Raw genomic sequence first — 144,179 nt, 5'->3', positions numbered from 1 at the left:
TGTCTTTAGTAGACAGGCAGGCAGACATATAGGTGTGAATAAACCAGACACTGAGCTTTCTCTGTGACAGACACTGCTTACCACAATCAACAATTTTTTTTTATGTAACGAGTAGATCATTTACTTGTTTGTGTACACAACCAAGACTAGACTACTGCTCACGACTTCAGACGCTGGGCATGCATACTGTTTCAAGCTCCGCGAACCTATTCACTGCGCATGCGTTTTGGACGCAGCGCAGCACAGCTGTTGAAACCAGTTTTCCCCCCAGCGCTGGGGGGAATTTAGTGAAACGTTTGAACTCCGATTTCGCGGGCTTTTTTTTCATCGCATTTTTTTCAACTTTATAGGTTGAATTGGCATTTTTTATGATTTGTTTTGGTAAGTGCATACCGAAAGGTACCAGAATCTGCAAAGTTGTGTTTTACGTTGCATGTGACCTTTAACTTTGAATTCCAGTAGAATACTTGATGAGATTTTTCAAGAAACGTGAAGAAAAGGTTTCCTTCATTATGGAGCAGTCAATGAAGAGCATGTATTTTTGCTTCTGTTTTTATGCTTGGACAGTTATGAAGAGATTGTTCTGTGAAATAAGAAAACTATAAATTGAGTTTTAAGAATCTATTATTTATTTACAAATGATATTGCTGCCATCTTGAGATATGTGAATTTTAAGGGACACTTCAATACAACTGAAATTTGTTGTTCATGTGAGTATTTACAGTAGCTGTACTTGATAGGGATTTGATCTTATCTGAAACAGCTGGTGGGATGACTGTCATCTTATGTTGTCTGTTCTATTTGATCTCCACATTTAGACCATTATGGATTAGACTTATCAGATGGAATGAGGGATAGAACTGTCAGTAACAGGACATTTTTAATGTGACTAACAATAAATAAATAAAGAATGAATGAATGAATTAAAGAGTGAGTGAGTGTGTGAGTGAATGAGTGAATGAATGAATGAATACCATATTTCCTTCAATAATTGCTTGGGCACATATCCATTCAACAATCTCTCTAAAGAAATGGATATCATCAGACACTAAAGTAACACATATGCTCAGACACTAAATTAATGGATATCCTCATACACTAAATTAGTATATATGCTCAGACACTAAATTAATGGATATCATCAGACACTAAAGTAATGTATATCCTCAGACACTAAAGTAACACATATGCTCAGACACTAAATTAATGGATATCCTCATGCACTAAATTAATATATATGCTCAAACACTAAATTAATGGATATCATCAGACACTAAAGTAATGGATATCCTCAGACACTAAAGTTATGGATATCCTCATACACTAAAGTAATACATGTGCTCAGACACTAAAGTAATGGATATGTTCAGACACTAAAGTAATGGATATCCTCAGACACTGAAGTAATGGATATCCTCTGACACTAAAGTCATGTAGATAGATAATAACATGTTTTATGCAAAATATGTGGTTGATGGTAGGTCAGGCACATACCATTAACACCTGGTGTCATGACTGATTTTCAAAAGTCAATTCATATGATTTTAGAACCATTTTTCCCTTCACACTAAATATTATCTATTTCTGAGGACTGTCAAGAGTATTCTTTTGCATTGACATGAGCTTGAAATATACCCATCGAAAGTTTAGACAGAAAGACAGATTTTATTCCAGCAGAAATACATTCAAAATGAAATTCAGTTGTTATAGTCAGGGGCACAGCCATCATTCATGTTTAGTCTCACTAGCATAAATGCAGTCACTTAAACAGTTCTAAACAGTTTTGCGAAATATTCCATACTGTTTAAAGTTTACACCAAAACGCAGATCTTCACATGCAATATTTGCACATGCTTTTCACCAATGTGATGATGCATGATCCTCGTGGAGTTCATCTACAGAAGGCTTGCAGTTACTTCCCCCAAGTTTGTGGAGAAATTCATCTTCGATGTAACCAGATATATGGACATAGCATACAGTGAGTCTTGTCATTTGATGGGTAGTATACGTTCCATGTATAGGCAAGATTCTCGCTGCGAAGAGAATGGTCATTTTCCCTGAACAAAACCAACACACTTCTGCAAATTGAGAAGAAGGTTATTTCATCTCATCTGTCTTTTCAACCAGCTGTTCAAAATCCATTTACTATCACAGTAGTTCTGTGACAAAAATTCTCTCTAACGCAATTAAGACTTATGCTGCATGTGAAAAGAGATATATTACTTCAAATGGCTTTCTCAATTCAATTTTGAAAATACAATTGAAAAAAGCTCTTTTAATAAAACAATTTTGCGATGTTTTCAAGTATAAGTAATAGAATTAGGTGATGTACGTTAGTGTAAAATGAAATGAAGATTACTTTTTGGGTTTCAGCATCTGTTGCCATTGAATTTAGACAAAAAATCAATTTCATTTGGAGGGATAAAGAATTTGAATGTCTAAATATTACTGAAGAATAACCAGAAGCTTTTATACAAAAAGAGGAATCACTTTCAGTTTTGTTTACATTTACAAAAAGTGTACCTTTTGAAAATCTACTTTAAACACTAGGGTAGTTAGAATTAAACAGTTAGATAAAAATTGATGACATTATTGAAACATTATTTCTACATGTCTAATTTCTTCAGTTATTATGAACATGCTCCTAGTAAATGTGATAGTATAGTAGTAGGGAAAATGTCTATTTACGCAGCCATCAAAATACATGGAGAAGCCTATTTGGTAATGAGATTTTGAAAGGCATGTGCATAATATGTGAATGTAATTTTTTCACCTGTTGGGATATATGTTATATTTAACACATATGAAATAAGTGGTTATAACATACTTATTAACTAAATGCCATTTTATGTTTCCTGTTTCATTATTTACACATTCATGAACAGCATAAGAAATATAGCACTTTGTGAACATATATCTCTGACATAAATGCTTGACATCTAACGTACAAATCATCACGTGAGGTCCTTCATCATGCACACATGACGATGAGGCACCTCCATACATCACCCACATGACTTACGGGACTACATCTAACTCTAGGCTTTATGTAGTAGTCACTATACATCAATCACACCTCTGACATCACAGCCCAGGTCACCATCCAACTTTATCCACTTGAAGACATTGTGGACAACCTATCCTACCTTCTTCAGAGTTTAAAAGAAATTCAAATAAATATTCAATCCCAAAACATGTACCAGCACTTGATTTTTGGTTAATGGCATTACAAAAACTCCCAGCAAAGAAAAAATAAGCTTTACCTTGCATGCAGTAAGGAAGATTCATGAATAAAATCCTTTGATTTAGGCTGATGGTATTTCAAGAGGTTCTAGCATTACTTGAATACAACATAATAGTGGGATTAAAGTTTGTGTTATTTGATCTGGAAAATGATGTGAAAGAATAAGCCATCTTGTGTATTGACCCAGTGATATATCTGTGGTCGGAATTATCCTGGAAATGAGATGGAAGCAATGTTGTTTTAAGGCCTTCTTCCTCATGCCTCCGGATCAACAGCTGTGGCCACACATGAAAGTGTCAACATTTTCAGTGCAAAGAATCATGAACAAATAATTCATAGTCTGACATTTGCCATTCCGTAGATGTCAAACATGCTGTATGACAAGAGGCATCAAACAACAGATTAGATGAGGAAAGTGATCGTCCGTGTGATAGAGCAAGATGACTATTGTGGGCATTATGTTTAAATGAGTCGGGCAGGCTCTATTTTCAAACAGCTTCAGGTGATGTCGAGGTTTTGCGTTAATCCAAAAACTGTGTTTTGTGGAAACAAAAACGTGTCACATAAGAGCATGAAGTGACACTTTGCTCTGGTAACTCGGTACATGTGTAAATTTGAAATTTTGCCTGGAAACCCGCTGGAATTATTTTGTGTCTGGTTTGCGTGTTACGCTCCCAAGGAGATGGGGAGGCGTTATTCCACGCAAGCATTGAGATGTGCTAGTTACACAATGCACTCAGACACACAGAAACGTGATCCTTCGTTTGACAAGGGTTTAGCTTCAGTCAAGGAATAAAACATGGAAACAGTGCTGATTATTTCTGCGTGAGATGGGCCCAGCATGTGAGAAACTGTCTCAGCTCAGCATCATTTTAGAAATAAGAATGAAATGCTGACTGTTAAGAGTGAGGCGGACTTTGTTCCTATACTGTACTCACCACTAAAGGACATGCAGACGTAAACAGATAAATGGAGAGATGGAAATGGATTAACATAAGATGGTAGAAATATATAACGATGGATTGGTAGTCACTGATAGATAGGTAAATAGCATTAGAAAGGGTGAGGTTATAATTAATTGAAAACAGTTGATAGGAATAGCTAAAGAATAAAAGCAAATGCCTTATAGAATTGAAAATGGCTGAAAATAACAGGAAGCAGTTAGCAGTAGATTTAGTCTGAAATGGACAGACACGACTGGATAGATAGAAATGGACACATAGCAATGGACAGACAGAAATGGACACACAAGAATAGACCACTTAGAATTGGTACATAGTAATGGAGAAATAAGAATGGACAGACAAGAATAGACAACTAAGACTTGTGCAAAAATCTTTATGAGCTTCGGTTCAGATCTCTGATTTCACCAAAACTAGTAACGTCTAAGACCTGTGTTTCCATGGGCTTTTCTTAAAAATAGACCCAGACACAAATTTTAAATGTGTAACTCTAAGAGAAAACTGAGAAAAAATTGCTAAGCTCATAGCTATCCCTAGTGGTATGCCTGCCAGACTATCAAGTTATCTCCCCTGTCTGTGTTGTTACATCATTGTTGTTGAAACCCTTTACAATTTGTCTCTATGGTCCACATGCAATACGTGGATAGATAGATAATTAAAGTTATATGTGTGGCCATGATGATAGGGTGCTATTCCAAAGTGTCCTTACCTAAAAACATCATCAAGGTGAGCAGGATTCAAACCCATTATCAGAGGCAGTGGGGAAGCCCATTATTTGAAACATTTGTTCGTAATGCCAAAAAGACAAGTTCAATTCTTTCTCCATCCAAGCTCAACATGTGTAGACTATTTCTGGTGTCTTGTGCCATCATATTGCTGGAATGTTGATAAAAACAGAATAAAAGTGCACTCACTCACTCACTCACTTCTATGTATGGTTACTCTTCTATAGCTTTCATGGCCATTTTCATGAAAATTCTCCACATTTCTGTACAAATGTGTGCCCCTAAAGCTCATTGTAAGGGTGTTTCCGCTCAGTTGATCCCATGTGTACTGTCCTCTTGTATAACACAAACATTCTTGCCTAATTTCACTCTCAGATAAAATCCCCTAACATTATTTTCTACGCGAGTAACTTATCAACACAAAGACAAAATAAAAATTTAACCAAAACCCATTTCTCACTAGTCAGCAAAGCGTAAAGCCCCAAGTATATTTCCCATTGCTTACAAGTAACCGCAACTTACTTTCACAAGCCATTTCATACCCAGTTTTCAATAAAATTGTTATGTACCTTTGTGATAGGGCAAACACATAACACAATGAGTGCATACAGGATAAAACAGGGAATATTGTGGAGGAATCTCAACATTCATCTTCCTTAATAGGTTAATAACTCCCCGTAAAGCCCAGTCTGCATCCTTTATATGCTGGCTACTGCTGGAAATAATTGTAGTCTCACATTGAGGCTCCCATAAACATGGTCAGTCAAGATGATCATGTCAGCTTTATCACCAGATCATGCAATCTTTATGTAGGCTGTTTACAGTAAACAGAATCTAGTTCAAGTGATTGTGCTGCTATAGTTTGTTATGGTATTTGAGCAATTGAGGCTCTTAACTGTTGTCAGCAGTACTACACCTTTATCTCACAGCTGTGCAGGTGTGTGGATTCAGTACTCTTCCGTTTAGTTCTGATATGTGTGTGCTTAGGTCCATCAAACAGGTGTTTAGGTCCATCATACAGGTGTTTAGGTCCATCATGCAGGTGTTTAGGTCCAGCATACAGGTGTGTAGGTCCAGCATACAGATGTTTATGTCCATCATGCAGGTGTTTAGGTCCAGCATGCAGGTGTTTAGGTCCAGCTTACAGGTGTTTTGGTCCAATTTTAATGTGTGTGGGTCTGGTTTGACTTTGTTTGGGTGCAGCCTGCATGTGTTTGGGTCCAAACACATGCAGGTGTTTGGGTCCAGCATACAGATGTTTGGGTCCAGCATGCAGATGTTTGGGTCCAGCATGCAAATGTTCAATGTTGCATGCAGGTGTTTGGGTCCTGCATGCAAGTGTTTGGGTCCAGCATGCAAGTGTTTGGGTCCAACATGCAGGTATTTGGGTCCAGCATGCAAGTGTTTGGGTCCAACATGCAGGTGTTTGGGTTTTTGTCTTGTCCCGTTAGTCCAGTCATTTATGGAAACCTCACTGTCTGGACAGTAACTGCTCCTATGATTCATAGCAGAGACCATATATGGTATGGTGTCTGTTCATAGTAAATGGTACTGTTTGGATTAGTTTGGTTCAATATCTGGTCAGAGTCACACATGAGGTATCACTTTACCAAAGCCTCCTCCTTGTCCACAGACTAGACGCTTGTGGTTATTGTTCTATTTTGGCAAGGCTGTAGAATCTGCTTTGCCGAGTCATGTCCCACATTATCTTAGATCACTAAAGTGACGTAAACACAGTGTGGAATGGGCCATTGAAGACTTCACTCATATATATAAAAGCATAGCTAGAACTCCCCACTTAGATCAGCATTAATGTGATATTTAGGAATATCAAAATGATTTGGCTTCACAAGTCATCCTGTCTTTACCATTGCACAGTGTTTATGTGACCTTCAACACAAAACATTGAAATTGACGTTTGCCTAATCTGTGACTAATTCTGGAAACAAAACTTTAGTATTTTGCAGGTATGTTTCCTTGTTGAGATTCCCATTGTCAGTCCACCGTTGATTGGGTTGCTGGATTAAACAGGGATAGTCCTGTTTGTCTTGTTACCTGCTACAGTGACGAAATATGCACAGCTTGGTGAATTCTTTGCATGTGAGATATTTCCTATGTGCATGTTCACAAATGGATGATTCATTTTTTGTGAGTCAAGTCTGTATTTAACATGTGAACCCTACCTGAGTCATAGACCTATAATTGAATACTGCACCAGCATCTGTCTCCCATGTTCATTAGAAACAATTAAACTCTCTCCTGATGTCTGCATGTGTGAAAACAAAAGGTCTTGCTTGCTGTCACACACCAAATAGCTGATCTCCACCACCATATAGCTGGAATATTGGTGAGTGCAGCCTTAAACAACATTAAACAACAAACCTACCAGCCTTCATCTGTTCAGAATTTTTATGTTTCCTTTCTGCTGTAGTGTCAGTAGGGTGGCCCTGTGGTTAAAGTGTTAGCTTGCCACTCTTAATATAAGTTTGATTCTCCATTATTGGTTATTTGTTGCAAAGTGTATATTTGGACTCATTCATCGAGAAGATTGTTGGAACATTTTTAAAACTAAATTCACTCACTCACTCACTCAAACGAAGAATTTGTTCAAGTAGTTGTTTTTGAGTTTCTGTTGTTTTGTTTTATTCCTGTAGTGCTTGTATTTTGGTTCAATAGTTTCCCTTCTACACCATCTGTAACTCATTATGACCCTTGACTCAGCTCCTTAGTTGTGGAGGAGGTAAGCTAGTGGTCAGTGGTATGAGCATTAGCTCAGGTTGGAACATGATCCATGCATACAGTTAAACCCTGTTAGACTGGTCTCTGATTCTGCCACAATGGTAAACATTTATGAGTGACATTAATTGTCCTTTGCTTCCTCACTAGATATATATTGGCATCACTCTCTCAATATTGCAAAGTGAACAGTAGTGTATAGTTTAATGCCACCTTAAGTAATATTCCAGCATTATCACAGTGGCAGACATCAGAAATGGGATTCACACATTGTACCATGTGGGGATTCGAACTCGGGTCTTAGGTGTGACAAGCAAATGCTTTGACAACTAGGCTACCCAATGCCGCACTCATGCAAAGTATGTAAGAGTGTTATGAAGCTCTTCTTGTCTCAGTGTCCAGCAATTTGTGCTGTAGGTGTACTGCTGTTAGTGTTATCCATGGGTGAGTAAGTGAGTGAGTTATTTCTCACTTTCATAGCTGTGTTTATTCATGTTGTTACTGGATAAATTTTCTTGTACATTGTTAGAAATAATTTGTTAGATTGAAATCAAATACACTACTTACCTGAAGATTAACAGAAGATTCTGCATGAGGCTGAATACAACTATCAGCTGTTCCCAACTTGTTGCTGGCCGTTCAGTGAGTAGCTGTGTTAATCGTTACTGAATCATACCAACGATACTGGATTACACAATGCCATTTAGAAAGTGGTCAAATGCAACATATGTCATATTTGAGATTTCGCTTTCTTTCGATTAGGTGCCTGACTCTGAGGGTGCGGGTTCGAATCCCAGATGGGGCTCAACCAAAAAAGTACTAGAATTTGTACTTAACAAGAAAGTGAAATCCCAAATATGGCATATGTTGAATGATACTGGATTCAGAATTCGTTGCTCAAATTCACATCCTTTCTGCATCCTTTCACGTTTTTTTTTTCAGCTGGAACCTGTAAGCAAATAAACCATTAAAACAGCATGGAAAGACATCCTCAAATTCCCAATCTTGTCAACATAAAAAAATCAAAATATTAAAACCAATTTGAATGTTTTGACAAGTCATCAAAAAACAAGGGATATCAAATTATTAGTTGTAGTCACGAATGTCAGTTTCTGTATTGAAATCAATGGCATTAATTCTCACAACAAGTTATATATGTCAATCCCGGATGTAATCCTAGAATTGCTGGCGGATCTTGTCTCTTCTCCATTCAGACACACACAGCTATCATGAGGAGGCCGAAAAAATGGCTTCCCAGCCATTACCAAACACATTAATGTATGGAGGATTTTGTCTGTAAACCATTTATAGGTAGGCGTCTCTGTTATGAATACAGAATGATAACGAAGGTGTGCAAACTGTGTTGAAAAGGAATTCAACAGGTGTGGCTTCATTCTTTTTTGATGTGCAGCAGCTAAATGTAAGGTTTCTATACATGAATGACCTTCGCATTTGTTTTGATGCAGGTCTCTTGGCTCCGAGGAATGTGTTTATGGAGTAATGAAAGCAGGGACATGTATGTGTGTCCCCATAATATCTACAGTTACACTGAAAGAGGAGGCAACATTAACTCCTGGATTTGACCTCATCATTCTTCCTATACCAGGCCACACAAATGAAACAACTTACTGTACAGATATCTTTTACCCATTTCCACAGCAATCAAAACAACTGTAACATAATTACATGATCCTATATCAAAGAGACTGAGTGAGTTTTACATAGCTTTATTCCAGCAATATCATGGTTGGTACACTAGAAATGGGTGCCAGACATTGTCGCCATGTGGGGAATCAAACTCGGGCCTTCAGCATGTCAAGCAAATGCTTTAACCACTAGACTACCCCACTGCCCTCAAACAGTATCTTGAAAATAATAATTTGTTAAAAAGTACCGTAAAGTCACAATTATGATCACTGACATTTATTTCTTTTAAAAGTGATTTTTATTTCTAAACTTGTTCAGGTATTTTATGATTGAACATGATGAAACATGTAATGAAATATGTCTTGCTTTGAGCACTAGTGTGAATTATGCATGAAGAAGCCTGCTGGCAGGGTTTGAAAACATTCTTGATGCCACCAGTGTAAATGACAAAAACATTATCTTTCTCCTGTTTGTTCATAAAAATCACCCATTCTGTTTTCCAAAGTCCTCCCCCTGGGTCATATTGGGTGTATCAATAGCCTCACCAAAAAATCTTACAAGAAGATCATTTTTCATTCCAAAACTTCCTGCAAAATCACCACTGTTGCAAATATCTACTTAAGACAACCCACCTGATGAGTGCATTTGTCTGGCTGTATACTCCCCAGGGTGTTGAGAGTTATTGGAACTGACAGAACATTAAGCCGGAATCATCTTTCATGCCATCACTACTTCTACATCACAGCAAAGTCCTACTTAAGTGCAGATTTTCTTAATTCATGTATTCAACAGTGTTCTCCCCAAAGATTTCATGGTGCGAGAAAATTGGTGATAGTATATCCAGACAGTCCTGTCATTTTTTTCTTGTGCAGTAGACAGAAACAAATATTCATCCAGTGAAAGAGCCAAGAAATATATACTTCCTCAGTGGGTTGTCCTAGAAGTAGATGGTAATATCCGACCCATAGGAACACTTCTCACCGTGTGCACAGCTGAGACTTACTTTGTATTGTTCTGTAGTAAGGGATAGTGTCATGATGGCAGTGATTCAGAATCTTCACAAGTAAAAAAAATAAATAATTGAACAGCATATTTATGAATGCTTAACATCTGTATAAAAAGTTTCTCAGTAAATATTTGGTGTAAATAGCTTTTGTCTAATGAGCAGATGGGTTTAGCAAACATCTTGAAAATTTGATGAAATGAGATGGTTCCCATGGGCCTGAATATCAGCTGTTCTAGCTCTATGATAAAACATGTTAGTTTGTGATTGTTTACATCTGATTCTCGGTTTAACGCCTTAATTTATTACAAATTTTCTTTTTTTTTTTAAATACAACTGTGGTCTTGATCAAAATGCATATTAAGTTGCAAAAAATTGTTTTCCATAAAATGATATTGTATGTACCAAAACTGTAGTGCATGTATGTCCACATTTTCATCTTGTGCACCAGGATGAAAGGTTGCTTGTCTGCCGCACAGTCTCTGAACTTTCATACTTTTCCCTCATCTGACTCTTCACGGTCAGGCTATTGCTCAAATTGAATTAAAAAAAATTTAAGTTTGTTTTCAATGTCATGTTTCTGGTTAGGAACATTAGGTCTGTAATTCAAGAATTATTCACTTGCAGTGGGCAAGACAACAATATGAAGCATATTCCTGATCATGATTTCGTCTAGAATGGTTTTCAATTATAGTGTGAACGTGAGTGATATCAGGTATCTCAGGGCAATGTTTCTCTTAACCATCATTGAAACAAGACACTAAATAGTCCAATCTAATCATCTTATGTTTCCAGTGAAGTGCAGATGATACTTCTCTGATAAATGCAAGCTGTTCAAGGCATTTTTGTTTTTGGAAATGTCAAGCTGGGTCTAAACGTTCCAGACACAACATGGTCAGGTCTAAATATTGAGGGAACTTGCCAATCTTGTATGGAAAACATCAAACACTAAGTGATAATCTTAGAACACATGAATCCTGAAAAGATATCTTATGGGGTCAGAGTTTATCAACATATCCAACAGTGAAATTTGTTGGTGGTAATGGTATCTTTGATTAGCTGTGTCTGGGAGATATGGAGGTAAAGTGTGTTTGATTATGCGTCTTCTCCATCAGTTTACTGGGGATGTAGACCCCTCTTGTCTGTGTAAACACTGTCTTGCAACTACTGCAACATCTGCAATGGAATGAAGTAACACTTAGGTATCAGCAGGAAAACAGATTGCATTTAATCAAATTAGCATGCCTTATCATGGGGAATGGAATTAGTTTTCAGTTCCAATTAGGAATTGGTTACTGCCAAATTTGAGGTATCTGAAATATTTCAGAGTCATTTCTAACACAATTTGATGTGGAAGTTCAGTCATGGCACTCTCCCATCATGTTTCCTTGCTCAGATTGCCTGCAATTTGCTGCCATCATTGCTTCACTTCCAAGCCATGTTTACTCACTTCCTCTCCTTTCTGACCAACTTCAACATTATCTGCCATATTTCCACATGCAAAATATCAACTTCTCCACTTCCACCCCACCCTGCTCCAGTTCCACATCACCACTCCCACATCATGACTTCCACCACGGCATAGTGTAAAGTATGGAATGGATTTTGGAATGGAATTTGGATTGGAATGATGGAATGAAATTTGGAATGGAGTTTGGAGTGACACAAATTTGCTCTTTGTAAACAAGTCTTCATTCAAATATGCTGCGACAGTTTATTAACAGTTGGTCACTGATAGGAGCGAGAAGACATGAGTGTCAGCTTCTCTCTTCAGCCATGGCCCATCCACCACATGCTCCAAGGCACATGACAAGTTTAAATAATACTTTCCAGGTTATGTGGATAATAAGAACAAGATGTCCAAAATTAAAATGGTTTACATATAGTGTATGTGATTCCTATGTTAGGCTTTTAAGTGGACACAGCGGGAAAATAAAACAGTTGAGGGACTGTGAGACAGGCTGTTGCCACAACTCTGTTTGGCACTAGCCTTATCCTCCATCTGGAGGGGTGTAAGCGGGAGGGAAAGTGTCTCCAGAGCTGTTTACTGTCAGTTTAGTTTTGGTTTGGAGGCCGTCACAACTCTGGTTTGTTTAGTGTAAGATGAGTATATTCCATTTATTTCCATTCCAAATTCCATTCCATCATTCCAATCCAAACTCCATTCCAAAATCCATTCCATACTTTACACTGTGCCCTTCCACCACCCCCCTTGCTTCCCTTCTTCTCCACCCTGCATCTCTTCTACACCACCCTGCACCACTTCCAACCAACCCTGCTCTACTTTCACACCACCCTACACCACCCTACACCACTTCCACCTCACCCTGCTCTGCTTCCACCTCACATGGCACTACTTCCATCTCACCCTGTTCCACTTCCACACCACTCTGCTCCACTTTAATCCCACCCTGCTCCACTTCTTCAACACCCTGCTCCACTTTTACACCACCTTTCCCCAGTTCTCCACCAACCTTCTCCACTTATCCACCACCCTGCTCCACTTTTACCCCACACTGCTCCACAGCCACACCAATCACTTCTTCTCAAACACCTCTCTGCTCCACTTGTACCCCATTCTGCACCACTTCCACAACATCTGCACCACTTCTACACCACACTGCTCCATAACCACAGCACCCTGCACAACTTCCACAACACCCTACACCACTTTCACACGAGCCACCTCCACTTCTACACCCCCCTGCACCACTTCCACCCCACCCTGCACCACTTCCACCCCACCCTGCATCACTTCCCCCCACCCTGTACCACTTCCACACTGCCCACACCACTCCCACACTACCCTGCTCCACTTCTACACAACCCAGCTCTAGTCCCACACCATCCTATCAAATTCCACTCCACCCTGCTCCACTTCTACACAACCCAGCTCTAGTCTAACAACATCCTATCAAATTCCACTCCACCTTGCTCCACTTCTACACCATCAAACTCAACACTATTGTCAATGCTCAACCAATAACCTTGATATGGGTGTTTGTGAACATTTTGTCTTGAAGATTAACCACAAAATCACAATACAAAATGCTGTAAAAAATAATCTGGTATCCACTTCATTCTCCCACTTCATGAGATGATGAGCAACATGGCCTCTTGTCTGTGGGGAAAGAAACAAAGAGAAATATTTCCCCACTTTGTGCCAACTGATAAATACATATACTCTGCTGTAGTGGGGCTTCCGTGTGGGTGAGGCAGCCCATTCATCAACTGCTCTGTACAATGGAACATGGGTGCTTGTCAAGGAAGGCATAAGCACTTCTCCTTGTCACACAAAACACAGATGGTGATACTGTCAAGTAGGTCATCCTTACACGTAATACAAACCGATACATGTACTTCTTGAGACAGCTTTAAAAAAGGAATTTTTAGTTAGAACCAGAATTTTGAGCATTCGTTTTTTCTTCAGCCGATATAGTATTTCCAGAATTCTGGCATCTCTCCTTTCACTGGCACAAAATCTGGAATGAAGACTGTTCAAGAAGCAACTGACACTTTTGTCTGGTTATACTGAAAAACGTGAAGACCTCAGGAATAGTCAGACAAAAATGTTAAAAGTGAATTTGTTGAAAGTAAACTATAAATTGTTGTATGACAATGAAGATGTGGAAAATTTGTGCCAAGAAAGTTAAAAATATGTATAACGTGGTTCATGCCACTAGGATAATGCTACTGTATTATGTAGAAATGTAGTCTTGCTTCAAATCTTGACTGTGTAAGTCCACTTAGCTGTTGTACAGGTACTTCTGTCCATGAAGATGCAAGCATGGACACCCAGTGGGTGTTTGTCTATTAAGAAAACCATATGCTTAGAAAATCTAATAATTTCAACTAATGATTTCATTAGAAACATGCAAGGCTATTACATTCACCATCCAATGTATCTCATACACTTTTTGTTAAAAAACCTTGGACCCTTCATTATCAATACCTCTCACTCTTAAGCTCTAATGTAATCAAACTGACCTCACATAGCATCAATATCTACCATTGAAGTAGGGGATATTCCATTTTGCAAGCATGCCACTAGCCAATACCAATGCATATGAGAAAAGGTAAAGTCATTTCCCAAGGAATGGAATATATTGTCACAATTTCCCCTAATTTCTCTTTATCATCTGTTTCCTCCTTGGTTTTATCTATGTTGTATCTACAATATCCCTTACATTTTTAATGGTATATGTACATATCAGCACCATGAGCATGCAGACGTTGCATGGATAAGTGCACTATGTAAATATCCAATAATAATAATAATAATAATAATAGTATGTACCTACAGTTATGGTGATTCCAGGTCAGAATTGAACTGTGCTGATTATAAAAGGCAACATAATAAAATACTACATGTATTTACTTACGCATTTCTTGTTAAACACAGGCCTTTTGTCTTGATGAGCACAATTTCATCTCTTAGCATTGCGTCTTTGGCCTTCTGAATATTTACATGCTGTTACTCCTGTCGGCCGTTGAGTGAAGGCGCTGTGTACAGCAGATATCAGGAATTACTTACACGCTATCAGCTATAATGTGTAGTGATTCTGTCACTGTGTTTCTTTATGATTGTTTTATGAGGTGATAAGTGCCAGGTTTCAAACTGAGATAGCAGAAACTGTGTTTTGTGAAACTGCTGGTTTCTAATACACTTGTCATCATGTTAAACTGGTCATGACAGTCTGCATGTTTGTTCGAGGGAGGTGGGTGGGGGGCTGGCAATGGGAATTGTGCAGGATTGAATCTGTGAGGTTGTGAGTGGATTACTGACTGAGTATGGTTTTACGACACTTTTAACAATATTCCAGCAACATTATGGCATGGAACACACATTGTACCCATGTGGGGATTTGAACCTGGGTCTTCACCATGATGAGACAACACATTAACCACTAGCCCATCCCAGCCCCCTTTCAGTGGATGGAAAAAGGTATTGTTGTGGCATAAACTGATGAAGTTTTTTGTCACAGGGTCATTCTGTCAAAGAGGTCCACTCACTCACTCACTCAATAATCCATGCACTCACTCATTCACTCACTCATGCAGTCACCTTGCCACCCACTCACTCATGCACTCACTAATCCATGCACTCACTTGCTCAGTCACTCACTCACTCACTCACTCACTCACTCACTCACTCACTCACTCACTTACTCAATGTCATGCTAAACTATTGTGCCAATGCTAGGCAGGATGATCCTATGTGTTTGTGTAATTTGTTGAACATGAACATCCTTGTTGAAACTATGACACTGGTCCCTTGTTGATAGGTAGAACTACCAGCTACCCATTTTTTTACAAAGAAAGGAGTTGCTTTTATTCAAAAAACAAACTGTTTGCAGCCTTAAGACATACTGGAACAGTCTATACTAGAAATGAGTCTATCAAACATTAGCTAGTCAACACAAGAAATCCCACTGACGATGTATGTGTTATACGTGTACATATAAAAATTACATTATCATAGATGGAGCATGTCAATGAATGAGGGTGGCTGTGAGCAGTCTTTGAAAAATGTCAAACAAATTGTGTATGTAACGTAATAGATGATTTATCAGAAACTGCAAGAAAACATAAAAAAGGCCTCCTCAGAGAGACTCAGATCTTGCACTTAAGCCACCCTCTGATTTCCTCCAGCAAATCTCAATATACATACAGGATACTTGTGTGGGAGTTCTATGTTTGGTACACGATAATTTTTTCTAGATTATATGAAAAACACTGTCTGAAATGTTGTTTTGACATGTGTGAATTTGTATGGCCCTTTGCATCCCAATGATAGGTCATGACGACTTGTTCTAATGCAAAAACTTGAACACTCATAAACTACCTGGTTATCAACGTGCTGAATTTTACAGTTCTCTGTCACTGGCAGGAGGTGCCATTCACACGTACTGAGTTAGAAACAGTAAACGGTTTTCAAAGACATGATGTCTGTATAACATGCTGTCAGCAGTTTAGGTTCACATCGTTATCCACATGAATAAAAAGAGTTGCAGTGAAAGCATGATGAACCAGTGACGTAAGGCACTATTTGTTAATCAGACCAATTTCTGCTGCAATTTCCTACAAATTTGATTTTTTTAACCATTCATCCTTGAGCCCAGGTGGTAGAGAGCGAGCTGCTGTCCGTTTGCAGAGAGATGTAATTAGGGCAAAATGAGGCCATGGACATGGTGCTAGGCACTGGAGGAGATGTAGAGAGTTCTGTGCTAAAAACAATTAATTTTAGATGAGTTGAATGTCAGGATGGGACATATGAATCTTGACCTTTACCTTAGGGACATAGCAGCATGGACAATGGAGGGAGGTCAGTAGAGTAACAGTACACAGCCAGCTCCTCTGTGGAGGGAATTAATTCGATTTTATCATCTTTTTGAAGAAGAAATAGAACAGAAAAATACCAAAATTAAAAAAATTGTTTATAAGAAAAATAAAGGGGAAAAAATACATAGAAATCTAATTGATTGTCTTTGTTGCTTTTCACAAATATTTTAAGATGAAACAGTATGGAAAAGTAAAGTCATGAATGAAAAAATGGATTCTAGATTAAAATTTGTTTCAATATTTGTCTACATTTGTAGAAGTAATACATTCTTAGAGAAGATATGAATCTGTACATTATAATTCGACATCATATCTAATTATTGCTGCACTAAAATCTGTAGACAACAAAACAATGACACCATTCAAGGTCAAGGTAAAAAGAGTTTATTATGTTTATGGCCTCCACAATAATACACAAGACTTAGATAATATAAAATGCACATAATTTAGAGAACAAAATGACAGGCAATTGTAAAGTGTTGTTTAAGCGTTTAAATTGTTTAACAGCTCATCTCTTAGTCTCATACTGTGTTTGATAAATAGCGACAGATAAAGAATGTATCATTATAATTTTGAGATGACATTAAGAAATGTAGAAACTAGAGCGGGTGGTTTTGACAAAAATGAATGAGGAATGTATTTGCTTCTGAGAATGGTATGAAATGGACTCATTGCACTAAAACAGCACAAGCCACCCTTTCAAGTACATGAACAATGTTCAAGACATAGTAATCCTTCAGTAGACATAGACTTTATTTGTGTTTTAGTTAATGAAAACAAATTACTTGCATTGCTTGTTAGCTAAGCACTGCCATGGTATAAATTGCGATCTATTTATTCATAAACAAATTAAATAGAATGGAACAAATGAAAGAAGGAAGGAAGGAAGATCAGCAAAAAAAATGAAGAAATGTTACGTAACCACCATAACAAATGGTATATCAGTCATCAAGATTCTGTTTGTCTGTAAATGGTAAATCCTTTCTCACTAATCCTCTTATGGAAATAAATTCAGTACCATTGTGATCACAAGTACTTCTGTTACATTTATGTTAACCTTGCTCCAGTGCTGTAATTCTATCATTGAAAGAGACAAGTCTTTCACCAGTCTGTTAGACAAAACTTTATATTTTGTACACATTATAATTTAAGCTATTAATTATTACCTTAGAAACATATGCAAGTCTAAATTAAACATACATAGGTAGTAATCAGTTACACGTGAACAAGATGTGATCCCAACTTATTGGTGATACTCTAATGCATTCCTAGTATGTAAATCCACAGCAAGATCCCATCATTATTCATTAAGCAGTCCTGCTAGACTGCTGGTATTTCTTGTGCCAAACATCACAATGTCAGGCTACACTGACCTCCTCTAAATTCAAACAGCCAAGTTCTTCAAATACATTCTTCAGTTAAAGGTGTATATAACAAATTTAGGAAATACAATTTAACTTTCAAGGAAACCAGGTTCTGGAAAAGCCCTCAAGTTACATGTTGTTAGATTATTTAGTGTATTATATCACCATGTAATATGATTTTACACCCTTAACCTATTAAAGCAGGCTCAGTCATTGGTTTCTCATAAAACGCACTTAGGACAAATGTCACAAACATCATCCCTAATATACCTCTGCTGGAGCCTTGGGGAATATTCATGACATGTGATTGAATGTTGGTGAAGGTCAAGGTCACTTAGTATGAATTAGGTTTCCAAAATGACTGAGTAATTTGGAATTTGATGAAATTTAGTGCGTATGATCAAGGGTCTCAATCACACTGGATGACCTCGACAGAAGGTAGAGATCACTGTAACACAAATTATATTTTTGTCCTCATCTGATAACAGACTAAAGGTAACTGTATCAATATATCTGGTTCATATCAAAGTTGAGTCAAATGTCAAGGTCACTTTGAAAAAATCATTCACTCATGAACTGACTAGAAAATAGTGTTTTTTTCATATTTGTTGGTCACATAATATATTTGGGGATATTCATATTAGATCACTTGAGTTCACATCTTGAAAAAAGGACTCAAATGTCAGGAAATCTAAGTTGATATAAATTAAAGTGTCTTTCTGAAACTGGTGTTACGAGAGGATGCTAAAGGTCAGAGTTACTTGAAAACGTCAAAACTTTATGTAAATGAACTCCTTGGTGGTATCTAATTGGGAGAAGATTCAGGATAACCTCCAAAAGTTCATGTTACATGTTTCTGGTAGATACTTTGGAGCATTTGGCAAAACATGAGGACTGGCTACTTCTGTGTTTGTGGGCCAGTGGGGTAGCCTCATGGTTAAAGCATTCACTTTTTATGCTGAAGGTCTGGGTTCAATTGTGTACATGGTTACAAAGTTTCTGGTGTCCTCTGCTGTGATATTGCTGGAACGTTGTGAAGGTCAAAACAAACATACTAACACACTCACAATTCTGTATTTGCCTAGATTGTAAAAAGCTTTCCAGCTTCTGCCTCAACTTTTGGATATGGCACTTCCCCATCTCTTTCTCTTATTGGTAAAACAACACAAGGCTTGTCTTGCAACTGTTGGGCCCTGTGTCTTCATTATGCAGAATAAAATTGATAAAATACAGCATTGTTTTGTTTTTAAATGAAACACACTATTTAACACATATTTAAAAAGAAGCTGGGATCACATGACTTAAGATTATTTCATATGTCCAAAAAGAAGCTGGGAGCACATAACACAAGACTGTTTCACATGTACACAAAGAAGCTGGGATCATGAAAACATAAGACTGTTTTACATGTTCTCAAAGAACCTGGGATCACACGACACAAGACTGTTTCACATATTCTCAAAGAAGCTAGGATCACGATGACATATGCCTGTAGAAAACCTAGATCAAGGTGTATTGTTCACAAAACAAAATTCAACCTGTGAAGATTTGGAGTAGAATAGGCAACCCATGCTTGGCATAAAATGCATAAGAGGTGACTTACGGGATCAGGTGTTCAGACTTGCTGGCTCGATAGACTCATGTCATTGGTTCTCAACTGTGCAGATTGATGCTCATGCTGTTGATCACTGGATTGTCTGGCCCAGACTCAATTATTTACAGACTGCCACCATATATCTGGAATATTGCTGAGTGCGGCATAAAACTAAACTCACTCACTCACAACATACATGTATACTGAACTGCAAAAGAAACACAACTCTGGGAGTTTTTTTGTCAAGTTTTTAAATGCAAGACAAAAACATGAATGCTTACTTTTATGAAATTTAATTATTTTGAAACTTGCGTTTGATTTGAGTTTGTACTTGACTAATTAATTATAATCCCAAAAATCTCCAATAAAAAGATTCAAACCAGGTCTTACAGGAGATCTAATGTATAATTTTTCCATATAGATTAGAAACCAAATCATTATAAAATGTTCACTGTGGGTCAGCAAGTAGACTAAGGTAGTTAATTGTCTTTACAATAAGTTGTCTGGCAACGGCTATTATGCTACATTACTGAAGATAAAAGTACCATCATGAAACTGTGCTGCTTGATGACAGTTTCAAATTTCATTCTTTGTGTCCAAATAAGATAACTATCATATATCCTTTACTAAATGTTTGACTTAAAATATACACTGGTTGTCTTGATTTACTCCAGTAAATGTCAGATAGTTTAATCCATGTATGGTATGTGTTAAACATTACAGTAAAGACACTCTGAAATAAATATATACAGAGTACATATGGGCATTTATTTGAGGAAACACAGTAGTCGGACAATGTAAAGAACTGCATCTCATGATCTGAACATTTGACATTTAAATCCTGAAGAATATGTAAAGCAGAAAGAAGAATTGGGAAGAAATTTCAAAGACAAATATTTCAAATAAATGTCATAGTGCTTTGACAGACTTATTCTGTTAGTGAAAGCAATAAATGTGTGATGTTACCACAGATAAAGCTACAAAACAGTCTGATAAGCAAGTGAGTGAATGTGGTTTTATGCCACTTTTAGCGATATTCCATCAATACCAAGGAGAGGAAGTGGGCTTCACTCATTGCACTCTTGTTGGGAATCAAACCTGGGTCTTCGGTGTGACAAGCAAATGCTTTAACCACTAGGCTCACTCATCGCCCCACTTTACCAAGGCCTTGTACTTTGTTTTGTTCTTTGTTAAATGTTGCAGTCTGTAATTAAAGTTCTGATAAGATGACTCTTGGAGCAATCTATCCAGCGTTAGAGTTTATCAGCTGTGTTCTACTTGATGGTGGTTTGATGACAAACAATCTGCAAGTCTCACCAATTAATCAGTTTAGCCACCTCTTCTGTCAATGACTGGTTAACACAGAAGCCCCACGAGGTGTATGATTTTAAATGAGGGGAAGGGTTTGGGAATTAAATATTTGTTTTTGGGTGGGTGTGGTAAATCTGATAGAGGTGGTTGTTTGGGGATAGGACAGATTTGAGTTGTATGAAGAGATTAATTTAGATGTGTTTATTCAGATTTGCTTACCATTAAAAAATAATGTAGGTTTATTTGTTAAAAATAAGAAGATAAAATTTGTTACTTGGCAACCTTCAGACATAAGGAAATGATGTGAATGGCACAAACATCCTGAGAGAAATGTTTTAATTGATGTAAGAAGGGAATAGCTGGGAAGTTGAATCATCACATGAAGCAATATTAGGCCTATAATGTCAGCCAGCGTTATTACTTCAGGTCTGTGTTTGCAGACACTGGTGGTACAACAATGGTTTCACCAAGAGCAGATCTCTTGGGGAAGGCTCCAGGATATTAAACAACTATGAAGTTGTGAAAATAGGGATCCATGTCTGTATTTACAACTCCCATGTGACCCAAACATGACCAGTGTCTATTCAACCAGTTGTGTATGTGCCACCTCCATTTTCTTGAAAATGAGTCGTCATCTGTCAATGACAGCTGAGCAAGGCCTTCTGGGTATTGGTCAGCAACCTTGACCTTACTGAGAACTCAGGACCAGTCTACATTTCTAGCTTAATGAGTGGTTGATGAATAGATTTCAATGTAAGTCTTTATTTATAAATCACCTTTGTAGAATTTGATTAGTTTTTGAATAGTCAGAGTTTAAATCTAAATAGATATGTGACATATATATTGACTTACTAATATCTAGTCTCTCAAATGAAGTTTGAAACATGATTAATGAATTCTGAAATACAGTTTGATAAAAAGAAACCCAGAGACATTTTTCTAGACTTACCACATGTTCCAGACTTGCATGTGATTTCTGGGATATGTATATTTCAGGGTCTGTATAACAGATCTTACAGCTATATTAGCTGGGACAAATGAGTCAGACTATATTAGCCAGGACAACTGATCCAGTCTATGTATTCCAGTTATCCTCTTCTGACCAATGACTGATCTGTTTACAAAATCAAGACAGTTCTCCCTTGACCACCATCTGACCAATTAGATCAACTCTTAATAAATTAAATACAGCAGCCCACTGACCACCATCTGACGAGTCACCTAATCTCTTTAGAAGTCCCTGACAGTTAGCAACTGCTATTACTCCCCTCCCCCTATAGTTCACCAATTTAACATTAAACAGCACTAATAAAATTGTTGTGCATAATAGAAAGAAGCGTAATTTCATTGTTTAAATTTTCTCAAATAAATCCTTCACTGATTTATGTAAATGAAATCACTACTAATGTTTCAACCACACTTTGGAAGCGGAAGCACAAAATGAGCCTGCACTTGGATGTGATATTGGAAGTACTTAATCGTGTTAGACGCAATGTTTTGACCAGTGGTAGGCTATTTGGTGACCACTGCACGTGGTTGTGGCTGTTTCTGGGTAATTTCCATGGAAATGTAGACACCACCTTCATCCTTCTCTCGTCTCATCATTGTCTTGCTGAAACACCACATAATCATAGTGCAAAGATGTAGCATACAGGATTACAGTGTGTAGTCAACTGATTAATGTCTAAACCTTTCATGTGGAGGTCACATTAAATTCCTCCATGGTAGGCTGACATTGAGTAAAAAAGTCCAGTTATTTTATTAAAAAATATCTAAGACTTTTAATTGCAAAAGCCGTGAACAATTCTTAATTTCAGTCAATAAATTCGAGCCCAATTATTCAAAATTTGAACTGGATTCCTTATCCATTTGATCTGGGAGGCAATGATATGTACAACATGTAAACAACATTGTTGGTGTCCCTTGTGAACACCATTATTGGTGTCCATGTGAACATCACTGTTGCTGTCTCATGTGACCACACTGTTGGTATCCCTTGACTGGATGGATATTGATGGAATATTATAAGAACTGTCTGAGAGCCTAACTATGAGAATGAAGAACACAGATGATAGCCATTAAACCTTACAACTTATATATTTAAATTATGTCCAAGGTTAAATAATGTAGATTCAGTTGTCAAGTCAGTCTTGTTTAAGCAAGTCATCTTGAATTTGCAACTGCAATGTATTTACAGAATTATGGAGTAATAATTTATGCAATAAGTAACCATTAATTATATTCAATTACTTGTTGTAGTAATAAAACTAATGGATTCTTTTTATAAATTATTGCTCTGTAAATGGGTTTCAGTTACACTGACTCCCTCTGTACAAATTCATGGTTCCTCACACCAGAACCACAGAGAGTCCATGAAGCAGAATATCACCATCAACAGGCATAGAAAGAAGATGAGAATCATATATTCATATGATGAGTCTGTCCTGGTGCTCCAAGAGTGCATGTTTTGCATTTGAGAAGGTTTGTGCAGCTTCAAGTGTGCATGTTTTGCATGTGATGAGGTTTGTGTAGCTTCTAGGGTGATTCTGTTTTGTCAGCATGACTCACTTCTTCAAGAGATGTGACCTTTCTGTGAATCAGTTGCTTTCAGCTGTCTAACTCCTGTCATTTGTAAATCACAGATAGCATGTGCTTCATAATTCTCAGGGGGAAAAGTGATGATTCGGAGGCAGAGTAAGGTATCTTGTAGTGTTTGCATCATGCTTGCTTATATCATGTTACTGAAATGATGATTTGTAAGACAATATGGCTGCCAAATGAAGTTGGAACTTTGAATTGTCCCTTTGGTAACTCTGATCCAGAACTAGTGCCCAGTGACCTATGCTAGTCCTACTCAATAATGGATTGGGTGGTCAGGCTCTCTGACTTGGTTCCTTGTAATGGCAGTGACTGGTGTGTCATGTTCAAACTTCACAGGCTGCCATCTTGTAGCTGGGACATGGTAGAGTGTCATCTGACAGACACAGACAGTGATACAGATACAGATACAGTCATATACACAGACACATACACTGATACAGACATAGACACGTACACAGATACAGGCACTGACATACACAGATACATGCACAGACACATACAGACGGTCACAGATGCATATGTAGATACAGATACAGGCACAGATACAGACATAGACACGTAAAGAGGCACAGACAGACACAGATACAGGCACAGACAGAGACAGAAACATGTAGATACAGATACAGGCACAGACAGACACAGATACAGACACAGGCACAGTCACAGATATAGACACAGGCAGAATCATAGACACAGGCACAACCACAAACACAAGTTGACCTGGTCAGGCCTTCTGACTTGATTGCCTCATGTCATCGTCTCCCAACTGTGCGGATTGATGCTCATGATGTCAATCACTGAACTGTCTGGCCCAGACTTGATTAAGTACAAATCATGGCCATATAGCTAGAATATTGCTGAGCATTGTGTTAAGCAACAAACAAAACAAGATCACACAGACAGAGAACTAATTGGGCTGACTGATTAAGGATGTCTGTACATGTGTGATGGCTTTTACTACAACCACAGCCTTGTCACACATGATAACTCTACAATCACAGGATGATAGAACCACTGTTCACGTCAGTCACTGACATCAAACCACTGATTCTCCCAAAACACTAGATGTTTTGATGATGATTAATGTGTAGACTGAATCTTTTGATAAATCTGAAGGTAATGCATGCTGTGGCTTGCTTGGTGAGTTTGCAGCCACTTTAGTTCAAACTTCAATCATAAATTGTTGTTGTACTTAGAAACTTTAAGTTTTTTAATTTACAAAACATGTATAATTATTCTTATTTAAAAATCTCTATTCAAAAGAAAGAATATTTCAAATGTTCTGACTATTTATTTAATGCCATAACTTTGAAACATGACATAATTCTTCCTGAATAAATTCCATACCTTTTAAAAAGTATCTTTTTAATGGCTAGAAGATCTTTACATACAGGATGTACATTTGTATTTAAAGCATTGACTTTACATATAAAAATGATATTTACCTAATGACCAAACAAATAATTCCATATTCTAAAAACACATACCATTATAAATAAGTGATGGAGCAATGAGATGAGGTGTTGGTAATACCCAGTCTTGTCCGTGGAAGCTGGATGAGCGCTTAGCCGGGAATAACCAGATGATGGTGTTACCATGGTAAGGCAAACAGTGTGACTGGCACGTTAAGAGGCAAGGCACACAACGACAGCGGCCTGTCTCTTACAGATGAAGGGATGACTCCACACCAGCTACCCCTTGATTGACCAGAGTGTTGACCAGACTGCCCAGTCATCATGATGGTTGTATCCTGTCTGTCCTCCCTAATGTGTTCTGCTGTAACACTGATAGCCCATCAGAAGATCTTAGTACTACAGGATAACGTGAGGTGCTTTACAAGATTGCCTTATATTAGGTTTTACATTGGTTGCAACGACATGGTCTTATTTCCCCTTTTGTAAAGGAAGTTAATCAGCATTTACAGTGTCACCAGACCAGTTTGTATCCAGACATATGTATTTACATGGTGATTTTCAAACTATATAAAGCTCTAAATTGACAAACATACCATACTACCTTCAGTGATAACATTTAATAACTGACGGATGTGTTATTTTTTCCACTTAGGACTAGACATATTTTATTACTAATTTTTTTTATATTCATACATATAAATATGGCTGAATGGAATAGAAAAACATCAATAATACATTTGACCAAGAAGGCATGTTCTCTGTTTATTAGTTCATTGTTTAAAATACATGTGCCATATATTCTTGTGTTACCATATTCCAAATAGCACCAACACAATGGGCTAATTTGGATTAACTTTTTTGAAATCTCTGTTTTGTAGATGCTCTGTTTTTTTTAAATTGTTACATCCCAACATGTTTATTACATCTTTGACCCTGGACAGACTTATGTCCTACTGATGTTACCTTTTAAATTTAACATTAGATTTTTCAATGTAAACTGATATTTGTGAAATCAGTGCAAGACACAAACTTAAATTATTATCACACTCTGTGTTCTGTTTCCTGTAACTGCAACTATAATCAGTATAATCTGCTTGAAACACTGATTATCTGTCCTCCTTGATCATCAGTAACAGAGTCGGTAATACAGCATATGAGTTTGTAAATAACAACTTCTTCTCTAGAGTGTAGAAAGACATTTTGAGCTGAAAGTCCTTTAAAACAGTGTAAGAATCTACACCAAAACATCACTCTATTCAGTAAACAAGAGGTTGCCATTCAAAACGTTGTATGCTTTATTATTTGTGCACATTAAAGTCTATGAAGGTTGACCACATAATCCACAAGCTGCATTATCACCAAGGATAGTGATGTGTCTATTAAGACTTACTGGCTATCAAGACATCTACAAACAGTTTCCCTGCTGCCAGACACTAGACTGTGTCCAGAAGGACAGTGACCAAATGCTTTACAGTGGGAGGTTGTATTGTGTCCACTCATTTAATACCCACTAATACCCTCCAGAGTAACTAGAGGAGATGTGTAGCCATGTAATGGCCACTAGACTTGATGGCCGTACATCTTGTGGTCACTGGCAGCTTGAAGCATGGCTCTGAATCCAGGATTCTATTACAAGGTAATGCATTGAATGTCTGCAGGGAAATCACAGTTGACCAGCTCTTGTCTCAGAAATAACCTGGCTCCTGTAGTTGATGGGAAGCTGGTGATCCGTGTCATCAAATTATCACAGTGCTGTTCTTGGGGAAATAAATGAGGGCTGGACATAGATTTCTCAACTGAAATGTGGTTATCTGTGGAACAACAGGGCAGCAGGAATGTCGTGAATCTTGTGAGAGTGGAAAAGAGACATTACAGCTGCTCACAAGGATTATTTAATGTATATGTGTACCCTTTGTTAGTTTTTGAGGAGTAAATCCATCTTATGTTTTGGGGAGTTTTTCATCCTCAGATCTTAAGGTAGACTAACGCCTAGTCCCTTAAATAAACATATTTTGCAGAAAATGTAAGCTTTAAATCAAAATAATAAATACAGTAAAAAGGAGCCCAGAGACTTGCCACATTTTCTAGACTTGTGTGGACTTTCTTGGATATAATATTATTTGCTTCAGGGTCTGTATGAGATACAAATCATAAGACATCACAGAGGGAGACTCATATACTTGCACAAGTCTCTAAGGTAAAAATGAATAGTTAATGATAATTTCTGAAAAAGATAATACAACAAACTGGTGTCCTTAGACTGTCTGTTTATCTTTACTTGCCCCTTCAAAAGATAGAATTACAGAATTACTATACATCCATGGGCTCATCATTTATTACAGCCTTAGAACAAGCCTTAGACACTCTGAATGAAGGAGTGAACCTCATGTTTGACAAACGTTTATTTTCTCTGAATAGATATAATTTTGATAAAAACAAAAATTGCTTTTAATATCAACAAGATACCCAGTTGATAGGGTGATTCAGAACTTGAACCTGAGGACATCCAGACTTGCTTCACTCACAGGGAGTCCTAGGCAGGAGTGAAAATGTTGGTGTTCAAGGACTGACTCACTCATGTTATGTGGAGTCTTGTACAGAATTGCTATGCCTCAGATCACTCCTATTGCAATTACAGAATGCATATAGCAGTCAGTCTAGTAGGATAGATTTAGCACAATAATATAATAATGTACAAATATTTTAGCATCTTTTAGCAGAATCATATTTGAAAATCCTGTGAATATCTCACTTGCTTTTGGCCCATGCACTCATTCCTCATTAGAGTCTTCAGCTATGGGCATGCATTTCAATGACAGCCAATTAGACTGAGCGTTCAATTTTTTTTTTTTTTGTTAAAAAATATTTTCATTTTTGTACTCATGAGAATTTGTGAAAAATAATATGCTTGAAGCAGTGTCTGATCAAATTAGCCTGATTCTGGACTTGACAAGGGGGACCGCATCTTTTCAAGTAAATCTCAGGAGTAATAACCTGTTTGAAGAAAAAAACCAGAAAGATGAAAGATACTTGATCACAATCACATCGCTTTCAATCCTGCCGATGGCCAGCTCATCATATTAAAGGAATTGATCTGTGTCTTGTCCAGGGATATTTGGACTGCAATGACCCTTTGCTTGTCAGCAGACCTCATTTCATTAGAACCACCCAGTCCTTGTACGTTCCTACTGCAAAAGTGTGCTGGGGGGTGCTAGCCTGGCATCAATAGCATATTATGGGCAGATTGCTCCAGGGATATCACTTTGTGAGAAGCTAATATACTGCAATGACCACTGATCCCTTGAGCAATGATTTTTTCGACTGGGTCATTTTCTACAAATACTTGTTTGATGGAGTGCGTGCTTACTTGGTCTGACTGTTGACTTGGCAAATCTGGTGATGGGTGTTGGTGTTTGGGAAACTAGCATGGCAATTAGTCTGTGTGTCCTACCAGTTGGTCATCAGCCTGTGACACAGCAGGCAAGTTATTTACCAGTTTAGTTGCAGATTATTCAGTTTGTCAGTGTCTGTACATATAGACAGTCTGTCTGCTCAAACTAAGGGGAGATCACTCCGAGGGCATGTGTTTAATTTCTCACGCCAGGGTGTATATTTACTGTATCACTAGTGTAATGGGAGATGAATAACAATGAGATTTGCCTGGGAAACTTTGAAGGTGGCTTCCTGGTCTCCAGATCCTTGTGTTTTTACTTGGAATGATGACTACTGAAAGCCCAGCCATGAACTGCCAGCCAGAAGCAGAGATCATATTCTGATATCCTACCTCTGGTGGAAATGAACAAAACTGGAGGGTAGCTTAAATGTTTCTGCACTATAGCATGCTGAGGACAGGTCTGAAGAGTACACGGTGAACTATACTGCCTTACCTGTTTCTGTTACAAGTAAGGGAGTGTGTTTAATGTTCTGTCTTACAGTGTTTAGTCATATCTGCCAGTGAACCTATGCCTTCAGGTCTTTTTAGTTCATCAGTTTATTTTCATGAGACCATTGACCCTAGCCCGTTACTTTGTTCACTTTGGCCATTGATCACTTGTTCCAATCTTTACTTAAACACAATATTGATAGTTGTACGAATGGCATCATGTCATTGTCCTTTAGGTACACAAAAGAAAGTTTCAAAAACAAGCAGACAAACAGAAAAATATGATGTGTTTTATCAAACAAAGATGCAGGTATAGGGACCTCATCTTGTAATCATCACTCAAACCACCGCACAGGGTTCAGGTGTTTCATACTGATACCTAGCATATACTAATGGTGTACTCTAGCTTGTATTTCTTTGAGAGACTATAATCCTCAGCCTTTATGTGGAGAATTGTATTTATAAAAAACTTCTTGAAGGTGAATTCATGCAGGGATTGAGTCCAGGGTATATGTTATAAAACAGATGTTATGGGCTAAATGCCTTTGTAATAGGTTGTATACCACACTCTATTTACCACTGAAATCATCACTTGCAATCCATCCATCCGTAATCCATCCATACATAATCCATCCATCCATAATCCATCCATCCCATACCTAAAATCGACCCCACAACTGTACAATCAACACATCTATCTGCCCATCCATCCACCTAATGACACGCCAACACACATCAACGACCAACCCATCCATCTATCAATCCAGCCACACCCAAAACCAACCCATTAACCCACCCACTATCCACACATCCATCCATCCACACCCAAAAACAACCCACCCATCATTCCATTTATCAATCCAGCCACACCTAAATCAATCCATCAACCCACCCATCCATCCATCCACACCCACACCATCCCATCAACCCATGTAACTATCCAAACATCTATCCATCCACATTCAAAACCAGCTAGCCATCCTTCCATCCATCATTTAATCTAATCACACATAAAACAACCTACCCAACCATCCACACATTCATCCATCCACACATTCATACGTCAATCCATTCACACCCAAGCCCAACCCATGAACCCACCCAACTATCCAACCATCCATCCATCCACACCCAAACCAAACCCATCGACCCACCCAACTATCCATCCATCAATTCACCCAAAACCAACCCACCAACTTCAACTTTACACAGTCCTATATACCGTTGGCATCCCATTTTTTTTAACCCAAACCTACCCACAGTTTACACTGAAGGTTCTTCCTCTGGTTCACAGCCTGTCCTCTGGTCTGTATTGAAGCCTCACGTTACCTCCAGCCAGGACAGTTCCAACAACATCTCCACCCTCTGTTGACACTGCCTGAACATAACCTCTCCACACAGGTTCAAATCCTATACGTGCAGAATACAAACTACAATTTTAAAGTCAAATTTCTGATGTAATCTCACCAATGCAAGCCGTGTTAATCCCTGTGCTAACATGCCCCAGGGATCCAGGAGCCACGCTCATTCTGAATTCCCCCCATGGCTACATGTATGGTCCTGTTGGCCTTTTTGTTGCTCACAACTCATATCTAGTTTTCTAAAGTAAACTGAATCAACTGAAGCAATTGGAAACACTTTTTGTGGTAATTGAATTTGCACCCCATGTCTTTTCCCTGGCCTCTGACCTGTCAAGGTCATGCTAGTTAAAGCGCTTGGTGTAGGTAATTGATTGTGCCTGAGCTTTCGTGTCCCCGAGTTGAGTGTATCGTGGGTATTATTGTACACTACGAATCGCATGTTACGTAACTGATTGTTGAAAGGACAAGTCAATTGAAATTGTGACAAAACTGTCTACTCTATAATGAACATTTTATTAATTCATATAAGATAATTTAGCTGATCTCCCTGAAAGTCAGGTGCTCTTATTCAGTGGCATGTTGTCCATCGTTGATGTGTCTGTTCCTAATGGCCATGTCCTCTAAAACAACATGGCTGGTGAAGATGGAAATGTGTTTCCATGGTTCCCACTATTATGACCAGTGGTAGCTCACATGCAATCCAGTTTTATTCATGGAGTCCATCTAAGCCATCTAATGTTTTCACAGTAAATTGTTTGTGATGTGTTCTGTGGCAGATTTTCATCTTGTATCTGTCTACTACCCTGTCAAGAGCATGTTTCTTTCTATATTGCAAGTATAGAAATATTGCATCGTGCAAATCAACAAGTTGAAAAAGACATAAAAGGTCCAGTCTATTTGTGGACTTTCCTTGCAGTCTCCCTCTGTTTCATACATCACTGACTGGATGTCCTCAATTTGATGTATACCACGTGTTTCTTAGGGTGTACTATTGACTAGTCTTTGCTAGTGTTTGTGATGGTGCCATCCCTGGGGCAGGATAATCTCATCTTTTCATCTGTTTATGATGGTGTCAACCCTGGGGCAGGATAATCTCATCTTTGCATGTGTTTGTGTTGGTGCCACCCCTGGGGCAGTATAATCTCATCTTTGCAAGTGTATGTGATGGTGCCACCCCTGGGGCAGTATAATCTCATCTTTGCAAGTGTATGTGATGGTGCCACCCCTGGGGCAGGATAATCTCATCTTTGCATGTGTTTGTGTTGGTGCCACCCCTGGGGCAGTATAATCTCATCTTTGCAAGTGTATGTGATGGTGCCACCCCTGGGGCAGTATAATCTCATCTTTGCAAGTGTATGTGATGGTGCCACCCCTGGGGCAGGATAATCTCATCTTTGCATGTGTTTGTGTTGGTGCCACCCCTGGGGCAGTAAAATCTCATCTTTGCAAGTGTATGTGATGGTGCCACCCCTGGGGCAGTATAATCTCATCTTTGCAAGTGTATGTGATGGTGCCACCCCTGGGGCAGGATAATCTCATCTTTGCATGTGTTTGTGTTGGTGCCACCCCTGGGGCAGGATAATCTCATCTTTGCAAGTGTATGTGTTGGTGCCACCCCTGGGGCAGTATAATCTCATCTTTGCAAGTGTATGTGTTGGTGCCACCCCTGGGGCAGGATAATTTCATCTTTTCATGAAGAACATATATCATTACTAGTTCAGATGATACCTAAACATCTGATACCCTTCACTCGAAAGGGTCATCTTATAGACATGCCTTGGTTACTGGAAAGGTGGAGGTTGCTGACAGATTGCTAAATTGGTGGAGTTTGCAGAGAGATTGCTGTGATATTGCTGTACCATGAATGTAATATCACAGCAATATTGCTGGGTGATTTCTGTGATGTTGCTGGTAGATTGAAGTTGCATGGTGGTCTAAAGTCTGCTGCAATGTGTCTGAGTAATTGCTGTGACATGGCTGAGTAAGTGACCGAGAGACTGATGTGACATAATTGAGTGAGTGCTGTGATATGATTGAGTGATTGCTGTGATGTGACTTAGTGATTGCTGTGACATGACTTAGTGATTACTGTGACATGACTTAGTGATTGATGTGACATGACTGAGTGATTGATGTGACATGACCGTGTGAGTGATGTGACATGATTGAGTGATTGCTGTGACATGACCAAGTGAGTGCTGTGATATGGCTGAGTGATTGATGTGACATGACCAAGTGAGTGCTGTGACATGACCAAGTGAATGTTGTGACATGACCAAGTGATTGCTGTGACATCTTTTCATCTGTTTATGATGGTGTCAACCCTGGGGCAGGATAATCTCATCTTTGCATGTGTTTGTGTTGGTGCCACCCCTGGGGCAGTATAATCTCATCTTTGCAAGTGTATGTGATGGTGCCACCCCTGGGGCAGTATAATCTCATCTTTGCAAGTGTATGTGTTGGTGCCACCCCTGGGGCAGTATAATCTCATCTTTTCATGAAGAACATATATCATTACTAGTTCAGATGATACCTAAACATCTGATGATGCAGTTCGAACTCTATGTTTACCCATTTCAGCAGAGCTTTGTGATTTCAATACAATTAGAACAGTTATGTATGCATGACAACCTTTTTAATTCTAGAGCATGACGTTTTGATACAGGTTGTATCATATTAAAGTATGAAGCATTGTGCACTAGAAACAAAGAAGTTGTCATCCATATATACTTGTTCTATGTACTTGCAACTTCTTCAATGCCACTCACAGAAGTAATTGTATTTAATTGTATTTGAGGAGGACCTTACTTCATTATCTGCATTGTACATGCAGGTTTTACAGTGTAAGACTTGTATCGATAAATCCAGCAGTACGATTTCAAAGATGTATGTTCTCTGGATCTTCCATATTGCTTCTTTCATTGGTTGGAAATCTGTTTCTGCAAGATTGACATTTTGCTAACAAGGTGAACAGCATACATGTAGAAAACCAATTACCTTGACATTCTAAAACCAGGGTCATTGATTTAATTTTTTTACCTGAAAACCCTATTGATAATTCAAAGTTTAATTTAAATTATTTCACTTGCTCTTTTGGTTCAATACTTTAATTTCCAAATGTTCCGCAGTAACAAATTACGTCAACCCTGTTGCATTAATATACAGGAAATGGTGTGTTAAAAATAAATAGCGGAATTGCACTTCCAGCAGCTATGAAATGAATTGCTTGCTGGGAGATTACAAAGACAGGAAAGTGCCACCAGGGGAAGAATTTCACTGACAATTACCCATAATACATTTATAGGCATTGAAGAAATGACCAGTTGACACTATGTTTCAGAAATAATCTATTGATGGCTGCCTTGGGAGATATTTTCACCATCACTGATTATGGACGACAGTAATATTAGGTTATGGTTTCTGCTGGAGGGATCTACAGCAAACTCTCAGCTGTGCATGTGATATGAAATCTTAACCACTAAAGTGCTGAAAAGTGCTGAAGCTCCTATTTCCAATCATGTTTGGAATGTTTGAGCTGGGGTAATTCGTGCAATGATCATGTCCATTTGTGTTAAAAATAACCTATCGAAAAGCCTTCCACGAAATTAACCAATTTGCTGAGTTTGGTTCATTAGGTTAAATTGTTGTTTTTATGTTGGGTTACTGGTTCTTTTTCATGCATAAATGAGTAATTGTTGTAGGAAGAGAAACGTTATTTGTTTTTAGAAGCCTTTCACTCGAAAGGGTCATCTTATAGACATGCCTTGGTTACTGGAAAGGTGGAGGTTGCTGACAGATTGCTAAATTGGTGGAGTTTGCAGAGAGATTGCTGTGATATTGCTGTACCATGAATGTAATATCACAGCAATATTGCTGGGTGATTTCTGTGATGTTGCTGGTAGATTGAAGTTGCATGGTGGTCTAAAGTCTGCTGCAATGTGTCTGAGTAATTGCTGTGACATGGCTGAGTAAGTGACCGAGAGACTGATGTGACATAATTGAGTGAGTGCTGTGATATGATTGAGTGATTGCTGTGATGTGACTTAGTGATTGCTGTGACATGACTTAGTGATTACTGTGACATGACTTAGTGATTGATGTGACATGACTGAGTGATTGATGTGACATGACCGTGTGAGTGATGTGACATGATTGAGTGATTGCTGTGACATGACCAAGTGAGTGCTGTGATATGGCTGAGTGATTGATGTGACATGACCAAGTGAGTGCTGTGACATGACCAAGTGAATGTTGTGACATGACCAAGTGATTGCTGTGACTTGATTGAGTGATTGCTGTGACATGACCAAGTGAGTGCTGTGACGCAACTGAGTGATTGCTGTGATGTGACTGAGTGATTGCTGTGACATGACCAAGTGAGTGCTGTGACGCAACTCAGTGATTGCTGTGGTATGACTGAGAGACTGACATGTTTGAGTGATTGCTGTGACATGACCAAGTGAGTGTGGTGACATGACTGAGTGCTGTGACGTGACTGAGTGATTGCTGTGACATGACCAAGTGAGTGCTGTGACATGACCAAGTGATTGTTGTGACGTGACTGAGTGATTGCTGTGGTATGACTGAGAGACTGATGTGACATGGTTGAGTGATTGCTGTGAGATGACTGAGAAATAGCCATGACAAGATAGAGAGATTGTTGTGACATGGCTGCGAGATTGCTGTGATATGTCTAGAAGATACAGGTTTGGCTTGCTGTCTGACACATGTTTACCAGACCCTGATGTCAGTCAGTCACTAGAGGTTACTGGGCTCACATATGCACTCATTAATGCTAGGTATTTGTAAACAAGCCATGCTTGCAATTTCACACTAAGTCACCATATTGGTCAATTTACATGAAAAGTACAGAAAGGTGTCAGGATAACCTCAGTTTGACAAGTCTGACATGGAATGAAACACTGACCAGTCAGAAATCATATAACAATCATACCTAATCATGGAAACAGAGAAGTCCTAGGAAGGTTGTTCTATATTTGTGGCACAGGGAACCAGAATGGGAAGTCCCCATCAGAAGCTATTAGTTATCTCAGTCAGTATGTCTTACACAGTCATTTCTACTAAATGGATGTCAAATCTACCCCTAGTGACTCATATATGGCAAATGAGGACGTGTGACCTTGGCATTGTAACAACTTAAATGACCTGTCAGCCTTCCAAGTTGTGAAATGATGCACTAATGAATGTTGTATGGAAACAGGGTGAACTTTGTAGGGAGTGATAAGCCCATGAATATCATTTGTAGCTGAGTCATCCATTTATGGCTGCTTCAATTTCATCGATGCAAGGATATGTTTTCTACCAATTTTGTACATTATAGTCTGTTCTTTGGACCATATCAGGATGTTTAACAACATGCACACTATGAAACATATATCAGTTTGAAAATGTTCTTCACCTATTACCTGAAACAGGTATGCCTGCCCACTGACATGTTACACAGGCTTGTCATGCATTGGGTTGTCCTGCTGAAAAACATGGGCGAATCTAAATATTTACATCTATGTGAAGTTATTAAAAGTTAAGTCATAAGAGGTTGATAAGCGTGTTATTATACAAAGTTAATACAACGATGCTACTTTATAAGGCATATATAATACAACAGTGCTACCTTATGAGGTTTGTAGAATACAACAGTAAACCTTATAAAGTTAGTAAATACAATAGTACTATCTTATAAGGTTTGTACAATACAACAGTACTATTTTATAAGGCATATATAATACAACAGTACTACCTTATAAGGTTTGTATAATACAAAAGTAAACCTTATAAAGTTTGTAAATACAATAGTATACATTATAAGGTTTATATGATATAACAATGCAAGGTGTATATGGTTCACAGTCAATATATCCACCTGTAGACTTTCTATGACAGGTGACAAAATGGCTGTGTGTAATCATACTCAAAAAAATTGGACCAACAGATGCTCATAATATCGATCACTCCAATCAATGGACCAGACTAAGGCATTCACTTCTAATATACTGCATCCAAACGACAATTAGGCCCTTCATATGTAACCTACAACAAGCCCTGATCACGAGGCAAGCATACATATAATTACAGTATTACAGGACATTTGAGACAAGTTACATGTATTTGCCAGTGGCATACATAAGGTTAACGCATCCTAATTAGCTTACTCCTCAGTGTTCAGAGGTATGCCTGCCCATTTGGTAGTGCCATGGCTAGGGGCTGGAAGAAATGAAGCAAACATGATTCTATCTGCCGATTCTGCACATGAATAATTCATCTGTCCATCCCGCTGGCATCCTAACTCACGTTCGATTCAGAAAATGTCGCTTTGATCGTTCTCAATACTCCAGATTCACCAAGATTTCGGATGTAATTTTTCAGTGTTTTTTTGAAGTTGATGTTTTGGGTGTATGAGAGTGTTTGATCCTGGATTCTGTCCTACAGTCAGCCGCTGGGGATAAGGTCATTGATGTCCACCATGTAAACAGAAAATGGAGAATCTGAAGACGGAAACAGGATTTCTGAACTTGAGGGAGGAAATGACCAAAAGACGAATTTACTTAGTTTTTACGTGGAAGTCAGGCTGGAGACGGAAATCTCTGTGTTATCACTTTAAAGCAACGTCCTGCCTTTAGCCATTGAGCGAAGCAAGTGTGTGAATCTGGCTATAACAGAATAATGCATTTGAGATGTAAAAGTACTTGAGTTTGGTGAACATGATATTTATTAATGTGTTCATGAGCATTTTTCTACTTTTCTAAAGTGCCATAGTTCACTGTACTTGTACAGATCTTGTGAGCGAGTGAGTGAGAACATTTTTTTTCTGATGTTATCAATATTCCAATGTTACTAAGAAAGTGAATCCCAAATATGACATATGTTGCATCAATATTCCAGCAGGGCAGAAGACCCCAGGGCTCACTTGCACAAAGTGATCTTAGTGCTACAATGACTGTACCTCTCATTCTGCAACATATGCTAACAATAGTCATAATGCTAAGATCACTTTGTGCAAGTGGACCCAGAAATGTGCTACCCACATTGTACCCATGTGGAGTATTAAACCTGTGAATTCTGTTCCTTTCTCCAGGTTCATTGTGTTCAAAGCTGGCGGTAAACAAATCTATCTCACTCACTCACTCACTCACTCACTGTAAACCAGTCTCACTCACTCACAATCTCTTCCTTTCTCCAGGTTCAATGTGTCCAGAGCTGGCTGTAAACCTATCTCACTCACTCCTAAACTGTTCCCTTCTGCAAAGGTTCAATGTGTCCAAACTGGCAGTAAACCAATCTCACTCACTCATTATCTGGTCCTTTCCCAAAGTTGAATGTGTTGAAGCTGGTATTACATGCAACTCACTCTTAACCTGTTCCTATCTCCAGTTTCAACGAATTGTAGGAGCTGGAAACTTGAATCTCAGCTCTTTCTATATGAAGATATAAACTATAAATCCAAGTGGCATCGTACTTGATAAAGACACTACAGAGTGTCCTGAAACGTGACTTTGAAAGATATGGAAGCTGAAATCCATAAATGAACCCTGTCTTCACCCCATACACTGTACATGCTGCTTGAACACAAGGTGTTTTATCAAAATCGACAGCCTTTTGCATCATCCATTCCTGGGAGAATATTCTGTTTAGACCAATAATTTCTCACTCATTTTCAAAACAACTACAACTGACAACCTTATCTCTGACTAGGTACAGCCCACATAGATTAATTATTGAGCACGGGAGCTGTGTTAATCCCTATTGTCACACTATCAGGATTGGCTCTTCGGATGTAACCAACAGTGGCAACTCACAAGAGAACGCTGAAACACTACTACACTTATGTTTATATGGTATGATGTTATTTCTAGTAAAGCCAAATTTATTACCTGCCCTCACTCTTATGAGGTCCCAGATTAAAGTGATGACAACAGATAGCTCTGCAGGGCCCTACCTGATGTAGAGATGTTTAATTCCAGCCTGAGCCAGCGTGTCAGAGTGTCTGTCTGTACAGAGGAACCATAAGGGAACCTGCCAATGAAGGTACAGATCCAGCCTACCAAATCTCTCAACCGATACTCAGCTCCAGAGATTGCTGTGGAGTACTCCACGCCACAAGATTAATTATTGCGTCAGTTGAGCGGCAATAGCGTGAAGATACCCTAATCATGGGATCTGAGTGAGCGGATGCCATGAGCCAGGGAGGCTAGGTGAGCATGGAAGTGTCATTGACAGACAGCCCTGGATCAAAGTGGCTGTTACAGACTGGATGTGCTGGAGGCCCTGGACATACTCTGGTACAACAGGGCCTCAACAGGGCAGCCTTCTGCAACACTGGTCAGACTCAAGGGCCACAGCAATTGCTCTGCTTTGCCTGCGGGGTCTTGGCCTTTTCTGTTATGATCTAAGTGAAACTGCCTTGCCTGCAGTGTGAGTTTTTCAGTAGCTTGTCCCTTGCTTGAGGACCTGTGTTGTTTTACTTGGTTATAACTCAGACTGGTGTCCCTTCCAACTGGGACCAACGAAGCCACTGTTTTCCTGTTTCAGTATGTCTAAATCATATTGAGTTGGACTCACAGCATATTTGGCAACCCCTGCTTATAGGATGTTAATTGTTTTAAAATGAGATCTGACCAATGAAGGTCTAGGTTAGAATAGGCCTTCAGCAACCCATGCTTGCCATAAAAGGTGATTATGCCTGTTGTGAGAGGCGACTAATGGGATCGGGTGGTCAGACTTGCTGACTTTGTTGACAAGTCATTAGTTCCCAATCGTGCTCATGATGTTGATCACTGGATTATCTGGTCTAGACTATCGTCATGTAGCTGGAATGTTGGCGAGTGGGGTGCAAACTCAACTAACTCACTCACTTAAACTAAGATCTGAACAAAATTGGTTTCATTTGCCAAAGAGAAATTTAAGGTTTAAGCAGGTCTCCTTTATAATTTTAATAAGATCAGGTAGAGACTCTTGACTATAGGGTCTTTGGTATTATTTGTTAAGATCTAAATAACAATAGTGTCCTTGGCTATGTGACCTGTGAAGATCCATGTCAAATTGGTCTTCAGTGACCAATTCTTGTCGTAAGAGGCAACTGATGGGATCAGGTGGTCAGTTTCACACACTTGGGAGATATGTCATCCCAGTTGTGTAGATTGGTACTCATGTTGTTGATCACTATATTGTCTGGTTGAGATTTGATTATTTATATATGCTGCCATATAGTTGGAATATTGTTGAGGAAGGCTTTTAACATCAAATCAACCAACATCTGACTTGGTGATCTTTGTATTTTATAATAGGAAATAAACCAGATTTGTGACATTTGATCTAAGGCAGTTTGTGTCCCTTGTCACCAGAATCTTTATGATTTAAATTAAGATCTATTATTTGTAAGCCTAAGTAAGGGTTAGGGTTACAATTTGCACTTACTCAATTTTGTTAATTTTGTGGTGTCCCTATTTATGGCTTTTGGTTACGGTACTTGAACCATCTTAAACTTGTCATAATAGTCAACAAAATATGTGGTGTGGACAGTTGTGTGGATCTTGCTGGCTGAGTGAGGTTAGACTGTGGAGTCTGGGTGCATCACTCTGACAGTGAGAGTTTGATTTCTGGTTGAGACTCAACTCCTAAAATAATGAAATTATTACATCACCAAACAAGTGTTATCCCAAGTAAAGCATATGTTACATACCAGCTTTCTTTGACCTAGGCTGCATGATGTATTGGCATTCTTTGTCATGAATTGCTTGATATATCAGCATTCTTTGTCATGAATTGCTTGATATATCAGCATTCTTTGTCATGAATTACTTGATATATCAGCATTCTTTGTCATGAATTACTTGATATATCAGCATTCTTTGTCGTGAATTGCTTGATATATCAGCATTTTTAGTCACGAATTGCTTGATATATCAGCATTCTTTGTCGTGAATTGCTTGATATATTAGCATTCTTTGTCATGAATTGCTTGATATATCAGCATTCTTTGTCATGAATTGCTTGATATATCAGCATTCTTTGTCATGAATTGCTTGATATATCAGCATTCTTTGTCGTGAATTGCTTGATATATTAGCATTCTTTGTCATGAATTGCTTGATATATCAGCATTCTTTGTCATGAATTGCTTGATATATCAGCATTCTTTGTCATGAATTGCTTGATATATCAGCATTCTTTGTCATGAATTACTTGATATATCAGCATTCTTTGTCATGAATTGCTTGATATATCAGCATTTTTAGTCACGAATTGCTTGATATATCAGCATTCTTTGTCGTGAATTGCTTGATATATTAGCATTCTTTGTCATGAATTGCTTGATATATCAGCATTCTTTGTCATGAATTGCTTGATATATCAGCATTCTTTGTCATGAATTGCTTGATATATCAGCATTCTTTGTCATGAATTACTTGATATATCAGCATTCTTTGTCGTGAATTGCTTGATATATCAGCATTTTTAGTCACGAATTGCTTGATATATCAGCATTCTTTGTCGTGAATTGCTTGATATATTAGCATTCTTTGTCATGAATTGCTTGATATATCAGCATTCTTTGTCATGAATTGCTTGATATATTAGCATTCTTTGTCATGAATTGCTTGATATATCAGCATTCTTTGTCATGAATTGCTTGATATATCAGCATTCTTTGTCATGAATTGCTTGATATATCATCATTCTTTGTCATGAATTGCTTGATATATCATCATTCTTTGTCATGAATTGCTTGATATATCAGCATTCTTTGTCATGAATTACTTGATATATCAGCATTCTTTGTCGTGAATTGCTTGATATATCAGCATTTTTAGTCACGAATTGCTTGATATATCAGCATTCTTTGTCATGAATTGCTTGACATATCAGCATTCTTTGTCATGAATTGCTTGATATATAAGCATTCTTTGTAATGAATTACTTGATATATCAGCATTCTTTGTCATGAATTGCTTGATATATCAGCATTTTTAGTCACGAATTGCTTGATATATCAGCATTTTTAGTCACGAATTGCTTGATATATCATCATTCTTTGTCATGAATTGCTTGATATATCATCATTCTTTGTCATGAATTGCTTGATATATCATCATTCTTTGTCATGAATTACTTGATATATCATCATTCTTTGTCATGAATTGCTTGATATATCATCATTCTTTGTCATGAATTGCTTGATATATCATCATTCTTTGTCATGAATTACTTGATATATCATCATTCTTTGTCATGAATTGCTTGATATATCATCATTCTTTGTCATGAATTGCTTGATATATGAGCATTTTTAGTCACGAATTGCTTGATATATCATCATTCTTTGTCATGAATTGCTTGATATATCATCATTTTTAGTCACGAATTGCTTGATATATCAGCATTCTTTGTCATGAATTGCTTGATATATCAGCATTCTTTGTCATGAATTGCTTGATATATCAGCATTCTTTGTCATGAATTGCTTGATATATCAGCATTCTTTGTCATGAATTACTTGATATATCATCATTCTTTGTCATGAATTGCTTGATATATCAGCATTCTTTGTCATGAATTGCTTGATATATCAGCATTTTTAGTCACAAATTGCTTGATCTATCAGCATTTTTAGTCACGAATTGCTTGATATATCAGCATTCTTTGCAATGTGCTGTATGACATATTGGCACTGTTTGTCATGAGATCCATGACATATCAGCATTGTTTGTCATGTATGACTTGTCAGCGTTGTCATTAGCTGCATGACACAACAGCATTTTTTTGTCAGAAGCTGAATGATACATCAGCAGTGTCATGAGCTGAAGGATATATCAGCATTGTTTGTCGTGAGCTGCATGACTTATCAGCAGTGTCATGAGCTGAAGGATATATCAGCATTGTTTGCCGTGAGCATTGTTTGTCATGAGCTGCATGACTTATCATCAGTGTCATGAGCTGTATATCAGTATTGTTGGTCATGAGCTGCAGGATATATCACAATTGTTTGTCATAAGCTGCATGACTCATCATCAGTGTCGTGAGCTGCAGGATATATCACTATTGTTTGTTATGAGTTGCATGACACATCATCAATATTTGTCATGGGATTTAACTGCCACTGATTTGGTAAGTGTAAGGCTTTCTGAGCAAATATGTTGCAGCTTCTATATCCTTGTTTTTGTATGCAATTATAGTAGCAATAGTAGTTTTCAAGAATACACAACTAACCTCAACCAACCAAGATGAGGGTTTTACATATTTCATACATTCAAGCAAACATCCAAGACTCAGCTTCACCCATCACACTATGGTACAGAATCAGGCCACGAAAGCATTAACCTAGACTAACATCTAGTCTCTGAAATGAACATATTTTACATAACAAAAATTAATAGCAAAAAAACAAAACAAAAAAAACCCCCAAAAAACAAACAAAAGACATATACAGTCGAACTCTGCTTACTCGAACCCCACATATCAGGAAACCCCGCCTTCCGGATGATTTTTATGTGAAACGAAATGTATGTTCATTAATTGTGAATTTTTAAACTCTTCACATAGATTTTCATTGAAAAAATGATCCATTTATCCAGGCAGAGAGATCTGTGCAACATGCATGTTGGGGTTCAACTGTATAATGTAAAGGAGCCCTGATAAGCTGTGTAAATCTAGACTTGCCACATTTTCTAGATTGCATAGGCTTTCTTAGATAAATTTGCTTCAGGGTCTGTTTGACAGACTAGCATGTCTTCACCACACATACACTTTCCTCCTTGCACAAGGTTCATTTGTAAACACAGATAACAGAAAGAATATTGTATTAATCATATTTTGTTTTATTTAGTTTGTTAGTGTCATTCCATTGCATTTGCCTATGCACATGACACTGGACAAATATACATATATACACACACTGGCAGTGCAGCTATATCACATTACAGAATACACTTTATACATCAACGCCAAGCTCAAGTACAAGTACAACCTCATTCACTGTTAAAGCTTCTTTAAAACTAAAAAACACGAACACTAGTCTCCTTATGGTCTATTCCTGTAAAATGTTACAGTTTCTCTCAAAAAAGCTGAATAAAGTCTAAATCAAGTTAAAAGCGTCTTGAAAATTAGAATTTTCTGTGTCTCTTTTTCTATCTATTCGTTTTTCTCTTTAGTCGTCTTTCATCATGATGTTATGGAATGGTTTGTCATAAATCCTGTTGAGCACCTTCTATGCTAGTGCAGCTCATGTCAGCCTCTTTCTTCAACACTCACAATCATACTACTTAAAAATGATTTTTTTGTCAACTTTATTCCACACAAATTGCATTTTGAATTCAATAATACTCTCAATCTTCAGTAACACAATAACTGAAATGATAAATTTACCAACCTAAGTCTCCCTCCCAATGACATACCTGAATTCTCCCAACATGCATCCATTTTCTAATTAAGTACATGACCCTCCCCACCCCCCATCTCCCGAATTCTGAGACACGTTGAGCTGCCCCAGCTGCTCTAACCTCACTGTCAACACTGCAATCTGCATTCAATACCATTATTAACAGACATGAAGCGGTAAAAAAATAATATTTGTTAGCATTTATACATGACAACATGGCATAATGACGTTCTGTACACTATTTACAATGAAATAAAATGACACAATATTTCTTGGAAGAAATGATGGAAGATTAAGTGTGACATCTATACAACTGATTTTTAAAATCTTTGGCAATCCATCACAGTTGTTGTAATATCATACAGAAGCATAAGCTCCCTTTAACTTAGCCCATAACAGCAGGCCTCAATCCTTGTATGTTTGCAAGGATGAGGTATGATGTTTCGGGTTATACATACATTTGTACACAACACAACCACAGCATTGCCCTATAAATATTCCGATTAAAAACATGAAAATGGCGCCAACCTATTATGTAATTTTGATTATTCAACCAAACTTCTGAGCTCATCTCTTTTATTATGTCCTGTCAAGCATGTTTTTCATGGCTGAGAGATCTTGTATTAAACACACTTTGGTGTTTCTCAAAAATTTTGAAGGAAATACATTAGTCTTCAACATTTTAGATAAAATTTTATAACACCTCTTTTTCAATAAACATATGAATATTCACTGAGGCCAAATGAATAAAATAAATTAAAAACCCCATTCTAATCCAGATCACAAGAAAGGATATCAGTATGGCTCGTTGTATAAAATGTGTATAATGCATTGACCCAGATATGAATATAACAGTATAATGGTTCCATTCTTTCTCTCACACTGGCGTCACTTGGGACTGACTACAATTTGCATTTGGAAAAAGAGGCAATCCTCTTTGAAAGCGTGAGTGTAAGTGCTCAGAGGCCTGTTTGGTAAACTGTGACTTGCTCTGGGAGCTACCCAAAGAGTCAATATGGCCGTCAATATGGGAGCGTTGCTACAGTGACGCAATGTTTACCAGTCATACATTCCAAGACCATGTGAGAAAATGAATGAAGTAGATACCTATACCTTGTGACCAAAATATTTGTTTATTTTTAAAGATATTATCTAAAATAAATAAAACATATTTTTTTAAATAACATTTCCCTACTAAAAAAAATGTTTTATATTAAAATTTGGCAAATGGTCCCAAGGGTTGTAAGAAAATATAACTTACTAGAATATTACAAGCCCAAAAAGATGACATCTGCGGCAGAATACTGCCTCCAATGCAAACAACTATCACTGGCCTTGCTACACTCATGGTGTATTCCTTTAATGTACAGTCAATACTTGTAGGTTGTAGAAACACTTACACTGAATATATAAACACTGGTCTCATCAACAGGATTCAAACAGTCTTTACCAATCAACAATGCAAAAACTTTATTCATAAACAGTTGGAACAAATGATTTTTGTGATTAAATGTCCTTTTGAAAAATGTGAATGAAAACATATTTGAAGCTTGTTGTTGAACCAGCTGTCATTATCATGTGATTGTATATTTTTATATATACATAGATAATTTGAGTACTGTACAGAACATGTGACAGAGATTAAAGTGATATGCTCCAAGTGTTTTGATGTCATATGATTATTCAAGATGGATAACTGCTAAATGCACCTCAGTTTTGAAGAGTTCACTTTGAAATGGTACAAGGAACGTGCTGGAATCAGGGTTTAAGTTAATGCCATGATACCAATAGATGCAGGGACCACTATGAACTACAAGCACTGTAATAATCAAACTTGACTTATCATTTCACGGACAAACAATTCAGCTCTGTATTATTTAAGTTAACAACTAAATCTATATCCCTGCCTCTAGATGAAAATTTGGTAAATTGTGACCTTTCTTGCCGTGGTAACCACAAGTTACCTTGATGACATCAGCACCGTATGACAATTTTGAGCACATAATTGAGTATCGTCCACAAATACTTTCGCTTTGTATCAATTTAGATGCTTAAATTTGAATGTTTTTGAGATCACTATCTCCCTCCATGCAGGCCGGCATCTCACTGGACATTCGATGTTTGGCGCACACAGAGCAGTTCTGTTTGTGATATACAGCGAAGCACAGGTCCGACAACACAGTTTCTACATAGCATGTTGGCCGTGACTTCTTTCTGATATACATGTATATTTCAGAATATTGGTCCATTTTCCCATTATGTATTGCACAGTGCTTGGAATGTATGCAAACAGTTTGACTGCAGACACAAGTCGCCATCTTGTCTCTTGATTTCACCAGACACTAGTCACAACTTTAGCACAACAGGTGTTCCTGGAAGATAGCATGATTGCATAGCCAAAATACAAAGTTACTAGACCAGCAATGAACTAAGCATAATGTTGGCTATTAGGAATACACCTGAAGGAAAATAAAAGTTTGTCACATGACACAGGACCTGCCCATGAGGTTGCCATGGGGCTGTTAGCACTATTTCCTGATGGCATGTAGCCCTGCTACGGCATCAGTCGAGGTCGCCACCGTGCCTCATCAGCGGGCGCCTCAATCCTGCTGGTTGGTCAAAGTTTTCACTCAGAACCATGTGCTTTTCTAACTGACCAAGGTCAGCCCAAGCCCAGCACCACAGAAAACATTAGTCTATGTTGTTTCCCGCTTGCTATAAGTAGACCTTGTTTGATTTAGTCACTGGTTTCGTTTCCACACTTGTATTTAATTTCCCGGGTGTTTTAACGTTCACAACGTAACTAAAACTTTTGTTGTATGGATTTTCTGGAGTGAAATACGTATGGTCCCCTGAAGACAGTCTGTTGGACCTCTTGCTCAGAGAGATGTTGCGCTCGTGATATGGTGTGTCTATGTCACGTGATGCTCTGCAAGAACTGACTTTATAACCGATGAGGAATCCAACGAGCATCGAAAGGACGATGGAGACGACGATTGCAATAGCAAGGGTTTCAGCTGTATTTACACCAGAAGGATCCTGGTGAGTTGCATCAATATGACCTTCTGGAAAAAGAAGAGAAGAAACTTGTCATGTGGTACAGGTTTGAGCTGATAAAGAGTAGCCAACTGCAGAAAGAAAACAGTTAGTGAAGTCCATATCCAAGGCATCAGACAACCATGTACAATACTGCTCAAAACAAACTTCCCTCTGATCTTGTTCATAACTGTAACTGCTACTGTCCTGGGGCTCCTTTCATGAAGCAACCTTTACTATGGTTAACCTTAACTCCCATTCTATGGTTAACCTTAACTCCCATTTATGGCTAACCTTAACTCCCATTTATGGTTAACCTTAACTCCCATTCTATGGTTATCCTTAACTCCCATTCTATGGTTAACCTTAACTCCCATTCTATGGTTAACCTTAACTCCCATTCTATGGTTATCCTTAACTCCCATTCTATGGTTAACCTTAACTCCCATTCTATGGTTAACCTTAACTCCCATTCTATGGTTATCCTTAACTCCCATTCTATGGTTAACCTTAACTCCCATTCTATGGTTAACCTTAACTCCCATTCTATGGTTATCCTTAACTCCCATTTATGGTTAACCTTAACTCCCATTCTATGGTTAACCTTAACTCCCATTCTATGGTTAACCTGAACATTGCACTAAGGTTATTTAGCGACTTATGATAAAACTAGAGCTTTGGGAAAGGAGGCCCAGATGACTAGGACAATTACCTGTAAAGTACTAACCAAATTGTTCTTGATATTGAACACCAAGTTCTACTAATATGATCAATGGATTGTTAGTACACTATTTGCCAAAACAAAGTTCCAGTTGAATGCACTTACTTCAATTGTATTAAAGGTTAGTTGCAATAAGAATGTATTTTTAAAATGTGGTAGTTGACTGATTCTGTCAGTATAACACATACAGTTGACAGGCACAGAGACAAATCTTAGTTATGTGTGATGGAACAACGATTCCCCACTTGTTATGACGTGTGTTGTATGACAAATCATCTGCTACACAAACATGGAGGTCTGTAACTAAAAGGGATGCAAGTATCACATGCAATGACTATCCACCATTCACTACAGACTAATCCTATCCTAGAACATTCAAGTTAGTTGTACATGGCATGGTTAAGACAGACTGCATTGTCAGGTAGTCTTTTCACAATGGCACAAGTTAGTCAGCTATCAAATTAAAAACTGAAGATCAAACTAACAAAAAACCCAAAACAAATATAATGTTATTAGCAGAATTATTGAGACAGCCATGAAGAAAGACGTAGAGATAGATAGACACTGTTTCCTGTCTTGTATTCTGGGACGGAGAGAGCAGAGTTAAAAGCAAGGAGAATAGAACTCATATTGTATGTGAGATGAGAGATCACACAAACTACTGAGCTACAATATAGATGCTACAGAAGACTGAACCTGTGTTGACTTGAGATGCAGCAGACCTTTTAGCATTGACAAACCTTAAATCATTATCAAAACAGATCTGGACTTGGAACCAGGATTCCAGCATACCAAGGAGCCACAGTTGTGGCGACCATGGCAACAGCAAAATCCATGCCCCCATGAGAAAGAACTTACAACATTCAACTGAAGACAAACATGTATACATGACACTTTGTATGGATAATGGTTTCAACATCTAAAATTTCTTGCCCTTCTGGTGAAAGGACAGTATCAACTTGGGTACAAGGTTAACACGATGTAAGAAACTGTTATCAAGTGTCACATATACATGTTCTTCCAACTTCTTAATGTTTTTCAGAGACTATAAAGACAGACATGTAGGACATGAAGAGTTTCACGACAATCTCCACAGCAACACTGATAAATATGGACACACAAACATTTACAAGCACAGTGAAGGAAGCAGCTATTAAAGGTTGACTAGCTACTCTGAGGAAATACCTTGAGCCAAGCAATGAGAGACTAGGGTAAGCACGCAGTAAGAGACTAGGGTAAGCAAGCAGTTAGAAGCACAGTAAGCAAGCAGAACTACATGAGGGTTGCCTCGCCATCGTGAAGAGCTATCAGACTGATGCAGTGTGCCTTACCGTCATATTTATCTTCAGGGTGGGTTGTCTTGGGAGCAGGTTGTTTTGTGGAAGCCATATTGGGTCCTGATGAGACAAACACAGGGTGTATGAGATGACATGTTATCCTGTGATAGTTCTCCCGTGTTGTTATCATGATATTTAGGATGAAATGTCACATGACAATTAACAGAACACAAGCAACAGTAAATAAAATTTAAAGCAACTGAGGCATGAAAATAGCAAACATGAACAGAGAGTTGTCATCTTACACAAGTGGTTTTGCTGGAGTGTTACAGTGGTGGACTTTAAAGGGAAGGCATGCGTGTGTTAGTTAATAGGTTGCAGCACACTTCAGTCTGATAATTAAATTACATTCCATTAAAATTACGCTTTCTAAATTTCTATTTCAACACATGCTTTTACGTTCTATAATATGGATAAATTTCAAATCACTTGATTACACTGTATGTTCATGCCACATTTCTTTGCAACTTGTGATATTTATTTCTTGTTTTGATGTTTATAAGCAAATGTAGACATGTTGTTGGTGCCTTGGACATAAACTGACCAATATTAGTGACGTCTGTTTCTCCACTATGTTTATTGGGGTCCGTGATCTGGGGACATATACACTTTTGTGGCTCTGTGGCCGCTGCTGGTGTTGTCGTAGTGCTGGTGGTTTCTTATAAAATAAGACAAATGAAAAACGTAAAGCAAAGCAGAAAAAGACATAGGTAAAGAAATACCTAAAAATATTCATAAATACTTCTTACCGACTGAACTCAATAAAATCATAATACATCACACTGAACTATAACTCACATCAAACCAAATGCTTTGTAATATTTACAACACCACATCAATATATATGGCAGACTATACGATAGAGAACACAACTTACCATCAAGGATCTCAACTCCACAGCCTGAGGACTTGCCAGTTGTGACACTCTGAAGTCTGAAAGAAACAAATTTTGTCATTAACAGCAATCATACAAAACAACAGAAGGCAAAACAAAACATTATATCCAAAACACATCAAATCTGGTTCAAATGGACAGGCCAAAACATGGCTGGCACAAACATGAGAGATTGTCACATAAATATGTAACATGAAACCTTGAAGGGGATTACCCCCAAGTAAATATTTCCATTTAATTACTATTAGTGAATGAGTAATTATTTCCATCATATTCCAGCAATATCACAGAGGAGGACACCCGAAATGGCTTCACAATTAATACTAAGACAAGAATTTTAAATATATCTTCTTACAACATATAGCCCAATAAACATCCGAGCTATTACTTTTAAACTTCAACAATCACCTCCCACTTAAGATTGTGGGTCCTAGGACCCAATCCACAAAATGTTCATAGTCCTACACCATTTGTATGCCTGTGATACGCTAAAGAGTGACCATAGGACCTAATGATATAAACGCTTTGTGCATCGAGACCTTGACAGTTGTTATGAGCAAATACTGGTGTTTATTTCTCACCCTCTATTGGTGTTGGAGCATCTGCCGTCAACCCAAGAACAGTAGGGGTCCTGCAGGCCGACACACGCATGACACGTGTTTTTGTGATTACAACGATGGAGAGGGATGCTCACAACATTTTCCTTGGAGACAACCACCAACTTCTCAGTACCATCTCGGCGGTATACTTTCAGGTTGACAATCGATTCATTCTTTTTAAAGACCTGGATCTCCTCGATAACAACTGTACGGATCTTGTCTTTCGGACCCTTTTGGGTATTCACAGCCTTAATGACCCTTCCATCGTCTGCAATGTCAAAATCAAATAAACTTTCAAAACCATTTTAAAAAAAAAAAATCAGTAAAAACCATTAAGTTTATCATCAGTGATAAATTACTTATAAACAAATGTTGATATGAATATTTTAAGGAGAAACCAATGTTGTGTTTACCTGTTCCGATAAACATAATATCGTGGTATTTATCGACTCCACGGATTTGCCAGTCAATTGCAATCTGAGTGAAACGGGATCTGAAAGTAAACAAAAAGATAAGTAACATGCCGTAGCAAAAAAAGATTATTTCTTCTTACCAATCTTAAACATATGGATGAACGTAAAGAATAAAGGTTATGTCTAATTTTGTCTCCATTCACACATTATTTCCCCCGACCACCCACTCTTTAACCCACCATCTCCAAGAAACCACCAAAATGTTGCATCCCATAAACAAAGATGGCTGCCTCAAGGGACATGTCAGTCTGAAATTCATCCCAAGATTCACGGATAAGTAAAGAAAACTGGGAGCTACTGGGCGCCATGCACAGCCAGTCATTGTTTTCAAACAAAATACTCATGGTCTATTGGTAATCGTTGAAGCAGGAGGGGCCGACACAAACAGGGACGACACAACTAGGGGCTGTTTAGCCGCAACCTACTAAAGGCAGGGACGATCATGTTGTGACAGTGCTAGATTTCAAACTGTAACAAACTGCTCTGTATCAAAGAACTGGTTGGAAAGATGATCCACTGATAACTAGCTGGATTTTCAACTAACACTGCAGGACAAAACGACTGGAATTGTGTCCATGCCTTTCTTGTCTGCTTCAAAGACGGATGTGGTGAAAATAAACAGTGGAAAAGGGGACTTACGTGAAACTTGTCTGTATGAAGAGTGGGGCGCCACCTAAGGCAGGAACCGAACTGTCCATCAATGGGTGGGTCTTGATGAAGTTAAGGGTGGTATCCTCAAGCCTCTGACTACTGTTGGTGCACTGGAAAAATAGATTTGAGGTAAAGCACTTACTAAGAAAAAATATGTTGACAAAATAATTATGGTGTCAGTTTGAGATAGATGTACTTTACAACCAGTTACCCCCAAAATCAGTATCCTAAGTAAGTTCACAGGTTTTCATGTTACAAGAAACACTGCATTTGAATGTATTGAACTGAAGTTATTTGAAATAATTCAGGACTGACAGTTGATATAACAAGGCTAAGGATCTCACCTTCTGAGGATGAGGAGCAGGCGTCTTTTCTCTAGGCACTGCCAGCCAGTTGTGCCAGGCAGACTCCTGACCTTTGAACCGACCTTCAAATGTCTTGACAATGTCAGAGTATCTAAATGCACAGATGGCAGATCCACGCAGAGAGTTGCTGAAAGATGGAAGGGAATAATTATTGTATGGTCTCACTTGAATACTTGAATTGTTACACATAATAAAAATAGCAGCTTTTAGAAGTTGTAGATGACAAAGGTATTTTATGGTTTAAGCTTCTTTAGTCTTTCCACACGTTTTCTGATGAAGAGATCTCTAATGATGCCTAAACATTGTGTGGAAAAACTTAAAGAATAAACCATAAAATATCTTGGTAAAAATAATAGTGTTGATGAATGCGATAATATGTATGATGGATCATTTGAATTACTATTTTTGTTCTCTTTATCTCATCAGAAAGAACTGATAACGATGATGATGATGATGATGATGATGATAACGATGATGATGATGATCCAGATAAGGGACTTACTGTGGTGTGTTGAAAACTGCATAAACCATGTCAAATCTGCTCCCTGAAGAAATCACTGGTCTAAAGTTACCCTCACCAAAGTCTGATGTTGATTCTGAAAGAGGGATTAGTCATCATTACAGTCTATTCAAATATACATTGTATCATATGTTAAAGAAATCACAGTTTGAGCATTAAAAAGACCCAAAAGCATTAATTAGAAACTTACGTATTTCATCAAAATAGAAAGGAAAATCCCCTGGGATGGAACAGTTGAGTCGAGCCTTGAAGAACGATGTCCAAGTATTGTCCAGCAACATGTGGCCTCCTTCATCACTCTTACAGATTCGAGCAACTCGAGAAAACACAGCCTGAAGCAAACAATAGACCTCAGTCATAACACTGAAACATCCTTTATTATGTTAAATACAAATCAATTATGTGTAAAACTGTTGTAATAAGGAATAAGTTCACACACAGACCTCATTATGTCTCAAATCAATATATTCTGTTTCAATTGAATTTGTGTCTAATCTGCTGATCCTAAATTAAATATCTTAAATCAATAATCAATATTTCTTCCATCCTTTTTCCTCACCTTGCCACAGTTGATATGTTCCACAGCCGTCTCACGGAAGAAGAAATAAATCTTGTCTTGTTTCTCAAAAGAACTCACAAAATTGGGTTCTGGAAACAGAGATTATGCTTATCATGTTTTAGCTGATCTTTAACAACATTCACTGTCAATGTCACACCAGAATATACCTGTACTGACACTATCTTATCCATTCATATATGATACTTTCACTCCTTGTACGATAAAACCGCAATAAAATGATATGGAATATTCTCAACACCTTTTTGCTGTTATGATAAGTAAATCAACTGAATAGATTTGATAATTAAATCATTTATTTTTATCTGATGTACAGATGTGATAATGGTGATGGTTAACTGCCCACAACCTACCATTTAGCCACTTGGAGTCATACTGCTCTGTTCGGATCATCTTGTTGGTCTCTAAGATCAGGGGATCACGTGATGAAAAGTCTGATACTGTCGCAGAGTACAGCTTCCCACCTGGAATAAAAATGGAAGACTGACTATTTCATGTTATAGTCCTTTCAACTGCATTTTCATGAATAAAATGATAACATCAATATTTTTTAAACTGCCAAATGACATGATAAACATTACAAGAAGCAGCTTTATCCATAATTAGCATCTGTTTACGGACCAACAGTTTCAGATGGAAATGTTACTGTCAGCTGCAAATTGTCAACATATATATTTGGTGGCTTTATTGATTGAAATTGTTTTTTGCTGAAGTTGCATTTCTTTTGAAATTATCCCAAACTGCAATAGCAGCGAGCAGACATCCAAATCTCTACTGGCACTGGCCCATTTTCTCCAAGTATGACCCCTGGGAAAGAGTGCAGCGACAGGACAGAGTTAAATGCTTCCTCACAAAGACTTTATCACTGGCATTTAATTATTTTCTCTGTCTCGGGAGACACAAGCTAGTTAAGTTCAGGAAGTCACCAAACCTGAATTGTCATAAACTCCCACTTCGACACCAATGTGAAGCAGAGTAGAAATACATTTAACAAGGGGACAAGAAAGTAGTTCCTCGCTCGGCCACCTTTTGGCAGCACCACTGACATCTTAATAGCTGCCATATTGAGAAGCATGTTTTTTTTTCTGTCAGTTCTAAATATTGTCTGGAAGAACATAGATGTGATTTATGATTTATTTGTAGTGAATATTGATAGCTGTAGTTGATAGTGACATGGGTGTTGGCAGTCTGTGGTTTCTGAACCCTTATTCTGGCGTTTTATCTCTTTACCATGTTTATCTTATCCTCTTTGACACCACTGAAAGTATCCTTGAGCATTTATAGATGCAATGTTATCCCATGCTTTGTTATAAATCACATCTAGAACCTTTCCTGACTGACTTCAAATCCTCACTCAAATCTCTATAAAACTAACATATATATTCAGCTGGCCTCTGCAGTCTGAACTATTCACAAATTGTACCCCTTGTGTACATGATAAATCTAACTTGTAATCTTCATGGGGAGATAAACTACTTTTCTGCAACCTGTCAGAACATAATCAAGATTTCTGTTGACAGGCACATAATTCATATCTGGCTCCAATCACCAGTTCCCCTTACTTCCCCCACGAAAAGGTACGGAAGGGGCAAGATGCTCTCCCCCATTCCATGGCCCCTCACTGATAGGTCACATGCCTGGCCAGTGCGGACAGAAGCTATTATTTAAACTATCCACACAGCAGTTCCCTCCAATCTCCGTACACTGTACCAGAGGGAATCAGATGTATGCAATTCCTGACACATCATTAGCAGGATCCCTGGAACTCTGCTGCTGTGCCTTTGTGTGAAAGCAGTTTGTTATTTCTGAGTGTCGCCAATGGCAAGGCAAATTGATCACTATCACTGTCATCGCATCTTAGCATTCAAGCTGAGGGTTTTCGAATTTCCATCTTACAAAGATTTTCTTGAAATAATTATGGACTAAATTAGAATTGTGTAAAGACACTCAATATTAAATTTCAACTACCTCCAAATGTTGGTGATTTAGTGGACCAAAATTTCTTCACACTGATAAGGGTCACTTCAAGTATGTCCGATTAATAATGACGCTCTACAGGCTGACCCTGTTGTGTTTAATGAGCGGTCAGTTGCCCTCAAAGGTAATCTCCTGGCCAAACTGGTCTGACCACACCAGGAAATTATCAACCACAGGCATGGCCATCAGTCATGGAGAACTGATTTACGTGGACCAACTTGTCAAAAGACTGAATAATCACAAATTGAATAATCAATCAAAATATGCATCATAAATATTCCTCAGGTTTTAGAGACATATTTCACTAATGTAAAATGTAAAATCTATGCTATGTTAAATCTACTTGCCTGCATAAATGGCTGTGCTGTTTTGTTCAGGATCATACGGGCACTGTGCTTTACCATCACGCTCCTCAATCCTTTCATATCCACTGAGCTGTATGCCAATAAGAAGCGCATGTTAGATATATGGTGCAAAAAAAAAAATGACTATTTTCATTCTGTGATTATGATTGAATAATCTCAATATATTTCTCTGGGTACTCATTTAAAAGATAATTATAAACCCATAATGTAGGTCAACTGAGTATCTTGAAAATGTTAAAAAAAAATAAAAACTTTACGAAGACACTTACCCCACTCTGCTTGTATGTTCGACATTTGGGACGGAAAGCATTTGTTCCACAGGTGTATAACCTGTCATTATCTTTCTTCACAATGACTCTTATGTAATTTTGACATTGTTCCTGAAAAATAAAGATTTTATTGCAAATATATTCAGCGATGTTCGACATGTAAAATTCCCCCAAATATCAGAAAACTTCATTTTGTATTTTAAGTGAGTTAGGATATCAAAATTGACATGAATTAAATGTGTGAGAGTTCAACACAAGCCACTGCTGCTGATGAAACACCCCACCTGAAATCATCTACCAATGCCATCTCCATATGGACCTCTCGTTCTGGACTTAGTAAACAAGAACCTTCCATGTGCTCTGTGTTTTTGTCTATGTACAGCCCATGTTTGTTTTTGTCTAGATGTGTGAAAAACAAACAAACCGAGCTGCGAATTGACAAGCCTGTATTTGAACTTTTCCACTACGTGTTTGACACAACTCTAATTTGATGCAACGTAAATATCGCGTGACCTCATTAATACTACCATATATCCCACATATTGACAAGTTTTATGCTTAATCTCAAGACTCCCTTTAAGTAAATTCTTAATTCGAGCAAATCAGCTACACTGTGATTACATTTTATGACATCAAACTAAACTCTGTGTTTATCTTGATACCGGTATAATCTCTTTCATGGCAAGAAACCTTGAACAAGATAAAAACACTTGAAACATCTTTTTGATGGGGAAAAGAGGTAAAAAGTTTCTATCATGGTTAATATTTCAGCATGATGTGTTTGTAGTAGGCAATGATGTTACAGATTGAAAGGTCACAGCGCCTGTCCTGGGCTAAGAAGGACAAGGGCCGCTCTCTATTTTCAAAGGCGAAAACGTGCTGGAAACCACGCGGCCCCAGTACATGGAGGACGTACACAACAGGTAGCTGTGAATTGTGGCATAGATTGTGTCAACAGTCGATAGAGGGAGAACCGTGTACAGGTGTGGCGACCAGGTAGATACCTCGTTATCTCACCTGGTTTCTGTGTCAACACTGACGTGACTTAACTCATCAACAAGCAACATGGCAAATCTACTGCCAATGAAATCATCTAATTCTTTCACAATATGTACTCTTGCCAGCGATGCCTAAGTGTTGCCAACACCAGATAATATATTTCCAAAACTGTCCACTGATAATTGCCAAATAAACAACACATCACTCAAGTTTGGGGTGATTTCACATTTCAATCTTTAGACTTATCTAGGATGTTGTTCCATAATTTCTAAAACCATTTTATTTATTCTGCATGATGAAATTCAAGAAAAGGTAAGGATTGACAAATCTTTTCCCTGCAACAACAGGGATAATAGAGTTTCTTCTGCCTGAGTTGCTTGTTTATCAATACACAGGATACCAACTTAGATACTGTCTGTTTGACAACTAGTTTATGAGTAACACATAGAGCTTTAGCAATCTTTTCATTGTGACCTAAATTACTCTACACATCAACAACCCTAAAGAATACTGTACTCCTTTCACTATCCTTGCTTTCAAGAGAAATTTCATCAAGCTTTTCTACATCAAAATTCAACTATCCTTGCTTTCAAGAGAAATTTCATCAAGCTTTTCTACATCAAAATTCATAGTCCTTGTTAGAATTTAAAAGTAATAAACAAGCATCTAAAATATTGTGAAAATACTTTTGCTTATCTCATTCATGGAACATTATAACCCACAGTGAGTTTCTGTGGGATATGTGCTTTAGTGTGCAACACAGAAGACACCACGACCCATGGAGGCAATCATTTACCTTCGACCTGTGACCTTGACCCCAGTACTGTGTGGCTAATAATTCTTAATGCACAATAATAAGTATTTGCTCATAAAGATCGCATCCACTCATAAAAGCATGCACAGCTCAGTCTCATTTCCGTATATCTAATTGAATTGTTTACTTTATCAATTGCAGTTCCCCAAGTCTTCCTGTCTAACCAACTGTCTTTATTATCACCAATTGGAGACAACTGAAGCAAATTTAGTTTTGTCAGCTTCTGTATTCAGAGACATCCCATACATCGATCCCATACACAAGGCCAGTGTCACATAGATTTCCTTGCTGATCAGAATTTTGTATCATGGAGCGGGAACAAGTCAAACACTGGTTCAACTTGAAACAGATCTAGCTTCCAGCTAATTCAGACTGCATCATTTGTGAGTCTTCATCGAGAGTGTGAAGGGTTTGGAAATTGATTTACCACCCAGTCAGGTTAGGTCTGTTTCATCGTCAGGTATCTTGATGACTTGGCCAAATACAGAACCGAGGATTACTTTTTTATATTTTCCATAGTCCTTTCGTTAGAAAACCAGGCTAATCAACATCCTGACTGACTTGAGTTGCGTTGCATGTGTTACTCTGCCAACTGTAGTTGAGTGAAAGAATGAGTGAGTGAGAACAAGGTTTAAACCAAGACCAAAACAAACTTATTAACTACTGGGCCAAACACAAGGCTCACCCACCCAATCTTAGTACCTATGAACCAAGGAAACTAAATGATTGAAATAAACGATGAATCTTCACTGTACTTTCTCTAAATGCCAGCCATGTCGGTGATCGAGTGCATTTTCTTTTCCTACATAATGGATCTATCAAAGAGGGCAGTTAAGGTCTTCTGTTACAATGTCTCAAAAACAGTATTGATGGTACTTACTGGAGTCTTGTGTTTCTTGGAACATAATTCAATGTCCGATGCCTGAGGTTCCCAATCTATTCTCTGAAGTCAATGAAACAAATATTTAAGAACAGAGATACATGTCTTTCAAGTGTGGAAAAACACGTACAGCATCATGAGTGTAGAAATATAATTACATAAGAAGACTCATCATCATGCTGTTTGCTCATGGTTATAATTAAAAAAAGGTTTCAAGAAGAAATATTTACATCACTTAGGGCGTAGAGAAATATGCACAAAAACCTTACCGAGAATTCCTTTAGGTCAGCTAGACTGACATTATGTATGGCGTTTCTGAAACACAAAAGGTCATCATTTACGCTGGGTCAGCCTGATCTTGCAAAACAAATACAGAGACGTGAAAACACTTTACTGTATCTGCGATGCAGCATTCAATTATATGTCACAGTGCAAAACACCAAATCTCAGAGATCTTACAATATCATGTGACAATATTCAGAAGTAAGTTATTTCTGCACCTCATCTTATGAACATGATGAGAGTAAAGTTAATTAAATTTTAAAATTATTTAATAGATGAGCTGATAAACTTACAAATACCTCTTAATAAAATCTGAAACACATTCCTTACTTTTGTACCTCATCTTATCATCATGAAGAAAGTAAAACTAACAACTGATGTTAAAATTAATTTCAAATCACTTGTGTTACATACTCCAATATTTCACACATATACTTACTTTGCTCCTAACAACATTGAAGAAGCATCGGCCATTAGGAGCCTAAAGTGGTCAATTTCATCAACTCGTCCAGCAAATTTCTCCAGGCTTGCATCATTTTCTACAAATAATAAAAAAAATAATGTAAACAAATGAGTCCTTAAATATAAAACAAAACCATCAATTCATCTTTACATAGGTTTCAAAGCCTGTCCAGACAACTAGACATCTAAGTGTTTTGCTAATACATTCACTAGCATGTAATTGAAAGTAAACATAAGTTATGTTTTCATCTCGTACCATATTTTCCCCATTGTGTACTACATGTCATAAGACTAGTTAGATGTTACTATGTGAATCTCTGCATACATTCTCTACATAGATGAAGTGGGTTTTTTTAAGTGTTTTTTTATCCTGATATAAAGATAAAAGGGAAATTTGTGTCTCTCTCAGAAGCTGATTTGAAACTGGTTTGGTTTTGTTTGTTTGCAAGATGTCCTTGTTGATGTAACATGATCAAAGTAGGGCACAACCTTTGGGAAAAACATCACACATTTAAAGACTGAATATTCATGATAAGCATAGTTTTATAACCTTTGAAACATAAACCCAGTACGGTGCAAAAGATAATGTCTTAACTCTGACATACTTTTTTAAAATAAAAAATAATACATTCTAGTTAATCACATGTGGGTATTTGTTTAAAAGAACAAACAGTCGTGATGAATTTAAATTACCATATAACGAGTGAAATTTACAAAATTTAGTTGTGAGACAGAGATATGTGTGAATTATCAGCCTAAAGGTTAATGGTAGACCCCCTGGGCAGAGAACAGTATATCAGAGACCAGTGTTGTCTGTTCACTGCTTCCATCGGAACATCACTCTCTCACATGACTGAGCTTTTGTACAGGACATCAACCCACAGTTAAACATTCCTCAACTGTTCTTCTGATAAAAACTAAACATGATTTTATACATTATGAATAAATGTACCCGACTACAACACAAAGCACCGTGGAACACAAACATATGTCTCAATACACATTTTCGGCATTATCAGTGTGCAGGTTAAGACCGGGACACTTCTTAGATGTGTAATTACAGAAATAAAGATAGCAATCTGGGCTGAAGAATAGACCATTGTTGGGCAAGCAGACGCGACAATGCCTGAAGATGGTCCTCATGGCAGACAGAGATGGCTATTGTCAAAACAAGTTCCTTGCTAGCCCACCGCAAGTTTATGCACTTGAAGTTTAGTTAATGATAGTTGTGTTTATACGTCATCTGAAGCATAACAGTGAACCATGATCAAGATACTGCACACTAAATGTTCAGGAAGTTTCAACATGCAGATGTCTAATTAAGAGCAGAGTATGAAGTCATTTTCAGTTTGTCCATATAATAAGGTTAACAAAGATAAATTCATATTGTCAAAATTTTATCAACTGATCAGAGAAAAATGGTTCATGGGGAGCTGCTGGCTTGAGATCATGGGATCAGAAATCAATGACCATGGCCGGCTTATCTTTGTGTTGACAGGGACAATGGGGGACCTGATCACCTAGAGTGACCCTCCAGCCAATGAAGGACCATGGAGGACGTGACTGCCCTGCTGGTGGGGCAGACAGGAGACCAGGCAAGGGAGTGGGGCTATCACAGCCTCCTTGATCTTCGTCCCCTGGTATCCCTTGACAACCTGTCCTTGTTAGTTGTCATCCATGTAATCCAGTCATTGCTCAAGTCAAGTCTGGATATTGCTTCAGATAGGCAAAGGATCAACATCAAATCAAATCTGACCACTTCTTACTCGGGGTTGGACTTTTGAGACTTACAGCTTAGAAACAAAATTAGCCTGTTCTTTCAAAATGGATCAGCGCCAATACTTTGATTTATTCCTTTATTAGCCACACTATAGTCTGCGCTGGTTAGTCTCAATTTCAGACTTCTCAAATGTCACTTTCAAGTGAAAGTGTACCTCATTTAATCTCATTTTCTCCTTGTTCCATGTTTTTACCTAATCCCCAATCGTTCTGCTTTAAGGAAGATAAATCTGTTGTTTTGCTGCCTCTGGTTTAGTTTGAGCATGCTGAAGGTTCATTGCTGAATTACCTGATGGCAACTGAATTCTGACTACCATTTCAAACTGCATAATCTGAGGAAAACATGTGAGCAGGTACAAGCCTTAAATGCCATGATGCACTAACGCGAGAATATTGTCTCGTTTATTTGACATTATTTAAGCATTGCAACTACCACAACAAAAGATTCTGTGCTGCCTGATTGGTCTAATGAGCGCCTATAAATACTCAGACACGCTAATGTATGTTGGTCATGCTACCCAAACGTCTCTGAACACGTGATACTGATGGCGTGTCATAGTGTTATACCATGTTAAAACCACAGCGCCATCTACTGAGGTTTACACCACCTGGCAGGAAGTGGCGGAGATGGCACACTCCACAAATATGTCTCAGAAACACTTGAGCCCCTGAATACATTGCTTTCAACTTCACCAATATTGATATGCACATAGTGCAAACAAACCTCGCTTCATTAGCTGGCAAGTAAGAACACAATATGGCTTTAAGTGCTGGCAAAACAAATCTTTAGCCAAACACATCATATCTTCAAAGGTTTTTGTCTTTAATGTTTTTTTCATCCATCACTTAAAACACGTGAGTTCATATGCAATAACCAATTGATGTATGATATACAATATGATAATAAAAAATTCTCTTTCTGATAACATCAATGATAAGCCTTCTTTAAACGTATCACAGAACCCATTTCAAAGATTTCAAATGCAACCTACTAAAATGGCTGACTTCTGGTAGACCTATTTAAGATAGCTCTATCTGCATGTTGCATGTTTGTGGAGCAGCATCAAGTGAATCTGTCTCCACTACGCCCAGGGCTGACATCTGCCTGTTCCAGGCTTTCCAAGGCCGAGGCGTACCCTACCTATCTGTTCATGTTTCATCATTGTGTAACAGAGACAACAGCTTGGACAATAGTATAGCTGAAAATAGCAGCATTTTCTTAGAAGGGAAGCCAGCTGTTGTGATGACTCTTCTTTGTTAGGGTGCGAGTATCTAGTGAGTGGAGCAAACACCAGACCTGTTTTGAGGATCTTTATAGTATAATCAATGTTGAAAGTCTCCCTCAATAATATTGAGCTACTTTTGTTTATTAAGATTCAGGATCATATGATGTGGAATGAACAATGCTGTAAATAATAAATTACCACTCATCTCTTAATACAAAGACAGTAAAGTTACAGATATTGATCTTATATACAATAAAATGAAGACCTATTTAAATAAATATGAATATATTAATTAGTTACATCATTGTTAGATATGTAGCTATTTTTTGCTTGACTGTGAATATTTTTGCTTCATTGGGCACCATCTTCTTTCCCACTTCCCCCCCCATCCCATACCCGCTTATCTATCCATGCTGTCCAGCACGTGCATGGATGAGATACATGGCAACACGCAGTTTATAAACAAGCTCCACCTCCATGGCTCTAACACACTGAACTAACTGACAGCATACTCTCAACATCACACACCACATGGTCTTCAAGATCCCATTCCTACCAAGAATATGATACCCGACCTGGGAAGGCAAGATTAGTGCTGTTGCACGTTTAACAATGTAACACTGTCTCTCACTCTGTAAAATGTTAAAATGCCTAAAAGATAAAACTGTAAGTGGGTTTGGAAGCCATTAAAGCAATAGGCAAGTTTCCTAACTGATAACCTCTCAGGAAAATGTGCGTAAGCTGAAGCACACGACTGCACGTGTGCCAGATTTTGGTACCCTTGGGAGGCTTCATATAGTGACGGAGATAAGAATTACACTATAGGCTCCACTTCAGCTGGCCCTGACCAGCTCATGTTAAATGTTACACTTACTGAATTACTGTGTTTATATTACGGAGGAGAATCATGAGTACAACTCGTAGCACTTGAGACTCTGCCAGAATGACTCCAAATGCTAACACGTGCTCACCATACCCTATGGCCTACAAATCTTTATTGTCTTTGGATCAAATATACCCAATAGTAATTTTTTCCCAGCAAGTGCTTGCAAGATCTATTATATATCAATTTGGCTGCTTATTAAGTTTCTAACAATCTTGTGCAACATTATCCCGACTCACATGATACCAGACAATTGCTGGACTAATATCCATTGTCATTAAATTCTCAACAAGCTCATGAATACCAGTTCCTGTGTCTACTTGATGGTCCATCTTGAGACTCCCATGACTGCATTTGTTAATATTGCGCGCTATCAAGTATCTGGCCTATGTTTTCTGGAAATTATCTAGGAGTTGGTGGATTCTGTGAAGCAGGACCATCTTCGTCCACACTTGATGAGCAAATACAGTAGTGTCACACATGTCAACTATCTCCTCCGTGGCATCCTCTCATAGGAAAACCTCCAACTTCAGCTCACTACATAATAAGCACTTAGTTCCTTTTGAAATTTGTTTATCTGTCAACATGTTCATGAATATAATTGATGGCAATAGTTCTTTACAGATTACTGTAGCTTGTCTATCCAAGCAATGACAACAAAACGATAAACATACATATCTTATAAGTTGTGTTAGTTTTCTGCCTTCACTGTAAACTACATCTTAATATTGTTATGATTTTGGATGCAAGCATTAATGTGACCACAAATTCACATCTTTTGCTGAAGTTTGGAAGACAAGAGTACAATCATCAGATGTGAATTCATAATCCAATTTTAACATTATTGTTATAATAACAGTGACATTAATTATAGTAACATATAATTAGTTTAGGGAATATTGTCACTGTTTCTGCATGGAATGGTATAGACTTTGATATATCTATCTCTCTATCAAATTCAAAACAATTCTCTGATTTGAAATACCAGTATCCCAGTAGTAACACTGTTGCTACAGATATCATGGAGAACGAGATGTGACGTGAAATTGACAATTTGTCATAATCATTGCCTCGGGTGATCCGGGTAGCAAGTGACTCACCTGCATGACTCATGCCACTAACAATCACTCAGTTTATCAAACTTGCCTCAAGTAGAACAACTAGCAAAACACATGCCTGATTTGTTGTCATTAATGTTCAACTCCTTCTGTCTTGTTGACTCTGTTATTTTCTATGGCTATACATAGATTCATATCCAAAATATGATATTAGGTAAAGATTCCCGGTGTAATGTGATTTATATATATGCAAATATATGTTGTACAAAGCATTACAGAGGAATACACATTAAGGTTGATAGTAAAGTCTCTCTTAATATCAGATGTAAATGTCTCGAAAGTCTAAACCTGAGTAAATATTAACTACTTTTGTTCCTTAAAAAGGAAAATCTATGTATAGATTTCAAAGCTACTGCATTAATCTGTGGCTATTTACAGATTGCACGCTGACACTAGTGACAGAGTTAAATGCTACTTACATGTGACATGCACAACTAATTACACTGATTATTTTTATCATTGCAAAAGATGAACATATAAACAACAGAAAATGGATTTTCTGAACAGTTCTGTACTCCTTGTAATGTGTTTCCAGCACATGTTTTATTTCACAAATTATACTTTTGGATCATCTGGTTTGTTCAATGTTTAGAGTATTGAAAGTCAAAAACCTTTTCAGTGTTCACAGTCAGCCATCTTGACTTTAGAAGCAAAGATGGCCCCTGTGACACCAAGAAAAACCAACAGCTCCGGGAGATCCATGTTTAATTTGTGCACGTCATGTTTAAACGTCTCGTATCACGTCCTACGGCTGTGGAGTCGTCTAGGTGCCGAAACCCACAGTGTGCATGTGAAGGGAAGTAAAGGTGGTAGGAGAGTTGGTGGCGGGAAGTGAGGGACGGAACAACCACTACACTTGATTGCCGGGAACAGGAAGAACCAGCTCAAAAATTGATCAACCTCACCGCGGGCATATTAACATGCCAATGAATCCTGTTATCCCCATTTTTTTTACCTGTGATCTCCCCATTTTTTTTTCCATTCCTAAAAACCGATATGTAAAGGGTATGATAAATCAGGGAATGGTATTTCGGGATCTAGATCTGTAGCCAGAAAAATTATTTAATCTTCTAAATGAATTGGTGAAAGAGATTATTCATTTCTTCATATATAGTGACTGACCATTCTGGACAACCGTGACAACATAAGTCTCAAGAAGCCATGCCAGGGGGATTTCAGTGAATTGACAAATTCATCCCCTGTCTCAACACCTCACTTTCCTAGAAGAAACTATTCAGCATATACAAAGGTGTTTTCATGAGTTCAGAAATCACCTTTGTTAACCTTTCAACCTCGAAATGATATTCTGAATTCTTGGGTGGATGAATCGGCAGTTTCTTACAGTGTTCCTTCAAGCGTAGGAACATTGTATTGAGTTTGTGTTGACGACTTACAGGGTCTTGGGATCTCATTCGCTGAAACAGCATGCAGCAAGCCGCCAGAGACATGGACAGCGCCATATATTCAAGCTGACAAGTCCTATTAGGTTGCCAATAACACAGAATACTATAGCCCCTCAACAGCCCATAGAGGCCTCCACCAAGTGGGTCCTGTTCCGCTCCAGCTGTGCTCAACAGGGTAGTTGGACACAGGGACATAAGCACTACAAGGATAGACTTTGCTGTCTGCTTTGTTACCTAGAACCCTCAAGGTTAAGAACACACAGCAACAGTACTGGGCCCAACAGGATGTGATCTAATTCTGTTATACAACTGCCATTCTGTGACAATGCTTTTACAGAAGCTGTTAAAAGAAAATCAGTTGAACCATTTCCATAATAAATCACTGTAAAAATCTGATTTTGGCATGATTCAGATTATACTGTAAGCATGGGTTTGTGAATTTCTTTTGAAAATTTTCAAATGAATGCTAAAATATTTGGACACTGAGCCAATGAAATACAAATAATTATTTGTTTCATGTTTTAAATCTACAGAAAGGAGCCTTAAAATCTTTTCCAAAGGAAGAAATTTAGACAAAAATAGAGAGTAAGTTTCAGATATGTTTCTTTCAAGGTCTGTGAGAGACTACATTCAACCTATAAAGACCCTATAACATGTATCCTTGCAACTCCTAAGCAGTTTGCTATGGCTGTAATCCCACATCTGCTGGCCTGTTTTGAAGAAAGGATCCATGAAGCATGGAGCATCAGCTCAAGCTGCATCCTAATCTACAGGTAGCTGCTGTTCTCATGCTGTTGGCCTGTGGACATGTTTTCTCCGAAATCAGACTAATTGCATCCCAAGGCCTGAGGCTATGGCGTAGGTTGCGGCTTTGTAAATTGTGAATCAGCAGTTTCATCCTTCAGGTGCATGGGGGATGCCTTACAACAAAGGCTCTTCAATACCACTGACCCATTTCGGCAATTCAGATACTGCGCTGGGACTTTCAAGAGAGTGGGACTCCATCTTGAATAGCCATACATAAAACCCACCTCTCCATACAAAAGCTAGATCGAGTTTCGGCCCAACCCTATTTCAAGCAGGATCATCTTATAGGTAGAAAACCCCTTGGAAAATAAACATGATCATTTGTAAGCACGACTTGGTATTGGGACAGGATTTCTTTACCTTTCGCAACACATACCTATATAGTAAACACTGATGTTTACTCTAACATCTAGGAAAAGACTGGCCAATAGCTCTTGTAATTCTCTGGGTTTGACACTAGAATGAAGAACCAGTACAATAATCGCCTAAATAATGATCCAGATTTGGTGACAAAGCTGACAGCTACACAATCCATCAATTAACACAATGACTGATTTTATTTCACTTAAGTATTTATTTTGAAGACTGACCTTTCTTTGACCTTTGTCCTAAATGTCATGAATATGTGACACTGGGCAACTCCATTGGGCCAAAAATTAATTCAAAGTCTGAGGAAAAAACATGGACACATACACTGGGAAGAATGTTTTCACTGTCTTTTTTCACTAGAATTACAGAACAGAGAGTTGGGAGAACTGAAGATCAGAGTAACTGTTACTGATTAATGTTCAGTTTCATTTTTGTAACTTTCCACTAATGAGCAATTCTTAACATGATCAATGGTAACATTGATCTACAATGCTCCACATCGACAATGGTTACCCTAATTGGTCCTTTCTTTTCAATTTCAGGCATCAAATCTTTGTCTACCAGCAAGTTTATATTGGATGTAGTTTTCACGTTGTCACTCCCAGCTTTCTGTTCCTAAAGTGTAATGCAAGAATACACCTTCCATTCTCATCTATTCTAGTGCTCATTTGGGACCTGCAAAAACTACCCCAAGGGGCCCTATCGCCAACATCAAAAGACTAGTGTGTCTACCACAGTATAACGCTTTTGTTTTGGAGTCATAAAAAGTGGTTGTCGTGGTGAGTTGATTGTATAAGGTTTAATGCACTCTCACGCTCAGAGTAACACAAAGAAGGCTTCCAAAGTGAAGACCTTATTGCAAGGGTAACCCAATGTATCAATTAATTAGAATCAAATGAAATCGCAATTCATTACAAATTTATGACAATGGTAACCTTTGATCTTTAGAAGTACTGTGTGACTATCAATTACAGCAGGAAGCTTTTCATATCTGTCAGTCAAGAATGGTGTGTCTTTCACAACAAGTGTCAAAATTGTATGTAATTTTCAACTGTGACCAATGCACTATCTGACATGATTACATACCTAATGTTTCAAGTAATTTGTACTTAATGACCATCAGCTGTCCATGCCGATGGTACCACTGTTCCTAAATTTTCAACGCGTACTGAGCCACAGGATCCCACTATTTAGCAGTGGTAGTTCTTGACAGTACAGAACAATGACATCATCATCAACAGCTGGGAAATAGGTGTCACGCAGAGCATGAGATGAATGAAAATCAACGGTCTGGATCAACTCTCATCGTCACTATTTTCAAATATAATTATTTAACAAGAGCAATTGATACTCGGCTGTTTCAACACATGGCAGATTGCTAGTTTTTCCCATGCTCTTCGAGAACCTCACACCATTAATTGCCTCTTGTGCTGATCGTCATATATGCTTTTGATTGTCATACGTGTCTTTATCTCGTTAAAAGTTGTCCCACAATCATGAATACTAACATCAGACTTTGATTAAATATGAAAAATACAATTTCATTGTTCATGTAAAAATATAGTTGTAGGGCCATGTTTTATTCCATATTATTTCACTAGCCTGCACATGTCAGGATTCCCCTGCCACCAAACTTGTTGAATTGCTATAGGTTACTGGCCAGCATCCAAAACTACTGTCTGCATCTTCTGAGTCTTTACTAACAAATGCTGATACACCTCTATCATGACACATTAACACGCATCAACACATAAGTATTTTGAGTCATAAAATGACCAGTATTTGGTATGAATGTGTAGCAAGTCACACCAGGATTTATTTTGCTGAAAGCCTAACCCTTTGGCAGACATCCATGTGACTACATCCCACACATAACAAGCTTCATCAGTCTCAGACGGGCTCGGCAAATTACCACATCCCCTACCCATCACCACAGGAAGTAGTCAGCTTTAACAGTGGATTTAATTAATACCTCAGTGTGCTAAGCCTTGGGTACTCAAACCCCCATCATTCCTCGATTCAGGAAATAAGATTGAACAGAAGACTGCACATGATTCCCACTCAACAATTTTTTTTTTCAAAGTTACTTTTCCCTATTTGTACAATTTATAATTTTACACATGGCAACTGTGAAAAAAAAAATAACCTCAGCATTTAATGTATGTTTCAAGCAATACATTCTTTACCCATTGATGTTCAACATACCCAGCTTCAGAAGTGAAACATACAGCTTCATGGAATACAACTTCTTGTTTACGTTGAACAACGGTTTGATACAACTTCTTGTTTACGTTGAACAACGGTTTGATACAACTTCTTGTTTATGGTGAACAACAGTTTGATACAACTTCTTGTTTACGGTGAACAACGGTTTGATACAACTTCTTGTTTACGGTGAACAACGGTTTGATACAACTTCTTGTTTACGGTGAACAACGGTTTGATACAACTTCTTGTTTACGTTGAACAACGGTTTGATACAACTTCTTGTTTACGTTGAACAACGGTTTGATACAACTTCTTGTTTATGGTGAACAACAGTTTGATACAACTTCTTGTTTACGGTGAACAACGGTTTGATACAACTTCTTGTTTACGTTGAACAACGGTTTGATATATATTCTTACATCATTATCAAGCTAAATGTGAACGCAACCAAATAGTTAGAACAACTTGTCCATAACTGGTGTTACATGAAGGTTTTTCAAACAATCCACTGACAGATATGCAAAACTATCTTAAATATTCATCATTTCAAGAGTAATATACAACAAGGCAAACCTTCATCTCAGACTTTTGCCACTCCAGTTATGATTTACTACAATATCTGGGCTTGGTCTGGGACAGGTCTCAGTGTCTTGTGTTCAGCCGTTTTTCTATCTATCCATCTCTCTCACTCCAGTTTTGATTTACTACAATATCTGGGCCATCTCATCGTGTTCATCCATCTTTCAGTCCACCCATCCAGGTCTCTACATTCACAAGTCCACAGTCAATACCACTTGGTAGACGTATCGTGATTTCAGATAGCCATTTCTGACCCATGGCCTCTGGCAGATCAATTAGACAATCAGATTGTCTCTGGTCAGTAAATGGTCAATATATCCTCCAGCTATTTTCCTGACCATTGATCTCCCTGCATGCATCCAAATGTCCACAGTTTGAGGTGTAATTGTGACAGGAAAAGGGGTTCATGTTACAATTGTCTCCTCATAATGATGTAAATGGGGCTTCAGGTTATCAACACATCCTTTCAAATGCCATCTTGAAATGTTCTTGATCATGAATGCCTTCAACCAATCTTCCACCAAATGCCTATAGAAATTCATGCTGATCAATAGTCAACACTTGTGAAGAAATGATGCTAAGTATGGATATCCCAATTATTCACTGTGTTAATGAAGAAATAAATATACTACTCAAAAGGAGCTGAAAATGACTTCATTCTTTCACACTTACATAGTTAATGACCATGCTATTCTTGAAAGTAGCATATGTCTTTTAAGTAGACATGGTAGAACTATGTGACCAAACTTATTCACACAAACTCTCTATAGACAGTGATACAAAATACACTTCATCAGCAAAACAAGACAATGGCAGTTGTAGATTTCTAGTGCTTTTGCTTGCCTTGGACTATGGAGAATGATATATTTTTTATGGTCCCAAGATCTTCGCGCTAATGAGGTTTTGCTGAAGTTCACATGGATGCGAGCCTGATTCCCCTCAATCAGAGGACAATTATTGTGTAAGTGGGTCTTGGGGATATTGATACTGGGACTAATTATCTCAGCACAGCTGAGTTGCTCAACACCCGCCACAAACACTGATGCATCATGTAGAGTCTGCAGATGTTCCAAGCAGAAATAGATTCCAGCCAGTATTTGCGACCCCAGCTGTCTGCACATCTTCCGTCAATTTTCATCCAGACCCATACACAAGACAATCTCACACGCGAAACAAGAAGACATACCCTCTGTATGATGGTGAAAGTCACACTATGGGATGCACTGATACTAGCATCTCACTTCTGCTCAAACCATGAGACTAGGAAAATCCATGATCAGGGCAGGAAATAATCTGATTACAACCCTAACCATGCATACTGATGACCATATTACAATGTGGGTGCATCATTTTTGAATATCAAAGTCAAACACTCCAGGCATATTTATCCCAATTAGACTTGATCTGAATGTATTGTCAGTCCATCCCAGGAAAGCATATTCTGGTCTTGTCCCTTGTCTGTGTTTAGAACTAATGTCCACGAACTAACCTTCTCTATTCTAGTGGTATCTATTTTTAATACTGCCAGGTCTTCAGAGACTAAATGGATTTTTCTGCTTGTGATCAGAGACTGATCTGTCTTTCATGCATAACTGACGACATAGCTAGGTGTGATAGAATTGATTTATGACTTTAACATATGAGTGAGTTTAAATAGGAAAGGCCATATCACACTCAGTCTTCTCAAAGAAATGCAGCATGGAGATGAATAAGTGTTCTGATTATATAAATATTGACCTGTGAATGTTGTGATTTTTGAGTGGTATATTATTTAGCACCAAGATCTAAATGGGGACTTAAATGAGAGACCTGTGTAAGAAGGGAAACGTACATTTCCTTAAAGGAAATTCACAAATGATTTTCCTGAAGTGTGACTGGCAGAGTACTGCTTCATCACTGCAGACATCTCTTGAGATCAGATCTTTCCGTATTAAAAGGAACTGAGGCCTTCTTAAGATGTATGGTCACTTTTTTATCAGAGATCGTTATGGTAGGGCTTAAACCCCCATAGTAAGAACTGAAACCTACAATCATTTGGAAGTTTGCAATTAATCAATTTCTATGGGAAAATGTCTGAACTGTTAAAGCGGTAGTTCTTCAAGGCGTAATATTTCCTGGCTCAACTTCTGAATCAATGACCATTAGAGTGTGAGAATCTTTCATTGAGGAGCTGCAGGAACAGTTTCTGTAGCTTGGCACCAATTCTGAGGTCCTTCCCTTCCCCGCCTAGTTGTGTAAATCAATACACAGATGCCATAAAAACTCCATATGGGATGGAAGGTTGGGGTCATTTTATCACAATAACAAATACAGAGGGTAAATCTTGGTGAGTCATCTTGGAGTGAATATTGTACGCTCGTTTTAACCAGAGTAACAACCTATGCTTCTAATGCTGCTGATTGTTAAATATATATGTTCATTTAGTAATTACACTGCTAAATCCTATCACAATAGGCACATAGTAACACACTTTAACTGTACAAATATATTCTTTACATTTGCTATGTAAACTTGATACTTTATTTCAGGTCTATATTTTTTTCTCAGCCAATTAACCTCCTTATTGCTACAAGGAGTTAGTTTCAAATGTCCAGTAGGGGTAAAGGTCAGTTAGTGACCTTTGGCCTTGCAGAGTGACAGGGGGTAGGGACGTGACAGCATGGTGTTTCTCAGAGGCCATGTTTACCTAACCCTCTAGCCAACCTGGGCTCTCTCTACCTCACACACAAACAATACTTTCTTAGCCATCCCTGGACTAAGAGACAAACTCCTCTTAGTCTAAAACTTCTTCCTCATAATTTCTAAATTCTGTGACAAAACACAACATTCCTGTAAACATAATGCTGTTTGAAGACAATGAAATGTGACAATTGTCATAATTCCAAACTTCTGAAATAGTCCTAGGCCAAATGCTAGAAAAGTCCCTATCTTTTAGGATCTCTCAGCAGCAGTAAACGTGTTATTCAGTAATTGGTATGACACCTCCCACCCGCCAAAAATTCTTGTTGATGTGGAACTAGCTACAGGAGGTATCAGGTTACTAAAAACTAACTGGGTTCAGTCCACTGTTGAAACAGTGTCCACATGTTCATAAACAAACTGCTTGGGAATTGATCACATTGTCTAATGTGTGGTGACAAGCACTGGTGTTCAACATGGTCAAGATATGCAGTATGGGTGAAAAGGCTGGGTGTATCATATTACCTGATTTTCATGATATCTCTACATTTGGCCTAGGAGTAGAAAGATGCAAAGCTGTCAGTAAGCGAGAAGAATTTGTATAGTTTTAAATTCTCAACACCCAATGCAGTTCTAGCTTTCTAGAGGAATAGACTTCCTGCCACACCAATGTGGATACTTTTCTTAAGCCCCATAAGCACATAATTTGTTTATGAAATGAACCATGCCTCCTTTCGTGATGAAAAAAACCCCATCTTTTCTTTAATTACTACCACAGCACTGAGCCTCATGCCTTTCCACATGCTGCAGATAAACTGGTTTTGATTTACTTCAGACACAGTTAAACTTGTTTTGATTGACTTCAGACACAGTTAAACTGAAACAATTAGCAGAAGATGAAGAAGCAGAAGACCGACACATGATTACACGTGTTTAGATCAAAGCTGTTTATCTTCTGAAGTTTGAGATGGGCAGTCGACCTTTCAACACTGGACTCAAGTGAACTCTCACCCTAAATGGGGCAGTGAATGTGAAACAAACGTGCATGTCTGTAAATCAGTTAAGCTTTTCAACTAACTTTATAGGCTACAGCACTCCTGCAGGTACAGCATGTAACAAACATGTCATTATTTACAAACTGCACATTGCTTTGTAGATGTAGTTGTGACTTATTCTCAAAATTGAGATGCATTTTATTTTAAACACTTCATTGTCATTTGACGATAATGCTCATGACAACTAACATGTTAAAAACTATAGACTGAATTTGGCACTATTTCAACTAATGCTATAACTTGCAGCGTCAACATTATAAAGACATGATTTGCAAGGACTTAACGTCACAAAAGAGACAAATCAATGAAGAATGGGCAACTTTTTCTGTGCCTGTCATCCATAAGCAAATATTCAAGTTGACAAACTGACAAGACCAACATGCAAGCTCAGAAGGCAGTGTGAGTCCACACAGCCTCAGTGCACAGATATTTATACGACATTTAGTGACCAGATCAAGGACTGGACATCCTCAAACTCCCGCCAAATCTATTGTCCCCACACTGGCCACTGGGGCAAGTATTTGTGAAGCTGGTTGAAACTTTATTGACCTTTTCATAGACCATGTGACTGCCCGTCTGCTCTGTGTTGATATTCAGTGAGTCATCAGAATCTGATAGCCATACACACTTGTTGAAAATCTTAATGAGACAATTGTGAAAGTATATTGTGGTGTAGATTTCCCTGATCTAGTTTGTGAGCAATAACAAGTAGTATCACCTGTCATGACAAGTTGGCACAACCAGGATACATAGAAGGATGTAACCTATCCTAAAGGGTGTCAGGTTGATGTAATATCTGCTGTTAGTCAAACAACACTGGCAATAATTCAGCCAAGTAGTGACAATCATACAAAAGAAAAATACTCTACTCTCCAATAATTTGGGACTAGGAACTCAATCATAAAATGCATTATTGACAGCAGGGCTGTTATTTTTTCACAAATGCTTAATTTGGGATCAAAGTATGAAAAAAATGAAGAACCCTATATTCATTATTTCGCCCTTGGGACTGTGACTAAATTGATAGGTGGTGATTTTCAATCTATGCATTACAATTACTGCACATTGTAGGCATGTGTTGTGAGAGCTATAAGGGTTATCATTACACTACAGTGTTCTCCACTGAGGTTGTGCCTTATCTTGACTGGACACTAACTGTTTGGCTTGAGTGACCCAAGTTATGTAATAATCTATTGAAGGCCTGTCTCTGACACTGAGGTGTGAAATAACAGCTTGGGGTGACTCTGGCTAAGCTGACACTCTTGCCTTCAGCCAGCAAGGCCCTCAGCTTGGGAGATTAATTCAGTAGATGCTAAAATATCTCTAACTTGCTGATGTTTCAAATCAATCTCTGTGTTCAAGTGCTTTACCGTAGCTCTTTCACCTTAAAGGAATGGTTGAAGTTCTATTACCCAATTCAGTTATTTTATCAATGAATTCTGGGGCTATCATACAAAAATATCATCTTTCTGTTTGTATCGGGAAGCCTTCAAACAGAACTGGGATGCCAGCTTGATTCAGACAATTTAGAATGTCCTTGAGCTAAAATGAAAACACTGCACGTGTCTCAGGAGGGCACATGTGTGATGGGAAATAGTATTAATTCCGCTTGGGAGAGGTATTGAAAGTAGATATTTGTGACAGACAAGAGTCTACACAATGTGTGGCCTATATTGTTGCTGCAATCAACAGGGCCTTCCGTCAGAAAACACTCCACAAGAGAGAATGATGCAGACAGAGACGCAAGGTTTATAGGTTATACACTTATACCTGTGTCTATGATTGGAGTTTAATATACATTTTACATCTTCGTAACAATGTTATTTTGTAATTAGGCTGTGTACTGGATAGAAATTGGGTAATCAAGAACACAGCGTGGCACAAGCAGATAGCTGCAATATGATCTTCATCCATCTTTGTGTATCATAAATGATTCTAATTACCACACCTGCATAGACAGGTGTTATAAGTGACACTAACAAAAAAATAAATAAATTACTTCAAATTGATGTCCAGTGGTTATTACACATAATTTTCTGTCTATTATTCACAATCATCATGAAGAAATTGACAAAATAGGCCCTAAACTAGGTGTCACATTCGCAAACAATACCATGTGGCACGCTGTGTTCAGAGAATCGTGTCACATTCTTACCTCCGATCTTCACAACTGAGTTGGCTTGCCAATCTTGCCAACTGGCCACGAGGGTCAGCTCTGCTGATATCACCAGAAGAACACATAATAACTCCATAGTGCAGGCAGGTCCGTCAGCTAGTCCTAGGGTAAGACAGAGGCAATCAGTGAGCTAGGTTACCACTACAATAGAGACTGTTATGGTAGTTCATGCATTGCTACATCATAAACCCAGCTGTCACGCAGTCAAACACTCTCCTCTTCATGCGCTGTATTAAGTTCTGATAGTATATCCAATCACAAATGCTTCACTTTGTGCAGTTATATTCAGGAGTTTACTACGTGAGTGTAATCTTGAGAAATCCACACATGCTCTCACAACAACTCCAGTTACAAGCTCTGCTTAGAGTCATCTGAGGCCTTTACACTACAGCTTCCCCACTGGATAACACTACTTAGCTCTGATTGGCTGTCTGGCTTCATGAATATGCATTGTTATTCAGGAGCAACCAGGCATGAATAAACAGGCAGGTAAGGCAAGCGATTAAGACCAGTGGCTGGGGGTTGAATAAACAAAGCTCACAAACTGACCAGTCAGCACTCAGGGGAGTCCAGTGGTCACTGCATAGCTGACAAGCTGCTCACTCAAGCAGAAGTCAATTTACAACCAGGCTTGCTGCCTTAGTTTCAGTAAGAATGCCTCGGTTGATAGCCATCTTGAACAACCAGAGTCTATGTAGAAATTTCTCTACCACACTGAACGAAGATTATCATCCCAGCCAACTTCATTTATGCAGATAATAACCTGAATTTACTTAATTCAATAAATTTAGAGCCCCTATACTCCTATTTTCATGATAAACAAGTACAAATATGTTATCCCCCCGCTTAATCTATCCTGATGATAACCTGAATTAATTCAATTCAACAAATTTATGTACCCTGTATCATAATTATTATATATCTTTTCATGATTAACAAACAAATATGTTATCCTCCAGCTTACTTCATCCAAATGATAACTCAATTTAACGTAATTTAACAAAATTAAACACTCTGTACCATAATACAGTTTCATGATACTAGTAAACAAATATGTTTTCCTCCATTACATCACGTAATAGTACGTCATATAGTATACAATTTTGTCAACAGAGCCCAGCTTGTTTTTACACACCTGTAGAAACCCCCTGGGTAGTATGTATGTTTATAGACCCCTGGGGTCAATCACTTGTTGAGGAAGCAAAGCTATGACTCAGACATTTATTGGCTGTTTTTCATAACAACATTACAATATTGTATCCTCACTGAACTGTGATAAAGCTAAAAGTCGTTAATGTAACTACTGACTTTCCAGGTGTTAAATCTGCCATTTCTCCCAAATCAAATGATTTATGTGTTTTCCCCTGTGTCATAACAGGAAAAAAATCTATCAACGTCAAAAATCTTTATGGGGAATTTACAATGATTTTCACCATTAATTCTACATTTAGATTCATTCCTTTGTTAAAACACAGACACGTTACAGTTTTATGCTCTTAATAATTCAACATTTTACTTCTTTCTTTAAATGTGTTTGTTGTATGGTGTATTATGCTCTTATTGATGTAAATAATATTCAGTGTATGCATGTTCCATACCAGCCAGACATTCAAATAACGAAACCTATTATTACTGGATCAGACAATCAAGGAAATTAAATTATAAAATCAATTTTTACTTGCAAACAGACCCATGTGATCTGATGATGCAAGTCTGGACCAATTATGCGCTAGGCGATTGTATAGTGAGGTCATGAATGATTGAAGCGAGCCTAGTCAGTTGTGTAACTGTGTGTGTGCCTCTGTGGCTGGCTGTTATATAATCGGCATATGCGGCTGCTATAGCCAGGCAGCTCAGATCCCCTGTACACTGAAAACACACCAGTAGTAAGGAGTTGTACTTGTTGAGATAGCTGTTGACTGGATGGAAACTTCTTCTTTTTCAATGACAAACACCACCACCACCGCCACTACAACTTACTGACTGACTGAGTGACTGAGTGACTGACTATGGTTTTACACTGTTTTTACCAACATTCCAGCAGGGACACCAGGAATACAAACCAGGGTATTCGGTGTAATCAGCAAACACTTTAACCACTAGGCTACCCCACCGCCAATGCTACTGCCATTATTTTTGTTTCTTTTGCTACTGCTATCCTGATAACTGAACGCTACTACTACAACTGCTATTACTGCATTTTTGTTTCTATAGTATTACTATCCTTACAACTCACCTTTATTACTGTTACAATGCCTTCAATAATCACTACACCTACATCTGCAGTATCGCTTCATGAGGACAACTACTACTGACACTACTGGTATAACAACTACTCCTGCTTCACTTCTTGCTTGTCGTGCGCTATTCAGATCAAATGCCACACAATGTTTAGGATGCTGTTTCTACTGCAACAGCAGTGCAATACATCTCACTGACAACAGCATGCAAAGCCAATGAAAGGCTTGCGTCACTCTCCCTCGCTCTGTGAAACATGAATGTGTATGGTGCAGTCTTAAAGCTGTAGCTGTTGTTTATGCAAAGAGTCAAAGAAGGATTTAAAAGATCATTACAATTTTCCATCTTAACAGCCCAAACAGTTTGATTAATTTTGACAAAGTTTACACTTCCATAATCAAGTAAAACCATTTATTTACTTATTTATTGATTAAATCTTTCAGTATGAAACCACTCATTACATGGCCTATTTGTCTTCTAACATCATGATGTTTATGTACTAACAACACCTAATAGGTGTCAGCAATTCCATTTTGGTTAGTAATTAAATCTTTTTCAGTTTGTAAAGGAATGGCCCCAGCCATGAGGTCACTTTCTTGTGTGCATTCATATTTCCAACATAAATCTTTCAAGTTTGACACCTACATGGCCAATGTCTATTGGCTATTGTTGATAGTATTGTTGATTGTATTATGAACCTGTTAAGCAAGCAATAATATCCATGTATTGTTCCGCTCTCTAGGGGGTGCCTACCTGTGAGCCACTAACGAGCACAGCTCAGGTGAGAAGCGAGTCAAAAGTGACACTAAAATGATAGAAAAGTTAGCAGGCATGAAAAATGGCTAGACTTATGGAGCCAAGATAAAGTTGACATTTAATTCAATTAAAATTCACTTAATACTTCTTTTAAATAAAAAAATCCCACACCCTTCTAACACCTTTTTGTAAACTCTGCAAATCGTACTAATCCATTTGTCTTGGTGTCACCTGTGAAGGAGGTCATTCTCTTTTTTTGTTATCTCTGTAAAGGTTAACTTTGAAAAAAACACCTATCCTATGCAAGCAGGCTTGACATTTAAAGAAAAGTCATTTTTTCTCCCATATTGCAGCTTTTTTTACTGATTATACAGGCGCCTAAGCTGGAGCATTTCTGAAAGCAACGCAGATGTTTACCAGTATCATGGTGTTTTAGGTGTCTGTTTGACGTCTGTAACTCATGATATGACAAATTAAACGTGTACAGATAAATCTTTTTAACATTTGTGAATCCAACTGAATTAATAAACTGAATTATTTATTTTTTTACCATTAACTGCTCAATAAAAGATCCATCAAAATTTCTACTAACTTTTAATTTATAATTATTCTGAATTATTAACACAGGATTAATATGCACAGAAATCCCTTTTGTTACAAATTACATAACCCCTGATGAGCCAGCAGGCAAATTTGATCTGAAGTATTAGGGTCAATAGAGATGATCCCACAGAAAACACAAAAAGTAAGGTGCAATGTTGAAATGAACCCCGATTAGTCTTTGGTATTTACATATAGAGATTGATTGTAATGGAATTAAACTTAGAGGTATTCTGAGGCTTCACCTGCATTGGATAAAAAATACTCACTTTATACCTGTTGATTGCAACACCTGTGTGTGATGTAATGAAGGGAGGGAGAATGTTCACACCGATTCAGTAGCCTCTGGACAAATTTAACAGGAATAAAGCATACTGGTCATCCAAAAGTAGACAGAAGTCGCAACACAGGAATGTATTGAAGCATGTAAATATGCTCAACTGGCACTGCTTGATCAGCAGTACTTTAACATAATGTAATTGTGGAGTCAAACTTATGTTCATTGCTATGTGTACATCAAAGGAAGTCGCTGATGCATGCAGGTAAATTGCTACGTTTAGTTAAGGTCTGTACATTTACAATGTTTTGACAACACTGGACAAATACAGATCTCTATTGTATGATATTGTTTTCAGAGGATCAAAGATGAGTACCAGTCCAGTGTTACATAAAGGACACATGCACCCCTAAAAAAAATTGAACTAATGAGAATGAAATCGTCTGGATTGACAAGTGTCCAGATAAGAGAATGGGAATGTTCTCGTAACACAAAGACATCACGAATGGAATCTAGACTAACAACCAGTCTCTGAAATAAATATATTTTACAGAAGAAACAGTTCATAATAAAAAAAAAAAGAGACTTTTTTTTATTTTCAGAAGCTGTTGAAATCTAGACTTGCCACATATTTTAGACTTGCACAGGCTTTCTTGGAGATAATTGTTTTAGGGTCTGTATGACAGACTTAAGCTGTCACTGTACATAAAGTAATTTCTGGAAGTCTTTTCATGTAACTTTCACAGCTTAAAACTTTACCCTCTACACCAACTGTCATCTCTTTCTGACAAGAGTGAAGCTTGGGTTTTCTTTGGCCTTTTATATTTGTATGTCTACTGCCCATTTTGCTAAATAATTTGAACAAGAACTCACATGTGCAGTCACATCTGTTTTTCTATTTGCATCCTTTAAAATGTAATTTGAGTTCATTTGAGTCTCAATTAAAACAATGGCATCTAATATTCATGGTGATGTTGTACCACCTCTGGGTGCTGATGAGTGACTACACTACAACAAACACGTTCCTCTAACAGTATTTCCTGGAATTATATCCTGATAAATGAACTCTGATATATCTACACTGCGTACCTACAAATCCTCACGTACATATTAATACCACTTACAGTGAATGAAAGATTATTGTTGATAAGTTCATCAGTATGACAATTGTTTATCAGTGTCTGCCAACAGTGATACAGTCGTCAACTTGTGACAGTCGGCAAGTTCAAGGATGACACGGGTACGGTAGGACCCTCATGAGCACTCCACTGGTATGGTATACGTGCAATATACAACATGACATAAACATGTAGTGACGTCAATTGCAGTACCTATCAGTAACTCTGGATTAGCGCACATGGCATGCCCTCATTTCAACTCAAAGTACGCATATTACACATACCACTGCACTCACAGCCTGTACCTGTGCACAGGCATATTACAAAAAATCTTATTTTAAGACTTTCCATTTTAATAATCACCATGCATTTCTGGTTGACTGAAACCAATTTCACTCAATTTCACAACAAGTAGGAAGTATAGCTGGCCCTGTCATATATCATAAATCAGTGCAAATACATAATGCAACAGTGTTGGTGGTTATACAGTACACAACCCCCAATTATATTGTTTCCCTTGAAGCCCAATCCCTCTATCCTTAATGTGGTATAATTGGTACATAGTTATATGCACCTGTGCTATGGAGAGATGAAGTAGTCGGGAACATCACTCAGTTCATATGCTGACATCATGTATAGGTAATAGGCACGCTTAGTATGGTAAATTCATTTGTATAACATTGTATGTTTGTGTATGTGGTATATACACTGGTACATGGCTGCAATGTCAGTGTTGTGGGTTAGAAATACAGGCAAATATCAACATGTTGGGTTATGTCTGTCGTATGCACTGGATGGCATGTTCTTTTGTATGCTTATCAGGTCTATAGCTATTGATACTTCATTGATACTGATATTGATTTTGTATTATTGACATTGTGACCTGAATACTTGTATATAGGCTGACAATGTCATTGTGATGAAACCTGTTTCAATACTTCATCAAATCAATCGACATGTCTAACATCATAAGTTTAACTGTATTCCAGACAAGTTAATTCACATATATCTGGTTTTGTTTTATTAAGCATCTTAATTCTTCTTAACAGTTTTTTACATATGCAAGATGTCTCAGCCATATAAGGTATACAAGCTCCCAATACTCCTTGCTAATTCACAATGAATCAAGACCCTGCATAAGCCCATCAGTGTTCCAACATGTGTATCAATTTCCAGACAGTTCAGTTTATGTGTTTTACACAATGATAGACATATGGATGATAACAATAGCACAGACGTGACAAATGACATGCTAACAAAGGTAAGGTGAGATAAGGTGATTTTTTAACCACCATAGCTATTTATACATACAACTTTAGATACATCATGACAAATATTCAAAACATATTGTTTATTTAAAATTCTAACAAATCTTTAAAAAAGATACAAGATTCACGCCATAGAAATTTTTAGATGACAGATTGCAAGATCACATGACTAATGATCCAGATTAATGTGTGTTTAATCTAGTCAATGAATTTCGACCAAAGGTTACAAACTGTTACCATAGATGCTGTTATCAGTGACTACATCTTCCAGCCTCCATCCCAGTCAATCTTTAATGCTTTTCCGCAGGTATGCATTTAGCACCTGAGTGGTATATATAACCTATATATCTTTATCTAGAGTTTTACCAATCACCTCCACAAAGCTACATTCCCCCGATGGTCGTATCAGTTGATGTATCAATGCAATGGCCTTTCTAATACTGAAGATAACAACGGAACCTGCCCTGAAGCAGGTACCCCACCTCCAGGGGCTGCGTCACATCTATTATTCACTGTTAATTCTATCAATGCTTTATCTATATCCATCTGACTGACTGAGAGACTGCTTCGACACATGTTGGTGTCTGTTACAGGTGCAGAAAGGAAGATTAGGGATCTATCAGGTGCTTGAAAGGGGATAGGGATCTAAGGAAATCCTTAAAAGGGGTACTGCTCCTTCGGGAGCTTCATCTGGCTACTTCAGACAGTGGTGGTAGATAACTAGTTGTGTTGGTTGGATGGTCTCTCGAGTCCATCACATAAGGTTACATCATGGAGAGACCCATGATGAGTGATACCGTATGTAAAACATTTCTGTTCATCCACAACAATGACTGAAGAGGTCCATCTCATGAGATCATTTTATCATTCAATCACAGGCTCTTGACCGGAGAGACTGACAATTGTTTGGATGAGTACCAAAATACCCAATACATTTCACAGGAGTATGTCAAGTGAAATCTTTCCAAGTCTTAATATACTACTCAGAAGAACACATGATTTTTATATATTACTACAGGAAGCCAGTGATAGCTATTGTAATATTAAGAATCAGGTTTTTAAAACTTCTTTTTGTAGTATATATGGCAGTGTTTTTTGTATATTATTTTTGCATACCAACAGCAATGATCTTAGAGTACAAGATGTCTTTCTGCTTACTGACAGATAGCATGTGAAGTACATTATTGGGATATCTGTATGTCTGATTGACAGCTTTGACTCTAAGTGTATTGGGAAACAGTTCTTTAAAGTCCCAGCAATGTTTGTCATAATCTGACACCCTTTTCACAAAAAGTATAAAAAACATTTTCCGACGAACAATTATACTCTGAGTTATTATTATCAATATCAGCAGAAATGTACTTAACACATTGTACCTATGTGGGGAATCAAACCTGGGTCTTCAGCGTGATGAACAAACACTTAACCGCCAAGCTACCCCCACCGCCCCCTGTGAAAAGATGTTAGGAACATTTTTAATAATTCCCCTGAATTACAGAATTCTGATCAAATAGTTAATTCCAAATCTGTTTCATAAAGTTATCCAATGTCTTTTATGGCGGGTTATATTTTAAGATGAACAATATGTCAAGAAGGATTTCCACTTCGGAAACAGAAACATATCACTCTGACAGTAAACTGTGATATTTTTAAACTACATGTGACACAATGCCTGCCACATCCTTCTTTCAAAAGATTTCATTGCTATTTGCCTTCTTTTTTAACTTTCAATTTCCTCAAAAGACTGGATTTGAAATGGGCATGAGGAACATGGAGTATGTCACGAAATGAAAGTAACAAGGTTTCTGTTTATCATGCAACATTTTCAGACGAGTGTATAGAGAGATCACTCAAGGGGAATAATTATTCTTTAACAAACCTACAGGAACTATGTTTCATGTGTAATCAGAATCATTACATGTATGATCCTGTGTTTGGAATATATTCTTTTATGAGTATACAATAACCTTTATAAAAAAAGCTACCAAAAGGTTAAAAAAAAAAAAAAAAATTCTTTTTTTCTTTTTTTCTCATCAAATAAGTTTTTAACTAATGAATAAACCATACCACAGCTTAATCTTCAGATCTTAGCTGACTTTGTAAATATCACTGTGTAAAATGTCGTTTTGACATACGTCGCAATGATCATCTGGATCCTGTGTGCAGTTTTTAAATATGGTAATCCCCAAGATTTTCGAGAGCCCAGGAAGGGAAAAGGTCTAGTGGATATTTGTAACATTGAAACCCAGTCTTGATATAGATTTGTTGACGTATATCCTTCTACACAAACAAGATTTGATTATTTTTAGTCCCATGACATCCTGTATGAAAAAAGAAAAAAACCATAAAATTACAAAGAATATGATATTTAAAAGCAAAAATGAACATTATGCAGTTTTTATTTTCTATCTCGCAGACCCTTGAAAAGATCTTCAAAGTGTTTAGAATGATAGGGCCAGTCTCGATTGCTACAGCTGTGAACTTAAGTGGAGTCCTTGGCTCCACTAGGAAGTACTAGTATACTGACCAGAAAAAAAAAATGCAGCTCTGTTTTTTTGTCAAATTTTTAATAATAATACAAACACAAATGCTTACTTTTATGAGATTCGATTTTTTTGTTATGGCAAAATTGTGTTTCTTTTGTTGTTCAGTATATTTAGTACATATTCTTTAAAACTGAAAGTGTATTTCTACATTTCTTTTAGTCTACATTTTTCAATTTGTCTTTGATAGACATTAAGACATACTAATGGTACCTCAGTACAGATGCACTTAGCTGACTTGGGGAATAACATGGAAGCATTCCGAGTTATCACCCATAGCAGTATTGAGTGTGCGAAAAATATTTGATGTGTTTTTTAATTACTGAAATGCTCCTGTCTATTAAAGCATTTTCATGATCTACATATATTTGGTACAATAATTTCAACTGTGTAGCATATTAATTTCAAAACTGGTTATATTACTTGGAGAATGATTTTGAGACAGAGTACTTGAGAGTGTTGTTGTCTACCTGTCAGAGTCTGAAATTCCTCGTGAGAACAGGTAGCCAGAGCCCTGAACTTTCTGTAGGTGATGCATACAGTTTGTGTGGTTACAGTGTCTTATAGAGCTGTATGTCATTTTGACATTGGTCATTGCTCATACTGTCGACCACATGTTTATCTGGTTCTGACTTGGTTAATGACAGACCTCTGTAGAACAAGTGGTGTACTTCTCACAGTTTCTCATTACCTTATTTTATGGTGCATAAAATATTCATATGCTGCATTAACCAATAGAACATACTTGTCAACTTTGTAATGCAAATTTACATAATTAAATTTTAGAAGGAAAATTATTAATTATTTATTAAACACAAAAATCATAAACATGCAATGTCTTACACACACCATATTGAAAATTGAGGATATCTTAACACCATCTAGGATACTACTTTAAACTAATCAAAATTCATGCAATTATAAAATTTCAAATAACCTGTAAATTGAATAGAAAGTACAACCTCAAAGAAAGTCATTTCCTTGCAATCCTGTGTTGCCTGGCATAAACCATGCATAATCATCCAGGAACGTGATGTATAGTTGGTATGACTTGTCAATCATGTATATGTACATAGGTAACACTCTCACCTGGGCAGGTGAGTCATGCTCTTATCTTTCCAAGCTCTGGGCCAATCTACATGTCTCCAACTGGAGCCCCAGTGTGGTCGAAGCCTACGAATTCTACTCTCTATAGTAAACATTAATGCTGATTAAAAGACATGCAGCTTGAATTAATGGAGAGCTAAGCAGGGACAGGGTAGTAGAGAAGGTGCACGATTTCGATTTCAGGTCGGGCATGTTTACTGATGGCTGGTTGGTCAGGGGGGTATGAGACAAGGTAGGGGGGAGGAGAGGTAGGGGGAGGGTAGCGTTGTTGACCTGGCCTACTGGTCACACATCAGAGTAAATGATGGCCATGTGTTGCTATGCAAGTAAAAATGAATATACCTGAGCAGCTGGTGTTGTAATGTAGTAAATAATGAGTAGATATAATAGGATATCTACTGTCAGATAAATGGAAAATTACAGGTAAGTTAAAATTGGATTTACCTAATATGAACATCGGAACACCTGAGAAAGTAACTGACAGGTGATATCATGCAGTTGGAAGTGCATTACATATGCACTTTGTATATCTTAGCACACCTGTCAGCTTGGAAGCTCATTACCTGCAGATATTCTCCACAGGTGAGAACAGGCGAGCAAGCTTCTCAGGTAGCTTTTTCTAGCTTTGACCTATAAAACATGTCAGTACTTTAGTAAACTTCTAATTAAACAAATTAAACTAAAAAATCAAGTAATTACAAAGTAATGCAAATATAAATCTGCACATACCTTGATTATTATGAAATAATTAAATCCAGGAAAGCATTGCAGGACTGTGTACAGAAGTCTGGGATGACAGTGTAGTAATAGTGGTAGTAAACTTCCAGCCAATCAGAAGACACGAGCCTTTGTCATCGTAGCCTTTGATTGGTTTCTTGGTGAGTAAACAAATTTGGCGGCTTCAGTGTTTGGCAAGCTGCCCCAAACCTGTAGCCAGGCCCCGACTTGCCATTAAACACACAAACACGGGGAGACAGGGGGGATCCAGTATACCTTACAGCACATCACCTGCGCTAACTGTTCAGACTTGCCCCTGTCTTGAAGCGTCGTTTACTATTCACAGCTTTAATGCTGAATATGTTTATGAAGTAATACAATCTGAATACATTTTATCTTGATGAAATATGCATTAAAATATGAATAGTGAATTCACTTGGTAAAATATTTTGAATGCTAATATTTTTGTAATTTTCAGCCTAATGGAAACTGCATACATTACCATTAAAGACTACCTCCAATACTGTGCTAATGACCCTAGTTACAAACCTGCAAATACAAAGTTAAATTCACTGAACTATAAATAACATGAAATTCTATAGAGATTTTACTGTAATACATCACACTAGGTGAGTGAGTGAGGGAGTTTGATGTTATGCAGCTTTCAGAAATTTTCCAACAATATCATGGCAGGGGACACCAGAAATGGGCTTCACACACAACAGCCAGAGCTTCAGCATGACAATGGACATTTTAACCACTAGGCTACCCCACATCATACTGCTTTTAATGAACACATGTAAATCTACTAAGCGGCATAAGCATTGACATTTCATTATCAACCATTTTGGCAGAATGACATGATTTTTTCATAACTTCAGTTGATTTGATTCATATGGAAACATATTAGAACCTATCATATTGTAACGCTGTACAGTGGTAGCTGTCAAAACCAGCATCTGTCTTATCTGGCAAGTTGTCAACACCAGCATAAAACTCAGTCCCCTCCCTGTGGCTTGTACATTTATCATCAGTTCTACAATCCAACATGTTGTCTAAACTGGATTATTTCTTCAGTCCTGATGAGTGCCAGTTTAGACAGCTTCCACTGTACTATATCACAGATGTATGCACGGTACAGTGCCAGGATCCAGGACAACATGGTGTTACAACACCGGGTGGATATAGTTTAAACTACTGTTAGACATAGGAAATATAGGTATTTGTATATGATATATTTGCTTTTTCTCTAGGGTAATCTACACAGGTGTAACGCATCACCTAACGAGATGAAAGTAAGTTCTATGTAGATGTAAGCATCACCTAGAGATGAAAGTAGGTATCACCTACGCAGATAAACAGTTTGTAAATTTGTACCATAATAAACTTCTCTATACATTCAAACAAAACAAGATCAAATGACAAACATTCCAACAATAGTACATGCAAGCGACAAAATCGTTCCCAAATCCCATTAGCATTAAAATTTACCTCTAAGAAAATCTAGCTAAAGCCCATTAAGTGCTGGTGTACTTAATGAATAAATGGAGCATATTTGACTTGTTTATCCCCCAATTTCATTAACCAAATAACTTCCTACTAGCCCCCGTAGCCTTTAAGTAACTTATTAAAGACAACATAGCACTGAGTGTAATGCTAAGCCAGTTGGGTGAAAAAAGCATTGCCAATGATCCAATTGTATGCTATCAGATTTGGCCCAGTTTCAGAGGGCTGTTTTGTAAGTATGGCCACTCAACCATTACGACTACCTTGTACGAAACAAGATTGGCTGCTTGCCAAGTGTAGTCACGCATAAAGTGAAGACACTCGAGAAAAGAACCAATAAACATGTGTGACATTGTCACTACACCCAGCCAGGCTATTAGATCTGTTCTATCAGTATGAGGAATGATACAAGGAACCTTTACTAAAGCATTTTGTATACTACATACTATATAGGACAGCACAGCCTGGATCTTTGTATGTATGGTGTTACCTTCATACACATATCTGACATTTCTCATACAAGACATATATAGAATTTGATCAACAATGTAATTTTATGAGGAAACATAAAAGAATGGTTGTGTTATGAAAACATTTCAATATGTATTTTACTTGTGTAACATATCTGATTACGCCTGGCAAAGCATTGTAATTCTACAAAAACAGAATCAAATGATTCAACATGCTTTTGAACCGTTTTGTTCTCGTTTAAGTATTTCCATGGCAACCAGAAGAGCTTGTGACATTGTTTTGAACAGTTTTGGAATTAAAAGTGGAAATGCTCCTTGAAATACAGCCTGCCTTGTTTTGTACTCAGCATCTGATAAGAAGAGAAGATAGCAAGTAAAGGATCAAAGGAGATGTTAATGAGTCACAGTGAGCTGTTGGATTGCCTTCAATAAAAGATAATCATTGATAATCAAAGAGCTGGCTGGTTTTATACACAAGAATTGACCACTACTTAAAAGCATGTTACATACATGATGTAAACCTTGTCATCTCCTACTAGGATTAATGGTAGAGACCACTTCAATATTTATTGCTGCTGCTGAATGTGGGGAGAGCAGCAGGAACACCCGTTGTCAAGACTAATGATCCTTCCTAATGGGTTAACTGTACCTCATGGATAATGACACATGGATACAGATTCTCAGTACCATTCATATTTCAAGATTTCATTTTCTGTATTTCAGCAATTTTGCACTTCTGTTCTTAATAAGCAATATTGAATTTCTGTTTTTCATTAACTTTGCACTTGTGTTTTTCATCAGCAACTTTGCACACTGGTTTTCCAACTTTCACTTCAGTATTTCAGGTGTGGTAGAGCAGCCTTGTGGTTAAAGCATTCATTTGTCACCTGGGTTTGAATCCCCAAATTGGTACAGTGTGTGAAGCCCATTTCTGGTGTCTTCTGATGTGATATAACTGGAATATGGCTAAAAGTGGTGAAAACCAAACTCACTCAACCATTCATTTCAGTATCTTTGCAATCTTGCACTTTTGTTTCTCAGCAACTGTGCACTTCAGTAACACTGCACTTCAGCAACTGTGCACTTCAGCAACACTGCACTTTAGCAACTGTGCACTTCAGCAACACTGCACTTCAGCAACTGTGCACTTCAGCAACACTGCACTTCAGCAACTGTGCACTTCAGCAACACTGCACTTCAGTAGCTTCAAATTTCAACAACTTTGAACTTTGGTATTTCAACAACTTTGCAAAGCTGCATCTCAGGAATAACGAAGTCTCTCTCATATCTAACTTTCGAACTTTTACCTCGCATACACATCAGTCAGTGACAAATTAAATTACCTGATATCTTTTTCGTCTTTTACAGAATCTATTCAGCTTTAAACTAATGACATCAACTGACAACTTAAATGATTCATTCTAGGATGTCACAGCATAACTTGCCTTTTGTCGACTCACAATGTAAATGCCATGCTGCATGACACTGTAACACGACGAGCTCCATAGTCTCATGTCTTTATGTAATGGAGTTGGCAGGCAGGCGTATGCTTGTCATGATCCTTCCTCCTCATGAGTTAGAGACTCAAGTTTTAACGAGATGATTGCTCTCAATCCATACTATTACAGTGTGACTTGGAATTCATGAGATTGTGAGGTCTGTAAGGAAAAGCACTTAAAGTTTGGGTCATGGTTTGACTATGGTGAGTGAGTGAGTGAGTGAGTGAGTGAGTGAGTGCTTTTTGCAATATAAATCCAATACACAGCAGGGCTTCATCAGAAACGCTCCTTTCATGTTGGGTATAGAACCTTGGTCTTCAATATGGCCAGTCAACTGATTTATGTTAAATGCTTTACTTGGGTAGAGTTGGTCCACAAGATATCCAACATTTACCATGAAAATGGCCCAATACCCATAGAAGACATGCAAGCCGTCTGGCAGTCAGAGTGAGTGAGTAACTTTTGTCTTCAGCTGCTTTCAGGAATAGTCCAGCAACAGTCCAGCAATAGTCCAGCAATATCATGGTGGGGACAGCAGAAACTGGCTTCTTACATTGTACCCAAGGGGGAAATTAAATCCGGGTCATCAGTGTGACATGCAAATTCTTTAACCAACAGGCTACCCCTATACTGCTCAAGAGAGATCAACACTGCACCAACAAAAACCAAAGACCTAAAAATCATTTAGATGACACCAGTTGTTTCCAAAAATGATGAACATCATCATGATTCCTTCATGTCACAGATTCACAATGCTGCAACTCTCAAAACATACCACATGACCAATCACTCAGGATGACAACAAATACAGTCCACCGACCTAATCAATTCAGAATGCAGCAACTTGATACAAATAACAATTAGCTTTAATGGCAATTTCATGACACTTTGATCCAGTAATGCACCTTCGAGCTGGAGGCACTTACTACCTTTAAGTGATAGCAAATGCCCACAACAAGATCCTCTCGCATGTAAGAAGATGCCCACATGAATTATAGACCATGCCCAGGGAATAACTGGAGTAACAGTTAATTACTTGATTGATTACGTGAGAAGTTATGTCGCATTGAGTGGATGACCGAAACATGCCAAGAGGTCATATTAACCTTCAAGATGTCATTCTACACAATTTCTGCTAGGGAAATATTTCATCTGGTGTAATGATTGAATGAAATGAATCAATAAGCTGTCATAGGAGAGGCTCTGGAATATATTAAAGTGATGTACTAGTATATCAATTTGGCAGATATAATGGACACTCTAACCTTTGGGAGCAACCATTAATATTAAGGGGATCTGGTTGGGGAGAAACTGTTTGGAATTTCTGTTCGACACAGGACATTTATTTTCAGACTAAGGAAAACGATTTGTGTCTCTTAAAGGAAGTGCAAAAAGATATATTTTCACAACACATTGTTTTTCTACTGGAAGAGTCACAAGAGGAAAATCTAAAGGCTCCTCAGGCCTGATGAAACTTTACTTGAAACAATGGAAATATAAAAACTCAGGGAACGTTTACAAGTATTCGAAGAAGGAACATATTATTCCAATTAGTATGTTGCGTCTTGCTTGCAGGCCTCAACAACTGGAAACTTATACATATAACCTTAACATATATCTACACCAATTAACTATTAATGAAGCATACTCCATCTATTCCTAGTAGCATGGGCTTTAGGTAGATATGTAGGAACAATATTTCAAAATTATGGAAGACAAGAGTCTATCCAGACTGTCATTCATTATATACTATGTGTGGTGCCAAATCTATCTCACCATCATCAATAACACTAAGCCTATCACCGGAACAAAGATAGATTTCTGGGGCTTGGGGAATTACTGTTATCTTGTGGCCAGCTGCTGATTTATGTTTTAATTATCTCTGCTCATTATTTTCCTAACGAATACCACTGTTTGTGCCAGTGGAATGGTAGACAAAATGGAATGAGATACATAATACTGATCATTTTTGCCTTGCGCAACTTCACCACCATTGTTGTCAGCAACATCACCATTATCAGTGTCATCATCACCACCTTCGGCATCCCAATCACAACAATCAGCAGCAGCAAAGATACATCACAACAATCAGCAGCAGCAAAGACACATCACAACAATCAGCAGCAGCAAAGACACATCACAACAATCAGCAGCAGCAGCAGCAAAGACACATCACAACAATCAGCAGCAGCAGCAAAGACACATCACAACAATCATCATCAGCAGCAAAGACACATCACAATCAGCAGCAGCAAAGACACATCACAACAATCAGCAGCAGCAGCAGCAAAGACACATCACAACAAGCAGCAGCAGCAGCAAAGACACATCACAACAATCAGCAGCAGCAGCAGCAAAGACACATCACAACAATCATCATCAGCAGCAGCAAAGACACATCACAACAATCAGCAGCAGCAGCAGCAAAGACACATCACAACAATAAGCAGCAGCAGCAGCAAAGACACATCACAACAATCAGCAGCAGCAGCAGCAAAGATACATCACAACAATCATCATCAGCAGCAAAGATACATCACAACAATCAGCAGCAGCAAAGACACATCACAACAATCAGCAGCAGCAAAGACACATCACAACAATCAGCAGCAGCAGCAGCAAAGACACATCACAACAATCAGCAGCAGCAGCAAAGACACATCACAACAATCATCAGCAGCAGCAAAGACACATCACAACAATCAGCAGCAGCAAAGACACATCACAACAATCAGCAGCAGCAGCAGCAAAGACACATCACAACAATCAGCAGCAGCAGCAAAGACACATCACAACAATCAGCAGCAGCAGCAGCAAAGACACATCACAACAAGCAGCAGCAGCAGCAAAGATACATCACAACAATCAGCAGCAGCAGCAGCAAAGACACATCACAACAATCAGCAGCAGCAGCAGCAAAGATACATCACAACAATCAGCAGCAGCAGCAAAGACACATCACAACAATCAGCAGCAGCAGCAGCAAAGATACATCACAACAATCATCAGCAGCAGCAAAGACACATCACAACAATCAGCAGCAGCAGCAGCAGCAAAGATACATCACAACAATCAGCAGCAGCAGCAAAGACACATCACAACAATCAGCAGCAACAGCAAAGATACATCACAACAATCAGCAGCAGCAGCAGCAAAGATACATCACAACAATCAGCAGCAGCAGCAAAGATACATCACAACAATCAGCAGCAGCAGCAGCAAAGATACATCACAACAATCAGCAGCAGCAAAGACACATCACAACAATCAGCAGCAGCAAAGACACATCACAACAATCAGCAGTAGCAGCAGCAAAGATACATCACAACAATCAGCAGCAGCAGCAGCAAAGACACATCACAACAATCAGCAGCAGCAGCAGCAAAGACACATCACAACAATCAGCAGCAGCAAAGACACATCACAACAATCAGCAGCAGCAAAGACACATCACAACAATCAGCAGCAACAGCAAAGATACATCACAACAATCAGCAGCAGCAGCAAAGATACATCACAACAATCAGCAGCAGCAAAGACACATCACAACAATCAGCAGCAGCAGCAGCAAAGATACATCACAACAATCAGCAGCAGCAGCAGCAAAGACACATCACAACAATCAGCAGCAGCAGCAGCAAAGACACATCACAACAATCAGCAGCAGCAAAGACACATCACAACAATCAGCAGCAGCAAAGACACATCACAACAATCAGCAGCAACAGCAAAGATACATCACAACAATCAGCAGCAGCAGCAGCAAAGACACATCACAACAATCAGCAGCAGCAGCAGCAAAGACACATCACAACAATCAGCAGCAGCAAAGACACATCACAACAATCAGCAGCAGCAGCAAAGACACATCACAACAATCAGCAGCAACAGCAAAGATACATCACAACAATCAGCAGCAGCAGCAGCAAAGACACATCACAACAATCAGCAGCAGCAACAGCAAAGATACATCACAACAATCAGCAGCAGCAAAGACACATCACAACAATCAGCAGCAGCAAAGACACATCACAACAATCAGCAGCAGCAAAGACACATCACAACAATCAGCAGCAACAGCAAAGATACATCACAACAATCATCAGCAGCAAAGACACATCACAACAATCAGCAGCAGCAGCAAAGATACATCACAACAATCATCAGCAGCAAAGATACATCACAACAATCAGCAGCAGCAGCAAAGATACATCACAACAATCAGCAGCAGCAGCAGCAAAGACACATCACAACAAGCAGCAGCAGCAAAGACACATCACAACAATCAGCAGCAGCAGCAAAGATACATCACAACAATCAGCAGCAGCAGCAGCAAAGACACATCACAACAATCAGCAGCAGCAACAGCAAAGATACATCACAACAATCAGCAGCAGCAAAGACACATCACAACAATCAGCAGCAGCAAAGACACATCACAACAATCAGCAGCAGCAAAGACACATCACAACAATCAGCAGCAACAGCAAAGATACATCACAACAATCATCAGCAGCAAAGACACATCACAACAATCAGCAGCAGCAGCAAAGATACATCACAACAATCATCAGCAGCAAAGATACATCACAACAATCAGCAGCAGCAGCAAAGATACATCACAACAATCAGCAGCAGCAAAGACACATCACAACAATCAGCAGCAGCAAAGACACATCACAACAATCAGCAGCAGCAGCAGCAAAGATACATCACAACAATCATCATCAGCAGCAGCAAAGACACATCACAACAATCAGCAGCAGCAGCAAAGACACATCACAACAATCAGCAGCAGCAGCAGCAAAGATACATCACAACAATCAGCAGCAGCAGCAGCAAAGACACATCACAACAATCAGCAGCAGCAAAGACACATCACAACAATCATCATCAGCAGCAGCAAAGACACATCACAACAAGCAGCAGCAGCAGCAGCAAAGATACATCACAACAATCAGCAGCAGCAACAGCAAAGATACATCACAACAATCATCATCAGCAGCAGCAAAGATACATCACAACAATCAGCAGCAGCAAAGACACATCACAACAATCAGCAGCAGCAAAGACACATCACAACAATCATCATCAGCAGCAGCAGCAGCAAAGATACATCACAACAATCAGCAGCAGCAGCAGCAAAGATACATCACAACAATCAGCAGCAGCAGCAGCAAAGACACATCACAACAATCAGCAGCAGCAGCAGCAAAGACATCACAACAATCATCATCAGCAGCAGCAAAGACACATCACAACAAGCAGCAGCAGCAGCAGCAAAGATACATCACAACAATCAGCAGCAGCAACAGCAAAGATACATCACAACAATCAGCAGCAGCAGCAGCAAAGACACATCACAACAATCAGCAGCAGCAAAGACACATCACAACAATCAGCAGCAGCAAAGACACATCACAACAATCATCATCAGCAGCAGCAAAGATACATCACAACAATCAGCAGCAGCAGCAGCAAAGATACATCACAACAATCAGCAGCAGCAGCAGCAAAGACACATCACAACAATCAGCAGCAGCAAAGACACATCACAACAATCAGCAGCAGCAAAGACACATCACAACAATCATCATCAGCAGCAGCAAAGATACATCACAACAATCAGCAGCAGCAAAGACACATCACAACAATCAGCAGCAGCAGCAGCAAAGACACATCACAACAATCAGCAGCAGCAAAGACACATCACAACAATCAGCAGCAGCAGCAGCAAAGATACATCACAACAATCAGCAGCAGCAGCAGCAAAGACACATCACAACAATCAGCAGCAGCAAAGACACATCACAACAATCAGCAGCAGCAGCAGCAAAGACACATCACAACAATCAGCAGCAGCAAAGACACATCACAACAATCAGCAGCAGCAGCAGCAAAGACACATCACAACAATCAGCAGCAGCAAAGACACATCACAACAATCAGCAGCAGCAGCAGCAAAGACACATCACAACAATCAGCAGCAGCAGCAAAGATACATCACAACAATCAGCAGCAGCAGCAAAGACACATCACAACAATCAGCAGCAGCAGCAGCAAAGATACATCACAACAATCAGCAGCAGCAGCAAAGACACATCACAACAATCAGCAGCAGCAACAGCAAAGATACATCACAACAATCAGCAGCAGCAAAGACACATCACAACAATCAGCAGCAGCAAAGACACATCACAACAATCAGCAGCAGCAAAGACACATCACAACAATCAGCAGCAACAGCAAAGATACATCACAACAATCATCAGCAGCAAAGACACATCACAACAATCAGCAGCAGCAGCAAAGATACATCACAACAATCATCAGCAGCAAAGATACATCACAACAATCAGCAGCAGCAGCAAAGATACATCACAACAATCAGCAGCAGCAGCAGCAAAGACACATCACAACAAGCAGCAGCAGCAAAGACACATCACAACAATCAGCAGCAGCAGCAAAGATACATCACAACAATCAGCAGCAGCAGCAGCAAAGACACATCACAACAATCAGCAGCAGCAACAGCAAAGATACATCACAACAATCAGCAGCAGCAAAGACACATCACAACAATCAGCAGCAGCAAAGACACATCACAACAATCAGCAGCAGCAAAGACACATCACAACAATCAGCAGCAACAGCAAAGATACATCACAACAATCATCAGCAGCAAAGACACATCACAACAATCAGCAGCAGCAGCAAAGATACATCACAACAATCAGCAGCAGCAGCAAAGATACATCACAACAATCAGCAGCAGCAAAGATACATCACAACAATCAGCAGCAGCAGCAGCAAAGACACATCACAACAATCAGCAGCAGCAAAGATACATCACAACAATCAGCAGCAGCAGCAAAGACACATCACAACAATCAGCAGCAGCAGCAGCAAAGACACATCACAACAATCAGCAGCAGCAGCAGCAAAGACACATCACAACAATCAGCAGCAGCAAAGACACATCACAACAATCATCAGCAGTGAAATCATCACCATTGCAGTATAACCTTCTTACCACCAATATGACAATCATAACAATCATCATCATCACTTTCATTAACAGAATCATCACCACCACATTCACCACTATCAAGTCAATCATCACCACCAGTATCAAGACAATCATCACCACCGCTACCAAGTCAATCATCATGGGTTCCGCCAAGACAATCATAATCATCATCACCACTTTCATTAACAGAATCATCATCACCACAATCATCATCACCACTATCAAGTCAATCATCACCACCAGTATCAAAACAACCATCACCAGGACCATCAAGACAATCATAATCATCATCATCACCACTATCAAGACAATCATCACCACCACTGTGAAGACAATCATCATCCTCAGTATCATCATCACCACTACCATAATTTCCAGAACCATCATCCCCTCCACAACCACCACATGATCATCGTGTAATTATTATACGTAATTAAATATCTAGTTAAGCATATCAAATCACCTTCACAAAAATAACATCACCACTGCTATCATAACATTAGGCTGGATAATAATGATGTCCTTATTATTATCTCAATCATCATCAGCCTTAGTTGTATAATGACACCATAATCTTCCCACCAGTAATCATCTTCACTAAGATCAAGAAGAAAGCCCAGACCAGTGTGATGTATTCTAGCAGCTGCAACACCCAGTTCCCCAGACCGAGCTGCTTGTTGTGTATTGTGTTACCAGTGCTCCATGTACCCCCCCTTGTCATGTCTAGACCAAACATCATCAACTGTATCAGGCAGACAATAAATGGGACCTCTAAGACATTGATACATGCTTCTTCTTCACTGACCCCAACTCTGAAACATGTCCATTACCCTTACACCCTTAGGGTGGTTGAGACTACTATTTCATCAATACAAGTAACACAAGGTCAGTAAAACATATATCTCACCTAAATCTATACTTCATATGTACAAGCAATATACAAGAGGACCTTGTGAACCCTTCATACATGAACTCTGACAGCCTACTAACTAAAGGCCCTAAACCTTTCAGTCTACTGAATATAGGCTTTAAATCTTATTACCTACCACTGAATATTAGTCCTAACTTTGGCTACTATTGAATATAGCCTTACTTTCTGAACATAGTCTTTACTTCCTATTGGATGGAGGTCCTACACCTTTTTTCCTATAGAACAAAGGCCCTATGTTTTACTGCCTATGTAACACATGTCCTACTTCTTACTGCCTATGTAACACATGTCCTACTTCTTACTGCCTATGTAACAAAGGTCCTACATCTGCCTATGTAACAAAGGTTCTACATAAAATAAAAGCCATCAAACTTACAGCCTACTGAATATATATCCTAATTCTTAACGCCTAAAGAATAAGGCCTTAAACAACAGCCTAATAAAATCCCTCATACGTATAGCATCCTAACTGAAAACCCTAAATCCCATGGCCTACTGTCCACTGATATGCTGCACAGGTTACTGATGCTTGTCAAGAACAAACAATCTATTCCACAGTCACCAGTATTTCTTCGCTGCAGGCATAAACCATGATATTAACAAAATGTTATTTCTTTCCACATAAGGGTTGTATTGGTATATGTATGGATAAACAATGGAGGAAAAAAGATAGAAAATGCAGACATGCACAGTGTATGGTCTCAGAATGAACTACAGATTTACCTGAACAGGTATTGTTTTATTGTTTACGGACCTTTTTACACAAGAGTAGCGATGTTGTGGTGTGTATATGAAACGAATCACATGATTACTGATTCACCATGAAAGTCCATTCTGTGCTCTAAATGCACTCTTGAGTTTTTCCAGTATTCCTATGTTGTAAAAATAAGGAGAAAATATTCCTAATGTTCAAACATAATCTGGAGCCCTGGTAAATGATACAGTGTTAAACTGTGTTCTTTAAAACACACATCTCCTGAGATATATATGCATATATATATCTAGATACATTAATGTTATCCCATGGATGCTATCCCAGCCTGTTGCAGATGTGGCAGATAAGCTATGGTTAGGGATACAATATGATCAATGATCCTTGTGCATGATGCTGTCACAGTCATCTCCTGCGGGAGACACTGATGCCAGTTCCAATGGCAAAGCTAACAGTGTTGAATGAAATAAATATAGTAAAACATATGAACACACACAAATCCTGCTTTGACAAATAAAACTATTGCATGAGAAGCTGACTTCCAGTTTAGCAGCAAGAATGATAGTCTAAACACTGAAGTACTTCCAGTTCAAATGGCCTGTCTGGAGTATTAAAACATACATTGATTCAGTTCCTCTGTGCGTGACTGCTGGGAAACAACAGTATTCATTTCTTAAAGGCAACACAGGAGACAGCATGACAAGACTACCTTCAGCCTCAGCCTAATCTGAAGAACACCATGTAAGTCCAGAACATCAATGGTAAAAATGAGGGTCATCTAAAGAACACCATATATGACCAGAACATACAAACCTCAAGCCAAGGAACACCATGTAAGTCCAGAACATCAATGGTAAAAATGAGGGTCATCTAAAGAACACCATATATGACCAGAACATACAAACCTCAAGCCAAGGAACACCATGTAAGTCCAGAACATCAATGGTAAAAATGAGGGTCATCTAAAGAACACCATATATGACCAGAACATAAAAAACTCAAGCCAAGGAACATCATGTAAGTCCAGAACATAAATATGCAAATTAACTGACTCTCACATAAAGAGACCCATATATGGCCAGAACCTCAATCCTCAAATTGTCTCTTCTGAAAAACACCATATATGGCTAAAACATCATACACATCCTGCAACCCATCTCCCTATCAAGGAAATACATACCAATACTGCATTATAATTTTATACAGCACAGTTGCGATAAGGATTTAGTAACTGAAAATGAATTTGTTTTTTAAATGATATGATTAATGTCTGTTTGTAATCAACGTTTTCCACAATACACCTTTCTCTTTCAAATGTTACAGAACATTAGAGACATAAAATAACTATATTAACTTCGAAAACTAAGATGAAAATCAATGGCAAGCATTAATGTTTCCACGCATATCAACAATTTAACTAAACTGATTTTAAAAACATATGGTGATAAACATATTTTTTCCTGACAGTTTCCTAGAAACCAAGCTACAGACACAGAATTGGGTAGCCTTAAACAGGAATGACAGATAAGTTTTAGAAATATGGAAGACTCTGAAGGCCTTTAAGATATTTTCTGAAGTGTATCATAAAACTTTCTCCCTTGTTTTTCTAAACACACATTTTTTAATTTGTTGAGGTATGTAACTTCTTAAATTTGACTGCATGACAAACATGAGTAGGGAAACTGACATCTTCCTTGTCAAACAGGAAAAGAGAAGTTTTCAAGTAGTTGTGGTTTAACAGGCATTTAAAATCTCCCATACTCCTGGGTGTATGTCGCTTCAAAGTAGGGAAATGCTGGGAAGAATTGTCACCACACTTGTTAACAGCCATGAAAATAGTTTTAAGTTCTCAGCAACAACACCTTTTCTCAAAGGATTGAGCTCTGGCCCAAACAGAGGGGAAATGTGGAAATGTTTTTATATCTGTATCCAGTTAGGCCTCTATCTGATGAAGCAGTTTGTCCACATTCTAAAACTCACAAACGGTCATTTGCTGTATTATTTTGTCTGGAGTGCGCAGAAAGGAGTCAACACAATACCTGCGAAAACTGCACTGCAGCTAACACCGACATTTTAAACCCTATCTCAGTGCCATCTAATGACCTTTACTTCTAACATATACTCTAGTAATACAATATGAGTAGGTATGAAAAGTATTACCAAAGGTTTCATCGCATTAAGTTATTTTTTAACAATTCTCACAACATGCTTCTTGAGGAGAGTCTTCATCAGACTGAAAAATATCATACACTTTGTCCTCTGAGATATTCAGAATGGGTTGGCAGTATCCCAGTCTAGTCTTCTGTGTATCATGGTCTAGAATGGGTCTACATAAGCCCGTTCCCTATCTTCTGTGGGATTGAACCTAAATCCCATATGTGTGTCTTACAGTATTTGGGACTGAGAGAGTCTCCTTCAAACAGTACAGCATGGATTTCAGTAGAGGGGCCCCACTGCCAAGTACTTGATTCAAACACAACCCTTACGTACCTTCTAGATTTGATGCCATAAGAGTAAAAGTATGTAAATTCTATTATACCAACGGATTTTCATTAGAAACAATCTTATATGGAATGTCTTCCATCAACACACAAACTAAATTTGATATCTAATAAGAGTACATCAGTTTAGAATTGAAACTAAATGTTTAACGCAAATAGTAACCATCTAAGACTCAATACCATACTACTATACTACTACCAGCTGTAAATGCCATAAATGTATACAGTCATCATGATCCCAATCTTCTGACTACATGTCATAACATATATTTTTATTAGATATCACTTTCTCTCGTCAAGATACTGTTTCATATATCTATCTATACTGTAGTCATCTTCACATTAGTACTCTCTGGCCAATCCAGTTCATGAAAATATCTGTGTTTTTTTATCATGAAATAATATACTGAACAGCAAAAGAAATGCAACTTTTGGGTGGGTCAATCTTTTAAACAGAAGACATGAACATGAATGCCTAGTTTTATTTTGCTGGTCAGTATCTGCTTAACCCAAGCACAACCTACAATAACTGCCATGAGTGGACACAGAGGAAAGTCTGCTCACTACACCCCACTGTCAGCAGGCAGACCATATTTCAGAGCAAGTACCTTCCTAACTGTGAGTCATAATTTGTTAGTCTTTACTTCTTCATGTTAAACAGTCAGCACTTGATATCTCTTTGCTTAGAATAAATATCTATACAAATGACTTACAAAAAAAATATGTCAGTCGCACCATAAAAGCCTTAAAGGTCAATGTTCTGAAGAGTAAACAAATCACAGGGAATCAAATATATATTGAAGTCGATGTTTCATAATTCCTATGGATTAACCAAGAGAAATTTCAATAAGACACTTCTAAATTCAACAGAACTGACGAGTCAAAACAATGTCTACATGATTGTGTAACAGTTATCAGGAAACAAGTACATAGGGAAATATTGAGCAAACTTTCAACACAGCATTTTCAGGAAATTGACAGCTACCTTCCATGTGGTCATCTGTCAATATAAAAGTGTGTCAGTTGGTCAGCTGAGCTCCATCGCTGACTCAACCAGGAAGTGGATAAAAAGCCCTCGCAACATGAAAGGTGGATCGAACAAGCTGCATAGTTGTACATCACAAGAAAGGAAATGGTTTGCGCTGTTCCCCTACCTGGCCAATACTAGGGTGTCAACGCTGACTGCATGTGGAACTTGGCAGACACCGGCGACGTTCAAAAGTCACTTCACTTCCGTGATCTCCCCGGAAGAGGGAAAGCATTTTGTCAACAAACATTCCATCTTTTTCTCTCACACGTTAATGTCAACAAATACGCAGCTTATTACGAAACCTTCAATAAATATTGTTTATTGCATATAGTTTTTTTTTCTTTTTTGTCTGCGATATGCACAAAGTGAAATGGGGCAAATATAATCTCAGGTGTGTTGTCTCATTTGCGGTGGGATTACAAGGGGATTTGATAAATACTTTGATCTCTTGTAAATAAATACACCATAGCTTTAGCGAAACATTTTTCAATTTGCACCTCCATATTTGCACACAAAATGAACACAAACAGTGATATTTTTCTGTAAAATATGAAACACAAAAATCTGAACTTTTCTTCAAAGGCAACCTTGAAAGTAAAAGGATGTCATAGGAAGCTAATACACGGACTTGGTGTTTTTGCAACTAGAAAAGAATTGAAAACACACTAATACTGTGAAGTGTTTCAAAGTAAAAGCCTTGAAATATATAAAAATTTATTAAGTCCATGCGAATCCTCAGTATCATTTTTCGTTTGTCATCATACAGCAAGCCAGCTGTTACCTAACATGTCTGTACCTGTCTTTCAAATTTATCTCTTTGCTCTCATTTTACTTTCTGCATCTGAACTGTAGATGAAATTACGCTGCTTGTATGCAAGTTACAAACTATTGTCTCTCTGTGTGTAACTAACAAAATATTGTCTGTTATCAGTTAGTTAGTGTAGTTGTAGGTCCCTTTTAGCAATATCACAGTGGGGGCACCAGAAATGAGCTTCACACATTGTACCAATGTGGAGAACAGAACCCTGGTCTTTGGTGAGACAAGCACATGCCTTCACCAGTAGCTTACCCAGATGTCCCTGTTATAAACAGTTGTTGTTTTTTATTGCAAAACAAGAGAGACCATGCAAATATTTAAAATGTATATTTGTTTACTGTTTACCTTGAAATAGTTTCAATATATTGTCCATTTACCTCATAAATAAAAATGCTCACGCAAAATATCTTCTTACAACACAAAGTCATACTTCAGGGACCTAATTTGGTAACAATTTTTAGCATTTTCTGATCAATGTCATATAGTGTTATCAAATCTGTCAAGTATTTAAAATAGAGCTGCCATCTAAAATGTATATTTCACATGTCATCATACATTACAAAAACACATGAGTTTTGACATGCTTAGTTGGTTTCCCAACACCTTGTGAAGTTGGTAACTTACAGTATACTTAGTTTCTGAAATGTTATAAGGCAATTAACACCCTTGTAGCCATACAATATGTAGCCACAGAAATCACAGCCAGTAATATTAGCAATCCCCACAGGTAACTGACACTTGTACACAACAATCAGTACTGACACTTAATTAATACTAATTCAAGTGTATGTTCACTGTGAGACTGTGAAAGATACCCTGATAACACAGACAAACAAATGACAAGTGATGCTGTGATATGATGGTTGAGAGGAAGGATGAGGGAGAATGGTTTAATTATATTTATTTTCTGAAACCTGGGTTGCTAAACAAGCATTTTTATGCTTACTTAAATACTGTCCTGCAACATAACAATTCCAGTATCATAATGGTTACAAGTAAATGAAACTAAATGACAACTCATGTGTTCATAGATAAATAAAGCCTGTGTTTATAAGTAAATCAGTCAAAGATACAATATGACGATAAGTGGTGAAATTGAGACAGTATACATACAGGCATACAAAAGTTCTAGTATTTGTAGATTTTGCACTCATAATCTTACAAAACTTGCCAAAGCATAAAAAACTTTGTAGCTTACAGTTATGCAATGATTTTAAAATATCAATTTCAACATTTTTGCGTAAAAATTTGTTACAACTTAAGAAAGTTTCTATCCATGGATGTAAAAGAAGCAATTTTTTCTGATTTCAGTACGTTTAGTACAAGTACAGAAACAATGATATAAATTCTCAGTTTGGTGCCCACAAGAGCAGACTAGGTTTTCTGATTTTTTAATAATTGTCCGAGTTAAGATCACTGCATCCTGGCCCCAATTTCTGGAAACAAACTTAAGCTTTTACTGAAATCTTAAACTAAGTTTGACAATTTGAAACAGTGGCATTTCTAAGTCAACTGCGGTTTCTTTAAATAAAAAAGTCCAAACACCTACAGAAATATGTACACCAAACTCAGATTGTCTACTAAGTTTGAGTTTGATAGTGATATCCATTCATTCTAGAAAATGCATGTGCCTGTGTTTTCTCAAATTTGAGCAAAACCTTGAACTTAAGTCAAAACTTAGACTTAAGTTTGTTTCGAGAAATCAGGGCCTGGTCTCCATCGACTGTAGGTTATTTGACGGTTTCTATCACCGTAATTTTGTTGGCTGAAGATTCCTCACGGTAACAATGAAGAATGAGCATATTTTAATGTTGTAGGTGTATATGTGCACTCGTCTGGGTATTCTCTCTGTGACTTAACAAGACCTGAAACCAGCTTTTTGCTTTGTTATGTTTCATTTTTATTCTTAGTTTGAGCTTTCATAAATAATTCATCCTACATAATGCCCAGACATTGTCAATGCTCTTGGAAAATATGAACCTCTGATTTCTGTGGTTTAACATAACCATTAAACTATTGGCTTTTTATGCCTCTTTAAAGTGTCTACTTGTTATTCTTCATTTGATAAAATATCTGGATACAAACTGAATCAAACCATAAACTTAAATAAATAAATTAGAATATAAATTGAAATTAATACATTGTGTGTTTCTAATTGGTTTCCACCCATTATATCACCATTCTGAAGAATAAGGAGAGAAGAATGCCATATATACACAGATGAAATACAAGAAGATGCCAAGAGATACACAAATAAAACAAAACCTGAAAGTGAGTGAGTGAGTGAATTTAGTTTAGTTTAGTTTTACGCCGCACTCAGCAATATTCCAGCGGCAGTGGTCTGTAAATAATCGAGTCTGGACCAAACAATCCAGTGATCAAGAACAGGAGCAACGACCTGCGCAATTGGGAACCGACGACATGTGTCATCCAAGTCAGTGAGCCTCACCACCCGATTCCGTTAGTCACCTCTTATGACAAGCATAGTCAGTCGCCTTTTATGGCAAGCATCGGTTGCTGAAAACCTATCCTACCCCAGGACCTTCACGGGCCAAATCTGAAAGTATCCAACACATACAGTATAGATCATAATAAGGTGACACATTTTGTCTACAGTTTAACAATAGGGATGTTGTTGAGGCTGATGTTTCAACGATGTGACACAGAATGCAGGTATTATGGTAACCGTGACAGTATTATCCTAGACATGATGGCAGGTATGTTAGTTCTTCTGGAAATGTGTGTCTGTGTCCAATAGCCATGTCTGCCCTGCAGATGTCTTCCTACAAAGTCTGAACGCTAGTGTTTGGTCGGAGAACAAGTCATCTGTGACAGTAGAAGTGACAGACTGTCTGAGATGGAAGAGAAAAACATGTGTCAGGAATGTACCTGTCTGTAGATATTATACCACTGTCAAATTGCTCATTGTTTTTAGGGTTTTTTTTCATGTCTTTCTCTCCTCCACAAACAATTCAAACTTCAAAATGAAACCTCAAAACATATTTGAATATTACTCAGAAAGTGAGATTCTTTAATGAATTTGAATATTACTACCTGGAGCAATATCCATTTGCTTTAAGGTTTTGATGAACTGTTTTCAAAGGCTTCCACACTGCAGGTCTCTGCACTCTCTCATAGAAGCACATACTGACAAAATATTCACCCCAAAACCAAGTCAGTTGTTTCTTAGAACAGAATATCATGATCATCATGTCAGCTTCATGATGAAGCATCATGGTGCATTTACCATTTCATTGAACCCATGAACATTTATAATAAACCTATTTCTGAGTTCAAGGTCATAACTTAAAGGCAAAACTAAAAGATAAAATACATAAAATGATCAGTTCACAGGTGGTATTATTCATAAATGCAAATGACTATTCAGCACACGTTCAGAGAGGCATTCAGTTACCTGTTCATCAATCCTTCATCTAAACAACATATCATTGCATAAAACATAACTATGTTTCACAAATTGCCACAAAGTGGAAAGAGATAATAGACCAATGCCTATTCCTGTCAAGATCTGATGGGATTCATCACATCACAGACTACAGTAATTGGTCTAACTGCTGACCTTAGATAAATAAGCATGGCGTGGATATAGAAGCCATACCAGCATACCTCAAACAAACATGTCCCTCTTCATACCCCACTGGCCAACCTGTTTATATCACAATTTGGTATTTGTTATAAACCTCTTTAGGAAAATGCTTCTGGAAAATAACTTCAAATAAATATCACTGACCTTTCCATTTCTGCAAAATATTTTTCCATGATTACAAATACACAAAACTTGTCTTTCACTTAAACCTATTTTGATAATATGGTTCTCATGCAAATGTTGTGCTTTCTAAATACCTTTTTTATTACTTATATTTCTTCAATAAACAATGGATTTGTTTTATACAGGCAATTTATGTTTATACATGACTGCATATTTGGTCAAGTTCTCTGAGTTCTAAAATCTTTTCCTGAATAGCTCAAAACGCGTGCAGTGGTATCATTTACCCCTGAGGATAAAAGACCTGTGAAGGTCCAGCGTACAATAGGTCTTCAGCAACCCATGCTTGCTATAAAAGGCGACTATGCATGTCATAAGAGGCAACTAATGGGATATTGGATGGTCAGACTCGCTGACTTGGGTAACACATGTCATCAGTTCCCATTGTTTGGTCCAGACTCAATTATTTACAGAAAGCTGCCATATAGCTGGAATATTGCTTAGTGCGGCGTAAAACTGAACTTCCCATGTTACCACAACAAAAACAACAACTGTTAGTGAAGGATATTTTTGTCTAAAATGTCTTGCATTGCATAGTTGCCACTGCATAGTTAAAAATATTTATACATAAAAAGTAGAACTTGTAATTCTTGTAAATTCTGACATTATAGTATTCTGTATGTGTTGCAGTTTTTCCTAAATTACAACTTACATGCATTAACGGCTAAACATTCGAATATATGTTTCACAAATGGTTAAAACATCCAAAATCTACAGTTTCCATTACAAGTTTAAATATATACTTTTAAGACAGAAAGTATATGAAGTATTTCTCTTTTTCATATCACAAAGATTGTTGTGCAATGAGAGCTGTTTTCAGAAAATGTTCAAGTGAGTGAATATTGTCAACATATATTTCAGGGCTGAATTGTTTGTAATTGTTTGTCATTGTCTCTCTTCCCTTGTCAATCAATTAAGCTTGACACAAGCTTAAAGATCAACACTCATTGTGAAGGAATCAAGCATCTCTGGCAAACAAACATCAACGGCACCAATTACTTGTAGTTTGTTAAATGAGTGCCGTCAGACTGGAAGTTCTAATGATTTATTATGTTACAGGGAGTGGGGTTGGGATCGGTAAACAAACACTGTCTGCCCTGCGTCTCACAGTGACAAGTTGTACTCTGTCTACAGTCTCAGCACAAGTGTCATCTAACTCCACAATCATTAACACAGTCACCAGGGCACCAGAAACTTGCATCCTTACTTGTCTTTCTAACTTTTGTACAATGGTGTCCAAGGATATGGGTAAAAAAAAAAACAAACCCAAAAAACATGTCAGTTCTGATGACAAAAGTAATGCAACAATTAAAAAATCATAAAATGTTATGAACATCAACCAGGTTATTTTTTTGAAAAATAAATGGTGTTCAATAACATTTTTTTTTACTATATTTTTAACATCACTAATATATCTTTTTTTGCAGGAGACCATTTTAATTTTCTATTACAACCAATTGTCTGAATTTCTGTAAATGTCTATATATTGTTTTAAGTATTCTACCATGTTATTCATAGAGAAATCAAACATTACAACCTTGACATTTAGCCATACAAATAAAAGTAAAGAACATCTGCAATCCAAACATTGATAAATGAATTAAATTATCAAAGTAATCATCATTGAATTCTTCCATTTACCATAGGTGTAATCCTCCATTAACTGTTCAGTAATAATGCATTTCAACTGGACCAAATCATGACACCTCTAACAACCTACACCAAATTAATTACTTGGTTCAACAATCAACTCAAAAAATATTTTCCTGGAACTACAACACAACCATCTATATACTTTCAGCTTGTCTTGGCAGACAAGATTCCAACCTGTTCACTGGTGCTTTAAGGTATAATGCTGTTACGTGATCAGCTGTTTCTTTGACATGTGGCATGTATGTTTCATAACAATATTTGGACAATTATCCCAGATTACAGGGGAGACGTGGTTCCAACACTCCCTGTTCCTGACCAATCTGACCCAGCAGTCAGACCAATGTCTACACTGTAATATTGACACAGGAAAAATAATCAAAGTCATTATTGTACAATTTGCTACCCTGAAATAATCCCTATGTGAGCAGTAGGTGTAATATTTACTAATCCTCATCTGATATGGATCGGTCAGTTGACACCTTGTCCTAGTTAGACAGTCAGCCATATGTTATAAGCAACAATATTTGTATAATTTCTGCTTATGATTTGGTTAAACCCCTGGCGGAGCAGACATGATTAAGGCATTAAGGTTAATATCTACAAACATTGCATTCTGTCTGTGTATTTGACTGCACTGACTTAGCATGACATGTTACATAAGAACATACACTGTCGATGTCTGAAATCAATTACTCTTGACTGATACAGGGATTATAGTCAATGTGTAGATAATTTGATTGTCATAAAAAGAGACATGAAATTAACATTACATTGAGTAAACCTGATCATTAAACATTATATGAAACGTGTATTTCTAAATATCAGTGTCAGTTCTCAGAGATTTGGGAATATTTATAATTGTATAATCTTTATGGTGCACATATCCACAAAACTAGTACATGCTCAAGGCACTGGTATTTTTTCCCCTTGATTATTGGATGTCAACCTCAACAGCACATCGGATTATCAATCTCAAATCCCTGGGGAGTATACAACTCTTGCTGCCACCAGGAGCTATTGCGACTTTCTCATCCTTACGAGGTAGTCATTCACAATTAGTAATTTTTTAAATGAAACTGTTTTATAAATTTTAATTAAGCTGTGTTTATTGTAAATTAGAAAGAACAAAGGACAAAGAACACAGACTTGCCAAAGTCAGATCATTTAATGTCAGTGTTTGTACCAAAGACTAGCAATATCAGCACTATTTTCGATATAGTATTTTGTATTCTAAAACTACTACTTCTGGACAGTATAATGACTTCTTTGAATGTCATTTAGAAGTGTAAATACATAAGAATGAAGATTTTATGGATATCAACTTCTTTATGAGAGAACACAACGTTTCGGAGTTAATGCTTACTCCTTCATCAGGTGATGAAGGAGTAAGCATTAACTCCGAAACGTTGTGTTCTCTCATAAAGAAGTTGATATCCATAAAATCTTCATTCTTAAGTATAATGACTATGAGTCAAGATGACCATTTCTGAATAGTTTGACAGTGTTTTAGCTAGAATATCTAGTCTCTGAGATGAACATATTTTATTGAAAAAAAAAGCTCATTCTAAAAAGAAATAAAATATCATGAAAAGGAGCCTTGAGACCTTCTTCACTTTCAAATCTAGACTTGTCACATTTTCTAGACTTGTGTGGGATTTCTCAGATGTATTTGCTTCAGGGTCTGTATAACAGACTATGTTCAGCCTGCATAATGCAATGAGGCTCACATATGGATCTAAAGTAATACATTCCTAGGAAGATGAAAGCAGTATGCATTGATATTTTCTGCCATTCAGTGAAGACAGCGTGGCTATTCCGAAGGTAATAAACACTTTTATATCTGTAGGCTGTTTGATATGGACTCTCTTCTGTGGGATGACAGCATGGCACTGATGTAAACAGTGGGTCTACTGAAAGGAAACCAACTGTGAGGGAAGCAAAGTGTTCCCCTAAAATTTTAAGATCATTTTTAATGTCATTTAACTGTGTCCTATTATTCATGTAAGCATCTACTCTTAAGGAATAGTGATTTTGGAAAAAAGAAGTCTCTGCAAAACATTTGGTTGAGTAACGGATAACTGCCAGATGAAGACAGGGATTTGTAATGCATTGTGAGTAGTCCACTGGAGGGGGGGCACAAAATATTTATACTGTTTAGGTCCCTATGGTATTGCCCATTACAAACATACATAAAATAAGTTAGAGATTTTCACAATACGCTGCAAATGTGTTTTATTGTATATCTTACACAAGCCATTAAGACATTGTTGACATCGTCCCGCAAGACACCCTAACAAAGTATTTTTCACATTTCTGCATGGAAGGCATAAAAAATGTGCCACGGAAAAGTTTGTATTATGTTACAGTCACAAGCAAGTAAATATACGGAACACCAACAATCAGATTTACTGATGTAACAGAATCGCTCAACCTATGCTTACCATGACCTCTGAGAAAAAATGAATACATGTACAAATATGGCTGTGCTTAGGAGCTTTTGGCACACAATACCCAACAATTCCAGTTTAAAAGTTCCTAAAACATATTCATAATCAGCAATACTTTGCTGGATTAATAATTAATTCTTTTTCAAACAATACACTTTTTAAATGATATTGATAAAAAAAGAAACTAGCACATAATGTATCTTTTGATTTAATAACCAAATTGTAATATTTCATGTGAAGGCTTGTTTGCTAACTGATCCCATTAACCTTTTGTAATTGTTAACACTGATGCTAATGAGGCAGTTACCCACACCACAGACACAGTTCTATCCCATTAGTCTTTAACAATAGTCTCATAAAGAAACAACAGCTAGGCAGTGATTACAACAAAGCTTTCTAAAACATTACAAATTTATACCCTGAATGCATTAAGAGCTGTTAACACATTAGCAGATACTACAGGGTAAAAACCTAATTGAAAGCAGGTGTAGTTATCACTGCTGTTACCCCAGGAAATGGATCCCAGGTTGAGGGTAATAACACTGTAGTTTGTTTTGACTACAACCTGCTTTTAATTGCCTCCATTGTCAGAACTCTGTAGAGTACAGAGAGGGAAATGTTGTTTACTGGTGTGTTGTTGTTGTGAAGCATGGAATTGTTATTTCTGGGATTCTGGAGATTATGTCTTTGTTTAGATCAATAGGGATGACATGAAATTATTTCAACTGTTTTGAAAGTTCACTTGTCCTGTTATAGACACTGCTGTGCACAAAACAAATATTGAAATGATATATTACATTCTGAATAGATGGTAAGGGCATTGAACTTTCTTGTTGGTTTGAGATGCACTTTACACTTGGATGGGGATATGGTACTAATACTTGACATTCAAGTCAAAATATAACATGGAAATTCCTTAGAAACTAATCAGAAGATTTGGAATCTGTTCACAATTTTATAAAGCAGACAGAAAGACTTAAAATTGATCATTAAAGTCCATATGAATATACAACATACTCTTCAATCCTAAGATAAGATATTTTACTGCATAGAGTTCCTCTAAGGAACAGCAGCAATATCCTGTAAACTACAAATATAAGCATAAAGGGTACAAAGATATAGAAATACACATTGATGATCCTTCTCTATTACACCTCCATCATATTCTTGGCATTATCTATCTACTATCTACTATCTACTTCTACACTGATTCACCACTTATCATGTGTGACTTGTCCATTACTGAAATTATAGGAAAAAAATCCTCGAAAATAAGGTGCTTGGTGTAAAATTATTGGAAAACAGTCCTTACTTGAAACGTTTAGATTGAGTGTTGTTTGTGAAATAAAATCTGATTTTAAGAGGACTTTTGGAGATGCTCCTATAAGTTTCTTGATCTACTACAACAGCCCATACTACCCTGATAGAATCCTTGCTTTAGCAACAACGAATGGATTGGAGGTCCTCGCTAATGCAAAAACCATCTATACTGGACAAAATAGATAGGGATATATATAAAATTTGACACTTTGAATAATGTATTTATTCATTGACACACTGATAAAATATCAGTCATAAAAATACCAAGATCCCCAGTATATGTGGATGGACATCCATGTGTTCAGAACACCATTGGCAATACGCCTTTGAAAAAAAACCCCAAAAAAAACAGTTTCCATCAAGATGCATAAACATCTGCAGAGAATGTGCACTGACAATGTTTCAGGCCACTGACAATGTTTCAGGCCACTGATATCAGACTGAATATAATTCAGTGAATGTCAGCAAATTGTTCCAAGTCTATCAGTGTAAATGCAATTTATTTATCAATTTACATAGTTGTATGTGAATAAAGTATTAAGAATCCGTAGATCTAAGTATTTTCTTAACATTTGTTATAAAAAATACAAGTAGGTCTTATTTCCTAGTCAAATTTAGTACTTTTTAAACGGTGCTATGCAACAAGGAATTTTTTCTGAACTACATTACTGGACTGGGTATGTTTGAAGTAGCAAGACCAATCCAGTCCTTGTGCATGTTATGGTACGGGGTATGTTTACGCCACATGAGACTTTGTATGTTACTTGGTCTCTAACAGGAAGAACTATTCATTAGAGTATGAAATTAACAGACCTTTATAAAAAATCCTTCGAGTCTTGCTACTTCAAACAAAGTGGTGAATCAGTGTAAAAGTAGATAGTAGATAAATAATGCCAAGAATATGATGGAGGTGTAATAGAGAAGGATCATCAATGTGTATTTCTATATCTTTGTACCCTTTATGCTTATATTTGTAGTTTACAGGATATTGCTGCTGTTCCTTAGAGGAACTCTATGCAGTAAAATATCTTATCTTAGGATTGAAGAGTATGTTGTATATTCATATGGACTTTAATGATCAATTTTAAGTCTTTCTGTCTTGCTTTATAAAATTGTGAACAGATTCCAAATCTTCTGATTAGTTTCTAGGGAATTTCCATGTTATATTTTGACTTGAATGTCAAGTATTAGTACCATATCCCCATCCAAGTGTAAAGTGCATCTCAAACCAACAAGAAAGTTCAACACCCTTACCATCTATTCAGAATGTAATATATCATTTCAATATTTGTTTTGTGCACAGCAGTGCCTATAACAGGACAAGTGAACTTTCAAAACAGTTGAAATAATTTCATGTCATCCCTATTGATCTAAACAAAGACATAATCTCCAGAATCCCAGTCCAGTCCTTGTGCATGTTATGGTACGGGGTATGTTTACGCCAAATGAGACTTTGTATGTTACTTGGTCTCTAACAGGAAGAACTATTCATTAGAGTATGAAATCAACAGACCTTTATAAAAAATCCTTGGGGTCTTTTAGATTGCTATTAATTGATATATGACATACATGTATTTGAAATTGGTGCCGGACTGCAGCGAACTAGTCCATCTACAATGTGCAAGAATCACCGAGAGAGTGCACAACATTTTTATTACTACCCAAGTCAGTGCTTCAGTGTGCAACTGATTTACATTCTCATCTCCCTGGGGATCATACAGTCAAGGCAGCCTGTGAGGCTGTTGGTGGTTAATGGTCACATAACCATCCTGTCCTGCTTACTCTTGCATTAATGGCACATTTCAACAAAGTCACTTACACAACCAGTGTGTGTGCTACTTGTCCATCATTTAGAGGCAGGACTGAAGCTTTACAACAACTGTAAGGAGTACAGCTACGAGGATGGTCAACTATCTAACTGCTGTGTATGACCAACATGACGTCACGTGAGGCTTGTGCTCTGTACAAGGGTTCACATGACACATAGTTCACACAGGATACTGTATGCCTAAGGGAGGCAACTACGGGGCATCTTAAACAAACCACACACAGTCATTCATCTTTAAATGGCATGTAATTGCAATACAATGAACTCTAAAAGTGTAGGCTGTGAGGTTGTATGATAAATTGTTTAAGACATGAATGGTTCAAACTCATGAGCTCTATATAACTTGCATAAGTAGAGTCATTATATTCAGTCTCTTGAACTACCACTTCACAAAAGTAGACTGTATATGACACAGTTTACAACAACATAAGAACACATAAATGAATACTTGAAGTAATCAGCTGTAGCACTCTAATATTACCTCTTGTGTACTATTCAGAATATTTCCCAAACTCAGATACACATGCAAATGTTGAGCTGCTCTCTACAAGGTACCCACAAACAAACTGGAGCAACACTGAGTCGATTTCTGTTGGTGATTGATTGATTACTTGAGTGAAGCTTTAGTCCTCACTCACCAGTATTCCACCTATAGCAGCAGTGTGCAAATAATTGAATCTGGACATGACAATCTAGTGTTCAACAGCATGAGCATCCATGAACACAATTGGGATATGACAAATATGTGTCAACCAAGTCAGCAAGTCTGACTATCCTATACTGGTCACCTCTTACGACAACGTTTGATTATAAGAGACCAATTCTAACCAAGATCCTTACTGGTCTTACAGTGAAAACTGAAGAGAATGGTTTACACTTAGCAACATATTCAATACATTTAATTACAGTTGTAAAATAGATGTTTACTGTCTATGTCTTATCACCGTGACCAAGGTGCTACAATGGAACAAAGACATACACTAGCAGCAATCTATCTCCATCAAGCGAGTTCCCTACTCAGCATAACACAGCTTCACAAAACAAAACCACAAATAACTCCTAAAGAGTTGCCTCACCAGATTACTTGTGTCATCTCCACTACCACAACAAAGAGAAGAAAGCCCTTCGTCACAATATCATTATTCCCTAAACACAAAATAAATTTCGACAAAGTGAGACCTACATCCGTATTTCCCATTTCCACGTCATTAACATGACATTTGACAGAGAATCAATGTTTATATCCAGTCCCCGCAAGGAGCTGGTTGGAGAGACGAAGATGGAAAGCCTCAACCTGTGAGATGCAAGGTAAACTTTCATTGTCCGACTGATAGCCATTCTGCACGCACCGAAGACATTAATATTTCATATGTCAGAGAAAAACGGTCAGAAAGGCTTCGCTATGGATCACCGTTACAGCAGGATTAGAGCACTAATTGGAGACACAGGTCCCATCAGGACTCCGAGACTGGTGTGTTAAAGGGGTCAGCCGCGGCTCCCTAAGGGCAGTGGGGCAGGGGGAAGGGAAGCTGACCACTTGATGCTGATGACACTGAACCTTGTGACATCTTGGGGTTTTCATGAACACTCATCACAATTGATTTTTGTGGTTAGCTTCAAAGGCAATATGTTACAGAAGAAGGACATCCATTAACACGCAATTGTTTTGTCCTGTGATAGTCATTAATGATTTCAGTAAATGGTTCTTAGGAAAAAAGGATAAAAACATTGGTGACATCTTTTTTTGCAAGGGGTCATTTTGTTCTTTTGACCTTATTCATGTATTTCATATTCAGGGCCTGGATTTGTGAAGCTCTCTTAGCGGTAAGATAGTCGTAAGTGCCGTACACTAACATTGGACTATCTTAGCGCTAAGATAGTCATAAGTGCCATACATTAACATTGGACTATCTTAGTGCTATGAGACCTTAAAAAATCTTGACCAAAGATATTTTCTGTGGGAGTTTATGACAAAGCTGTTTAATATAGCATTATAACCATTCTACAAATTTTGATGTGATTTTCAAATCAGACTAAAATGAATGCAAATAAATTTATTTAGCATTATCGTAAGGTATGTATGATTTGTTGAATTTGTTTCTTTTTCAAGTAAGGGAACACAAGACAGACTCTCATGAGACATAGGCTATTATGGTAAGGTGCAGCTGGCACAAACAGATATTATCAAGGTTAATACTTGCATAAGCTGTATCAACAAGCAAGAACATTTTACCGATCGGACAGAAACTAAAAATAACTTTTAGTGTAACTAAGAAATTATTCATTTAATATGTGTCCAGTAAATTGAGGAAGGTAACAGATTTTCATTATTTTGATTTTGTAAGAAGTGAAAAGTGTATACATGACAGATATAACATGTCCTTCACATTACTGATAGTTAAACATTAGCACTGAGCCATGACTTTGCAACACGTTTAATTTATAAACCCAAAGTAATCTAGACTGACAAAAACTACCTAGCCAACACTATTCCAAAATTGTTTCTTTGAGGAAGGAAATGTGTAATACAGATATTACGGACTCTAATATAGTGAAGTGTACAGAATCTTGCAGCAGGTGCATTTCTGGCAGGTTGTTTTAATGGCTGACTTGTGATAACAGAATTTGTTGAATGTACATGTATCCCTTAAATATCCCATGCAAACAAATTTTAGAAGCCTTATCAATAGAAACTGATATTCAAAAATGCTTAGCCAAGAGTACTTTATCTTTAATGAAATCCAGTTGCCAAAATGCCCATTGATGAGTTCAGTGATAACATTTCTTTAATCAACAGGAGCCATGCGGTTCCCTACCCAGCTAAATCAAAAGGGGCCAGCCTGTCCCCTGCCTTAGTAATGGGACCACTCCATGATGTCCGAAGTTAATTCTGTTTCAATATGGACACAAATGAAGTGACACTTCCTAGCTTGTATGACATGACTATAAAGGCAGGTCCTCTCAGATTCCAATACATCTGCCCTCTAGTTAATAGGGGTCACATTTACTCTTTCTAGGGGTTATCTGCTTTCAGAGGGAGTGCATCGAGTTAGTTATCAATGTATGATATGCATTACCAGCTCATAAATTAGCTGTGTTTATGAGACAAACAAGATTGTCCAGGTCAGTTAAGGGGTCATCTACATACCCAAGTCCTGTTATGGACCCTAGGGTGCCAGGAGACACAAGTTCTGAGATGACCTCAAAACAGGAATCTTCTGTGGTAAGGTGCACGTTCAGGGGGGTGTCATTGTGGGTATGCAAACAGGCCAGAAACATTTCCCAGGTAGCAAGGAAGGGGTATTGTCCAGCACTGGTCAAGGTATTGTTCGATGGTCAGCAGTAATAAGCTTAGGGGCACCTGCTGGCCAGGGTTTCAGTTCTACAAAGGGAACAATGCAGAAACACTAGTTGCTGGTAGGTGGATGTATCAGTATCCGAAACTATGACTGGATGTCACATGTTTCCATGGTGATAGCTGTTGATCACAAAACTCTCTTTCCATGGATCAACCATATTTCATGTCCATATATAGATCCACTGCAAAGATTAGCATTCAGAAAATATAGCAAGATGCAAATCCCTAGTGCATGTATAGACCATTTTTTCTACTAACTTATGAATACATATATATTCAATGTGTATGTATATGACCGGAACATAAAAGACCAGGATAAAGAATAACCTGGGATATATATTTCACAACAAGAACATCTCCTGAATATTAATCAACTTAATGAATATTTCGCTTCAGATATCTTAAACAGGCAAGTGGAAGCTGTATTTGCAACTAAAGACAGACATCTATACCTTTAATAGTAACATTTTGGCATAGAAGCTGGTACATACACACAATGGCTGCACCCAGTAACTATCTGAAGGACTCAACCCAGACAAGTGGTTGATTGTTTGTTGATTACAGTCACATTCAGCAATATTTTAGGTATGTGAGTGTTATATAATAAAAACTGACCATAAAACTTCAACAATTGTCAATGAAGGGGTACAACTGGTAGCTGTGAAGTTAAGTCACTACAGCTGACCTCCTGTTTTGATCAATGGTTTGCTGAAGACCTAGTTTTACCTGGAATTACCATGCAGTCTGTAGTGCTGTTGTAGAAAACTACAACTGATTCTGCTACAGCTGTTGTAAGCCTGTTATAAGATACAGGAGTTATTATCACCTTAGCGCTAACATATGTACAACAGCACCCATCCATAGTAGTAATAACATGGCTGCCTTGTCTTTCAAGGTAAGTGTGACCAAGCTGATGGTTCAAACCTCCATTGTATTGTCAGTAATGGTGTGTCAACAACAGCAAAACATATTTCAGCATCTCAAATACCTTACTTCTTATAAGACAATATAAACATTTGGACATTCTGCTTGTTGATTGTGACAAACTGTGTACAGGATTTACATAAGGCACTGATCCAAATCCAAGTCCCTGGTCAAACAAGCATCCTCCCTCTCCTCATCAAAGTGTTCACATGATTGCTAAAGATCCATGCATTGGCTCATCAAAGGGTTATCAAAGAACCAGCATTTACAAATTACTATTGACCCATAAGCCTCACGTTTATATTCTAAAGTCCGATGGTTAACCCCTCTTTAGTCTGAACTTCATCCTCATCGAACTCTACCATCAAGGGATTAGTCCAAACTTCATCACCTCTTTCTCTCACCCAGTGCTGATAGCTAGTCCTCATCTGATCACCACCACCATCTGCTTTCAGGGAGAAGATAGCACACTGGGTTCAAACAGGCAGAAATAGGTATTGTGTCTGTGCCTGATCCCATAGTTTGGGCAATAAAATATGTTTCAAACAAGAACACCCAAAAAAACATTGCTTCCAGGTTTCCCCTTATGCCTAATGATACATCCTATAGATAAGTCTCTCAACATCTCTGTAAAGATTCTGGCTTTCTTCTTCCAGTACCCAACACAAACTCCCCAATACACTAAACACCCAAATCTTCCCTCATTTCAAGTACTCTCATAAGGCCCTAGACTTCTTTTGAAAGCCTTCCTACCTGTTTTCACAGACTCTAGCACCCTTGTTCCCAACAGCCCCCTTAGACCCCAGTACCCATTCCCCCTAGTAACTAACACCCCTTTCTCCAGTTCCCCTCTCTAATGCCCCCCCCCCCCCCCCCACACACACACACACACACACACCCCACACACACACCCTGCATATAGTAGTGTGTAGAACTGCACATATAGACAAGATTATCCTTTGATGTGGCCCTGTAAACACTGCCCTGAACGAGATTCTGGCTCAGCCTGTGTTTACTCTGGTCAGTCAGATGGCTAGGAGAAAGTGGTCATAACCCTTTCTGCTTCTGTTTGAGGGCAGACCCCTAGACATGCAGGCTGCACAGTGAGTAAACACAGAGCTGTAGCTCACCTGGCCATGACCCCTGTAGCTCATCACAGCAGGGATGTTGTGAAGAGCCTGATTCCTGGTTCTGCCTGTACATCAAGCTACACTGGGTATATCAGGTGTAGCAGTATTGTTGTTTAATGTTGCTATCAGCAATATTGCAGCCATGTTGATGTGTTCTGTAAATAACTGAATCTGGACCAGACAATCCAGTGATGAAAATCACAAGCACTGTTCTACACAATTGAGTTAGGATGACATGTTAACCTAGTCAGTGACTGATCCTGTTACAAGCCTATAAGAATGGTTTAGTATAGTAAAGACACAATCAGACAGGTCATACGTTGAAACACATTCTCTTTAATGAGCACTTACACAACTCTGATAACAGAGAACAACTGTGATACCTGGAATTACATAGGTTCTCTACATTGGGCACTTAATCTGGTGTTACTCATTAGAGGAGAAAAGTTCAAGTCTATATCTTGTTTTCAGTCAAGAAAGGTAACATGACTAATGAATGGATTAAATAAATTCATGTATAGAACTTACAAAGTTTTCCAATATGTCCATATGCAAAGCAGCAGGACTGTATTCTAACAATACCATGGGTGGTGGCTTAGTCTAGTTGATCAAGAAGCATTTCCTTATCATGCTAGAGGCCTGGGTTTGATTCCCCATGGGTACAATATATTAAGCATATTCCTGATCACCTGTCATGATATTGCTTGGAAGTTATATAGATATACTCAGTAATACATCACATCTGCATCCATGGGGATTTGAACATGGGTCTTTTGTGACCGATGAGCCCAAATGTAAGAGGATTTGAACACTGGTCTTTTATGACCAATGAGCCCAAACATTTGGGGATCTGAGCATAGGTCTTTTTTGACTTATGAGTCTTAACTAAAGCACAAGGATCTCTTTTTAAGTTGGTCATCGACTCAAGCCACATGTGTTACCAATCATAAGAGGCAGATGTCTGGCACAGATAATGACTCTACCACCTGTAACACCAGGAACCAGGCCCCTGGAGGGTCATATATCTCACTGGCATTATAAGCATTGCAGTACACTAACACCAAAATAAATCACTCAGAGAGAAGCAAACAGCTACATTTAAATTGAAAAGGAAACTCAGTGAGATCCTGAAATTGTGACTTGCTTTATTTCAAGCCTTTGCATCACAGGTGGAGCTCAGGTGAAACAGAAACAACATGGATGAAGGACTGTGAGACAGACTAGTAGAATATCCTTCTCCCATTTAAGAGGTGAAATCCTAGAAGAGTGTAAGTATCTGTTTACATAAAGTAAGAGTTTATGAATCCAATTCTTCATCACTTTAATATCATATTTTCTCAAAAGCTTAATATATATAAATGTACCCAGAAAAAGGATAAAGAATTTGACCTTCTTATCATGTTTTGCTGTAGGATGCTTTGAAGACTGAGATTTCATGGAGTTAGACACACATACTGCTCTGTATGAGAGTAAACACCTCTAGATACAGCTGACAGTGTAAACACTGACTGGTCAGCTGAAATGGCCAGAGCATGTCATCCCTGACAACACAAACACATGGTCCATTAGGGGGAATTTGGGGGACATGTGGCACACACTCATCTAAACATTTCCTGGATTTGTCTCTGGCATCACGTTTCTTATGTATACCAGTTGTATGTCTATCTGGTAAGAAGCTTCAGGTCACACTGAGGTGAAGGTTTTAAATTGATGTGGAGCATCACAACTGTTGGGTGAAGGTTTCAAATTGATGCAGAGTATCACAACTGCCTCAGGTCAGAGTGTACAGTTAGCATTACATGTTGCTAGCATTGTACAGTTCAGCATCTGGTGAAAGTTTATAATGACTGACATGTATGCACAAAGAGCTTAACAGACATGTGTTCAACACATTAATAAGAAGAAACATATGTCTTTTATGTCAGACAATGTTTAATATGATCATGCTCTACAAAATTTACAATTTATTTTTTCAGTCAGTCTGTATTCTTCCGTCTATTTACTGCGTGACTGCAATAGGTAAAAGTCTGCATGTATGGACTGACTCTATCTGCTGTGATGTAATAACACCAGTATACAGGCTCAAACCTTGTCTCTTAACTGTCATCACCTGTTGTAGTGCAGTCCCAGCAATATCATAGCAGAGACCCAGAACATGTCTTCACACATTGTACCCATGTGGGGAACTGCCTCTCCCCTCCCTCCCCCAAGTATGTCTTCATTCTACTACCTCACCTCCCTCCCTGCTGTAGGAGAAAAGTTTACATAAAAAGTATGAGAAAATGCATACAGACATAATCCAAAACTCCTAAACTGCTGAAATGGTTTATTTCCTGCAATAGTCTCATGTTCTTTGTATAAAATGGTTTCGGTAATGGCATTAATTCCTGCTGACTTGCATATTTCCCTATAATATAATAATAATAATATATGAAATGTAAATATTTCCTGATTAACTCTATCTATTTCCAGATATGCAGTTTCCACTAATAAGTTCACAGATACTGTACAATACAGGTTGTTTGTACATGGGGGACGTTTACAATAAGTTCACAGATACTGTACAATACAGGTTGTCTGTACATGGGGGACGTTTACAATAAGTTCACAGATACTGTACAATACAGGTTGTTTGTACATGGGGGACGTGTACAATAAGTTCACAGATACTGTACAATACAGGTTGTTTGTACATGGGGGACGTGTACAATAAGTTCACAGATACTGTACAATACAGGTTGTCTGTACATGGGGGACGTGTACAATAAGTTTACAGATACTGTACAATACAGGTTGTCTGTACATGGGGGACGTTTGCAATAAGTTCACAGATACTGTACAATACAGGTTGTCTGTACATGGGGCAGGGACGTTTGCAATAAGTTTACAGATACTGTACAATACAGGTTGTTTGTACATGGGGGACGTGTACAATAAGTTCACAGATACTGTACAATACAGGTTGTCTGTACATGGGGGAGGGACGTTTGCAATAAGTTTACAGATATTGTACAATACAGGTTGTCTGTACATGAGGGACTGTACATGGGGGAGGGACATTTGCAATAACTCCACAGATACTGTACAACACAGGTTGTCTGTACATAGGGCAGGGATGTTTACAAGAAGGAAACTAACCAATGACAAAGTGATAAGAAGTTTCATGCTTCTGTAAATAAATTCAATCATATCAAGAAAAAATAGTGAATCTTTGACATTTATACAAAGGTGTATTGTACATCAATCATCTTGGTCAGTTTGAATATCTGGACCTGAATGCCCTCAGGAACAATTAGGATACAGAGGTGAGGGTCTAACCTTGTATGCAAGCGCACTGCACTTCCATATGGACTTGTGAAAGCCCACTGAGATACCATGCCACAGTTAATATAATATTCCGCTCTGATCCTATAAGTGTGGCTGTAAACTCAAAGCCTTTGAGTCCTTGTTTGATCCCCTTAATGTTCAGGACTGCCATCTTTCAGCATTTGTCAGCAGTCTGGGAAGGTGCCATTCCACCAGCAGTGTGGGGTACTGTGGGGGTGGGGAAATTTGTTTCCTTGAAGCGTGGTTGAGGATGGGTTTGTGCTCTTTTCAGCAATATCGTATTGGGGCACACCAGAATGGACTTCACACATTGTGCTCATGTGAGGAATCAAACCCAGACTCCAGCATTACAAGCACACACTTGAACCACCAAGCTATATCACTCACCTCATTTCATGAAGACGACACAAATGCTAGATTCAGATACAATATAATAGCATGAAGTTATCTAAAATTTAATAAATAAATTCTTATAAATACATAAATAGTCATAAATAAGTCATATATTTACACACAAAAAATGGAAGAAAATTTGATACGGTTTCAGAAAACATGATAAATGAGTACCAAACATCCATCACCTGAGAAACCTTATCCAAACATTTACTATTATGATTCATTAATTTTATTATGGTTCTGAGTGGAAAGACATAACTTGTGGTGTTTATAGAGGCTGCCCAGCAGGTACAGCTGGTGGATACATCTGATGCTGATACTGAGATGGGCACTGGGCTTGCTGCATCTGGCCACCACACTGTGGCCTTCATCTCTGTCACACATGGTCTCCATATATACACATTCTTCTTGTATCTCATAGGCACGAAGAGCATCTCTTCAATATTCATGTTTTGTTATAATGGTTTCAGCAGGGTTAAACATTAATATTGCTTTGGGATGTTAACTCTTTTGTAGTAATGCTTTATTGTAGGGTTTAACATAAACATTTAGACTTTAACACTTTTAACTCCCTTTGACACGATGTCCTGGTGATTTTCTTAACACTGACTTTAACACTTTTGTACTGGCATTTATTTTTTCAGCATAAACATAATGTTGTCCTTTGACGTTAACCCCTTTGTGCTGGTGTTTTATTCAACTTGAATACAAAATGTTCCTACCTTTCCATGGTTTGAGAATCCATCAAAATTCTGACATATACAAACATAGGTATAAGTTTGTAAATCACAATACGTTCATAAAGTACCAAGTGTTCACAAACAGGAAGAAAGTATCTCACCTCAGTCAATAGTACTTATCACAAACACATGTAAAGGTGTGTCTGCTATTCATCTGGAAAAAAAAAAAGATCACAGGAATAAATATGGTAAAATCTAAATATAAAATTGCTTTAAACTTTTTACTTCCAAATCCTTCAAATTTTGAAATGCTATCCATCTGAATATTTTACACAGACCATTGTATAACAACTATATCAAAAGATATTTTAGCATCAGAAGGTTCCACATGCTGGATACTACTAATTAGTAATGGTGACGATTGTGATTTGGAGATTCAACATTCACTTTCCAACATGACAAGTATTCTGCACATGCCATTTTGTGTTTTATCAAACAAAGGGTGGTTATGACCAAAAGACAGGGCTGTGTAGTTCATGTTTGTATAAATTTTGAATTTTGAAATTTGCCAAAGTGGTTTGGGAAGGGGATGTATACAGTGGCTGGGTTGGCATTTGATTTTTTTCAGCTTAGTTAATTACATGGTGTAAACATATTTTTATTCAACATAAATTGAATAGGGATTGGTAAACAAGCCATAATGACTTATTTGAATGCCTCTCCATTACATTAATATATGAATACAACAAATATTTAATGATATGCAGCATGATAGGGAAGCAAGCAGCCTGTGTATTGAACATCATTAATCATACATCAAACCTATGCAACTTTATCATAAAGGTATGGACAGATTTTAGAATAAGAGTTTACAAGTTCAGTTTTGTTTGGATTCCCATTTAGATAGAATTTAAATTTTATCAAAACACATGTGATATCTGATATTGGAATAATCGGGAGAAGCAAAGAAGTAATGTAGAGTATCCTCACAGGGGTGACCACAGGAGCAGATCAGCTATAATGTGCTGTTCAAACGTGCGCATTCAAATCACAGCACCCAAGGTGTGGGTGGATAATAAGGCAGAAATGTATACCAAAGTGTTTATCAAATATATTACAATTAAGTGGTTTTAATAATTGTAATACATTTTTTAACTGACCTACAGTTTCAATCTCATACCTATTTTCAGGCAGATCATTCCATTGTCTTATTGTATCCGGTAAAAGCGAATTGCTGTACAAATCACGACGACATCTTATAGTTTGAATGTTAGTACTATTTCTTCATTTATAGTCACTTAATAGTTAGTTATATGCCATATTTAGCATCTCACACACAACTTACGTATTTTGGTGATGGGGTAGTACACTTACTTAGAAATGAAGGGGAACAAAAATATAGAAATAGTGGTGTCACTACCCACAAAAATAAATACAGAATATCAAGAGAAATTTAAATGGAATGCTGAATTGAAAAAGTAAAAAATATGATTTGGAATTCAATTTTTCAATTAATGTGTTTTGGTTATTTTATATTGGTACTAGTAATGATCTTGCATACAGTGAGATAAATATTTCTACCAGATTTAACAAGCAGTAAATACCTACAGACTACATTGTAGTGTACAAAAGACAAAATACATTACAAAACAAGGGCTATCCAAACAAAAACTACAAGTTTTTCACTGATTCCAATTAGCTTCCTGCCCAACAGCTTTATTTTGACAACAGTTACAACACTACAAATTAAATAATTATCAGTGTCAAAGAATCTCTTAATTACAATCTTTACAATTACATTTATGTGCAAACTGAGAACAAAGTCAAGTGACAAATCAACTGTACTGACATGGCCGGTAATCTAATCACTCCTAATTTCTATCACACCTCTTTCAAAGGTTCAACAGTTTGTTAATGTTCTCAACAATTGGTCACACCTTGTTGCACCTGTATGTCAAGAACAATTACCATTGTCCTCCTGATTCCGGGAATACGGATTGAACGATCTGAAACAATTACCGTGTCAAGGTTGGTTGCCTCCATATTACACCTACTGATCCATATAACACCAGGATTATACTGTCTATTGTATTGATTAACAGCTGGGAATTGCTTGAAAGATATCAGTGAGATCATACAGAGCTATAGTGTTGAAAAATTATCAGGAAATGCTTCACAGAAATCATCCAGTAAATCTGAATGTTGAGAATGAAAATCCAATAGCCATAACCACATAATATTATTTCTTGTAAACACTAAATCAACACGACTTGCAAAAGCCCATTTATTTTCAATTAACATAAACATTTTGTGCCATAATCCACCTTTTATTGTCGACAGAAACACGTCTGGTGTGAATTATTCAAAAGGCATTCCTTAGAATATGAGTGATGACAGGTAGACACAAGTTATGAACTATAACGCTTATATAACTGTATATTAAAGAATTTGTTAGTTATAAATTGTGCCAACCTGGTCAGATGCAGTGTTCTATTTGATTTATACAATATATGCACATACCAAACAGGTACATTTTTGGCACCATATAGCTGGAGCCAAAATAACAATCTATTTGTAAAATATATACATTAGATAAGAACTGTTGAAAACATTTATTTTGCATGAAATCCGACAATTCAGATATTAATTACAATTTGAATTGAGATCTTACTTCAGATGCATATAGATAATCTAAAGTAAAGGCATGGTTTCTGTATCAGACACATTCCTATTGACTTAAAGATGCATATTTTCAAAAAAACATTGATAGCCATGCACGATCTACTCACTGGGAGCCTCTTTGGCATTACTGTGAGAAGGTGGGTGTAAATTCTTAATGGGACTCTACTACACATCAGAAGATGTACTTTACTAAGGAACATAATGTCATACATATTAAACATACCAATTTCTACATGTTTTGTTGAAGGAGTAATAAGTACTATGGATAGTCAACTTCTCTATTGAACAATAAAGAAGTTGTCTATCCATAGAACTTGGTTTTCCTTAATCTCTACAACTTCTAAAAATGCCTCACAAGGAAATTATGTTTTTGCTAAATTTGCATTTGAATTCCATAAGTGTTATAGGCAATCTGTGTGCTGGCGATTAGGTGCCTGACTCTGAGGGTGCGGGTTCGAATCCCGGAAGGGACTCAACCAAAAAAGTACCAGAATTTGTGCTTTACTGAGAAAGTGAAATCCCAAGTATGACATATGTTGCATTTGACCACTTTCTAAATGGCATCGTGTAATCACAATCTGACTAAAGTCTGACACACCATGCCCATTATTCAGAATCAATAATATTCTCTGGGACAGCCTTTCTCTAAACCAGCAAAAATTACTCATACACATAAACACTATCATTGACGCTCAACATGTACTTAACTTATATATTGATAATAAAACAGCCTCTTTTATGAACACTGTGTACAGAGAGAAGAATAAATGTCATATCAGACAAAAGTGTGTAAATGACAAAAGTGTGTGAAATCAATTGAGCAAAATTTTAAAACAATTCTGATAAAAATAAATATGAATAAATCATGGGTACCAGATGGAGTAGACACTTTATTGAAACTATTCTTAAAGTCAATACAATACATCATAGATTAGTCCCTTGTGCAGGTCTGTGATGTAACACTGTCTCTTTCATGCTAAGCTGCAAGAAACAATCCCAGTAGCCCTGAAGTTATTGTCTTAAGAAGATCCCCTTTAACCCAGTTCACACCTGAAACAAGAGATAATCACTTTCATCTCTTATACCAGATCTACGTGAGGTGGTGGGATGTGGGTTTAAGATTCAGGTAATAGGCTCTTAAAGAAATCTGTAAATCCAGTCATCACCTCATCAAGGTAAAACAATAACCGAAGGCTCCAGGAAGCAATAGCTTCATCACAGGTTCCTGGTTTCACCTGAGGGTATTGTTGGGACAATTAGCATATGTCACACCTGGCGGTCACACCTCACACCTGACCAACACCTCTAATTGGCCAAGAGTCTCCCTTTATCATCTTGTGATTGTCCCTCACCTGTGTCACACCTGGTTTACCTGGATTACAAATCTTTGATGTTCATCAATGTGACAATCAACAGGTAGCTTTGATGTTATTCTATACCCCAATGCAGTGGTAGTTAGGCAGAGTTCATCAAAACACAATCAGCATTTGAATCTGGAATCAGTGTTTGGTAATAACAGGGTACCAATTGCCCGAGGAGGGGCCATGCATGTGTGTCTTTGACCCTCCAATCACAGAAGTGACTATCTCCATTAAGGCATGAATCTGTGAAATATTGCCTTAAGATATTGCACTTTTCAAGTTTAATTGAAAGCTATACACTGGAGGCCAGTCCTAAATTATTGGAAAACAATTCTTCTTAGGGCGCTCTTTCATCCCTTGATCTCTCATATCTGATTCCATTGTCACGCATGTGGTTGTTAGACCCCCTTTGTGAACCAGCACACAGTTCCAATAGCCATTACACACACTGATGCCAATAAGCCAACAGATCTGAGGGTCTTCCATGTCTTGTATCCAGCTTTATAGTCAACAGTTTCACTGGCCTCTTTAGAAGTTACAGTGAAGGTAGTGATTTTGTGTTCACACCACTTGTAGCAAATTTCCAGCAACATAATGTCAATGGACACCAGAAATGGGCCTCATACATTGTACCTGTGTGGAGAATCGAACCTGTGCCTTCAGCATGATGAGCAAACACTTAAACCATGTGACTACTGACCTGCCCCTACAGTGAAGGTAGCGCATATATTAGTGATAGCAAATTCTGTATTCCTTCTAAACTACATTTTGTTTATACTTTTTATCCTTTACCTTTTTTACTTACTCCCTTGGTCGAATCAGTTCTAGTTGGACTGATTGCCTGAACAGTTTCCGTCAATCCATCAGATGCAATGTATTGGATTTCAGCAAAGCAGTTTTTTTAAAGAAAATGACTGATTCTTTTAGTCATTTGACCAAATGACTGATCATTACAGTCGTATAACTAACATGTTCTTCCTGTTTCATTCCTGCTTGACAGTACAAGCATCAATATTAAAATGTCATGTTCATGAAATAAAAGAGTTTGTAATCCATAAAGATTGTTTGTATTGTTACTACCCAATTTCTAAAATGCCACTGAAAGATGATAATTGTGTTTCCTTGACCAAACTCATTGTAGTCAAGTTTTAGTTGATTGTGTGTGAACAAAGTTTTCTATTCCTCTATTCAATATTCAGCAATTACAATGTTCCCATGTAGACTGGAACTCAAGCCTTCAGTGCAGCAAGCTGATGCTGTAACCACTACACTATCATCCACGTCGTTGACCATTATATTGAGAACTAAAACAAATACTCTTTTTTTTCTTTTTCTGTCTCAATCACAAACTTGATTTAGAGAACAGTCATTTTTATTTACCATGTATGAAAATCTGTTTATCTGTATGAAATAGCAAGTAAAGGTAGTACATATCAAAGATTTTATGAAATCGAGGAGACACCTTTGAAAACACCCAGTGTCATGAATGTATCCAGTTTTCATCACTATTCCTTTATATTCATATTAATCATTCATTTCTTACTCCTTTCATGTGCATGAGGTCTAATTTACCCTTTTGCTCAATATGATGCTGAAAACTAGCACCCCCACTGCTAACCTTGACGTGTAGTCAACAGTTACCAAGGTAAAGGAAAACAGTAAGTTAAAACTATTTGCTGTTCCCGTATAAAAATCGAACACATTTTGTCCAAACATGGTTAAATACATTTTTACAGCTACCAGTTTTACAGAAACACATTATGACAGCCTACAAGCCTCATCAAACCCATAAGTGTCCTTTTATAACATACACAGTTTTTATCCATAGTTTGGGAGATCTGTATTATAACTTTCTTATCATATCCTGGGTATTACAATTTCAAGTTTTCATAAAGTTAAAACCTGGAACTGCGTATATGTTAAGTTACTGAATACTGTTGTAAGAATTTGTGTGTGGTGTGTTGACAATTGGTTCTCATCATGGTCCTATGTATGATACACTGAGCTACGAGGAAGAAAAAAATTGTGACGTGAACTGTGATTCATCATCAGACTAATTACAGTTTTTGAGTGACAGCAGCAAGTGGCTACTCCTATATGACAATCATAATCATTAGTTAGAATTTGTTGACACTTCTACCATAAGATGAAATTAGCCTCTGATTGATGGTGACAGGGCTGTCAATTACCACACCTTTAGGATATACCTGACAATCTCAGGTACATGATTCACCTGTCCTAATTGAAGACTAGGAGGTCAAGGATTATCTGAAGAGTAATTATGGCACCTGGATTTTCAAAAAGACATTCAAATAAGACTCTATTGACTTACAAACATTCAATTATCATCTGGTGAGAACACTTGAGTAACTGGACGAAGTCAGAACATAATAATCTGGTCAATCTCCCTGAAGAGCATGTATTAGTTTGTGCCCCTTTGGGATGTGGTCATGCCTAATTTCTAGTTTTGATAAATGTGTGATATCACATATTGCTGAGAACATCTTAATTTATTATTGCAGAAAATACTCAAAAAATGAAACAAAATATGGAATTAGTGTCATTCCTGTGTGGAGGGCACCTGGTAGTAATCAGTCACAGATTGTTGGTTGGTTGTTGTTAAATGCCAAACTATGCAATATTCCAAACAAATGATGGGGGTCTATAAATAATCAAGCCTAGACCCAACAATCTAGTGATCAACAACATGCGCACTGATATACCCATGTGTCAACCAAATCAGCCAGCGAGGCTGACCAATACATCTCTTCTTACGACAAACATGGTTTGCAGAAGATCATTCCTAACCCAGATGTTCATGAGTCTAGTCACATATGGAATTGCATATGCTCTTGACTCATTAAAAACATACTTTGCATATATTTGTAATGAAAAGTAAAATGAAAACTATCATTAATGAAAAATGACTTTAGAGTATGTTATGTTCAGTCATATATCTTGATAGTATGTAATATGTTTGTATGAAAAGTTACACCATAAATAGGTTCCTAATGCTAATAAGCACTGAAAACTGGTTTTCAATTCTAATTAGTAGTTTAAAAAATTGTTAAAACAATCTTCTTATTTCACATACAGTTTCACTTCTTATGCTGACATTTGCTTATCAGATATAAGAATTTAAAGCAGTGAAAGTATGAGTTCTGGTATTTTGCCCATGTAGTGAGAAAAAGCACCAGCCAAGAATACCACAGTGTCTCACACCTGTCTCAACAGGACAATACTTGAGAGGAGAAATTTATAACAACACAGAAATGTCACCCTCATTAATACCAGGTTCTACTACATTGTTTTAGGAATCTGTGTCACAATATTTTCACCATGAGATTCCATAGCAGCTGGGGCTCCTTTACAAAATCCCCTGGGTAGAATATCTCACTCAGTCATATGAGCTGGGGTAAACCTCCTTTCTAATACCTCCCGGGCAAATGTCATAAGCTTAACCCTCTCAAAGATAATCCTGTCATGCTGGGATAATCTGACACCAGAAGGATAAGACAGGTGACGGAATTGAATTGGTGCATCTATAAACCGATTTTTTGTGAACAAACTGAATACCAAAATAAAGCTTAAACTTCAGTTTAAAAGCAGACATCCAACAATATGTTTACGAGATATTCTTGTTCATAATACAGATGACATTAAGACCAAAGGAAGTTAACATACTGCTGCTAAATCTGTACATTCTAAAACAACAAGAAGTGACATCTGCATGTCCAATGTTTCACTAAATAAACTAGCAGAGGATCAGTGTGATAGTGCATGTATTTTTATTTTCATAAAGCATTGCAAAGCTGGTTTACCTTGCACCATCACCATCACTGTTGTAAAATATCCATTCAGTTTAACAGCAAGCACCACAGATGGACAAAAACAAGTCAAACAAGCTTTACCACACATTGTTTACTTTTTCTCATCGAAATAGAAGTTGTGAAAACTATTTTACTGACCATTACCAGGACTATAAGTTAAAAAGTTTTGTTTCCATGAGTGAGTGAGTGAGTGAGTGAGTGAGTGAGTTAGTTTAATCTTATGCTGTTCTCAGCAAATATTTCAGTTATATGGCAGCGGTCTTTAAAGAAGACTAACTACTTCTACTACTTAAAATGACATAATAATAAATGAGTGATCAATGATCAATATATTGACAAGAGCTTCAGTTATATTAGTCATTGAGAAGAAACAACAGTTAAATAGTGAAAAAAGTAAGTTATAAATGATGTCTACTTTAAGTGATATTTGTGCATGAAAAGGAGAGTTTTTCAGAAATATGTATGGCATATAAAAATACTTTGTTATCCTTAAGTTGTATATATAGAGGATACTAAACGACTTTTATTAAATGAGATAATGATTTCGTATCAAACAAGCAAAAGCTAGGTCTAGTACCATTGTCACAGCGGCATTAGCAATGTGACGTCATGACAGTGAAGCGTCATGATGTCACGCGTCTAGCGGTATTACACTAGTGTAATATTGCCATACAAATATTACACTGCAGTATCTTCTATAGGTGAGTAATAAAGCAGCATGTTTTTTCAATCTTTATCCGAACAAACAAATATATTTTCAAAACCTCCTACACCCCCATACCTACAAGATTGGAAAACGTTCCTGATTAACGAGGGTTGTCTGTGCCAAGAAAACACGATAAAAATCCTCATTGTCTTACCTCCAGCTCGTTAACCTCACCTGACATGATCACAACATGCAGGTGCTTTCACTATGGCCAAAAAATAAGCAATGAATACCATTCTTTACTACACAAAAATCACCTTCAGATTCCATGCTATTTCAATCTCCAACAGAGTTAATCGCCCATTCCCTTGCCATGTGCTTTCTGACAAAGCCATTAATTAAGATAATTAGAATGTTGTGTCAAATCACTTGATAGTGTTATCCATCAACACTTGATGTCACATCCCTGTCAACAGGTTTACAATCTTTATAACAATCATCTACAGTGTACATTGTTACCATATTCGCATCCACTACTAATGAATGGTTGTGGACTGAGGGAAGATAAGAAGCAGTGTGGCTACAGGGGAACCATGCTGTAAGTCAGAATAGTACAGGCCCAGACAGTGTAATTAGTCAAACCTAGACAATGTCTGTATGTAATTAGGTTGCAGCATTGGTATACATTGTTAAATTGGTGCTACCAAAGAAACAAAGCTGAATAATCACAGTTTTAGCTACACATGTTGTGTCTGATTGTTGTTCCTCTTAGTCAGGGATATCACAACATTTCTCCCAACATTGTATTGTTTTACATCACTGTTCCACTTGGTCAGAGCAAGACTGAGCTGAATTGAGTTGGACTTTATGATCAAGTTTGCATTAATACATGCATGAATGACTTCAGTTCGACAGCCTTTTTAACAATATTCCACCAACATCATGACAGCAGACACCAGACATTCACATATTGTACTTATGAAGGGAATTGAACATTTGGCATCAAATGCCAGTACTTTAACCACTTGGCTACCCCCCCTAGTCACAAAACCCTAATTTTTCACCCCACGGTGGTTGTGTTCCAAATCTTTGTGCCTCATGGTCAGGGAACTCTCTGCACTGATTACAACATGGAGATCACTCAGAACAGATCCACAAAACATGCAAACGTGCAATTACTTATCAAAATACCGATGCACAAAATGACACAATATAATGACTTTGCTCTGAGTGTCACAGAGTGAAAAGTTCATGTGTCAAAAAACATGTCACTGCACCAGTCCAATCATAACACTCTGTCTTTTAGGATTGGATGTTTTTGTTTCACAATTTGGCATTGATAATTAGGTTTACAACTTTCAAGAGAGGTTATAAAAAACCGTAAACAAACCCCCTCCCCTCCAAACTAAAATAAGAAAAAAAAATAAAAAAAATAAAAAAATATATATATATAAATTTTTTTAAAAAAAACCCAAAAACAAAAAAACAAAACAAAACAAAAAAAACCAACAAAAAAAACCATTCAAAAAATAAATAAAAACATTCAAAAACCAACAAGAACAATAAAAAACAAACAAAAAATGTAATATTTAAACCTACAGCTTACAGTCAAACATTACAGCAACCCCAAATCAAAATGTCTCATTTGCCATTTTTGCTCCTTGATCACATCATGGTATATATAAAGAGAAAGAGTGGAGATATTTAGCATTATCCTGACATCCAGCAGCCCATTGGCAGCACATCCTATCATGACAAAGGGACACAACTCAACAGAGACACAGTAAAAATTTAGGCAACTGGTTCACATATGCTCTAACATAACAATATAAACTGTCATTCTTTAGTGTTTATGCCTTAAGACTGATATTCTCTCCAACATTTAATGAATAATCAACAATATATATTAATAATGTAACTAATGAATTTTACTGCATTATATTTACACATCTAAACATTTTCAAGCATTAACCACTAACCACTTTACTTTTACGTTTATCATTCCTCATTTCAAAACAAACAGCAGCCACTTGTGTTAATAACAACAGCAACTAGCTTTCCTTCTGTAAGTGCAACATTTAACCATTATGAAGTTGTTATAAACACCTCCAAAACCACAATATACTCACTTCATGTGCCTTACACTAAGTTTGCCAGGAACGTAAATTGGTCTAGACAATGGATTGGTTTATACTTCTAAGATTATTTACAAAAGTTCTCGCCTATTTTCTTGCCCTTCAGTGTTCTACAACCTATTACCCTGCAATGCCATATTTACTGAATACACCTGTCATTGTTTAGCTCGTTAAGCCAGGTGTTTCTATTTTCACACTTATGTAGTGAAATGGTGGTTACGTAGCAGCATGATGTCCCTTATCTAAATATTGTTCTCTAATAAAATAAGTTTCCAGCGTGAGGTTCTTCTCCATCACTTTAGGAGTTATGCACTGGTTGTTTCTAACAATATTTTCTTATTTGCAGTCTCCATCATGTTCACACAACATGTTACTAAATGCAAGATTCAATGTTTAATGATTCTGCATATACAAGTACACTCAAAGATGATACCAATTTGCTTAAATTGCAATCAACAATGCTAATATTTTCAACCATATACATGATAAAATTTATGTTCCGAAGGAGCGTCAATTTCAAAATTGATTTCATAAAACACATTCGCATAGGACAAAAATACTTAATAAATGAGTAACAATTTTTGTCACCCATACAGTTAAGAATCAAATTTATTCATATGTATCTTCAGGATAGTTTCCTTGGAATAAACCTTTTGTTTAACACTTAAAATATACACACATTAATAATGAGCAGGTTAAAACTAAACATGTTGGCAACATTTTAACCAGTTTATATATTACTCAAAATGAACTATAACCTTAAATGTTATTTAAACAGGAAACATTCAAAAGTATAATATTAGCATTTTCTTTTTCATAACTTATTTTTAGTTCTTCAGTTTAAGTTTTAAAAAATAACCTACCTGTCATACAGAGTACAATACCCTATTGTTTCAACTGACTTTACATGAAATATCTGACAAGTACTTAATCATATCCCAGGTAAGAAATGGCTCAGGTGAGAATCATTAACAGAAGGTACAAGACAGGTGTGAGACAAACACCTTAACGAGGTAAAACTGTGCAATATAAATCTCATAATAGAGAAAATATAAAAACCAAGAACCACTTATGCAAATGTTTTCGTACTCCAATACGACCTCACATGACCGTTGAATACAAGGCCATAATATTTCACTGGAAAGGTATGGGGAGGCAACTTTAACCAGGAAACAGATCAGGTTTTGAAACTTTGGTTAAGACTTTTTAGTTCCAGATCAGTATTTAGGCAAAGTAGTTTTTAAAATAGTGAATTCTAAGTTTGGGAATTAGCACTGACATTGAATTTGGGCCTCAGAGAAAGTCTAGATAAATCCCTGTTACATGCAGACATTTGAGGTTCAGCCCCTCCAGATCACGCATCAGTACGTCAACAACCAGCATAGTGTGTAAGTGAATGAGTGAGTGAATGAGTAAATGCGTGAGTGAGTGAATGAATTTAGTTTTACGCCACTTTTAGCAATATCACTGTGAGAGATATCAGAAATGGGATTCACACATAGTACCCATGGGGGGAATCGAACATATATCTACAGCAGGGCGAGCAGACCCTTTAAACACTAGGCTACTGTCAGCATAGTTTTGGGTAGCTAGAAAAGTCTCACTCTCATCAAATACCAAGTGAATGAGGTAACTGGACTTAGCACTGGTACTGAACAATATTTCAGCTATATAGATAGAGGTTGTTTGGGAAATGAGGTTTTTAAATGTTTGTAGCTGGTAAAACCTTTCAGCCCGAGTACTGGTACAAAAAAACCCAGAATCATTATCAGACAAATCTGGGATTCACAATCACAGAATTCTGAAGGTTTACATGAAATCTGCACCTATGTACTTATGACTGAAATTGTTGTTTAATAAGCAGATTCTCTTCTTCTTTCCTACATTTGTAAATATGCAGAACATACTCACTGATTAAAATGAAATGAATAGCCTAAACCTGTAATAAAGGGCTTAACATCTATTCACTATGCAAGATGATAAAAACATATCTATAAGACACCACCTGGGAAATGAGTTCTGTTTTTTCCAAATATTCTGTGTACATGAAAGGAGATGGTAACAATATTCTGTTATCAAATCATTGTACCTATTTAGATTCATATGCATTCTACTTCTAAATGCCCTTAAATTATTTACATAGATTCTGTAGCTCTTGAATCAAAATTGTAAATGACAATACTATTTGGACATAGTGTAATTCAATATCACTGCAATAAATCTCCATGCTTATTATCATAGCGTTGACATGACACATTAACTATATTTAATCTACATCTTTTCAAAAACATCACTCACTATTCAGAACAATTCTACTAATACAATATGGACAATTTTTCTACATAAATCTACCTGCGACACCATGTCTGGGTAAAGATTGACCAATCACAAGAGACTATTCAAGTGTCAAAGCAGAGATTATGTGTGACAAGTGTCCCTGTATCTTGAGAACTCAAGTTGGCAGAACTATCATATACTTCCTGATAAAATACACAAACTTCTTAAACATAGTGTATCCTTTTCTTGGTGTCTATGCCACACTAGGCCACAGGATGAAAAGTAGGCCACATAATGCTCACCATTAAAATGACACCTGGATGATCATTGCCAGTATGTCAAATCAAACTTGATACAAATAAACAGGAAAACTGGGGTTAGGATAATGATAGCTGAATTTCTACCAGAAATACAGATGACCACAAAGATATTCTTTACCAGTGTTTGTTACTGTTTGATCAGCATTTTTAACCTGCAAATTTTGATGACTAAAAAGACATTGCTGTTTTATGAAATCCCTGACAAGTTTGTTCCTATGATTTCTGAAATGACTTGTACTTTGAGAAAAAGTCATTTCAAAAACATCCAATGACTAAGAACACTAGTACCAAATTTCATGTAAAGGTTTGTTTTGTTCATGTTGATCATCAATTTTTTTATAAAAAGGAAATCTAGTGAACTGAAATTACCTGACATTAGTTAGGTAAGCTTAAAATTACGGTTGTCAGGTACATTAAAGGATAACTTTAGAGAAATACTAAAATGGTGTTTCGGATTACAAAAATGTTTCCTTGCAACACTGTTCTGCTTGAAGAAGTTCCAAAACGATTTGAGAAAAGGAAAACACCATCTTAATTCATGTTACAAATGTGAAGTTTCAAATCTGTAAACAACTATTGAAGCAATGCCTCAGAGACATATAGCAGTAACTTGAAGTGGTGATGAATGCTACATACGACGTGTTACATGAGTTTAATTTTCCATTACGTGGGTAAAACAAAAAGCTATTCCATAGAATAATAAAAAAGATCTAATGAAATAAACTATGATAAAAATCAAATACATTTTCCTCTGGCTGAAAATAAGCAAATTCGTACAATATCTGTACAATTCATATTACAGAAAGAACATAAAACCAAAGACTTGATCAAGCAAACCATACTCTATCATAAATTCCTCCCATAATCCCCTGAAGAAGCCATGTGTAATCAGGCATGATGGGAAATATATCTTCAACTGAATGTGAAACAACAAGGACTCAGTTTAATGAACTCTGAAGGGCACTTAAACTGCAGAGTTAATCCTGTACAACTGGTGATTTAGTTATTCTGAAATGAAGTAGGAATAATACTGAGACGTTCCTCTTGAGAACTTACTTACAGGATATACAAGGTAGACAAAGTGTAAGCAGCGTGACATGTTGTGACATCGTGTGACACACTGCACTGTGACGTGGTTATTAGGTCAGGGGAGTCACCACTCCCCTCACCTTACTGCGTAACATGTTGTAAGGGAATTGTTTATTACCCCTTAATCACCACCAAAATAATAGAAAGATCTGAGGATGGGACTGGGTTGGGCTGAAAGATGGAAAAGTTTTTTTTTTTTTTAAAAATCATGAGAATGAAATAAACTATTGCATTGTGCACTGAAATATGAAAATATGAACAAGACAATATTAAGAGTGAAAATGGTGATTTACTATTACTCAGGCCACTGACGCTTGGTGTGACTTCAACATGGGTTCCAACACAAGCAGGGTGTCAAGATGGTGTTTGCTGTTTAATGCTGCATCCATCAATATTCATGCTATATGACAGTGGTCTATAAGTAATCAGTCACCAACCAGACAATCCAGTGATTGATATACACAACTTGGGATTAGGTAGATCGATGAACTGGCCAAGCAAGTCCAGCCACTAGATCCCATCAGTTTAATTTTACAATAACCAATGATTCTGGAAGACCAATTGCAATCAGACTCACAACGATGAATTGCACACTGTCTAATAAAACCAAGGTTCCTGGGCCGCCTTTCACAAAGCACTAAGGTGATCTTAAGTCACTAAGGTAGCCATAGTGCAATGTTAAAGAGGAGAGTTAAGGTAAACCTTAATAAAGGTTGCTTTGTAAAAGGACCCCTGGTATGTAGAGCTTCATATTAGAGTTAAAAAGGAGATTTGTTGGTGGCAATATGTGATCTATAGATAAATACAGCACAAATCAAATCCACTAAAACATCACTAAACATTAATGACAAGCTTCATCAACATTTACGTCAATTTACGTCAACAAACAAATGTATGTTGCTTCAGTGGTGGGTTTTCAATGATCAGTTCATATGAATGTCACCTATATTTTGTCTAAGGAGCTGAAGCAATCTAAACATGCCTTATCACTTCAGACTCCAGATGAGGCTTTTATTTTATCCTTTTGGTCTGGGAAACAGACTAGCCCTTTAAATCTGAAAATAATCAAGAATGGTTTTCTTGGAGACTGACTTTTTGTATCTGTCTTAATTCAAGCTGGTTAATTCAGTTTCTCTACCCTGGTTCGTATCATACAATGTGGCAGAATCCAGAGAAAAGCCGATTGTGTCGAAGTGATAAGTTTATCTTCATCAGCATTAATTACTGATCTAATTTCGCATGCATTCACGCCCACTAATTCACGCAAGAATCATTGACAAATCAGCTGAGTTGAAGAGGTACAGTGGATTGTCATCTCTCAGTATTAATGGCACTGCAAGGAACTATCACATCAATACATCCACACACAGCATGTTTTTTAAAGCATGCCACCTCTCCAGTATTAACATACTGACTCAAGCAGTCATGAGTTCAGCTGGGTAGATACTGATCAAGATACAATAGCAAGGTTCATGGTCATATTGTCTCAAATAGGTATTGATCAACTCGTGGTAGGAAGTTTGTGTTGTCAGCAAATTGAATCCTTTAAGTCTGGAACTTGCTAATGGGGACAACACGTTCAGAATTGTTAAAGTTGAGCCAGTTGAGCCATGTATGGACAGTTTTTTCTGGATTGTTAATGGTGGACCTGTCTACACAAAAACCTGTTAATATGGACAACACTTTCAGACGTATTCCAATTTAGTGTGTCTTCATTCACAAGGAGCCATTACTCTCCAGCCATTAATCAGGTAAGCTGTCAATCTGGTTGGTTCCCCTATACATGGGAATAGGTTTCACAATAAGTCTTATTTTTGATTGTATCAAACTGGTGACAGTAACAAATGTATCATACACAACATTCCAAAGATGAATTAACCATATTCCATCCACATATGGTACAGAATGTGTGACGTCTGCTCACCATGAATGAAATAATTCACTGTCATGGATTCGCCAGTACCAGGCAATGCTACGTAAGGCGGGTCGAAGGTCACACATGTTGATAGCGCATACCCCATGTACATAATTCATGAATATCCCCTACCCGGGTCATATTCCCTTCTCCGCAGTAGAATATATTAATTTAATTACCCTAGTCTGACCCAAAGACTCTCCCACATTCCTTATCTACACAAAATATGACACCATGTCATGGTGTTGAATAGAACTACAGCAGGGTCTCACACATTGCATAATATACATTTAGATGTGAAGAATCTAGTACTATCTATCTGGTGTCTGCTTTCACTGCCCAATCTTGTAGAATCAGCTGTCAGAGGTATTGCCTCACACCAGGGGTCAGTTTCATGGAGGTACTGAAGCAAAAGAGAGAGAGGATACCTACGGCGCACTGAAATGAAATCTGGCAATAAATTGTGTCATGGAAATAAGGTTTATTGTGATGAGTGAGTGTGTGAATTTGTTTTAGCCGTTTTAGCATCACCTAGAGCAGCATTCCAGTCATATAATGGCACCTCAACTTACAGCTTCAGGAAATCCCTTTAAGTGATGTACATCCCATAAGTTGGAGGAAAGTCTTAAGCGATGCAGATCTAAAATGTTACAAGATTTGAAACCATGATGCATAGGCATAATCATCATAGTGATGCATCCTGAAATATAATCACCATGACCAGGATTTTAAATGATGAACATTGCCCAATAACCACTCATGGGGCTTCAGATGACTGAGATATCTGTGTTTATGCCTTGACTTGTCCTAGACTGAATACTGAGTGAGTGAGTGAGTCTGAAAAGAAGCGGTAAAATGTTGAACATCTTCTCCAAGATGATTGCACATATGTTGTGTCATGAATACAAATGTATCTGACCACTAGTCAACCAGTCCTTGTTTTATCCCCATCATGCTCAATACCAGGCTTGGGAACGAGTGCCAAGCATTGGTACAACGCAAACTGGGATCAAACCACAGACCTTCCACCCACCTGACAGACACACTATCCACAAGACCAGGCAGTTCTAGACATTAAGCTTTCTGCTATTTTGTGGTACTGACATGGCAAAAATCTTCTAAGGCAAACAGGTGGTCAACAGCATGAAAGCTAGTTTGCAGGGTAAAACATGAGTGGATGTCTTTGACCCTAGGTCTGATTATAGTTAGAAAGTCCACATCAATCCTATCTCATTGGCTTTGTCATTAAATTGTTATCTTGATATATCCCGTATCATGATATATCCAAGCACTCAATGGGGCAGTGTGGTAGCCCAGTGGTCAAAGCATTTGCTAGTCATGCCAAAGACCCTGGTTTGATTCCCCACATGGGTACAGTGAGTGAAGTCCATTTTTGGTGTCCCATTTGCGACATTGCTGCAATATCACTAAAAGGTCTAAAACTAAACTCACTCACTCACTCCAAGCGCTTTATGAACTTCCAAAGTATTCACGTGAATAAGGAGTCAGAAGTAGGTCTGAAGTGACCAAGAACAAAACAAAATGTTATCCATCAAAGTGCCATGCTTAACACAGTGTGTTTATTGAATGCTGCACTCCTCAGTGTTCAAGGTGCTTGACTTCATGGTGTATTGTAAATAACCATATCTAGAGGTAACAATCCAGTGACTGACATGATGAACATCAAGCCTCATCATTTTACATCAACAAAGCCACACAGTCTGACAGCCTGATCCATATGGTGTATGTCATAACCAGCAGTCCTAGCTTAGAACCCTATGGGTCAAGATATGGTGTAACTGACAAGTAAAATAGCCCAACTGTGACCAAATACGTGTCCATTCACAGCCATGACTGTGTTGGTGAACAATTGAACAATTAAATCAGCAACCTTCACATCCATCTAACAACTACTTCACGCTGGAGACATGAATTAACTCGACTGTCAAAGCAAATAACAATATGTCATCAACATAAGCTGGCCACATTCCTCAGGGTTTCTCCCCAAATCTATGAAAGACGGGGATAATCTCAAAACACTGAATACCATTTAAAAACTCACATGATTTAATTCCATAACAGTCATAATATACACAATGAAATGCCTCAGGTCAAAGACACATTATTACAGAATCTGTAGATGTCTCTTGTTGTTCAGTCATCATAAGGAATCAGTGTTTAATAAAACAGCACAAGTAAGTTTTGAGCCAACCCCCCACTGAGGGATGCTTTCAGTGTTATCATTTGTGGGTTTTGGGATGAGATGGATGAAGAGATACAATGGATTAAGGTGTGTCACGTTAATCTCAGTCTCAAGCTTGGGCTTATTGCGTTGTAATGAGCATCTAGTATTTGAGAAAGATCACATTCCTTGACCAATATATGCCAGTTTTGTGTCAGTACTTTACAGCCAGGATTCTATGGGATGAGGACACTTGTGAATTCAATACTCCTCAAAACAACTGTGATGATTTTATTTTTTATCCCTAGTTCTGGTCATGGTGTTTTCAAAAAAGATCATACATTGTTGAATTCATACTGATGATCTAAGCACCAAAGAATACATGCTGTAAATATTTAAAACATTGTTTTATGAATTTTGTCATGAATGAATGAAAGAATAAAAAGGGTATGAAGGATGGCCAAAAGAGACAAGGTGAATGAAAGAAAAGTGACAGATGGGGAAAGGTGTTGTGATGGAGTGAATATTGAAATGAAGAGATGAATGAAAGGAGAGAAAATAGGTGTGAGGGGGTGGGGAATGTGAGAGAGTGAGTTTGTTTTTCAAGCCACTGTTAGCATATTCCAGCAACATCACATTGGGGACATCAAAAATGGGCTCCACACAATTTAACCATATACGGAATCAAAACCGAGAGTAAATGCTCCATCTCTCACTTACCCCAACGAACAGTATAAGCTGATTGAGTATGGTTTAATGCCGCTTTTAGCAATATTCCAGCAATATCATGGTGGGGGACACCAGAAATTGGCTTCACATATTCACTGTATCCATGTGGGGAACTGAACTAATGTCTTCAGCATTATGAACCTTTCGGCTACCCATTGCCCCATTTGAGAAAAGGAGAGTGGGGGCAGCGGGCAGGGAGGGAGGGAGGGAAATGAACAAGTGGGTCAGACTTTCAGCACTACTTCAACTATATCATGTTGTGATCGTGTAACACATTTTTCCCTCGGAGCACTTTCATCTAAAGATAAATCATCACAATGTTCATGAGAACCATCTGTACACTATGACAATATTGAATTAACTTTTTAAATGATATTGAAACGGAAATTTTCACCATATGAAAGTGTTAAGACTACATAAAACTCTTCACCAAAATAAACCTACCCCGTCTATTTTCAATGTTATCTCACAGATCCTTGAGTTATGAGGACATTTATCACCTGAGGAAACAAAGACTTGGCCCGAAATACCACATCCACTTGACAATCAGGGCTTTGAAATCAAAACACCTTTGGCAAAATAAACACCTAATCTAGCTGAAATAGACGATAAGCGATAAGTTATATTGCCTGTGAACTAGCCCAAAACAGGGGGGGCCACATACTAACTTGCAACATTCAGACAGATAGTCATCTGGACATCAAAAGCAAAGGTATTTTTACATGTTCAAACAGTGACACACACATATATTTGAAATGATTTAAGTACAAAAGGTTTCAGGGTACTTGTTGAGGCAGTAAATGTCAGCATTAGACAGGATTGATGTTCATTAATATACGTAACAACATATTTTGTTATACATAGTTTATCACCTTTAATATGATATAGTATCATGTACACTGTGAATATAAATGTTTGATCTGATTTTTATTATTTTCTTACACGCCACACTAACACGCACATTAAGAATGATAGATGATAACATACGACATTGTTCATTTATTTGTCATCACAAAACTACATAAACCACACCTTGCAATAGGTGAGTGAGTGAGTGAGTGACCATGCCAGTGAAAGCAATATGATTAAGGACATATTTGTGTTCAACTGAATCTGATTGTTTGGGACAAGTGAACATCTTAATGACTGCTTGGACTAGGCTTGACAGATAGACTTCACTCCATGGTTATAAACTGTGAGAAAACTGACAGTCAAGCAATTATGAATATACATGTATGACAGAGGTTTGTTAACTTGTAGTAACATTAATAAGTTTAGAGTGTTAAACAACATATTGAGATTGAGATTGTTTTTATCAATATTCAAGCAATATCACGGCAGGGACACAAGAAATGGGCTTAACACATTATACCCATGTGGGGAATCAACACTGTCTTCAGGATGGCTACCCAACTGCCCCTGTAACATATAAGCAAATGTCCGTATGTCAGTGGATATGAACATTTACTGTCTGGCAATATAGCTAGAATACTGCACATTGTGGAATTCAACTAAAAGATCTCAGATGTGGATCCTAAGTAGGGGTTGATGCTGAAATATGCAGCAAAATTTGTGCTGCAACTGCATCAGCAGATCCTGACACCTAGGGGAGACAACTCTTCTCAACAGGTTCTAGAGACTTAGAGCACTAGTCCATGCGTGCCCCTCATTCACCATAAATCATGGGAATTAATTTCTCCCCTTTCTCTGGTAGAATGTAGCAGGCACATACTGACAAGGGTAAACACAAATGAATTGGGTCAGGATCTGTAGGAGACAGCCTTATCTGTCATGGCTGACAAACTCCACACAAGGTATATGCCAGGTCACAACACTGTGAAGAATTAAACAAAAACAACATTAGGCAGTAAACATGTCAGATAGAACCCAGCAACAAGTTTTCTTATCCTTGCTAGGATCCTGTTTTAAAAAATAATTAATAAACTTATCATTAGTGC

The 144,179-nt window shown here is 37.6% G+C and overlaps 1 protein-coding gene across 4 annotated transcripts; it reads right to left on the bottom strand.

Moving 5' to 3' along the window:
* Window positions 1-43,000: 43,000 nt before the first annotated feature.
* LOC137278472 (semaphorin-1A-like) lies at window positions 43,001-85,796 on the bottom strand. Of its 4 annotated transcripts, none has more exons than XM_067810816.1 (19): window positions 85,722-85,796; window positions 75,065-75,187; window positions 58,781-58,880; window positions 58,329-58,374; window positions 58,060-58,122; window positions 55,367-55,477; window positions 55,080-55,167; window positions 53,109-53,219; window positions 52,738-52,826; window positions 52,369-52,510; window positions 52,161-52,254; window positions 51,638-51,785; window positions 51,282-51,403; window positions 50,583-50,662; window positions 50,152-50,437; window positions 49,553-49,608; window positions 49,220-49,333; window positions 48,670-48,735; window positions 43,001-46,646 (listed from the first exon to the last, which is right to left on the bottom strand). In XM_067810816.1, exons 2-19 carry the CDS (start codon window positions 75,159-75,161, stop codon window positions 46,297-46,299), a joined length of 2,163 nt encoding a protein of 720 aa, XP_067666917.1. In that variant the 5' UTR covers window positions 75,162-75,187; window positions 85,722-85,796; the 3' UTR covers window positions 43,001-46,296. The 4 variants fall into 4 exon arrangements, with proteins under 4 accessions (XP_067666917.1, XP_067666918.1, XP_067666920.1 ...); XM_067810817.1 differs by lacking the exon at window positions 85,722-85,796 and adding an exon at window positions 77,322-77,350; XM_067810819.1 differs by lacking the exons at window positions 48,670-48,735; window positions 49,220-49,333; window positions 85,722-85,796 and adding an exon at window positions 77,322-77,464.
* Window positions 85,797-144,179: the final 58,383 nt, after the last annotated feature.

This window comes from Haliotis asinina, chromosome 3 (genome assembly GCF_037392515.1).
Source record: "Haliotis asinina isolate JCU_RB_2024 chromosome 3, JCU_Hal_asi_v2, whole genome shotgun sequence".
In the NCBI taxonomy this organism is placed as follows: domain Eukaryota; kingdom Metazoa; phylum Mollusca; class Gastropoda; order Lepetellida; family Haliotidae; genus Haliotis; species Haliotis asinina.
Note: the sequence above shows the minus strand (reverse complement) of the source record. Positions and strands in the feature narration are given on the sequence as shown.

Excerpts from the sequence above, each read along its gene's own strand:
- LOC137278472 (XM_067810816.1), bottom strand. The coding sequence starts at position 75,161 with ATGGAGTTATTATGTGTTCTTCTGGTGATATCAGCAGAGCTGACCCTC. Across the intron at positions 51,786-52,160 it reads GCAGTTTTCAACACACCACA|CAACTCTCTGCGTGGATCTG; the intron begins GTAAGTCCCTTA and ends TCCATCTTTCAG. Across the intron at positions 49,609-50,151 it reads TGCTCCAACACCAATAGAGG|ACTTCAGAGTGTCACAACTG; the intron begins GTGAGAAATAAA and ends TGTTTCTTTCAG.